Genomic DNA, 144179 nt, shown 5'->3' with positions numbered 1-144179 from the left:
GAAAAAAATTGGATTTTGTAAGCCCTTCAAAATAGAGCCTAGACTCAAAACAACATTTTGTTTTATCACTAGGGGTCAATTTCATAAAACTATACCACTATAAAACTATATGCCCCCCTGGATAAGCCCCAGTTGGACTTTATTAGGACACTGCATCTGTCAGCTGATATCCCTAGATTACCTGTCAAATATATGGTTGATGCAATCAAGGATTACTCTCCAGTTCTTTAAAACGATCCCAGCAGGTGAGTTGATTTTGTTTACAGGGCCAGCATAAATGAAAAGAGACCCCCCACCTTAGCTATCTTGACCCCACAGCTCATCAAAGTTCTAATCTGAAGTGTGAAAGACAGAAACAGGACTGAGTCTCAGCAGTCTGGCTGTCAACATTATGGTCTACCAAGCGCCCCTAGGCCAGCTGCACTTAATGTCTTCAGCAATTGACTTGACTTTACATGGGTGACATTTAGAAGGTCAACTTTACCTTCAGTACGCTGCTGGAAGTTTTTATTCTCTATTACCGTGTGGGAAAAGCATTGATCGAACCTGAGCTGCCTGGCTCAAATATGGATTTGTCTTTTGGATGCAGTGTTGTTTGCTTGTTTGGCAACTGTACTTGTTTCATATTTTACAAGCCCACAAAAACAGCCCTTCCTAATTCCACGGCCTCAATTAGAAATACAGATGTGAAACTGAAAGGGGACGGTTTATTCAATCTGCACTTCCCTGGGATAAATCAGAGCTGGATTTTATTGGATAATTTTACAGCAATGAGGATTCATCCCGGATTACATTAACCTTGTATCTGCATATTGGTGGTGGATTCTATCCAGTGCTGTAAAATTCTCCAGTGTTGTAAAATGCTCCAATAAAACCCACCTGCAGCTTATCCCAGCGAGGTATAGGTTGAACAAACGACTCCTAAAATATATAGTGCTGTTTTATGACCTGATATATTACCAGGTTTAACACATTTCCAAACATCCTGCAGAATCACACATCCTGTGCTAATAAAATTCCCCCAAAACGTATTCATACATAGAAACAAGATCACGTTACAGTGTACTTAATGTGTACATTTCTCAGCATAATATAACCCTAACCCGTTTCTAATACAATAGTGTACATGCATGTGTTCTGCAAAAAAGATGTACACATTAAGTACATTGTAACTATGCATAATAACATTGTAATTGTGTAAGTACACATGTATTTACTAAGTAACCACTATATAAAACACACAGTAGAGACACTTAATGTAAAGTATTACCAATTCATTATATACAGTATATCATTGATATACAGTATATTAATGTATCACTGTGCACAGTCGGTATATATATATATTATCAATATTAATATATATATATATATATATATATATATATATATATATATATATATGTCAGGGTCCACATGGTCACTACTGAGAGTTTTCAAGTTTTTTAAAACATTTTTTTACTAATTGTAATAAAAATATTTGGTAAGACTTTACATCGTGTCTCTAATTACTGGTACTATGTATAGTAGTTACTTAATAAATACATGTGTACTTACTGTTTACACATAACTACAATGTTATTATGCATAGGTACTTAACGTGATTGCATGATATAATCCTAATCCTAAACCTTTTCTGATACAATTGAGTATTTGCATATATTTTGCAAAAAGATTTACACATTAAGTACATTGTAGCTATGCATAATAACATAGTATTTATGCATAAGTACACATGTAGTACTAGCAAAATTACTATATAAATACACAGTAAATAGAAACGCAATGTAAAGTGCTGCCAAAAGAAGTACCAAAATCGCTCTAAATGAATGTGGGAATCATTTTAACACTGGATTTGCTTAATGTGTAATACACACAACATACAGTACAGGATATCTTTGAATCAATGCTTGTTGCTTGGAGTTCTTCATTTAAACACACAGAAATCTGTTAATTAAAAGGATTCAGTATCGTCACAGCGCGAAGTGAGAATTTCCTGAAAATTGATTCTGCTTCACAGACATGGTAACTAAGCTCCCCAGATTCCTCCTCACACTCTCTGGCATTGTTGCTCAGTGCTTGGGCTCTTAAAAGCCTTTATTTCTGACAACTTTCCCATAGTAACGCCTCAACCAACCCCTCTGAAATGAAAGCCTGAATCACATTAAATAACAATTCTGCTCTCCGGATGAAGATTTATCAGACAGCAGGGCTGTGGCCTGGTTCATGCATTTCAAGACTGCAGTTTTACAGACTGAGCCTCACAGAAACGTTTAGAAAATACTCTTTGTGTACACGTGTGGAGGGAACCCTACATTCAAGACCCATTACACCAATTACACAATAGATTTGGATCGATTATTGCTCAGTACCAGTCCTGACACTGTAAAAAGTAAAGTTTTGCAATTACCAGCATGTAAATGTAAAATAATAGGGTAACGCTTTATTTTAAGGGCCGTCTAACTATTAACAACCAGCTAATAAACATGTTAATATACAGGATTTATTTTTCTGTTGATTGTTAGTTAATATGTAATATCTAAAACTGCAAACATCAGAGCCCTATGGATTATCAATTCCCAGTCGATTACATATTTGAAATTGGTTATAATTTTTACTGTAGTAATGGTGAGCAAATTAAATCATGTTTTTATTAGCGGGTGTCTTAACCTCAATGCAGAAGAGCCAGGCTCTTATAGATCTTTTCATCTCAACGACAGGGAACAGAATCCGTAATGGCAGTGCATCAGACAACACTGCCCGTTACATCAGTTTAGAACAATCTTAATGTAGATCACCTCGCTCAAAGTGAACAAAGTTTGTTAACAGTTAATAAACTAAAAAAGTGGCCCTTAATGGTTATGTCAGCATACAGTATCATTGTAGTAGTTATCGTGCTCCAATTGGGCAAGCCTTGTGGCTTTAATCCTCTTTGTGCCCAGAATCAGAATGTACTATACAGTTCTTTAATATTACATGACCACCTCTTCAGATGTGTGCAATGTCCTTTTAAGATACTGTAGGACTGACATTTTATTATTATTTATTTAGTTTTGGTTCTGAAATATGACGCCGTTTTTGTTCCCTCTGCCAGTAAATAAAGAATTGCTGTGTTTATGAACTCTGCAAGATTGACAAGCTAGAAGACTGAGAATAGCCCACACATCAGGTTCAGCATATGCAGCTGCAACGTGAGCTTGCATATAAACCATTGGTGCTTTGAACTACTCAATCCTGGAATGAAGGGAGCACCCTTCCTCTTAGGGGGTGAGGGAGAAGTACAGTCTCCATGCCTCAAGTCTGCCTTGGATTGGAGGAATCGCTCAGTGACTTGGAGGGGTGAGGGAACAGTTAGCATTGAAGAAAATAAAACCTAACATTAGGATGCCATTATAATACCACTATGCCCTTAGCAAAAGCATTAGCAGACCACAACAGTTACAGAAATGATACAGTACAACGAACTAGCAGTGTGCCTTGGTTTATACCATTGGTATGTACAAAATAAAAAATATTACTAACAATGTCTGTCCGCATTCTAAAAAGTAAAGGAAGTTTTCTTCCAGGTTTGGCCCTGGAGATTCCTCTTAAAGTGAATGAACATTTTCCCTCTGAAGAGTATCCCTTGTGAACCCTGAAGAAAGTAACTGAAAGGCATGAGAAACAATGAGAATCGCTGAATCGAGATGGGATTCATGCCAAGAAAAAAGGAGAACATTGCAAGACACTAAGAGATAAAATAAAGCTCTGTAACCTCTCTCAGTAGTCTTAGACTACTGTGAAATAAATAAAACTAGGAGAATTTCTGTATCTCGCTTATTATTAAAAAAAAAAAGTACAATACACTATTGAGGTGCATTTACAACATTGGGGTAATAACCATTATAGAAACATTGACTGTACTTTTGTTTAAGCATTCATTAATAAGTACCTTTAAACATGCTAAAGATTATTAATTTTTATTAATTAACTCTTACCTGTTGTGAACATCATCTATATACTGTAAAAACCTTTGTATAAGTCTACTTTTTAGGTATTTTAAGGGGTCCAAAAGAGGGGAGCGCGACTTATATTCCAGTGTGACCTATAGGCTTTCCTGAAATTGATTTCTCAGAAAAAGGGGGGATCGTCTGATACACCGATGAGACTTATATACTGCTTTTTACGGTAGGTCACACATGTGTAGTTTTGAAAGAAACACATATACCATATCGTATCTTATCACATCACACCAATTTAATTAATATAGCGTCCTTCATGTGCAATCATTCCAGGACGCTTTACAACAACAACAAAACAGCAAGTCAAAGAGTTCCAAACTGACTACTAGTGAAAGGCCAAATCAAACAGATGTGTTTTGCGCTTAGACAACATTCCAGATAAAGCCAGGACAAGGTTAAGGGCTAATATGAGTTTCACGCCCTGGCTTCATCAATTTCACTAGAATCTCCACTTAATGTGGCATATGAACCAATTGAAACAACTACTGTATTTGAAGAATTGTTTGTTAAAAGCTATGGTTAGAGGGTGTATTAAAAAGCAATGGGGCATAGTAACTATTTTCTTTAGAATCCCATTCTCTATAGTCTATTGTTTCTTATGAAAGAATGTCTTTTTTTAATTTTTTTTTTTTTTTTTTTTTACAGTTCTTAGAACTTTTACAATCCTAAATCCTTTACTGCATACACCATTCTATTGTGTGCAAAAGACAGTTATATATCTATCCCCCCCCCCCCATACCAGATGGAATTTGTTAAACAGTAAGTGAAGAACATTGGTCTTTACCGAAATATCCCTCTTTAGTCTCCCAGCGACAGAAACGCAAGCATTGCCTTGACAGAAAGCACCCTGACCTTGATTGAGATGAAATGCCATTTTTTATAGCCTGCCCACACATAAAAAAAAACACAAAGAGAGCTGTCTTTCCCATCTGAGTCACTCCAATTACTGGGAAAAAAAGGTGAGTGGACCTCCTTTACTTCAATGCAAGAATGAGGCAGACAGCTAAGGAAGACTTTGTATTGAGCAGCAGATAATGAGTTCGCTATCCCGGTGCTCACTTCACCTTTTCTCTCTTTTTCTCCACTCTCTCCCCCACACACCCTCCACAAGCAAACCTCTTTGTTCTCCTTTTATGCCATGTGGCCAGGGGATGATTGACAAGGAATCATTCAATCTATCACCGCCTGGCCACATTCAACATTCTACCACTCACTCTCAGTTAAGCATTTGATCGTTCAATCCAGCAATCAACAACCATGTTGCTATTCAAACAATGGCCATCTTGGTTACAGGCTGGCCCTTCACCAAGATTGTCTAGATCATTCAAAATGATCTAGACAAGATTCAGAACTGGGCAGATACATGGCAAATGACATTTAATAGAGAAAAGTGTAAGGTACTGCACGCAGGAAATAAAAATGTACATTATAAATATCATATGGGAGATATTGAAATTGGAGAAGGAATCTATGAAAAAGACCTAGGAATTTTTGTTGACTCAGAAATGTCTTCATCTAGGCAATGTGGGGAAGCTATAAAAAAGGCTAACAAGATACTCGGATACATTGTGAAAAGTGTTGAATTTAAATCAAGGGAAGTAATGTTAAAACTGTACAATGCACTTGTAAGACCTCATCTTGAATATTGTGTGCAGTTCTGGTCACCTCGCTATAAAAAAGATATTGCTGCTCTAGAAAGAGTGCAAAGAAGAGCGACCAGAATTATTCCGGGCTTAAAAGGCATGTCATATGCAGACAGGCTAAAAGAATTGAATCTGTTCAGTCTTGAACAAAGAAGACTACGTGGCGACCTAATTCAAGCATTCAAAATTCTAAAAGGTATTGACAGTGTGGACGCAAGGGACTTTTTCAGCCTGAAAAAAGAAACAAGGACCAGGGGTCACAAATGGAGTTTAGAAAAAGGGGCATTCAGAACAGAAAATAGGAGACACTTTTTTACACAGAGAATTGTGAGGGTCTGGAATCAACTCCCCAGTAATGTTGTTGAAGCCGACACCCTGGGATCCTTCAAGAAGCTGCTTGATGAGATTTTGGGATCAATAAGCTACTAACAACCAAACGAGCAAGATGGGCCGAATGGCCTCCTCTCGTTTGTAAACTTTCTTATGTTCTTATGTTCTTATGGCCACCAAACTCTCACTCACTCATATACACGCTCAGCCCCTCCCCCCCACCACCACTAATCCCCCATGGGTAGAGCCTCTGTTCTACCACAAATGTGTTGCCAAAAGATAATTTTACACCAGGTTTGATGGGTCTAATTAAATAATAATCTACTTAATGGCCTGGATAAATTAGTTCAATTTAACGATATAAAGAGGGCAGAGCTGCCTATAATACTTACACAATATTGCAAGCAGCATTATAATGGAAGGCTATGTCCAAAAAAAGAGCAATGCCTTGTGAATTAATGCTTCAGATTCTAAACATATTCCCTGCTGTTGATTGCTCTCTTAGGTAGACAATGTAACTTTTGTATTAATGTGAAATGGCATTTAGAATTGATTTGGGGCTTTCTGTTGAGTTTGTTGGGCAGACAATGAAAGCAATACAGAGCTTCAAAGGTGTATACCCCTTAACCTCTCCGAGGCATTTGCAGTAATGAGACAATTTATTAAGCAGATCCTAAAATAACCTTAAAGAATCTTAATGGAAAATGAAAAGTCAAAGACAATACAAAAAGGGAAGTAATCAATGAGCAACGTGGGTGGTGGCAGAAAAAAAATAAATTACACAAATGCACATTATCATATATACAGCTGTGGCCAAACAGTTTTGCATTACCATAGCATTTTAGGATTGAGACAATAAAAAAAAAAAAGAACATAAATTTAGATCTTTTTATTTAACATTGTGTAATCAATGAAACTACAAAATCATATTGCAAAAGTCTACCAGAAGCCATAGTAGTAGTACAGTATTTCATGTTAGATTTCGAAACGTCCTATATTCCTCAGCTTTTCGTATATGGAAAACTACAAAGTGATGTATAATTCAATATGTCAACTTATCATTATTCAGCAGGTTTCATTCGACTTTATGAAGAAAAATTAATTCATTGTACAGGGTGATGCAAAACTTTTGGCCACAGCTGTATGATGTTGGAATAGCTGCTCCATAACAACAAAGCTAGGCAACACTGCACTGTACAAAGTCACATGACCTCTCTTTACCATGTGTCTCTTTGGTTGCACTGTCAGCTGCCTGTGAGAAATTCCTGTAAATCAGCACTGGGAAGCAAGCTGGCCTGTGGCCTGTATCTGAGTGGCTGATTAGACTGTGTGACCTGCTTGAGGCACAAACGACCCTTCTGACTTCCACAGCGAGTGTGATTTCACCCGCTGACCTGTCTGCGAGCCACAATGAATCTTAAAAACAGTCTGATTACAGAGTCTCACCTTGCTCGGGGGCAGGCTGGCAGAGTAGGCATCCCGGTGTGACAAGGAGATAGAATGATGCCTAGTTGTTGCCGAAGCTATAACCAGAGAAAGGACACTGTGAGGTATTATTATTATTATTATTATTATTATTATTATTATTATTATTAAAATAAAGAAATAGAAACAGCTTCAGTGGAGTCAGCCAAAAAGCTCTAGAGGGCCTTTAGCAGACTGTAAGAATTAAAACAAAGTGTAATTACTGTGTATTTACATACAGTACGTTACTTAATAAATACATGTGCACAATGTTATTATGCATAGTTACAATGCACTTAATGTGTAAATGATCTTGCACGATATAACTCTAACCCTACCCTGTCATTTTTAACTGGCATCTCATCTGTTATTAAAATGTTCTCTTTAACTATGTTGTTACATATTGATTACTTATTTAGAAAAATCTAAATGTAATGTACATTTACCTAAAATGATCTAAATACAAGGTGTGTTCTGAGTTTTTCATTGTTTAATGGTATCTTGCCAATGACAAGGATCTCTTGGAGTAAGGACATGGAACGACTCCTGCATTTATTCAGGGACTTTCTTAATATATATGGTCAGATTTTGTTGTTTTTTTTTGTTTGTGCTGTGAATGACTTTACCTTCAACAATGCAACACAGTGAGGTTTTAATTAAAGGAAAAAACTGAACCAAACTGCAATATATTATATTGGTGCTGAGCTGTTTTATAAAAAGACTGGAGAGTCACGTCATGACCTAGGAGTTATTGGACAAGATAAACTCAGAAAACTTTGGCTTTGAGCTGATTTTAGCTTGCTTGGAAAATAAGAAGTCCTGGACAGCCTTTTGCAATCCATTCAAGTCATGTGATCTTGACTTTTCTTGTCCCACCTACTCTCTATTTATAGAGACACAGCTGGGACCATCCCAGGCACTTAGGATTCTCCAGACATGATCAAAGCAACTCAAAGCCTGGTAAAGGCAGATTTAGAGAACATCACAAACGATTTAGTGACAAGAACTCAATACTGGAGCAACAGAACCAGGACAACTCAGGATGATTGAAGGACACTGCAGTAACAAAGGGAAATGGAGCGATACCACAGCTAGGTCAAAAACAGTGTGGCGGTGAAAAGGTTAATTTCAACCTGTTATGGATCTTGATTTAGCGACTCATAGAACACAACTGTGTACCAACTATGAAGACCCAGATTCAGAACACGTGGACTCTATCATTGATATGGTCAATGTGGCAGCAAATGTGGACAACAGATTTTCAGACTCATCCAAGCTCTCCTCTCGGGGATGCATAATAACAAGTATAATAGTCTGATGTATTATTCAGCTGCTTTGTGTGTGAGTGTCTCTACGTGTGTTCATGCGGGAATGTTTCAGATCTAAATTAATATCTATTCTATTCTAACCTATGAAGACTGACGTCGGAGAATGCAGTATTTCAAACATATTGGAGCAAAGAGTCAGCGCTGTAGGCCACACTAATTGTTTTGGGATTGCTACTGTCCTCGAATGAATTCAGAACTCTTACTCCAGCCGTTCCTATCTAGGGCTATTAAGTGTATCTGTCATTGTCTTGTCACTTACAGATGCTCAGAGCTGGACAACAGCAGCCCAGGAAAGTCATTTCTTGCGGATCTAAACACCAGTGCTGTCAGTGCAAGCTAAAACACAACGGCAGGGAGGGACATGGTCAGCCACCCCTTTCCAGGATTTGGGTTTGATTTTTTATTTATTTTTTCAAACATGTCATCGCCTTCTAATAACTGGGGCAGACCTAAAGCTGCAAATCTATTTCTCTGCCCAGAGAGGTGTGAAAATTCAATTGACAACTGTGATGGAATACATTGAACGTGTTGGATAGGAGAACCTCATTTCATTGCTCCAAACGAGCTGGGCATGCATATACAGCTATGATTTGCAGGAATAAAAGTTGAATGCTGTTCAATACTTTGAAAACATTTTTTTTTTAAAATTACATCATCACTGGCCCCCTTTTCATTGGTGATGATTATGTTATGTTTCGAGTGCTCTAGCTTTTAAGACATGACACTGTCATGTGTGCAGGTATTTCATTTCTTTATTCTTGTTTTGACTACTTTGTACCCTGCACCTCTTTTGTGTAATGGATGTGCATACAGATACGTTTGATTTCAATATACATTATAAGTCCCATCCTCATTGGAACCTATTAGCATCAACACAGGTTGCATCACTACAGATGAAGTATGTTAAAATCAGCTTTTCATCTGTTTTTCATTTAGATTGAATTATAATATGTTTATAAGTGTTCGGTGGCTTCCTCCATTCTAGATGCCCGATACAGCAAACTTAGTGTTATTGTGCATAGTTACCTCTTTGTAGTTCTACAACACATCAAAGAATAGATATGTACAGGGTCAAACTTTGTATACAACTCTCCTCAATAGTTGTCTCTAGCTAGCTTTGAGATAACATTAGCGAATAAGACTACAACCCCATTATTATTTATTTATTTCTAACCCACGTGAACCCTAAATCGTCAATGTAACAACATTAAGAAGCACTGAACAGTGTTCTTTTCAAATGCATTGCCTAGTCTTTCTTGTGCTGGTAATCCTGTAGTTTGCTACTGATTTCTTCAGGGCAATACACTGGTATTATACTGGGATCCTAGTGATTTTTATCAGACTTTGTCAGAAGATGCTGGTGCAAAACAGGAATCAAAATGAAGCCTATAGCTTAGCATTGATATCTTTCCATTCAGACACAACAGTATAGGAAGGCTCCATTAGATTCTGCACCATGATCCATTGAGAATTATACAGAAACCAGAGAGATATTGCGTTGGTACAGAGATCTGCTGGGGTAATGCACCAATCAGTGCCCTTTAAAGCAGAACCTGTAAAATGTGCTGCAAATAGAGCTCAAGCAACTGTATAGCAATTGCTGATTTTGAGCTTCACATCAAAAAAAAAAAGTTGTGCATGGCTTCTGTTGGTACCCTGCCTTATTCAGTGGACTGCAAATGCATTCGGAGACACTGTGGAGCATTTCTACATTTATGACATACACTGGGAAAATGTGTTGGATAAAGGGTAGACTAACCAAGCAAGTTGTGTATTGATTAGGCCACATTCAAGTTGATATTCGTGTGTGCTTTTTTTTTTTTTGCAGTTACTTGGATGCTTATTTTGTGTATGATAAGCATTGTTTCAATGTTGTATTTGTAGTTCACAAAGCTCTCAGTGGCTCTCAGTCTAGTTTATCTACAGTAGATCTTGTTTTGTCCTATGTTTGTTGTGTTGGTTTTTTATATATATATCGACACACTTATAAACAATCAATTTATTTAGTATACTGTTTAAAAGAAAATGCTTCAAAAGTAGATTATAAGCCCATTCTATACATATCTGTTTATAAGTGATTTTTTAATCAACAGAACAAGAGCTTCCCAAACCCAATCCTTGGGACCCCCTATGTCTTCTGGTTTTCATTCCAACTCAGCTATCAGTTACTTAACAACCCTTAATTGAACTAATAATTTGCTTAATTTGACCTTTTTAGTTGTTTTCAGCTTAAGTGGTTCAAGTTAACTATACAATGGTATAAGTAATTTGAAATCTGTGCCTTTTTAGGAGCTGATAATTAGTTAAATTAAGGATTTAGTTCTGGCAATGTTAAGAAGACGCAAAAAAATATTTAAATTGGTATACCGTGGCCCTTTTAACATATTGCTGTAGTACATACAACAAAAATGTATACTTTGCGACCGGGCCATACCTTAATAAATCTACCCCTCATTGTTTTAAAGTTATGGGTGAAACAAGTGTTCAGTAACATCACTGCAATCATTTTGTAATTTATGTAAACTAAAATGCATCAGAGGGTCTTTATATGAAGAAAGAGGTGTGCAATGTGTGTATTAGATGTCCATTACCAATGAAACAAGTCTCATCAGCTTTCAAGAGAAGAAGGCAATGTGTGATTGAAGTTTCTTCATCTGGTGTAATTTTCTGTTTTCTGAGTCTCAGATCCCTGGAATTGAAAACTGCCCAGTGACGCTGTGTGATAAGAGAACACGACACACAGGACGGAATAAATGCTGCGATTAACTCATTCCTGTCGCCTTCGCAACAAGCCCACAGTCAGCTCCCGGCACACCACTGAAAAGCAACAAATTAGGAAAGATTAAGGGATGTGTTCTGATGGGATGGTGTTCGTCAGCGAGACTACACTTTTGTGTTTATGAGCTGAAATGAGAGAAACCTTGGGTATGCAGCAAACACTTTTGTGCAAACCCTGCCTGGTTTGCTTGTAATGCAAATCCTGGACTGTACTAGACAAAATATGTAGCTCCCTGTTGTCAGTTGCATTCATGATAGGTAAGACATCACCTGCCAGGGCCACTGAAGGGTTTTGAAGTATGCATAGAAGACTTTAGCACTGTAATGCCTAGACAATTTGAAATGAAAAAAGCGACTTTATTCTGTTAGTTGTATACCACCTTTTTTTCCCACCCTGTCTGGCAACACATAATGTACTGCACATGAAAAAGTCTGGCTTGTGAGTCTGGATTTAAAAATAATAACACTAGAAAGGGGTGGAGAAGCATTGTATCAGATTTGATAAAGAAATGAGCATTTCCATAGTTAATATGTGTACAACATAAGAGATCATTTTAAGTGGGAATGTATTTACATAGCAGCACTGTTTTGTTGTTTTAAAGTACTTCATAGGGAAATTTACACAAGCCTGATTCAATGAGGTCTGTTGCAATTCAAATACATGGAGGACCACTTTATATGCGTCCTGACAAATCATAATCATTCACTTCTGGCAACCTAACATGTGATTTCATGATTGCTGCCTCAGGGTAATCAATGGATATTGTTAATAAAACACAATCAATTACACAGAGAGTAGAAAACTGAATCATTCTGCTCTTAAAATACTGAATAGCATCACTGGACATCGAGAAAAACATTATGTTGCAAATTCTCTTGTCTCCAAAAACCCTCTGACTGCCTGCCGTGGAAAGGCTTCAGTTAGTCGATGTGTAGACCGTTTAAGAACAACGTCGTCAGCTCTAATATGAAAAATAATGTGTTCATTGACATTTCGACGATAAATAATGCTTTGACATTTTTTTTATTATATTTGTCGGGGGGTGGTGGGTAGAGGGGTTATAGCAGCCAAGAAAATTAAAGCGCATGATTTTGAATGGAGATGTCAAATAAAAGATTACTGGGAGCAGGAAAAACAAACTTAGTAAAATGCATGTGCACTTACACATAATTACAATGTTATGATGCATAGTTACAGTGTGCTTAATGTGTAAATCTTTTTGTACAATAAGGAGGTAATTCAGAAGAGTGGGTTGAGTTAGATTTAAGTTTATTTGTGCAAAAAAGATGTACACATTAAGTACACTGTAACTATGCATAACAACATTGTAATTATGTATAAGCACACATGGATTTACTAAGCAACTTCTATGTAAATACACAGCAATCAGAGAATTGTTACCCAAAATGCTATGCAACAAAATTAAATAGCACCAAACGCCAGAAGCCAGAGTGTGTTTTTATAGAACAACACTCTCTTATGTTTTAGGCAATACAAAGTGACATTGTAGCACAGCAAAAAGTCAAGAATACAAAAGCAATTGTATTTTTTTTCTCTCAGTGTTGTTTTCTCACCACGGCAGCTTCAGAACTGTTATATTTTACATCTCCTGCTGCTCCTAATAGTGCGGCAGGATATTTAACTAATTTATTTCCGCTTGTTAGCCCGTGACTCACATCTCTGGGTGCAAACGCTGGCTTTGCCAACAAAACGAAGTTTAATAATTGATTACACAGTGAGCATTTCATTATAGTTGTATTGTTAGTGTGGCAATACTATTAACTACCTTGCCGGTAGCAACACGTAACACCTTCAATGCTATGTGCTTCTGCATCACCCCCTAAATGGTGCATAGCTGGGTGGTAAAAGAATTGGCAGGAAAATTCAGCAGATTTTTCAGTTCCAACCGGTAAAGTACTATTGTCAACAAACCTGCAATAATTGTAGCTAAAGGCTAGTTTTCTTACACAGTTGATACAATTTTGTTTTGCTGCAACCAGTATTGACATACTATCAAACAGAAACCTGGGGACAAATGTTCAGTGCTGAATACGTGTTTTAAACACTAAATTGCTTCCAATGCTATTAAATGTTTTTTCTTTTCCCCTGCACTTCTATATGGTGTTTGCAATCTCTAAGCGCTAACTGTCTCCAACTAGCGCTCAGCTAAATTCAATGGTGTTATGCGTTACTAATGAGCTTTGTCTTTTTATGTCTGTTACAGCAACACATTTGAACACAACATTGTTTGCTGTACAGGATTTGAAAGAGGGGTTAGCCAAGAAATAGGAATGGCATGGAATCTATTAAGTCGCTGTGGCAGATTATTTGTGGAGTACGTCAGGGATTTGCTTATGCAGAAGTGAGTGCTACAGATAGCGAGTGTCTTTCATTACCTCTTTCAGCTTTTTTCAACCCTTCTTTCCTGTCCCTAACCAACCTGCTGCTTCCCCATCGTATAATCAAAAAAACTACAAAGTGAAAAAGTGTTACCATAACATTATTCTGCAGGTTTAATTCGACTTTATGAAGCAAACTTTGTTAATTCTATACAGAGCGTGATGCAAAAGTTTTGGCCCGAGCTGTACGGCGCTGAGGTGACCGTAACTTTCTTGGTCTCTTTACCCCTTCATCAGCTTCTTTCCTATCAGTTATCAACCATCTCTTTACCTACTGACATCCAGTAACATGCTTTGAAGCGATCCAGGAAGTGTAACCAATTTCCTGAGAGCAAAGCCTAGAAACTGAGAACTTTCTTTAACCCAGTGTAGTATCACATATGTTTCCAAATAAAAATACATGATTTCTACAACATGTAGATTTGAGACCTATGTACTGAAGCTTCAAACTTCTTAACCTGTGCAGTGCTCTGTCCTGTTATCACAACAAATGTGTTTTGCAATGTTAGAGTGCAGTGCAGTATTGTCTGTTATATACTTAAATGTAAAGGGGTTAATTACTGTCTTTTGTAGGCAGTTTCTTGATTGGGAAAGTCATATAACAATTTCTCAGCCCCTGGTTCTAGTTAGCATTAACAATAGCATTGTTACTGCAATGGAAGTGTAAAATAGGCAGGGTTTATGAAATTATTTTGTTAGCTGCAATCCCTTTAACTAAAGCTCCTTTAAAGAAAAAAAAAATCTGATTCCTTTTCACCTTCTCTGAGAAGCCAGAGGCTGATCAGTCTCCAATTCAGTTGGTATATTTCAGTGGTTCTTTGATGATGAACTGAACGATGAATCTCAGCGGCAGACACCAGACCATCAGAGCAAGCTGCCTGCTAGCACACTATACCCTACCTGAGCAGCTGATTACTCCAACGTCCTACAGAATGAAGGATAAGACACCTTTTAATGGGTCTGGCTCATAGAGCGTGAGGTACATGGTAAGACCAGAGCTTTTTTAAGCATAGCGAACGATTTCAAAGCACAGAAAGTGCAAGGGAAAGGCATAAGACTTTGCAAGCCAAGCAGGGGGAATGGGTTTATAAGATAGGAATTTTGCCTAAAGTTGCTCCGGCTTTCATGGAATTACCACGTGGGATATTTATGGAAATGAACTTGTCTTGTCTTTTTTTTTTTTGGTAATGTTGGGTAGGCTGGTTTGATGTTAATCCAGGCAGGAAGGCAATACAGAGTCCAGGCACAGATTGGATTGTGGGTACAAGCACAGAGCACAGAGCACATATATTTTAGAATCCAAAAACTTCAGACCAAGCCTAGCTCCACAGTTCCATTCTATAACATAAATGTCAAAGAGTCGAGTACTTCTATCAGTTAGCCCACTAGTTAACACATGTAACTTTGGATATATCCGAAGCAAGTCTACACAAAGATACACATCTACACATGAGAGATATTCTGCAGAGTGGTGCAAATTTTCTATGTAAGTTACTTAAAGGTACTGTAATTAATTAGTAAAGGATCATCTAATTAGTAAAGTACCTTAAAACAACTACTGTTAACTGTCTGACTTATCTTGTGGATTTACCTGAGTAATTCGCTCATTACAACAATTAGTGTAATTCTTTATTGAACATCAATATCAGCATGAAGTGTGAAAAAGCCAAGTTATGCATGACTATCCATTTCAGGGAAGCAGTCGTCATTCCTCTGGTGTAACATTAAAGTCTTCAGTAGTTTTTTTTTTTTTTTTTTAATGAGTTATGATTAATATTAAAAGATGATATTGCTTAAAGATGGCACTCAAAAGATACAAATTTGGGAACAATGGATCTAAATTGCACAAGTGGGTCTACTTTGTATTTGAAACACATTATAAAACTAATGCGGCAATAGGCAAGCCCGTGTCTTCAATAATATCCTGTGCTGGTTCCATTAAAAACGTTTGATAGGTAACCCTTAAATCATCGGTTTCTGAAGAATGGAAGTTGTTTAGCAAGTTAATTTGTTCAATTAAATCAGGAGTGGCCAGATATGGCTCATGAGAGCTGCAGGAGGTTCTTGTTTTTGTTCCAAAATATCTCTAAATTGCTTAATTGAATAAATTACTGTCAGTGTAATCAGTGTAATGGGTGTCAGTGTAATCAGTGTAATCGGTGTAATGGGTGTCAGTGTAATCAGTGTAATGGGTGTCAGTGTAATCAGTGTAATCGGTGTAATGGGTGTCAGTGTAATCAGTGTAATGGGTGTCAGTGTAATCAGTAATCAGTGTAATGGGTGTCAGTGTAATCAGTGTAATCAGTGTAATGGGTGTCAGTGTAATCAGTGTAATCAGTGTAATGGGTGTCAGTGTAATCAGTGTAATGGGTGTCAGTGTAATCAGTGTAATGGGTGTCAGTGTAATCAGTGTAATCAGTGTAATGGGTGTCAGTGTAATCAGTGTAATGGGTGTCAGTGTAATCAGTGTAATCAGTGTAATGGGTGTCAGTGTAATCAGTGTAATGGGTGTCAGTGTAATCAGTGTAATCAGTGTAATCAGTGTAATGGGTCAGTGTAATCAGTGTAATGGGTGTCAGTGTAATCAGTGTAATCAGTGTAATGGGTGTCAGTGTAATCAGTGTAATCAGGTGTACTGGGTGTCAGTGTAATCAGTGTAATGTGTAATGGAGTCAGTGTAATCAGTGTAATCAGTGTAATGGTGTGTCAGTGTAATCAGTGTAATCAATGTACTGGGTGTCAGTGTAATCAGTGTAATCAGTGTAATGGTGTGTGTAATCAGTGTAATCAGTGTAATGGGTGTCAGTGTAATCAGTGTAATCAGTGTAATGGGTGTCAGTGTAATCAGTGTAATCAGTGTAATCAGTGTAATCAGTGTGTCAGTGTAATCAGTGTAATGGGTGTCAGTGTAATCAGTGTAATCAGTGTAATGGGTGTCAGTGTAATCAGTGTAATGGGTGTCAGTGTAATCAGTGTAATCAGTGTAATGTGTCAGTGTAATCAGTGTAATGGGTGTCAGTGTAATCAGTGTAATCAGTGTAATGGGTGTCAGTGTAATCAGTGTAATGGGTGTGAGTGTAATCAGTGTAATCAGTGTAATGTGTCAGTGTAATCAGTGTAATGGGTGTCAGTGTAATCAGTGTAATGGGTGTAAGTGTAATCAGTGTAATCAGTGTAATCAGTGTAATGGGTGTCAGTGTAATCAGTGTAATCAGTGTAATCAGTGTAATGGGTGTCAGTGTAATCAGTGTAATCAGTGTAATGGGTGTCAGTGTAATCAGTGTAATCAGTGTAATGGGTGTCAGTGTAATCAGTGTAATGGGTGTCAGTGTAATCAGTGTAATGAGTGTCAGTGTAATCAGTGTAATGGGTGTCAGTGTAATCAGTGTAATGAGTGTCAGTGTAATCAGTGTAATCAGTGTAATGGGTGTCAGTGTAATCAGTGTAATGGGTGTCAGTGTAATCAGTGTAATGGGTGTCAGTGTAATCAGTGTAATGGGTGTCAGTGTAATCAGTGTAATCAGTGTAATGGGTGTCAGTGTAATCAGTGTAATGGGTGTCAGTGTAATCAGTGTAATGGGTGTCAGTGTAAATCAGTGTAATGGGTGTCAGTGTAATCAGTGTAATCAGTGTAATGGGTGTCAGTGTAATCAGTGTAATCAGTGTAATGGGTGTCAGTGTAATCAGTGTAATGGGTGTCAGTGTAATCAGTGTAATCAGTGTAATGTGTAATCAGTGTACTGGGTGTCAGTGTAATCAGCGTAATGGGTGTCAGTGTAATCAGTGTAATCAGCGTAATGGGTGTCAGTGTAATCAGTGTAATGAGTGTCAGTGTAATCAGTGTAATCAGTGTAATGGGTGTCAGTGTAATCAGTGTAATGGGTGTCAGTGTAAACAGTGTAATCAGTGTAATGGGTGTCAGTGTAATCAGTGTAATGGGTGTCAATGTGTCAGTGTGTGTCACCACAGAATGTTTGGAGAAAAAAGGGAAAGTCTTCAATATAGAAACCCTGCGACTGAGGTAGACTGTAAGATTGATTCATGGTGCTTGGGGCTGGACTATAGAGTACTAGCTTCCAGTGAGACATCTGGCACCTTTTACAAACCACTTAAGATTGTATCAGGTTCATTAATCTGAATATGGGAAGTCGAGCGCACATTATTGTCAGCTCGGCTAATTCCTTCATGGATCTCACTTAAAAATGCTCATGCAAGGAGGCACACAGAGCTTACTCTCCTCTCTCTTGTGACTAAATAGAGTGGAGAGGCTGTATCCTTAATAGGAGCCCCTGTAAAGTGCTGGGTAATGATTTATGAGGTTTCTTGGCTGAGTAACAGACTGTTCAAATAGACTTCTGTTCCCTTACCCCCTCGTCACATCCATTTACACCAGTCACATTTACTGTATAGTGTAGTACTTTGCATTGTGTCTCTAATAACTGTGTATTTGCATAGTAGTTACTTCATAAATACATGTGTACTTACAGATAATTACAATATTATTATGTGTAGTTACAATGCACTTAGTGTAAATCTTTTTAAACTATATATGTAAGTACACAATTGTATCATAAAAGGGTTAGAGTTTTATCCTGGGTATTATGTATAGAGGTTTCTGGTTTCAAGCAAAAAATTCAGTTTAAAAGAGTCCTGAAGGCTGATTGTAGGAAAGTGAGGTGGGGAAGTATATTAGCGCTGCGCGGTGCATTGAAGCCAAAACGTGATTGTGATTGTGTACAATGCTAATATGTTTCTGCTGGAATAGATTGTGGGTATGGCAAAAAAAAAAAAAAAAAACTGCGTCAACAATAGGTAATAAACAAGACAAATAACAGATATGAAATTAAATATTTGGAAAATATGACATTATCATTTATTTAACACATTTCCCAGCTACAGACTGTGGACAAGAACACTAGGTGGAAAAGTATAAAAAATTATCATCTTACATATGCACCGAATAAAGTGTAGAATCTGCAAACACAATGATTTCAAGAGGAGCAAGCTCTCTACCATCAGAAACTGATAATAAATGTGTAGCAGCTGGTGTTGCCTTGTAAGGGCAGCCCAGAAAATTAAAGCCGTGTTTCAGAAGTCTTAGATAAACAGATTCAACTAAGACTAAAGGCTAATAATAAAAGTCATGTTTGTGCAGCTGTGTTTTGTGGAAGCACAGCAGAATTGCTACCATGACGAATCCTTGAACATTTCATACTGTTTCATCAGTATCACTGTCGATAGAGCCAATGACCTGAGCCTCATCAACCTTTGGAAATAAGTACTTTACGCTGTTTATGAAAAGGACAAACATTGTGTTAAACTTCCAGCAGATTGCAGTAAAACCCTAATTTAAGTTCATATAAAAAAAGTAACTAGAAAACTTAACACTAGAAAGGTTAACACTTTACATTGTGTCTCTAATTACTGTGTATTTACATAGTAATACATATGCACTTACACATAAATACACATGCATTAATATGTAAATACACAGTAATTAGAGACACTTGATGTAAAATGTTACCCAACTCAGACGTTGACAGAGGAACTGCAAAAAAGGACATCTTGGTTTTTATCAAAACTGCTAAAGAAAACATTTAAAATTACAGAAAACGGGAGCCACAGACCAGATTCTTGTATAATTCCAGTTATTACCATCACTTGTAGCTCTATGACATCGATAACCCCAGTTACATTAACTTTAATATATTGCCTACCTATTTTATTGAGTAATAAATGTTAACACTGACAGTTTTCTTGCATTAGGCAATTGAGGAAGACAGGCAATTTGTTAAGCTGTGAAATGACAGCAACTCACAGAGTTACCTTACTTTCTTACTTAGTCCTCAGGGGTTTTCATGCACTTGGCAGCATGCATGGTAATTAATTGATTTAAGGGCTTAATGGACCTCAACATTAGATTTCCAAGGTACTGTATGTCTTTTCACTTTTATTATCACAATCTTTGAATCCCCCCCTGCATTGAAAAATATCACTTGTTAAAATGCATTGTCTTGCCTCCTATTTATTTAGTGCAGTGAAACTTCACTTGCAATGTGACTAGTCTATGGACATATAATGTTTAAGGGAAGTCCTCCATTATAGTGAAGTTCTGGTCCAGAACTTTACAAGGCTGTCTTGCTTTAGGCTCATTTTAGTGGACCACACTCTTGGGGAGATATTTCTCCTGTTTGTGGTTGATGATTCAGAAACCACAATGAGAAAATGATGCCAGGGCAGGTGCTGCGTAAAAAAAATTTAGCCTTGCAACTCTAAAAAATGTATTTGAGTGAGACTTAAACAGTATATATTGGTCCACGCCATTGGTATGTCAAAATAGGTCAATAGCTCTACCAGTGACTTTTACTGTCTTGGCTTGTTGTGCTGTCAATGCAATAGAGGCCCACTGTATTGCCACTGAAAATAGTCCCTTAGTCAATTCACACTTCCAGTGATTGGTTTCATGGTTAGTGAGTCTTGTCAGTCTTAATCTAATGGCCAACTGGTCCCCTTTTCCATCCGTGCCCAGCCATTAGGTTAATGAGACCACCCTGAGATAAAGAATTCCTTGTTATAAACTAATTTCTACAGGCTTTTAACTTAATGAATCATCAGGAGAAAATTCAGGTAGATTCAGGTATGTCTTTCTTAACTCTGTGTGTGTGTGAAGCTGAACTGTGTGAACTCTGCTTACACTCTCCTAGCACTATCTAAACACAATTTCATGACCTGAGTTACAATACTGTTTCAGACACAGAACATACTTCTCTTCTACACAAAGTTAAATGTATCCCACTCTGTATTGTGGATTGTCTGAGTTAGAAAACATCCTCCCAGTTACGGCTGTGCTGGGCTACAGTGTTCTCAGGTGTGCACACAATATTTGTTTAACCTTTGTTGACTGTGTAACATGTTCTGCAGTATAGATATACAGACAAAAAAATTGCTGAAAATGATCTTCAGGGATCCATTCAGTCATTAATATTTCAGACTTGACAAGACTCTAGCCATCTTTTTCCCTCTGTCCATCACTTTTGCTACTGTTGTTTTTTGGCCACTGCTTTCTCTGTATTTTTCCATTACTGATACACTTGTGTGACTAATGTCTTGGAGCAGCCAAACCATGCTGTCCTTGCTACTATGCTACCTTCTCACTGTCATGTCTCTTTCAAAATATTTTTTACTACTACTACTACTAGAAATGATACTGATGACAATAATAGCTTTGCACTTTTAATTGAAATAATAATAATAATAATAATAATAATAATAATAATAATAATAATAATAATAATAATAATAATAATAATAATAATAGTTTGCATTTTGGAAAAACCTTTTAATTTCATATCTCTAAATTACAGTTGTCTTGTATCTCCTATTACAGTGCTTGTGTTTATACAAGCCAATTAGCATAATTCAATTACTTATAGATTATCACTTTATGGCATAATAATTAAATGCATCACATTTTCGACATACATGATTACTGTTTTCCAATTGTTAATGAGCATGCTTATCTTATCTCACTTTGCAGAAATAACAAGTGGCTTCAATTAGGAATCTTGTTGCTATTGTTCGCTATGAACAGAAGATGATTGCCAGTTTGCTTCCGTTTCACAGCCCAGGGAACTCAAGGCAATGCAATATGATATAATTAGCATTCCCACAGCCTCTCAAAGGGAATATTCCTTCCAATACGGTTTAAATTCTACTCACCTTTTTTTTGTATATAGTAGTCATTCTGAATAGTCCTTAATTCATATTGAAAATTATACATCTGAATAAATATGTTATGTTTGACAAAATGTAACCTGAAACCTGGCCGTCCATTTATTATTATAAGGGTAATTGGATCGGTGAGGCGAGTCCTGATTTTGTCCGAGCAGGCCTTTGGGTGTTGTGCTGAGAAATCCAACGAATTCTACAGAGCTGAATAAGCATCTTATACACTTCACTGGCTAAACCATTGTAACATGCCAAATCAGTTCCGCAGAATTTCCTTTTTTTTTACGTTTGGTTTCATTATGTAATCATTCGGATCATTTGAAGCCTAGAGAGTCATAGGAAACAGAACTAATGGTAATAAACAAATGCTGCATATTATCGCTTCAATGCTAGCAATTAACCCACTGACGACTGAGTTAGTTTTTTCCATGTCCTCAGAGATTAATTATCATATTTGTACAAATAATGAAGCAATTATCCTACTTCGAACTGAAAAAAAAATGCTAATAAATTACAGTCAGATATTGCTGTAAAGTTCAAATCATTATTATATTGTACATCTCGAACGCGAAATCAACCAATTACCGCTACATTTTTGTCATATTTCTAGTCACATCTTATCCTGTCTACAGGATTAAAAAACAACACCACCTTTGTAAGGAAACTAATTAATTTGATGGCTGTAATAAGTCCACCCAATAACAATGGCTATGTTGGTAAGTTTCCATTTAATGATTCCAGTATTCAAAAGTTGCACACCTATAGTGGAAACATTTATCTTTAGATTGCACATGTGGCACCTAGTTTTAAACAGAATTCAGATAATGATCAATTACCTCATTACCCGGAAGAAAGTTCAGGTATGGCGATGGTCTGTCACCAAGAAAAGGTTCAGGTAGCTTTTCTCATTCACGCTGTCAACTCTTATAAATCCTATGTAACTGCATGCGTGTGAAGCTTTGTGAACTCTGCCTGCACTCCATTTACTTAACAATATCTCAACACTATCAATTCCTTGTTCCTCTATCTGGGGGTTGGTTTGAGTTGGAAAACATACTTCCACAACAGCAGCTGAGCTTCAGTGTTGTTTGTTCACACTTTTTAATGTTTCGTAGGGTGGACAAAAATGTCTGGACTATTACCGATTTGATGCAAAGAACTTGCCTTCTGTTTAAGTTATTCCTGAGGGATACTTATCCAGTCTACAACGAGTTAAAGATTTGTGAACAGGGCCAGTGAAGTAGGAAAAGGCCAACACAGCATCCATAATCCACAATCCTATATACGTTCAGATAAATGTTCAAGCTTGTGCCATTTAAGTCAGCAAGCCCTCTGGGTCTATATGAATCTTTCAACTTAAAGTACCCAGAGTTGAAAGAAAAATTCACTTATCTCTGCATGACCTTTAAACTGGTGTCATTTTCCATATATTCACAGTTGTTTGTTGAGGATTAGTCTTGAAAAAAAAAATTTCACAGTGATCCAGCCATTGCACTACAATGCAGTTAAATTCATCAATAAGGGGCAATGCTAACTAAAGAGGAACTGCAATAGTATGCATAAGCCATTAGCAGAATGGTACAATAGTGGTGGTACATTCCAATACATAGTGGTTGCAATTCATTGGTACCACAGAACAAAGACTTCTATGGTTGTAAGGTAAAACTACAAGAAACTAGGTCAAGTACACACACATTTTAGCTAGTGCCTTCTTCAGTGCACTGATTAGGAACTGTACAGTATAGGCTAGAAGTTTCATATCAATGGGAGCTATGTGCAAATATCACCCGTCATTGTGATTGGCCTAATAATGCTGAATGAGCAGCGGATTCACTTCTGAGACACACCAGTGTCATTACACATTTCACAACATGATCACTCCTTAAGGCATCATTATTGTTTCTCTGTTCTCTGCACCAGTAGGACTGCTGAGGATAGTGAAAGAAGAATTAATTATACAACTGTTGACTGGTTATCCCTATGGAATTAACAAAGTCACAGCGCTTTCTCAAAGCATCTCCCAGACCTCATCAAAGTTCCCATTGGTCTCTATTTCCATCTAAAATTGCAATGTTACTCTGCATAGTTACAATGTACTTAATGAGTAAGTCGTTTTGCCCAATATAACCTTAACCCTTTGGTGATGCAATTCCTCAAAAGAAAACCATTGATATCAAGGAACCAATTTGAAATTAAACTTAGATGACACCCCCCCCCCCCCCCCCCCAAAAAAAAAAAAAACTGGTCTAGATATGATTCTGAGAGCTCTTCTACAGCCACAGGGATTACAAAATCATCAGGATGTGTTGAAACAGAAGATGGATATAAACAACTACAGGAACACAGAATACTCTGAATATAACCTTTTTTCATACCCTACCAAGTTGTTCTTTAATTCAGGTCCATTCTGAAAAACATGTGAAAGACATCTGGTTGAAATGTTCATTGTTGTGTTTCTTTAAGGCTTTCAATTGAAGACAATGAGAAAGACTTCAAAATGTTTCTTCTTTTAGTATTTCTAAACTTAGCACTGCAGAGTGTTTATGGATGATATCTTTTTATCTTGTACGACCGAGAATAAGGTGAAGTTGAAAGTCTGCCACTTTACTCTGTGACCCTAAGACCAGACAGCTAATGCAGGGGAGAAACAATATTAGCTTTGTGACGTCTGTTCGGTGGAGTTATCTTTCCTCTCAATATCTTTCAGATTACCACCTACTCACAAATTGCATAGAACAGGAATAAAAACTCTCCTTGTAAAAATACACGTCACCAGTGTGAAGGTATTGATCACATCCTAGCTGACACCAATCAATATCAAGCTGTGTCAGTGTCATACTGATCTGATAATGCAGATGTTTGTCACTGATGTTTGTAATGATGTGAAAACATGATGTGAAACACTTGGTTGTTTTAAATACAGATTATAACGAATGAGGAACACTGTTAAATTACAGTGAGCTGTCAATCTGTCTGTATGTCAGTCTCTTTTTTGAACGTTTTGTTTAAAATTGACATGGTGAGGCGTGTTTTAAAGATGTATTCAAATGATCTTCAATGGCAATGGTTTTGTACAAGCACCTTTTTGGGTAAAAGAGACAATCAACCAACCAAAAAATCAATCAATCTCGCTCTCATTTTTAATGCTGTATGCTGTCTTGAATGTTAAAAGGACTTCCAGTGTGGTATATTGAATAACTTTTCATTTTCTCAAGAAACACATGGACAGATATACAGACACATCCATATATACCCACAATTTGATATTCTCAATAATTTACGTGAAATAATGTTGCTGTAACTGTAACATACAAAGCCTTCACAGTATCCCAGTTGCCGGGGATATTAGTAAATATAAAATGGGGTCTTAACATTACAACAGATGACAAAAATAACAAGTTAAAAAAGAGATTTGTGATTTCTTTATTGTACACTAGCAGATGAACTGATAATGTATTGATGCTATTTTCTGACAAAAATTCAAGTATTAATATTAAAAAATCACATACACACACACACACAAAGGGAGAGAACACCTCTTTAGTATTTGGTCCACTTGAGCTGTAATGGCTCAATGATAAGTACCATTAAAACTTTCATTGATATACATTTAGAGTAAAACTGGACATCACTTGATTGAATCCTCTGCCTCTGTCTTCTTACTGAATGTGAAGGCAATGACTAAGTTGTGGTCAAGACATTTTGTACTACAGATTGCATTATAGTTAGAATAGAATATAGTTTGCAAATTTACTAATTTGATTTGCAGGTATGTAAAAATCATTATATAATGTATCTGTGTGTAGCTGTTGATGCATTTTTAGTGTGCTTTCACATGACATTCAGAATGAAAATATTTGCAAATGAAACTGTACAAATTTAATTAAATCTGTGATGCTTTGTCTGTATGGCACTGCAGAGATCATTTCAGTGTTGCATTGCTCCATTTAACAATGTATCTATTTGTTCGTAATAGACTTGACAAAGTTTTTTGTCGTTCTTTTTTTAATTTAATTAACTGATGTATTGTTTAAATGCACTTGTTAGTTTTCTCTACATTGTCTCCCAAATTGCGCTCCTCATGCACCAATAAAGGCACAAACTCCTACCCTCATTGGAATATTAGCCAAGGAAATACAGCACATTTAAATCTTTAATTACTGACTTTATCTATGACAAACACTTTATGGAAAGATTAACTGTGCTTTTTACAGAGTGCATTCAACATACATAACATGGGACTATCCATGAGTGCACTGTGACTCATACTTACTGAGATGTGGTTAATGGATAATTACGCCTGTGGCTGTATTTCTGAGTTAATGGTGTCTATTATTTCCTGTCAGGCAACACACAACAACAACGACTACAAACTAAATAGGCTAATGGTTAGTGTCAAGGGGGAGTTTTGTTAGTTTCTGCTTCTGCAAGGCTTGGTTTGTAAAATAATATTTTCTCTTGTGGTTTGCTTGTTTCTGAGTGTGTTTGTGTGTTAGCCACTAAAATAGGGACGCAGGGAGAATTATCCATGAGTCACCTGTCTGATCTAACATAGTTCATCTTACTAATGATCTCCAATAGCAATGGTTCTGGACTTTTAGTTGAAGCTACAATGGTATAAACCAGGGTCCAGTACAGTACAGTAAACTATAATCTTCGTTTTAGAGTTATCAAGGGACCCAGGGTATACCAGGAGAACGTGCCCTACAACAGCTGCATAAGCTGCAACATGTATGCCCCTTAGTGTATAATTAGTAAGACTGGAGTTGACTGACTTGGACAATTATGTAGACAATAACATTTAGTGCCTCCCCCCCAACAAAAAAAAATAAATAAATAAAATACATATTTGAGCATTTTACAGTTGGAAACAAAACCACTTTGGCAGGTTATTGTGTAATTTTTGCACACTATAGCCCTAACACTTAAAGTAGAGTATTACTGTGAAATCATACCAAAGTGTAATAAAGCACATTGAAATGAGGGAAAAGCATAGGCAAGAAACAACTGCGGAGGTAAATGTTTCTGACTTGGCCCATGGACTAACCCCAGTTTAGCTAACATTGAAGAAAATAAAATACTTTGTAGTCCGAGGGTTTATCGTTTTCATTCTGTTCTTTCTTTGTACACTGTGACTTTATTTTGTCCATATTTGCCTGAATCAATACCAGCACCCAGTTTAAATGACCTTCATTATGAAAAAATGTATTTTCCAGGAACCCTTGCCTCGGAGGGAATTGCAGTACATTAACCTAGTCCACCTTTCTAGCTTCTAAAAGCATGGGTTAATCACCCCGTACTACCAAAGTAATTAACATCCATGATTAACTTCTTAATGTCTTAAATACGGTTTTAAATTATGCTATAAATAAATCAAAATGACTTTGAAGTTTAATTACCTCCTAGCCCCTTGAAATGGAACCCCCTTGTAAATAGGCAGATAGAATGAATAATGATTTTCCCTAATGTGTTAAAGAGAAGAACAAATAATTCATTTTGTCAAGTTTTTTTTTCTTCAACTAATTGACACAATGTTAACCAGGGATATGCCAAACTAGGGAAACAATGATTAAATTAACAAAGTTCACTGGTATATCAAAAGAGAAGGGGCGCTCCCTGAAAGTATGACAGTGCAAATTGAAAGTGCTTCAGAAAAAGAACATCCAGGACAAGGTTAAGGCATGGAGACTGAACTGCACCCTCCCTCCCTCACCCCCTAAGAGAAAGGGTGCTCCCTCCAGTCCAGGGCAGGCTTGAGGCATGAAGACTGAACTGCTCCCTCCCTCTCTCACCCCCTAAGAGAAAGGGTGCTCCCTCCAGTCCAGGGCAGGCTTAAGGCATGGAGCATTAGATATCAAAGTCAGTCAAATTCATGACCATTATTTGCATCTAAAAGTCTCCAAATCAACTAACCAGCTTGACAATGGGGCAACGCAGTCAGAAAATTGAACACAAAATGAAACACAGAGATCAATCAGTAACTAAGTAAAAAAGCAAGAAACACTAACAACAGAAATGAACTCACCAGACTGTGCCATGTCAAGACATTATTAGTGGGAAAGCGTTGTTATTTAATTTTGTGCAAATTCACTACAAAGTAACTTCTCTACAGCTCGACAACTACTCACATAAGCTAGCTCTTTTTCAAGGTTTCTTTTTCAGGGGCTCACAATATATAATAATTAATCACTCAGCTTTATGAATTTGTCTTGGCCTCTTCAGTGAAATAGGTTTTTCCAGAAGTCTTTCCAGAATATCAAATGGAAATTGTAGAGCTTTCTTAAAGAATTATTTGTGCATTTTCCTGCCTGTTTATTTCCTGACCGGTACTTCATTTGTTTCAAACAGCTCCCCGGGTCACAACACTTCATACTACAGCATTTAATCTTTATTCAGATATTGCCCTGAAGTCAGTATTCATTTAACATCTCATTTGTATCACAATTCCATGAATAATGTATGAAATTCATAACAAACAAAACACAACAAAAACCCTCCTTGGTTGGCCCTGTTAAATAATAAAAGATGTTCTGGAATCCTTAGCAAGGTTATTAATCATTAAAGCATAATGTGAATTTATGTGTTATGATCCTCCCAATTCTTCAAGTTACTCCTTGACTGTTTCCAAAGCATCAGTGGTTTTTTAAGGTCCCTAAGCAAGTTGTGCTTTTGAATGGGTGAGTTGTTTAATCATCGAACATTGTCATCTTATTGCTGATGTTGTTTATAAAAGAAAAGAAGAAACTCAATATGCTGCTCTTGCTTTTATTTCACACAATCCCACGTTGTGTGAAACCACGTATAATGTGGATTGACACACTCTGACCCGGGCTGGGAGAGACAAAATGCACGACAGCCGTTAGTAAGCCAACGAAATAACAAAGAGCCACGTCTGTGTGAAGATTTCAATTGCTGAACCACTCTGGGTGTCACTTTTAAAAGACCTATCCCTGCAGAGTCCAGGTGTCACTGAAATTAAACCCTTTTAATCCTTCTGATGGCAAGTTAAACACAATGCTATATGCTTTGTGGAGCCACAATAAAAAAAATAAATAAATAAAAAAAAAACTTTTCAATAATAAAGCAACTATAAACTGTAGTATTACAATCTTTCATCCATAACTATAAAACAGTCAACAGCTTTAAATTAAGAAATACTGACAGAACTAAAAAGTTACAAAATCAATGGCAGTCTTTTTGACTAGATGTCTTACTCAATCCCTTCAATTAAGAAACTTTAAAATAACAACAATAAAAAAACAATGACAATAATTTTGACTAGATGTCTTTCTTAATTATGAAATTGTTTTTTTTTTTCAGAAACCTCTAACACAGGGTGATGTGGACTCCCCACACAATGGATAAAGCGTAAACGAACCCTTAACGTTCTCATTTAGAGGAATGTCCTTATATGGTATTTCAATAAATGGGAGCATATTCCTAAAAGATGATGGTAATTTCCAGCCAGCAGAAAAAATTACCTGGAAGTATATAAAACGTGATATAAAAAACTGCAGGCTGGTTATTTTACTGGCAGGTAATGGTTTTAGATGTGATTTTCCATCATAGATATTTACTAAGGTATTTTATGTGACCAATTGTCAGAGGTATACAAATGAGCGCGTCTGTCCAACACCACAGTCTGTTATTGCATTGCACATTTCTATAATGAAGAGACTTGCAGAGGAATTATGGTGCTTCATTAAAAATCAATTCTGTGCACTTTGACTCCCTGGCAGCTACATTTATTTATTACTGGCGCGCAGTGGTGGCATGAATAAAACCTTCAATGTATTGACCCGGCAAGTGTCGACGACTAGTGCTTTTAATTTTTTTTATTCGTGGCTTTGTCAGCACAAATCAGTGCCCTTTCTCTGCAAAAAAACCTGTAAATTAGAGAGAGAAGTTGCTCAATGAATATTTTATGGTCAATTAAATTCCAATGCATCAATATTTCAGCCTGCTAAGCTCTAAAAGTTTAAGGAATACCAGCATATTTATTGAGAATATTGAATGCATACTTTTACTTTTACAAGTAATATACAACTGTTGAGTTTGTTGGTGTTGAGATTTGGGTGTTTGCATATTAAAAACTTTGAAGTCATTTCTTTACTGGTTTATATTGGGCACAAGTTATATTGGTGAGAATGCCTCCAGGATCAAATTTGGCAATTCAATGTGAAGCAACAATGGTATGAGGCTGCTGTTGGCACAATGCTAAGACAGTGGAAACCTTTTCATATTTTGATTTCACACTGGAACAAAATGTTGGTGTTAGCAGCCTTAAAACAGAATGAATGTGTGTGTGTGTGTGTGTGTGTGTGTGTGTGTGTGTGTGTGGGGGGGATTCATTGCATCTCTTATTAGCTAAATATCTTGGTATCCCAGAACTTGCCATCCCATATTATCAATTTACTATTAATGTAGAATGACTTCTTGTGCTGTCTATGGTGCTGAAATTGCTCTGTGTTCACATGCATGATTAAAACATTGCAGACCCATGGTATCATATCATTGTCACACAGAAAGGTGTGCTGCCATATCAGGAACACATATATCCTGTGGTGCCATTGCTGGCAATGCTGTGGTTTAATTGTTCTGCTAAGGTTTCTTCAGAGTACTGCACTCATATTCTTATAAGACACCAATGCGGTTTTCAAACTTTCTGTAAAGGTATTAGCAACTGGCTATCAAAGGGATGAATGGCTGTTAGAATTCAAAGGGTCTTGTTTCACTAAAACTAAAAATTGTGTTCCAGCAACCTTTTCTCAACTTAAATGCAATATATCAAATAGTCACAGGAACAAACTGCATGTTCTGCAATGTCATTTAGCCAAGGTTGCACAATTTATGCTGACTTGGCAAAGTATGGGTTAGAACAGGAATATTTGCAATGAAAGTTTTTCATAATCTTTGAAATGCTAAAGAAACTTAGTTTGGAAGAAAAAAAAAACATTTGCCTACTTCTTTACTCAGATAAAGAACGTTACAATTAATTATGCAACATCCAGACACTGCTCTCCTATGGAGAGCAGCCTGTTATTAGTCAATGACAGAAAAAAAATGACACTAATTAGCAACTCCTGTTCTAAACCACTGCTTACTGATGAAATGATTCACAGGGATGCGTGAGTCCTGCTCTAAAAAAACTTAACTCTTCCAGTGAACTTCGTGATAGAATTGTAATAATGAAACCCCCTCATTCAAATAATGCATACCGCCTCCTGGACTTTATTGACTCAGAGGTTCCATTATTGCCTCGCAACACATTACAGCGAGGCCATTAAATATAATCTGGCTTCTAATTCTCTTATACAATCGAAATAAGAAAGAAAGAAAGAAAGAAAGAAAGAAAGAAAGAAAGAAAGAAAGAAAGAAAGAAAGAAAGAAAGAAAGAAAGAAAGAAAGAAAGAAAGAAAGAAAGAAAGGCTACAACAGTGGTAACATGTTCATGTTTTCACAAAGCAACAGTATCTTGCATTGCTATGTAGCCTATGCTGGCTCCGATCTCTCCCGCATTAATCAGTCCCCACTTCAGGTTTGGCAAGCATGGACCTTGATTCTGATACAGTCTGAGAGACAATCCCCATCACTGAAATAAGCTGGCGTGAACTGGTGTTATCTCTAAACAAAACTGACATGGCCAGTGATCTCTACGCTTAATGGCACAAAGCATTAATCATTTTAATGATGGCTCTCAAATATAGGTCACAAGATAGTATACCGAGTCATACAACACTTTACACAGATTACACACGTGTGTGTGTGGTGATGGAGACTGTTTAATTTGAGGATTTGAGGAGTGAATGGAAAACTGTGGTGTGTGGCCAGGTGGTAATTAAATGGTTAATTGTCAATCAAACCCTGGCCACATGGTATAAAAGGAAAAGAGAAATTTTGGCTTGGTGAGTGTGTGTAGGAGTGTGCTGGGGGAGAGAGAGAGAGAGAGAGAGAGAAGAGAGAGAGAGAGAGAGAGAGAGAGAGAGAGAGAGAGAGAGAGAGAGAGAGAGAAGAGAGAGAGAGAGAATGAACACTGGGGTAGCAAAGCTTGGGTGTTGTATTTTTTGTTTTGAGTTTATTTGTTTGTTTTGTTTACAACATTTATTTTGTTCCCTGTGTTTTATTTGTTGTGTTTAATTAGAATTGCGTCAAAGTGCTGAACTGCAGTACTGTCTGTGTGTTTGCTATTTCTGCCGCTGGCCAGCTTGCCTGCCTGCCACATTACCACTATATGTACACACTATACACACACACACACACACACACACACACATGTACATATAACATTTAAAGCTATTTACTCTAAGATTTTGGAGAATACATATATTGTCAAATGCATATAGTCACTGTCTACACAACATGGACATCTCATTTAATCTTATAATCTTTTTTTTTTAAGTTTTTTTTTTTAAGTTTGGCTGCACTTTTGAGTCAGTACCTCACCACAACATCCAACTTTCAAGCTTGTAAGAGGCTTTTAGTCTTTGACTCAGATTCTTTGAAATTTTTGCCTTCCAGACATCCAAGAAAAAAAAAGAACTTATTTGAAAAGGCCCATTAATAAAGCTTTCATTTTGTTTCCATATGCTGTGAGCTCTGATCCCTGTTGAAAGCATGCTGTTGTCTGCTGGGCTTCTCAGTACAGGTCTAAGCACCACGCTGGGTCTCTAAAACAGAGCCTTACAGTACAGAGGCGCTGAGAAAGTCAAAGCCGTTTTACTTTTGCAAGGCAGCACCTAAGCTCTTTTATATTTTACCTGCTTTCCAACAAAAAACACGCATACACCTTTTAGGTAACACTTTACATTAAGTGTATCTAATTACTGTGCATTCACATGGTAGTTACTTATGTCTGCAGTTTAAAGCAATGCTTCAAATCTGATAAAGCCAAATCCATTATACAGCATGTCACTATGTAAGTGACCACAATACAACGGATCTCACTGTAGTGGATGTCTGAAACCAAAATAAGTAGTATGTATCTTACCAAAGGGGCTGTATTGTCCAGTGGTTAAGAGGGTAACAAACTAAACAAAATGGCATTGAGGTCCACCACTGTTCAGATCAATTGAACAGACTCCACTTCATTTCTGTTCAATTTGTATAACTGTGAAGTCTTTTTCCATACAATGTTTTATTCAAAGCTGCCGAACCAAACAGCCTTTTATGGATAGGGTTGTGAGGTCAATGCCATCTTCAACGGATCAATAAGTTTTACTTATGACAACCTGTTGCTTTTTTATAGATTCCTTTGGCAGCTGTTGAGCCGAACACCTTGCACAACACAGCAGACCACTTTCATATCTTCTACTTAACATCAGTTAGGATCGGACCTTCCCACTACCATGCAATATTAATCAAACTCCTGCATCTTGTAAGCATGACTCTGGGTAGCAGTGGTTCTTGGTGTGAATTTCAAGGCTCTGTCTTTAAATGCTGGCCACTCATTTGATAGCATTATAATTAGGCAATGGCAGGTCTCCAGGGAGACAGAGATTATGATAACATCAGCGCTTATCGCTGGATTTCATTTCCTTTAATTCCTTTCTGCAGTAATACAAAAAACCTGTACTCAGAGCTCCAGTTAATTATCGTATTAAGATTCTGCCTGAGCTCGTCATGTGAGAGAAAACTACTTTTTACCAATGCTGCAGCACAGTTTAAGATTCAATTCAGTGAACTTGGAAAATTTAAAAACACACTTCAAAATACAGGTCCAGTAGATTAGGAACATTGTAGTTAGCAAGTGTGTATGGTTATATGTAGTAAAACAATATATCTATTGAATACAATCTATTTAAAAAAAAGCCTGCAAATACAATTAAACATATGAACATGCTAGTAACAATGGACCAGGGCAATACATTAACCAATGCATGTTTATTTGAGGAATGCAAAATAAAACCCATGGCTTTTTTAAAATATACTATCTGTATCATCTCTATGGGTTAAGGCTCTCTGTTTCAAAATAAGGTCAAAAGCATTTTATTTTTTAAAGAACAGAAAATAATGATAAAATACTTTCGGTTGTGGATACATTATTGCCTGCAAAAAGTTTGAAGATCATTGAAAGGTCCTTGAATTTATTATGATCATTAAAAAAAAAATTCTGGTGCAGATAATTCAGTTTTAATTAAGCTTATTAACGGTTTTACTGAGAACGTCGTTGTGTACATGTTGTGTTGATAATTTTTCTAATTAGGATTTTTAATAAACTAGCTGTGCGTGTCCATAATTTAAAAAAATGAAACCTGACAGACAGTGATGGGAAGGGAGGAAGTGGCAGGACGAGGTGGGATGACAATGTGGCAGTGACACTCAATCATGAAACTTCCATCTTTACCATAAGAGAGTTACCAACAAAATAGTTTTCTTTACTGGTCTGTTTTGGGGGGGGGGGGGGGGGGGGGGGGGGGGGGGGGGGGGGGGGGGGGGGGGGGGGGGGGGGGGGGGGGGGGGGGCCGTATGTCAAATGATATCACTAATAGAACTTTACCCAGCTGAGTGGACTATGTGATTACTTGAAATAATTGAATTGTGTGGGGTTTGGGGTTGGGGCGACCGGAAGAGCTTTTGTCCAAAACGCCCTGAAATAAATACATTTTTTTTAATTATTCAAACATTTTTCATACATAAAAATGTTTTGTTTCTCTCTTTCACTCTGTACACACACACACACACACATTTCTATTCACAGGGGACAAAACTAAGTTGATGATAATGAAATAGAACAGCAATTCTAAACAATTTGAGATGGGTTGCACTAAGTGAAATCCAAGTATTCATTGGTCTATCTTCTGGGCATCTCTTGTGATGAGTCCTATTCAATACATGCATATTCACACATTGTTTTAACCCTATACATAACCCTTCTCTGATACAATTGTGTACAAGTGAAACATTATCGGATGGGCCAGTTCTACACACAAAAAGATTTACACATTAACATTGTAACTCTGCCTAATAACATTGCAATCATGTGTAAGTGCACATGCATTTACTATGTAACTATCATGTACATGAACGGTAATTTGAGACACAATGTAAAGTGTTACCCGAATATTAACTAGAAGAAATTAACCCCTATTTACAAGTCAGAATCAATTTGTTGTGCTTTTTTTTGTTTGATTTCCACAATTGCTTAAGATCTATGTGTATAAAACAAACAGCTAGATTAAGTTGTATAATTAACAGATACACACACAACTTGAGGCTGACTCTGCTTAAAGATGATTAATTAATCAGCATTATTTCTGACCTCCTAGAAACAATTTCATTATCATATAAACACATATTAGGGTTTTAGCATTGGCGATAAACTAACATGTTGGAGTTAATCAGATCTACTTTGTCTATATGCATTATGGTTAATTTGTTTTACACTTAGTGTCACTGCGACATTAACAATACTGTCTGCTTGTGCCTTAGAGACTTGTGGAAACACACTCCATGTTTAAAAATATGGTTCGTACACTGAAATAAAGTCTGGAGAGCAGCAGTTAATGAATGGCTCTTAATGAAGACTGTGTGTAGTTACATTGATTTCTCTACTCCTCCCTCCGCAAAAAGTGATCTCTTTCAGATTTCAGTATGGAGCGATAGTATAGGGTACCTACTTAAACACTTGACTGTGAAGCTAGCCTTTAGCTGCTAAGGCTCTGAGTTGCCATTTAATTCAATGGGTGAGATTTCAATCTATGACAACCAGCTGGCTCAAAAACAAGGACCAGTGTCTGGGTCTGTAGGTCTTCTTTTTGATGACAGATTTCTCATGAAATTAAGGTTTGCTCCTTACTGCAGGTGGGGAAAGCTTGACTGATAAGAAACTTGTTTTACCATTATGGAAGAACAGAAGGTGGAAATGTAGCACATCAGGAGGAAATGCTTTTTTTTTTTGAAGGGGGCTACGGTACATTAGATCATCTGCATACTCTCAATATTGCGACCCGTTAATGGAGTGATCAACACCAAGGCTTAAATGTACTTGTCTTTATTGTAGAAACCTTACCCTTGCTCCCCACTTGTACTACTTTTTGGTTCTTAGGATTTGTAGAAAATGCAGTGAAAAGTATACGTCCACTGGTGCAGTGGGGTGTCACGGCTTCTGCCGTCAGGTTTAATTTTTTTTAAAAAACACACACGGCTCTCTGCCGTCACATTTAATAGAACAATAGCAAAACACACAGCTTTTGTCATCATTTAAGTACATAAATAATAATAAATAATAATAATAATAATAATAATAATAATAATAATAATAATAATAATAATAATAACAACAACTATGCTTTATAGGAGCAGGCCCTGGCCCTGTTACAGTCCTCCATAACATTTTGACCATTTTATGCTATTTCCAACCACACCCATTTAATACACAGTACAGTGGCACGAAGTTTGTGCGAGAAAGCTTTTGTCTTAAGTTTTTCCATATGATAAAAAAAATAAAAAATAAAATAAATAAATGTAAAAACTGTAACTCTGTTCCTCAACTCACTTCCACCAGATCCTTGTCTTGTTAATAGAGAATGAAATGCCAGTTACATGTCATGGCTGGCTTTAAGAGGAACTAGACAAATTACATTCCTGCTTCCTGCAATGCATTAATAGCTTCATGACTGTAATGAGTTCTGCAGTGATATACAAGGGATTACAAAGCCAGTCAGACACTTTGCAATCGAGTTGTGGTAAAAAAAAAAAAAAAAAAAGAATAACATTCCTAACTAAATTTGATGCAAGTCGTCTCACTTCAGTTATATCCCAGAAAGCATTTCCTCAGGACAGATATTGCCTGCAGTAGTGTTCACATTCATTAGAGCATCTCCAGATTTGTCATTTATGACCTTTATATACCTTCCTGAATAAAACCCTCAGGGTGTAAGAATTTTAATATTTCGGGCAGTAATCAGTGACATAGGAACACTAGACACTAGTGTGTGAAAATGTTAGACCGCTTTGTGCTTTAATTAAGCATCTTAAACATCATTTATGGCTATGTGTTCCTTTTCTCTTACTATTTTCAATGAATTGCAAAGTAGTCTCATTGTCTCTATAAAATAGCATTGACTGGAAATAACCTCAAAATGCTTCATCAGAATTTGAATGTGAAAATGTAATACACTAATTTCAAATGTCAAATGTTTTGGTGAATGCCTTCTTCTGTATAGACTATGTGAACGCTGAAGAATGTTTGTCTGCTGCCTTTTTAGTTTCATCATGGTAATAAGTGTTGTATAGAACGTGTGGGGCAGCACCTTTTAAAGTTTCCAGTAGTCATAGTGTACAGCTGTTCCCCTGCTTATTCTGTGCATTTACAAAGTGATTTATCATGGTTAAGGTAAGGATGTCCTAGGTTAGTGCTAATCAGGGTCTGTGAAACTAGTAATTAAGTCTCCATTTTAGAGTATTTTACTCTTATGGTTTGTAGTCACAAGGACCTTGGTCGGCTTCCATCCTTATTACAGGCATTTGGTTTACAGTATTAACATTGTTTTAATATTATTAGGCTGTTTTGATTTTTCACATCAGAGTATCCTAAATAGTACACAAAATAAAATGCCTATTTTTTCTTACTTGAATGTATCAATATATATATTCTATATATATATATATATATATATATATATATATATATATATATATTATTATATATATATATATATAGTCAATTTGTCCGTATTATAAGTCAGGCATGAATTAATAAGGCTCTAGGTACTGACGTCATCTTTTAGATTGTGGTGGCCCTGGAAAACATCTAAAATCATGCTCCTCAAACCATTTGAGCACAACTCTGGAACGGGGCATGGGTGCATTTAGAACCCAGGGTACAAGTGCAGCATTATCGGATGGGCCAGTTCCATACACATGCTTAAGTAAATCCAGTCCCGGTAGACAGATCCTAATAAAGTTGTCGCCAGTGTATGTACCAACACTGCATAAAGAGCAATTTAATTTACTGCTGGTTTAGACAGGTTGTCTCTTGACTCTTGACGTTCGCCACTTTTCAGTAATGACAACACCTTACCCGTCTACGAGTAATGAGGGCTTGACACTGAAAATTAAAAAAAAAAATAACCTTCACACTTTCAAATAATAACGTTACTGGAGAACAAGAAAGGGTCCTCAGCCCTCAATTAGTCTGCCCAACAGGCAACTGAATTGCATTTAGAGTTTGGTAATGGAAATGGCAATACTGCTTTTGCTCTGTTTTTTTAATAAAGACAATGGGAATCTAATTAACATAGCAACAGTGTTTTCAGAGCCCATAATTCATAAAGCTTACAACAGAATAGATAATGGTATCTTCTTTAAATATATGCAACATATTTTCATTTATAATGAGTTCCATGGGGCAGCAACACCACAGATATTTACTTCCCATGCAGAATGGCTGTGTGGGACAGTTGTCCTTATTTAACCTCAAAACATATTTCTGCAATGGTGACTGCCAAGCATAATACCACACTGAATATTGTACCTGTGTGTATCGTGATAGATGCTTTTCCAACAGTGATTGAATCTGGCATTCACGTAGCACAGATATTCTCCTGCTAAATGCAATTACTGAAGGATTACAAACCCGGGCTATTTCTCTATTCAAATCAATATTGTTCTCTCTATATATGGAAGAAGCAAGGCCCTGTCTGCATTAACAAGTCATATACATACCAAATAACCAAGTGGCTTTAATCTCAGAAAAAGCAAAAAAAAGAACTGTTGAACAGAACTGCAACTAAACAGGCGGGGAAAGAAGGGGAAAGAAGGGGAAAAGTGGATCAGGGCTTGATAATAGAGGTAGGCGAAATAGCAGAGATGCAATCAGCAATCAACAATGATAAATGCATTGAGAGCACTTTAGTATTCAGAAGTAAGAAGCACACACAATGAAACCGTTCAAGTGCTTAAAATTGTAAACTATAATGGAGTATATGCATTGAGAGAAGTTATGATTAAAACACAAGAAAGATATTCATGAGATTCTGCCATTACTCATCACATAACAAATGCAAAGACTTTAATCCAGCATAATTCAAGAAAAGCACATGTTTCTAAGAAGCTACCTGCAGCTCTGAAGAGATTGATTCATCGATTAATGTTTAATTGAGGCTAGTGAAATAAAAGACATGGTATTCGAGTGTTTGACAACTCCACCGCAAGGAAGGTGCAGCTATCCATATATAGATTTTTCATTTACCAACTCAGTTTACTATGTTGCAGAGGAGGCACAAATTACAGGGAAAAAAAGAAAAGACATGCTTGTGTTGCAGTATTTTGCAATATTCAATATATCTGCATCCATGCACCAATAGACACAAGAAAATAGTCGCATTTCTAAATATATGCATTATGTGATTTTAATGAACCGAAAATATTCCACATTTACTACCAATGAAGAACTAGATTTCTGCAAGACGGGTATAATGTTATACTGCAGTTGTGAGAGAGATTGCTTGATCAATCTTAGATTGGAAGATGATTATCAATTGAGGGGTACAAGATTTTAGTAAGCAAGGGGTCTGAGAATGACAACAAATGCATTAAATGCACCCATATAATAAAACAGCCACATGTTCTTGAACTGCAGTATTTTGTCCATTAGTTATGCATTCAAAAGTACAATTATCAACAATTTGTTTTTCTGCTGTTATTTGTCAGTGCATCAAGGAATAACATCCAGTCTCCTGTGTGACATGAAACATTGAAGAGAAGCAATACAAGCCTGGTATCTTCCACACAGAAAAAAAACAAAGAGGCTTACAATGACAAACAAGGTCAAACAAAATACCTTAATACTCAATCCTGCACAACTCTTAAAAATCAATTTCTGACAGTGCTGTTGTCTTCTAACTTTCAAGACAGCTGAAGCGCAACACACTATATTTTTCAAACAGAGAAGGAAAGCACTTTTTTAACATTGAACAATGCATCGTATTAAACATTTATTTGTGTTTGTGTTTTCTCACTGAGCAATTTTCATACAATGATAAATTAAGCTTTCAAGTAAAATTCCATTATGTATAAAATATATATTAAATACAATCATTCCCATGTGTCTATATACTATATTTAATGCAGACACCAGGTTCTAGGCAAACACTAGATCACGTTATTGTAGAAACTATAGAAGTACTGGAAGGCATCATTAGCATTACCAAAATCAGCAGCAATTTCAGCACCATAGACAGCTCACTGGAGAGCAAATCTGCCATATGAAATACATAAAACATTTATCTTTAACATAAAAACATTATCTTAGAACATAAAAACATTTTAGTTCAAGGTTATTTGGCCCATCAGTGCTCGCCTGGTTCCAAGTAGGTGATTGTTTCCAAAACTTTGTCAAACTAGATCTTAAAGGATCCCATTGATTCAGGATCAAGAACATAGCCAGGTAACCCATGCCATACTTTCATCGCTCCTACCATCTCTCCTAAGTGTGTTTCTCTCTCTGTCTGTCTGTCTGGCTTGACATTTGACTAGGCGTATAGGCATACAAAACCAGTGAATATTATTCATTTTTGTCCTCATCTAAACCTCAATGGCTTAAAATCTATCCCCAAAAGAAGTTCTATCATGTATCTTTATAGTACCATACAAAAGAATAAACCTTGTCTTTTCTTTCTTTTTTTAAATCGCTTATGTTTCAGTGGAGTTTTTTTTTTAGCATTACGGTTGGTTACATTTAATCAAAGAATGAAACAGACACTGCATCACATGACATTACACCATACACTGGGAGCTGCAGATTAATGAATGGATTTCAGTACTGCATTTAATATTACAAATGAAGATCTGTCATACCAATTATTTGGAACAAGCATTCGAAGGATTCAATCAAAAAGTTTTTGTGTAAAATAAGATGCTTTCTGTATTTTTACACAGCAGGAAACAAATGTTTGGGTCCTCAAATATTATGTGTGTCTCATATATATATTATATATATATATATATATATATATATATATATATATATATATATATATATATATATATATATATATATATGATTACTGAGCTGAATAACTAAATTAAAACTTGGTAACAGTGGTTACCAAACACCAAGTCTCCTCTATATGTTTCTTAATAACCTTTCCAAATGACCTTCAATTGCAATGCAGTGGCCCTGAAATACTTCCACATTAAGGTATAGAAAACCAGTACACACTGCTGGTAATCCATTAACGTTTTAACAAGCAAATAACTACAATTTGAGTACTCCCTGTCCAATACTGGGGTACAAAGGAGTTATAGTTCATCAACAACCTTTATAGTTTAATAAAAGCTGCTGTTGAGCAGCAATTAAATACACAACTGTTTAATTACACCAATTATCTTTTTAATGTGTTCCTAAACTCTTTATTAGTTACAGGAATGTTTATTGAATTGTTTTGCACACCAACTGAGCCATTACAAACCTCTACAACTAGAAGAGATTATAACAACAGAAACAGCAGTGGTTTCTGTAGTTTTAGGTTAGTCAGCGCCTCTTCCAACATTGCCATTCTGATTGTTATATTGACACTTAACAATAGGATTGAAGGTATGGAGAGACTTCAATGTAAAATTGTGCTGTACAGAGTAATGTTCTTTTGTAGGTCTGTTGTTTGTTTTGTCTGGGCTTTTCAAATATAGGGAATCAGCAGCACTTCTCAGCTATCAGTTTCTCCTTCAAAATAATAGTATTTGCCCTCAATGCAAGTGGCAAATTGCCTTTTTAACCTCTCCCTTTTCTGTCAGCTTCTCATAAGGGGAAAATGGAGACAGGGAAAGCTTTACTGCCTGCTGGCAGCTCCCTGAAGTAACCTTCATCTCAATGTAATCATGTTCTCACGGTGTAGTTTCTGCCTGGAAGTTTTGTTTTTACTACAGAGAGCTAAATTAACATCTCCCCACAGCTGTGTAATACTATTCCTTTTATACACATACTTGCATGCTTTGTGGAGTGGATGCTGTGTGGGGTAGGATGCTGCTGAATTTATTGGGTGGCATAATTTATGATAGTATGGTCTGGAATGTAAAGATGGCTTGACCCACCAGTGATACAGTTGCAATGTCAATTGAAAATAGACACACTGTTGTGTTATATATATATATATATATATATATATATATATATATATATATATATATATATATATATAGACACACACACAGACACACACACATACACACATATGGGCATTGCAAAACCTCAATTACGTTTCTTTCCAATCTTTTACAGTAATTTTGGTCCTGAACAATTTATTAACAGGGACCTATTAAGTACTCCACAAAATCACAGCGTTCAGAAGCTGTCTGTGGTGCTGAATATATTCGCGTTCATTCCATTAAAGAAAAAGTGAAAATGTTTCGAAAAATATAGCGTTGCGACTGTTTAAATGACGTACCTGTAATTTTTCTTTTCATTGTTAACATCCTGACAACTTTTTAGACTGAGAACTTTAAAGTTTGTTGCAAAGTTATTTTTTAAAATGAAGGCTCTCGTGTAGACTTTACAGCTGTAAGTGTAAAAGGTTTTTCCAGGATATTAACAACGGAAAGAAAAAAATGACAGCTAATTTATTTAAACAGTTCTAGTAACACGTATAATTTTTCGGAACCCCGAGAGTTTTTCTTTAATACCCCTTCCTACACAGATGAAGGTGTCTATCTCAGTCTAGATTTCATAAGTTAATTTTAAGTACTTCCATCTATTATATTCGAGCGCGTGTACAGTTATGTATACCCAGCTATATTACATCTCTATTAAATTATATGACCAAAACTGGTTGGCAGTCTCCACTGTTTTTCATTGCATTTGACTAGGCGCTGTCTATGGTTCTGAAACTGTCATGTGTTGTTTTAATGCCCACCACAATGCCCACCACACCGCCTTTGCTTCGATAAGCTGGAGATGGGGGGTTCTCGCTTCGAGCAACCACGCCCACTTTTGCATGCCGGTCTTGTTACAAAGCTCCTGGTAGCTAATCTGTTTTCAATATGGCAATCGTGCAGCAAGGTTTCTTAACGCGTAGGGCAGAAAACCACAGCCCCGTCTAGAGAAATTAAGAGGGACAATAGAGGGGATAAAAAAAAGTGTCATTCTTAAATTCTGTCGCTCACATCCTGCTCCTCTTTGCAGTGGTGGAGGAGACGGATAGCTATATCAGTTGATAAAGTCGGAAGAGTAAGCCTTACATATTGTTGTGTCAGGTCGTTTCATACTGTATGCTGCACGGTTAGAGAGACGTGAAGCGGATCAAGAGCGAAGTGCAACCAGACAAGAGAGAGGCATCCGATGAACTCCAAACTGCTCTTAACTGGGTCATCACAATGGGACAAGGAGGGCTTTCCTGTAAAAGGTGATCGCTCGTTCTGCATGTGAAACTGGCGTGCAGAATTGCGGCAGTTGTATTTGATTTTGCCAACACAAGGACTTCGCCGTCTTTTTGAGGATCAGAAAATAGGAAACATAAGACTGTCTTGTTTTCTTTCAACTAGTCTAGGCTGTTTTGACTCTTTTACCAATTGCTGTAGCACGGTGAGATGGATTTATTTCTGATGGATGTTACGTTTTTAGATTGAGTTGCTAAACATTTTGAAGTAAAAAAAAAAGTAGATATTGCATATGCAAACACATACAGTTATTTCAACTGTATTTATTGACGTGGATTTATTTGACTTTTTTAATTACATGTAATCTTACCTGGATAATCTTACCTGGTCCTGTGATAATTTTAGTAATATACGTAGTGTAAAAGCGCTGGCTCTTTTGTTTCTGAGCTAATGGACTACTTTATCATTATTGACAAATCATGTTGCCATGTATAAAGCGTATTTCATTGAACAGCGGAGAACTGAGGAGATCATGAGTGGTAATTGGATTTAGTTTCTCCATTTTTTTTCTATTGGAAGGCATGTCAATACGTGTTCGTTTTGAGTTCACCCGAGAAGGAAGAATTCTCTATACCAGATGCAGCCGATGCACTGCAAAGTTATCGCGTTTATTTCTTTTCTGTGTGGATTTTGAATAGCCTGGAATTTCAACAGGAAAGGCTTGATATGAATGGGGACGTCCTGGGGTCGATCAGTGACTTCAGTCCAGAAATTGAAAATTTTATGCTATGGTTATTGGTTTCGTATTGAGGAGTAAAAGGGCGACTGTCTGTAGTCGAAACGAGGCTACTTTAAACAACACCGCCGCGTCGACTTGGCTACATTCCTCTTTATCAAAAAACGAGACATCAGCAAAAGTTTAAGAATCGAATGCTGATGATAATTGATTGACGGCGTCTGTTGGGATGAATGGACGTTCAACGGACGATTGGGGATATACAGTTTGTGTACAGAAGGAGATAAACCCAAGCTAACGCGAATCTTCATAAATTAATGCTCACCACTCATCTATAATGAGAACTGAGTGAGTTAATACCTCCTGTAGACGCTATACAGAACTAAACGGCTCTGCCGTGTAATATGGGAAAATAAACTACTGGAAATGTATCTTAATAGCCATATCGATGCTGGGGTTACGGGATATACCCACGGAGATCTCGCTACTAGGCATGGTATCCACCTTTAGAGGTAGAAGCCAGTGAAGAATCTTCAGTACACTTTACAATACGATTCAGCGGTGGGGACGTTTCTTAAAGAGCTCGGCTAGGGAGCCGCTATTTCTCCTATGCAACCTACACATGAGCGATGCACCCTTGGCTTGCGCTGCTTTCTGTTGCAAAAGGTGAGCGCCAGTGCATGATTCTTGCGTTCCCGTCACCTTCCCTGTCGCTCTCGTCAAAGACAAGGCGGCGTTCTGATGTGCTCAGCTATAGCCGCCCTGCATCGGAGATTGACAATCCACTCGAAGAACTCGTAATAACACTATCATAGTGGAATCCATCAGAAGAGAGAGAGAGAGAGAGAGAGAGAGAGAGAGAGAGAGAGAGAGAGAGAGGAGCCAGAAAAGCGGAGAGGGAGGGGAAAATAGCAACCTGCTCCTCTCCGTGAGACGAGTCCCTAAGAAATGCAACCACGTTCTTTAAATGCACCTCTTCTGCAAAGGTAAATGTCTGTTATGTGTAATTTTGCTAAGTGCTTGGAGCTGTGGGTGTCAGATTCACGAAAATCGATATATACCGATATATATAATATATATATATATATATATATATATAATATATATATATATATATATATATATATATATATATATATATATATAATAATGCATCGTGATATGTACGTCCAATTTATACAGATATTATTACCCCTATGACTTTAGATGACGTAACCTTTATGACATTAATACATCGCATGTCATTCACGTAATATTTCGTTGTGGTATGGGTTAGGTAAGGAGGTTTGCTCATTCCTCCCCCCGCCAAAATTATTTTACAAACAACAGGACGTGATCCTACACGCAGGTGTAGAATTTTTTTTTTGACGTCAATCACATTAAAAAAGATATATATTTTATATATATATATTGTTGTGTGTTCTTCGCCGATATCATACAATGAGTAGCAATGACATTATCATTTGGGTTATTTTCATCTCGGTTTGTATTTATGAACGAGGTCATCTCTGATCATTGGTTGTCAAGGATTTGCATTGCAATTCTTCAGTCAATAATTTATTGCGCGGTCTGATCAATGCTGTCTGATGCTGGAGAGGGTGGCAGTTTCGCTTTAATCTATTCTGTTGCAATCTTGTAGTGGTAAGTACATGGCTTTTTTATTTTTAAATGTCAGACTAAGGCGAAACGGAATGCCCAGATGTAATTTAGACGATATGTCTACGTGTTCGACAATCAATGCGTTAAGATGCCTATCTATACTGGTCGCAAGAGAATGATACCAGTAGCTAACAGATCAGCTGGGTCCACCCTGCTACTGGATTAGACACTAGATTAAATACAAATGCATAGAGTATTGTAAGGGTTCTGCCAAGTGTTCCCTTTGATAGCTGGACAGTTTCCCCTTGGTGAGCATAACTGAAAGGGACGGGCATGACTGGTATATAAGTACTTTCTAATGAACGGTTTACTTATATCATAATATCACGGTGGCAACCTTGGACGCTAAAGGCACTGCTTAACATCTCAAACATATATAGAGTGAACTTTTTCCCTCGTTAATATTATTGAATTGTTACAGTGTGTATGGTTATACATTGTGATGACACAGATAATACCTGAGCCCACCTCTATGCCAAGACAAGCAGCGCCAAGGAGTGATCAAGAATAAAAAGCAGAGGCCCAACAGTGGGTACAATGAAACATTTAGTCTACCCATTTAAGAAAGTTGTATTTTTGAATTTGATTTACATTTATCTGCTGTGAAACAAATGATTACTTCTCAGTATTGTTAATTTATTACACTATGACGAGCAAAACAACATATGCATGTATGTATATGTGTTTGTATGTATGTGTGTATGTATATACTCATGTCTGTCTGTATGTATGTACCGAATGTACAGTGTATACAGTATGCTTGTAGTCCTTACTGCTATGAGTTAGAACAGCTATAGCAAGCTTGCCTTATCTATTGGAACAGGCAGGGGGCTGTGTGGTACTGTTTGCTGCAATGGGAGAAACACACTGCCTGGCTTTCTACCTGACAGATATTCTTCATTCTAGTTTATTATAATTTAATTCTTAGCCAACACACTTATCCAGGGTGACTTATGGTTGTTACAATATATCACAATACAAAGTATCACAATGCACAATATCACCTTACAGATAAGAGCAGTTGTAAAGTACAGTAAAATAAGCAGAAAGGAAGATCACATTTTAATAAGAGTAAAATAAATACAGTAAATAATTACATTTAAAAGTGAATTTGTTATATATAACAATAGTAAATTCCAACAAGAGGCATAGTAAGTACTATAAATAGATAAGAACAATTAAAATAATAATAATAATAAATAATAATAATAATAATAATAATAATAATAATAATAATAATAATAATAAAACCATGAATACAGATACCTTTAAGAGTAAAATTAAGTACAAGACACTGAAAATAGTTATAATTAAGACCAGTAGCACAATACAGCGATATACGAAGCAGCTCAGTGCAAGTGCAAGATAATGCAAGTACTGGTATAATTGAGTGACAGAGTACATTATAATACTGGGAGGTCTGTAGATGCTGTTTGAGCAGATGTGTCTTGAGTGCAATATGCTTTCACTGTCCTTAAAGCAGCAGCCTCCTGTGCTGTCGTTGTGTTTCATTTACACCATCATTCAGTTTAACAATCCAAAGCATTCTCTGCACAATCCTTTATAAGAGAGCAAAACTTATTAATGGCCCAAATAAAGATACCGGTAGGGGCAAATGTTTCCTATTGCTTGAATGTTGCTTTCCATTGTGATTCAGTGAATCAAATACACGTATCTCGGCTACTTTCTACAGTTTTAACATAAAAAAAAAAAAAAAAAAACATCAATGTTGATTTTAAAACTGCATAACTTTTAAAGGTAACAACCAACATTTTAACACATTAGTAAAGGTAAAAACTCTTTGAAATACCCAATTATAAAGCCAGCAGTGGGCCAGCAATCATGCTACTAGGGACCCATTAGGCAGTACACCTGTTCAAACACAGTTCCTGACAAAATGACCTACTGCAGAGAGAGAGAGAGAGAGAGAGAGAGAGAGAGAGAGAGAGAGAGAGAGAGAGAGAGAGAGATTTAACAATCTCAATAATGTATTCAGTAGAATCTAGGGCACGGGGTCTCCCATTTTCTATTGCGTAGATATGCAGTTACAAGACTATCCTTCCTTAGTGTCACAAACTGAAAGAACAAATTAGTAGCATTGCTGCTACTCTTTTTTATTTTTATAACTCTAGTAGCTGCCAATTGATTTTTACCTCATTTTTCTACCTATTTGAAATAGCCAATCTATTATTTTTCGACTCAGCTCACCACTACCGCCCCCGCGCTTTACTCGGGAGCAGCGAAGACGAACGCACGCTGCCCTGCCGACCACTTTTTTTCACTCTGCAGGCTTGCCATGCAGCCACCTCAGAGCAACAGCATCAGAGGACAATGCAGCTCTGGGCAGCTTACAGGCAGGCCCAGCCAGTATACACGGGTCGCTGGTGCACGATGAGCCCAGGATACCCTGGCCAACTTAAACCCTCGTTCTGCAATTGTGCCTCACCCCTTGGGAGCTCTCGTCCACATTCGGCAGTGGAATAGCCTGGACTCGAACCAGCTACCTCCAGTCTATTGGGCACATCCTGCGCTCCACGTGGAGCGCCTTTACTGGATGCGCCCAGCATTACTGCTCCTCTTAACCCTACATCGACAATGTTTCTTCCACACGATTCTGTAAATTTTACATTTGTTTTTACTTTAGTATGTCCCAAACAGTGTTCAACAGCTAAATCTGATTAGGCAGAAACTGACTTATTCAGCATGCAACCTCAAAACAATAATAAAAAAAAAAACAACAACAAACACCACAATAAAATGCAGCCCCCCCCCCCCCCCCCCCCCCCCCCCCCCTTACCTGTTCCCGAAGGTTTTATCGCTCTAACTTGGACTTCATAGCGGAACTGTAAGAAAAGCCATTGAGATGAATCATCTACTTTATAAGAGTGTCCAGGAAAGATCACAAAAGGTAGCAAAGCATTTATTTGATATATATATATTGGGGGTCTGCTTTAAAAAAAAAACACTAAACTGACTCAGGTTATTCATTAACACATCATGAATCCTGTTAATTTTGCAATAGGTTGCAAGGACTTTATTGTTGTTTCAATTTATTCTTTGCTTCTGACCAGCAGTTTGCCCAAATGCAGCTGGAGCAGAGGTTTCCAAGCAAAGGAAAATCACAGCAAATGAAACGAGTGTCATTCGTACCTGACACTTTCCTATTGTTGACTTTGGATACCAGAATCTCCGCAACCACTCAATCTCATCTGGTCAGAAACAACTCATGAACTGAAAGAGGCAAAACCTGTTGCACAATTAACAATCGTCATGGCATTCTAATGAAGAACCCCAGTCAAATACATCCTCTCAACGGTGAGTGATTTATTACGATATTTTGAGTCCCTGAAAAATAATCATCGAAAAATTTGAATGTATAATCCATATAGATTTTGAAAGGACAACTTCTCAATCCCTTAGAGTTTACAAAAAAATTATTAATTCAAACAAAACGTGACCGAGAGGGATGCGGTCGTTTGTCTACTTAACTTTTATTATAGTTGTCCCTTAGAATTCTGATTCTGTTTTCCATTATATGATAGTGCATGGTCTGGTAATGCTATGGTACAGCAATATTGTTAGAGCGTATTGGTTGTTACTACCATTGTAGTACCATGGGCTGTTCTGATCCCATTGTATCTACCCTTATGCAACCATTGCCCCTAACTACAGAACTAATACACTTGTGATGACGCTGCAATGAAGAGAAATTCCTTGTTTGTTTACTGTGCCTGTGATTTATTTTTTCACGTCAGAAGACTGCTGTGAATTGTGTGTGGTAAACGGTACATTTATCTCCATAATTGACTGATCCATAATCCCCGAATGGAATTCAATGCTGGTTGTATTCCGCTTATAGGAATTGCTGCGGTAGAAGGCCGTGGACAAAAGATCCATACCTGTTTTCTGCTCCCCATTTGCTTTTGCATTAGCACATACAAACAGCTGTGTGTTGGTAGGAATTGGATTTGAATTGGATTGTCATCGTTTACGAGCTCAAGTATTGTAACATTGGTTATTTCCACTGCTGTGCTCACAGCAAGCATGGGGTTTGAGGGTTTCCGAACCCCGCTTTTATATGTTGAACCCCACATACAAGATTCACCACCCACGCAATGATAAGTGATACCTACACATACAACTTTGTGCTAAACTTTGTGGGTACAATTTTGCAAAAGTGAGGGCTAAAAATATTTGCTGTGGAAGTTGTTACTTCAAAGAAACTGGATGAGTTTGAGGATGGTCAAAATTAAAAAAATTGAATCAAAGATATTGGATGCTATCTGACTGTGAAAACACACCTTCACCTTATTAGGTCCCACCTTATCTTAGTGCTGCATGTTAACACATGTCGTGGAGAAATCACATTGGAACCTCTCAGGTCTCATATGTCCCAGTCTGAGGTTGTGTATAAATATATATATTTTTAAAAAAGTCCTATTCTTATGTATACTCAATAAAGAAGTCTATTCTTCAGCTAGGCAAAAATAATTCAGGATTGAAAAGGTTAACACAAATCTGCATGTATTGGGAAAGAACAATTCCACAAATATTCTAACATGTGTTTAGTAAATGTGACACAACGAATAGAGGATGGGGAAAGCACAATTAGTCATGAGGGGTTGACAGGTTTTAAGGATGCTCTGATAACCCAGGTATCAACAATACAAAAGCATCTTGAAGTTTATTGACACTTAGTACCTTGTCAAATCTGCAGGCAGCTATGCACTGGCTGCCCTCCTGACTAGCATTCCTCTGACAACCCAGCTCTGTACAATGAAGGGATAGCAGGTAGAACAATCTCAGCTTTCAGATCAGGTAAAGGGCACAGACGTTTTGAAAACGCAGAGATAAACTGACAATTAGAGGGTAGAAAGAAGGAAACAGAAATGTAGCCGATGATAAGCGATGTTTGTGTATCATGCTGGTTTTCACATAGTTTTCTGTATAGCTTCAGTTTCAAATTCAACTTTATTTGTATTTATTTAGTTTAAGCCGTTGTAGTATAAACCCTTATATAAGTTTACCAATGTAAACTTACACAGTATCTTTGCATTTACCCTTTTTCTTTCCTTTTTTTAAATTTTTTTTTTTAAACGCTTTCCCAGTAACACTTGTCTCTGTGTACTGTGTATTTACACAGTAATTACTGATAGAAGTGTTTTTAATGTTGAGCTAACTTCCCAATGTTTCGGTGTGTTTCACATACCTTTGCTAAGGAGAATTGTGTTTGAAAACAAACACCTGAGGTACTTTTAGGCTTTTGATGCCATGGCAACTACACTCACTTATTAATATTTAAATCTCTTAATTTGATTGTAATTTACTATATAGTATAACAATCTACTATTTCTTTATACTTAAACCCGCTGTCATCTGATCCTATACCATTTATTGTTCTTTACGCTTTTTATCTAATTGTATTTCTTCTAAAACTACACATGATGTATAATTGGGTGGTGAGGCAGCTATTGACAGAACAGCAACATACACTGTGGTAACAGTATCACTTTGAAATTGGTTGAATAACCAATACATTGAGGCACCAATGTAGCATATTCATCTCAGACTGTACCAGGACCACTGCCTTTTCAGGCTTACGCACTTGATTTGAAACAGGATCCCAGTGGGTTTGTAACTCCTTTTTAAATTCGCTTTGAATGGGTTAAAGACATCACATTGCTTTGTCTCTCTGAAATGGTGCTTGTTTTCCACTAGGGTCTTCATTTAGTTCCTCAGTTCTGGACAAATTCTACTTGTCATGAGCTGTGAGTGTTTTATTTCCATATTATCTTGACAGTAAGCAGAAAAAAACCCAGCAGAATTCTCTGCAGGCAGCTTGTGAAGCTGAGCTATTTTAAGCCTTTGAAAAATTAGCTGTGAAGACAGACATGCCCCAGTCCCCATGGTGCATGATGTGAAGCAGTAAATGTGACTTTCTGCACTGAACTCAGCTCGCATAAGGGTAGGGAAATGGAAATACACCAAATCCACTGCCAAGGAAATAACACAGCAACTTGTCTACACCTGTTTGGCAATGTAAACTGCTACCTGTCCTGTAATTTCGAACTGTAATCTGCTCTTTGTTTTCTGGCAAATGTTAGTAAGTAAATGAAAAATCAGGTTGTAAAAAAAGACAATCTAAAATCAACTTTATTTAGAAATGAACCTGTTTCAGTGTTTGGTCAGTGGTGGCTAGTCCTGGTCCTGGATGGCATTTAGATTTTTTTTTAAATGGGAAGCGCAAATGGGAAGAGATTGGCTTAGAAACACGAGGCTCCAGCAGTTTCTATTTAGAAATGCTCATCTGAGTGGAACACCATTTTCCGTACATCTCGTTGTAAGATATATCACTTCTGAAAGTTATTAGTTTGTAGAGAGGGGACAAAATACATTATTCAACTAAGAGTAACGAGAAATGCACCACTGGCTTTGCACCTCCAGCTCTGCAAATTAAGGGTTTTTTTTGGTCCCACAATTCAACCTTTTTGAATATCTCGCATAACTAAAAGAACAGTCAATAATGGAAAATATATACTTCAATTAACTTTCTAAATGCAATGATAATTTAAAAATGTACCAACTATATATGTTCCATTTTTTAAAACAAAAATATGAAACACATTAAAAGACCCACGGTCAATTGTGGAGTAGGTCGGGGATGGAAGTAAGACTCCTATGTCATAGTGGTTTCACCCTGAGCTTGATTATCCACAGTGTGTAGATAACAAGCTCAGGTGTGTCTAAATAAATCTCATCGTAAAACCAGGAATGTACCAAAGTGCTATGCAGTGGGAGTCTTATTTCCATCCCTGAATCCCCAGGAATTTCTAGAAACAACATATACAATGAATATATATATATATATATATATATATATATATATATATATATATATATATATATATATATATATATATATATATAAACGAAACTGTTTGTTCACTGCTTTGGTACGAGACACGCCTTGTGTTACTTGCAGACAGTATTATGTAATATTTATGATTACAGTGTATTGTTCTTGTTTTTGATTTGCCTTAGTTTTCAGATGGGGCTTCTTGTTCAAAATTGGTCTAAAAAAGTGATAAATAGGATAACCTTTTTGTTAGAATATAGACTTGCTATCTGTATGTAACAGAGTGGAGGCTGGGAGAGAACTGACGAGCCTGCACAAGGCAAGCGAGCATCTTAACCACAATACAAAAGAGACAGGCTCACCTGCAGTCATGATTTCAAAGCTTTTAACCCTCATCTCCCTGACAAGGTACAAGACAGAACCCCAACACTACCCATTACATCAAAACATAAATAAGGAGGGGAGCATGTCATAATTATTACAATAGCAACAGATAGCTCATTATTTCGCAGTAGGACAGTAGTTACAATGGCTGCTTTAGTTGTGTGGGGAAAAAAAAAACAGCCATCAAGATTGACAAACCCCAGCCTGCTGAAGCTCATAATGAATTAGAATGTTGTCCTTAGCCTGTTAGGCACCCTATTAGCACGATAATTGTCAGGGCAACTGGAACACTGAACAGATGTATACTTATTGGACCTAATTAAACCTATTTGTATATGCTGCATTAGTCAGAAGAGACTGCTCCCACGCACTTACACGTGTCAATGTAAGACAAAGTGAGATGAGTTTAAATGAGGTTGAAAAGTAGTGTTAGTAAATATACTGCAAGTGTGGGTTGTGGATGTGGAGTATTTGAAGCAAACAACAGGCAACAAGTACCAATTAACAGCGTCCTACCTTATTCACACTACCAGCAGGAGCATACCAGGAACACATATCCCCTGCCACGCCTGCTAATTCAAAACGAGAGGCTCAGCATGTTGAATACCCTGATGGCACGTAGCAACAGTATGCACTGAATAGTAAATGAATAGTTTCATGAAAATTGGATAACCGGCATTTAAGATCCAGATGTCATAATGTAAGCCTATGTCGCTATCATGAGAAAGTATATTAAAGTGACTGATTTACAGTATGTTGCAAATCTTCTGTTCTCATGACGTACAATTGTGGCATACAGAGACATCCCTCTCTACTCCTAGACTCTAATACCCTGAATAATCTTTGCTATATAATGTTAACACCAAGCTACATCCAGTACATGGTAGTTATGAATGCCTATTTTATATTCTTGACAGATTTTCACCTCTGTAGGTGGTAATTATGCAAGATAAACGTGTGTTGAAAATATAATTGCTCTCAACTGTTCAGGTTTATATATATTCATATTATATATATATATATATATATATATATATATATATATATATATATATATATATATATATATACATATATATCTGTGTTGCTAGCCACCAATGTATTACTCTGAAGAAACTATAAGTGATGGCAGCATAATTTGCAATTGTAATTTGGAGCTAGCAAAATTATTCCATAAATATTACCCGTACCATTTATATGAGTTATATTTGCAATGTAGTTCTCAAATGGCCAGTTGTTAAAGTTAGTTAAGGTAAACATGTCGTACTACACTAAGTTAACAAAATCTCTATTTGCAACCAACGCCCAGGAAGTGTAGTTCATTTCCTGAGAATAAGACATTTCTTTAACTTTCTTTTAAAAGCATGTCAAATCAATAGGGAAGCATCCGCTGGTTAATAACAGGAAATAAGCCGTTGAAGTGATGGGAACAATTTTACCCTGCATGTGAAATAAATGATCCTTGTGCTTCATGAGATATAACGGTAAAAAACAAACAAACAAAAAAATATCATGCCCATTTTCAGGTCTTGGCAATAAACCTGATCATATGGGAATTACAGTATCAGCATGATCTCTTTTCCCAACACAGAAGTCCCTTTGATGGTTTTATGTTTGTGTTCTTCACTCGTGTTGCTAGGCTTTGACTGACTTGGATGTGGGCCCAGGAGAGATATAAACGAAAAGCGATTCCCAATTTTCCTTCAAAGTGTCTGTATCCCAACTGGCCCCTGCTCCAGGCTTAATGCAATGATTTATGTTGAAACAACCTTTAGTTTCCACCCAAACCTGTCTTTCTTAAAAACACCTGCACTGTAATACCGGCATTAACTGCAGGAAATGTATCCCGCCCCAAAACTAGAGCTGAAGGAATGGAGATGCAAAATGTAATCCTAATTTCAAAATAACATCTGGGCAGATTAGGGGAATGCAGTACAAAATAGATGTGCTGTATGAAATTAATCTCAATGGCACTAATACAATGTACCATGGGCTAGTAGGCGATCAATGCATAGCAACACATTTCTTAAACAGTCCTTAAAGTCAGGTGAATTGGGCCCTGGACAGTACATTTCTATATAGCTCTCAATTTGCCCAACTTTTACATGAGCAGATACACCCTAATGGCTTTCACAACTAACATGTTGGCAAGGCTCTGCTGAAATCACTTAAGATTGTTAATACAAATGCACAGGGAGTTAACACATTAACACAGTTTTTCAATGCAGAGGTGGCTAAATACATCAGCAAAGGCACCCTAACAACTTGTGGGTTTTGAATAAAGAATTACTCAGGCATGGTTTCTTAGTTAGCTGGTGGCAATAGCTGACATCCGACACTGCCATCTGTACACCTCTACATGATGAGTTTTCCTTCAGTTACAGAGAGCCACATCATCCAGATAATGATGACAATCACACTGTTAACATATGTGTGAATTCCCCGAAGCCTGACTGTGATTCTGTGCATCTCAGACAACTCCACCCGAGGTGACTTCCCTGTAGGTTTACACAGCAGAGTTGTTAAGCATGTAGTCTTATAAAAGCACATTTTTAACGGTGAGTGTGAAATGGGATGACATCTGTAGTCAGTACCTGACCTGTTGAAATGCTGGATCAGTTGCTTCTCAGATAGTATTTTTAATAGACTACTATTGTAGACACATACAAGATCATAATGGTTTGATCCACCTTTTTTATTATAAGGAAGAATCCATTGAAAAAAAAACAGAGGTGTGGAGTAGTTACATTAAAAAAAGCATTCTAGAACAATGATCATAGTCTTTAACCTCTTTCCTAGTTTAAAATGATAATACTTAATTTACTGGAATTTTAAAAAACAGGGCACCGCTCTCTATCCAAGGTGAACCAAAATCCAACAGGATACTCATCAAATCACTAGAAATATTTAATGATGAAGAATTCATTAATTGAAAACTCACAGCTTAGATATTGTTTACAAGTCAAGGCATCTGCCAAATAAATATAGTCTTGCATTCTGTTTGTGATCTCATTTCTGCTTTGCTCCACATAACATGTTGTGATAAAAATTATACCACCCTACTGTATGTACAAACCTAAGAGAAACTGAATAGTCTTGATCAGATTCACTCACAGCATGCTGGTTACAATAGTGTTACAATCTGCTAAGAAGTGCTTGCCTTGCTCCATCAAACAGGAGAAACATTTCTGCTGAAGTGTTAGACTCTCTGTTAATTTTTTAGTATAACAGATAAAGAAATTTGGATTATTGTTCCTAAACTCAAGATTGAGTGACCTTGACTTGACCACAATCGTTCAGAAACAGCTGACTGAGAGATGACCCTATAAGTTGTGCCAATTTGATTTTGGCGATGATTCGTTCAAAGGTGACTGATTGATGGCTTTTCAGTAAGCCGGTATTATGAACGTATGTGAATTGTAGCTCACCTTTAATACCCTGTTCCACCACCCAAAACATCGTAATTCAATGGTTAGGGTTACTGTATGATTCCATGTACACTAGGACAGTTTGGGACAGTTCAACCAACACCACATTGCATTCTGGTAAATGTAGTCCTACTGTGAAAGGTATATAGTGTACATGGAGTCAAATGATAATACTACATATGGTCTTTCCTGAACTGAAACATACATAAATAAATATAAACTCAGATTTAGGCTCTCTGCAATACTGTAACATGAGAAAAGCCTCAAATCATTACACAGTACACAAGTGGTATTTGGAAGCAACAATAGGACAACCTTCTAATCAATGTTTGTCATATTGGGATATTGACTTTTGCAGAGTAGTGGTAGGTTATTGTTCAAACCGTAAAGTTTAGTGGGTTAATGAAAGCATTACCTAAGATCCCAGCCCACTAGCGAACACAATAACAACCCTAAACACAGTGTGATCTAAATTCTCTGTTTGAAAAGATTAGTTCTCTGGCCTCTGTATGCAATACAGCCTTCGCTCTAGCCCAATACTGTTGATATTGAAAATGTCAACTGTTCTCACTTTCAGGCATGGTTTTAACAACCTTATCTCCATGCACCAGTCCTTGAAAAGATTCAGGCCAGGGTTAGGGTGACTTGCAATGTGATGTAGCCTGCGGGTGGGTGTCCAATTAGCTCTGGAGGGAAGTTCATCCTTTATTAGAGGGCTATTGGAATCTCCTTTTTAAATTCAGGTCACCTTGGTTTCGAGTGACGGAGATGGTTGAAGTTAAATTAGATTTTGAAACAATGAATTAAAGAGAAGACAGCTTCACAAAAGGAATGTGTTTTTTCTGACCCAGGACCTCAGCGTTGAAAAGTTGTTAAGTGAGCAAGTTTTGAATTGAGCGAGGAAAGGCTGCTCAGTCCTGTCAGCCCCTAGACTCAAGTATAATGCAAGGTCAAAACCAGGTAAAGGCAGATTTCAGAAAAAAAAAGATAACTTAATATTGCAGTCAAACTATTCTGTAACCCAGAGCCATTGAGATTGATTGCAAACAGAAGAAAATAGCAAGAAAGATGTCAAATGCAAAAATGATCTCACTTTGCCTGGTAAACCTGCAGTGGAATTGCCCTCCAGGACTGTAACTGGACATCCTTGATTTAAACATTTAATCAGAGTGGTCCTGAGTTGTGCTTAAATATTGCACTTTAATCCATTTTTTCATAGCAGTCTGCAAAGTAAATGCCTCTTGCTTTATTTCCTCTTTCAGAAACGTTATGCTTTCACCTTGAATAATGTTGGTTCTGCATTTGCCTGTGTTTGTCTGGATTAGGAAAAAAAAGAAAAGAAAAACTAGCCCACAAATATCTGTTATTCATGAAAATGTCACAGTAATTACACTCCACTTTAGAAAGGTTTATGTTATATGAGAAAGTATGTTTAGTGCTGAATAATTCCTTCCACCGTGACACCTATATTGATAGATCCCATGGGACAATTGAAGTATGCATTCATTTATTTTTATTCATTCAATTTTTCATAAATTATTCTGGGATGCACAGGTTAGTGTCTATGACGATTATATGCAATTAGTCTTTTAGTGTTTTCATTTTAATGTAGTGTGGGAGTTTTAGCAGACCCTTAATTGACTGGATGTAGGTGACAGTGGTTTATAACACACTGTGTCCTTAACCTATGGGGTCAAAGAGCTCCTGAATATATGTAAGCCTATAATTAAACACAAATCAACATGATCCAGTCTGTCCGAATGCTTTTAATATGCGTGAAGGATTAGCAAGGAGTTTATGATGTCTAATAAGGCATCTGGAGATAAGGAAATAACAGGGCTGACATTTTACTGTTTTATTTGATAGTTAATCCCTGTGTATTACAGTAAATCTAACACCTTCACAACATGCATGCATTATTTATAGTTTTTAATATGATTTACCAAAGCCCTGCTTTACCATGCTTTCACTTTGCTATACTTTTGCAATGGTAGACTTTTACAAAAGACATTTACCCAGGGACATATTTCAGTCCAAACAGAACATTATATTTTATGTATGTTAAATCAAACAGTATTACTTTGGGTTAGGAATTTACTTACATTTTCCCTTGAAAAGCTCAAATTCCCAGCCTGCCCTTGGACACACCCTACTTCCTACTTAATAACCAACCAGCTGCTGCCATTCATGACCGACAGCTTTAAAAACCAGTCACTGAGGCCCTTGGAGACATGACTGCCATTAGACGGATAATCTGTTTCAACACACAAAAAGGCTACAAATGACCTCAGGAAGAATGAATCTTTTTTTTTTTCTTCAACATAAGGTTTTGAAATCGCTGCTTCAAAAGTGACTCTCCATCAGTGTTTGCAGCTTATATGTGCAGTCAAAAAGAAACAAGAATGATATCACTGGCCCTGTAGACGTCAATAGCATTGCGGGTGTCACTAATTTGTATTCTGTGAAGAATCACAGGCTTTAGGCAGGTAAAGGCATTGCAATTATCATTGTACGGTACCTTTGGGTTAAAACTTGGTTGGCTTGCGTCTAATTATATTTACAATTAGTGTTTTATTTTCCCAAGCAGTATGCAGAGGGCACCTCATTGCAGCACACAATTGAGAGCTGAAGCAGGACTTGCTTGAATAATGTGAGTAACTGGATTAGAACAAACATTGCAAAAGTTTATACATGAAATCCTGATGGGAGAAGTAACGCTACAGATTACCTTGGGAGCAAACTGCCAAGTTTAAAGTGATTACACAGGGGTTTTCAACTCCGGTCCTGGAGGGTCATAATCCCTTCCTTGTTTTTGTTCCTGCTGTACCCTAAAAACCAGGAGAGTTGAGAGCCCCATGCACTAGAAGATTATGAATAACTTAAATCATTTCAGTCCTGTGTAACAAAGAAACATGGAATGCATGTGAGTAATTAAATCCAAATGAATTAACAGTGGCAGAATTCAAAATGAATTACTTCAGAACTCCGAGGAAGTGCCGAAGATATTCAAGTGTTACTGCTCTGGTATTTAGGAAATTTGCGGGGCATTATTTTAAAGTTTTATTGTTTTTCTCTATTTTTTATTTTTTTTTTTACCCCCACAGACCCATGGAAAGCACCTCACACAGTAAGATTTACACCTAGCTCCTCACAGAGCGAACCCTAACCACCACCCAACCATCACCACGTCACCCTGACCCGCTGTCTGTATGTAGCTGCCTGGTCTCCAAACCCTCTGCCAGCCTTAGACACTCAGCAAACAGATAGAGGTGAGAAGTACCAACTGTTCTTTCACTAGATTACTCTATTTCAGTGAGATTAACCTAAATAGTTTATAACTAAATATCAAGTATGAAAACAGATCATTAAATATTATTTGACAGTGATAACTGAGGTTTAAAAATCACTCTAATTTCTGTGTATTTACATAGTAATTACTTAGTAAATAAATGTGTACTTACACATAATTACAATGGTTTAATGCACAGTTGCTATGTATTTAACGTGTGAATCTTTTTGCACATACACACAATTGTATCAGAAAAGGGTTACTGTTAGGGTTAGAGTTAGGAGGTTTAGATTAGGGTTAGCATTATATCATGCAACAAAAAAGCTTACACATTAAGTACACTGGAACTATGTATAACAACACTGAGATTAATATGAAGTGTTCCCTAAAAATCATTGTAGCTAACACAATCATCATACATTATGTCTAGAGTGTGCAGTTTTGAAAGAGATACATGTTATAGAAGACATATATTACCAATTTAAGCATTATACCTGGTGTGACACTAGTTAAAAGTCCTTAGTCTACTTGCCTTCCTGGAAATCTACTACTGTTACCTTTCTAGATCAAAGTGTTGGTTGTCAGTTTTTTATGGGAAGTACAGTAGCTGGTTGATCACTGACAGGAAAGATGGTGCTAGGGGTGTGGAAAATAATTCTGGAACTATTCTGTATACATTTGAAATGGTAAGAGCCGTACTCTACCTCAGTTCCTCTGGTGTATTTCAGGGAGGGGGGATGGTACTTAGAGAGCATGGTATCCATGTGGGAACATTGCTGAATCAAAGCATTTCCTTCTCTGCAATTGAGTGCTGTCTGTTTACAGTGTCTTGGGAGGGCCAGTTAACTTTAGAGAGATTACTTGACTGACTCATAGATAAGCCTGGTAAAATCTTGCAGACTTTTCAAAGTATTTTTTTTTTATATATATTAAAGTAGTTATTCTTCTTTCATTGGACAGCGCAAGCCTAGTCTTGAAATATTATGTCCACCCATAGATATCTAACACCTGGGGTATGGATGCTACTGCCTGTGGCTGGCTGTTTGAAATTGAATCATGGGTGCTAATTTGACCTATCACTTTGTTACCGATTTTCATTATACAAGGGTATAAAAATATGGTAATTACCATTTCTGTAAATGACTATGGACATTTACCATGGTGCTGTAATCTACAAAACATTTGGCCATGTGTTTTAAGTCTTGAGTTTAAACCCTAATAATTAAAGCAATGATACCCACATTTTTGCTGAGGGCTAATTTGCAACATTTTTATTACTGGAGGTTGAGATTGACCCAGCCAACAGTCGGTTTTAAATCAGCACTTAATTTGGCACAATGTTAGACTCTGCTTGAAAAAGGCACTGAACTCAATTTCAGTAACTGCGTAAAAAATGACACTGTGTCCTCCTTGTACCTAATCATGTAGGTCACTGGTCTGATTGCAGCTAGACCACTATAGCAGAATTGAACCACATGAAGTGGTGAAGAGATACCAAGTAGCCGAGACAAGCTGAATAAAAAAGGAACCCATATTACTGGTGCTTATAAGAAAATAGATTTAAAAGCTTTCATCATTATGGCTTTTCAGGGTTAAATGGCTTAATTAGTACCACAATGGTGTACATTTATGCCAAGAAGTTAATAAGAAGTTAAAACTCTGCAGAAAAAGGCGAGCTGAGTTTTTGCTGCTCGACTAACTTTACACTACCAGTGAGGTGGTACAGATGCAGTGCAGTCCAGGTGGAGATCAATATTGCAGTATTTTTTTTCTTTGCGTTTGACTTTGCAGATTCTATTTTTAGATGGAGCCGTGCTGAAATTCGTTGGAAGGAGATAATTGTGCTTTTTTTTTTTTTTTGCCTCATCTCATTACATGTCTGTTGAGAAGTCTGTATATAAGAGTGCTTCTATCTATCATATATATCAGTTAATAATATACTGGTATTTTAATGGTACACTACCTGAATACTATTTAAGGGTCTTCTTTGAGGGTCTTCCTATTTCAGAACCATAGACAGCTCCACAGAGATAATTCACTATAAGACTTCATAAGACCAATAGACTTCCTCTATAACATATGCATCATTTACATGTATCCCAATAACCCAGCTATAATATTTAACCATTGTATCACACTGAAATATATATATATATAATTATATATATATACTATATATATATATATCTATATATCTATATATATATAATACAACATATATATACACACACACACACACACACACACACACACACACACACACGTGAGTGTGTCTCTACCTACATGCAGAAGTATGAGAAACTTATTAGAAAGTCTGTTTTCCAGGGTAATTGAGTCTTTGCAGCGCTGGATGCATTACCATTTTAAGAACTGTAAAATGATAAAAATGTGACTGCGTTTTCAATGTGAATGGAATTGTCAATGGTATTCATTGCAAGCAATTATAAAGGCAATTTGATTAAAAGGGGCAGGTGTTAAGTGGGTTATGTCCAAAGTGACTGGAAAATTGCTTTGGATTAGAATTAGAGAGAAGGCTGTGTCTGCTTAGTTCCTGGAGAACATGCATGTTTAAAATCTTCCATTAACGTATATCTGAAATGCATGTTAGATAATACTAATAAAACAGACTCTAGAAGTCTGTGGTTTATCTCCTACACTAACCAATACAATCCCATAACCCTTAACAGCTACTCCTGCTGCAAAAAAACAAAACAAAAAAAAAAACACATTATGTTTGTAGTTTATTGAAGATTAGGATAACAGCAACAGTCTACCTCAGCAACATACAGAGGTTTGACACAGTACTATTTTGTCTGACAGGCAACAATGAAAACATTTTCAAACCATGAACCTATGGAAAAAACAACTCTATATTCATAACTAGTACAATAGTAATACTGCTTTCCTTTGAATGGAAAAAAAGTACTGTAAAGATATATTTTAAGGTGCGATTAGTAAGACTTTTTTTTTTTTTTATAATCCAAAACTAGCGTTCTTAGTCACTCCTATGCCTCAGATTAGCCGGCACGCCACATGTATTGTTCAAACAATAAGGTACAAAAACTCGATCCACACGCAGATAATAATTTAAACGGGATCTATGCTAAATCAAGGTCTGTACTTTGGTCTAAAAATGGTCACTAGACAATGAACGAATTACACACAAATCCAGTGTACAATTGAGTATAAAATCCCCTTTTTTTCCCTTGTCTGTCCAAAAGGTTTTCTGTGAAGCTTGTGTAATGGCTAAACGCACCAAAGAATTCCAATCCGTTTGCTGATCAGATTAACACGCGAGGAAGCTATCTGGATTATTTCATTGAAATGCAATAAGTGCTCCAGAGCATACATAGTACACAACTCCTCTTTCATTGCAATGGAACCAAGATACTGCAACGTCCTGAATAATAGAAGACTGGCCGCTCTATATATGTACTGTTTTTTTATCATGAGGCCCCCCCCCCCCCCCCCCCCTTTCAAATCAGTTTAATTTAAACTAAAAGCCCCAGTCTAGCAGTGAATTTCACAATAATCTAGGAGACGCTATGAAGCAGAAAGGGCCTTGAGTGTTTTTGTTTCAAGAGATTAGCTGCAGACTGGTATGAAATCAAATCTTTCGACTACCGAGCTAAAAGGAAAATTACCGTTTGGAAGTGATCTTTTTTATTTATTAATTTTTTTATTCTTATGCATATGGGTGTTCCAAAACTGATTTGTTTTTTCATATTTCAGTGGGCAGCACTTCAGTGATAGCAACTCCACCAAGCGCTTAATTCAGAAACTCAAATTCTTAATCCATAAAAACTAAATAAATTACTTAATTGCATCTCTCCTCATAAGTAAACGGTCAATTAAAGCGTGTTTACAGATACCTCAGGACGCTATCCATTGATGTTTACGTTTTCGTCTCTTATATATTTATTTATTTATTTGCTTAAATTATTATTTATCAGGCTCACTATCAAATGTCCTTGACTGCGAGTTGGAAAATGGAAATTCTCTACACAAAACCAGAACTTTGGAAAATCATCTATTATAAGGTTTAAAAGGACAATTTATTTGCTGGGATATTCCGTATAACTCAAACACTCACACATTAAACATGCAAGAAGACACATACTATAGAAAAAGTAGCTTCACTTTAATTTTTCTTACTCAGTTGTACGATCTTGTTACAGTGTTTTTCCCTTGCTCTAGCTGCCGGTCACAGATCTACCACTTCTACTGAAGTTTCCTTAGATTTGCTGGCAATATAACATAATGATGTAGATGGCGCTGGCACTTACAAAATGAAAGAATATTTGGCTGTTCCAGCCAATGTTCCATATGCCAGTGGCATGCAACTAGAATTGAAGAGCAGCGCTTGAACTCAGATCAAAGCACCTTAACACAGAGAATCCTATCTGGAGAATCATAGGTGGCAGCACTGATTCCTCATTCCATTCAAATAAAACACCAGTGTGATCTTTCAAATCAGGTTAAACTCAAGATTGGAACAAGAGAACCCAGAACCACTCAGAATATATCCAACCATCCTAATATAGTAAGGAAAATGTAGAATATCAAATTAAATGACATTTGACTTGCATTTAAAACACCCGTGCACCTCTGAAAAGTCTGATTCGGTGTCACTGTGTGCTGTATTTGTTTGATTAAATCACCCTTGTGTTCCTTTTTTATCTCTACTATTGTGTTCAGTTCTGGTCACTTTGCTACAAAAGGATATTGCTGCTCTATAAAGAGTGCAAAGAAGAGTGACCAGAATTATTCCTGGTGTAAAAGGCTAGAAATATTTAATCTATTCAGTCTTGAATAAAGAAGACTATGCAGCGATCTGATTCAAGCAATCAAAATTCTAAAAGGTACCGACAATTTTGACCCTAGGGACTTTTTCGATCTGCAAAAAAGAAACAAGGACCAGTGGTCACAAATGGAGATTAGATAAAGGGGCATTCAGAACAGAAAATAGGAGGCCCTTTTTTTCACAATTTTGGGAGTCTAGAACCAACTCCCCAGTAATGTTGTTGAAGCTGACACCCAGGGATCCTTCAAGAAGCTGCTTGATGAAATTCTGGGATCAATAAGCTACTAACAACCAAACGAGCAAGATGGGCCAAATGGTTTGTAACCTTTCTTAATGTTCTTACTGTAGCAGTACTTTCCTGGTAGAGTTTTAGACTTTACTGGCGTTTTAGTGACCATAATTGCATTATGGTACAAAATGTGTCTGTTTTTCTGCTAAGCATTAAGCACAACTACACTATAAAAGCATCTACCAAATATGGTTATTGGCTAGAGTTTGATGCAGCTATCAAATGATGCAGCCTATCACATGTACCTGGGAGCTCCTTATATTGTGATTGGTTGAGATTAAAGAGTAGCGTCCAATCCAAGGGCTGAAAAAAAAAAAACTTGGAGCGATGAATCAACTACTATAGAAGGCACTTTCAAACTTCAAAGGGAAGGACACCTGGCCCCTTATGGCTGCCAATAAATTAGAAATTTACAGTTAGCCTTCAACCCAATCTATCTCAAATGAACCAGGGCTTCACTTCATGTCTCATCTCTAAGCGGGGGTCCCCAGTTAGCCAGCAGCCCGATAATGATGGATTAGACTGTCACCTTGTGACAAGAACACACAGAGTCTTAAAGGGAGAGTGATGGCTGTATCTGAGCTCCCCATTAAAAAAAAATAAATAAATAAATAAAGCTTTGCACCAGCTATCATTTCTCTTTCTGCTCTACAAGTTAAGCATGAACCTTCACCCTCGAATAATAAAGAACCAAAGGCAATGATCAGAGGATTGAAGATTTGTTCAATCTCACTGCAGCCCCAAACGACCACTCCACACAAAGATTGCAGGGAAGAAATATGTAGAAACTGTATCTGAAACTCCAATCACACTTGTGGCTCACTTAGTAAAACCATTTCCAAAACTAAAGTCATATGGAGGACACGTTTTACAGTATTTAAATTCTAAAGTCATATAGCTTTAGTTTATACAAAACACAACATATACTAGTAGTAGTAGAAGTATATATAGTGCAGCCTTGTTTGAGTCTTTTAGAAGAAAACACAAGCACTCTGTAAACGTGTAAGTAAAACTATAGAGTTAACTATACCGCTGCAGTAGGGAATGTAACACAACTAAAGTTAACGTATGACTCTATGTACACCAGGAGAGTTTGGGACAGTTCAGGCTTTTCAACTCACATTGCATTGCATTCTGCTAACTTTGTTGATTGGTATATTCATATTTCTCCTTCTGTTTCTTCTGTAGCTCTTCAGCATTGCCTTTTTTTTTTAATCTTAGCACTCTGCATCGCTATTATTAGCCCTGCTTCTGCTAATTATTATCTCTTTAGTTTAGATGTCTTTCAGATTTCCTTTCACACTCTCTGTCCCACCTAACTGTTAGAGCAGGGGGTTAAACTCCCCACATTAATAAGGAAGAAATCAAATCAAATTCCCGGTTGATTGTAAATCGATTGTGAAAACCCCTCCTGAAATAAGGGGGGGGTTTACATTGTTTGACTTTGCTTTTCCTTTTTAATAATCTCCATAACCTTCAAATTAAATCAGTGACGTGATGACATTTTAAAATAATGGCAGCAAATTAATCCTGGCGGGAGGCCACAGGAATAACACCTGCATATCTTCTGCACTTTGTTCTGAAGTAATTCATTTTGAATTCAGCCCTGTTAGTTCATCATGATTTAAAAACATTCAGGTCCCCCTTTCCCCTCCATCCATTCCTAATGAATTCACTGTTTCTTCTTCACTAGTTCACACCCTCTTGCTCGACCACCAGTAAGTATTCATTCAAGCATTAGTGTATGCCTTATGCATGTGATCATTTGTTATCAATGAAGGAGGAATGAATTTGGCTAAGTAAATCCACATGAATTAACAAAATTAATCAAAAAAAAAATGTATTACTTCAGAACTCAGAGGAGGTGTGTTAGATATTCAGGTCTTATTCCTGTGATATTCACCTAGAATTTTATTTTATGAATTTGCAGTCATTATTTTAAAGTGTTACTTGTGACGTTTTAAAAAAAATGTTGAGTACTCTGTAATGCTGTTGTGATGAAGAAGGTTTCATGCTAGTCAGGTTCTTATAGATCCAGGTTCCTAGTTCTCAGAGGCTCCATTAGTTTAATACAACTCTGCTAGGGGTGCATTATGATATCCCTAAATCCCGTAATGACCCTATAAATAGCACTGCAGCATTGGCAATTGATGCATTCGGCCATGCTTAAGTTTGGCCATTTCTGTGAAGCTCTAACCAAATCTGCAATCCCAAGACACCCCATTAGATAAAAATCTCTGGTCTCAAACAAGAGACGAGAAAAGCACTGAGATCCAAAGCAGGGACATTTGTCATCGGACATGTAATGTGTTATTCTTGCTTTCCAAACAGAGACTGAATAGTCATATGATAGTCAGGGCAAATAATCACAATGTTATTAGGCAGAGTTACAATGTACTTAAGGTGTAAATCTGTCTGCACGATATATGCAGCTGTACAATTGTATCAGAAAAGAGTGGAGGTTAGAATTAAGTTTAGGGTTAGGGTTATATTGTGCAAAAAGATTTACACATTAAATACATTGTAACTATGCATAATAACATTGTATTATTATTAGATTGAGAGCTGCCAAGTTGAGCAGCCAGCAATGTGACCACAAGCAAACGACATGCAATCAGATCAATCAGGCCGGCCTCGGGACACATTCTTCTGTTTTCAGTGCAGAGCAACAAGGCTGGGGCTTTAGGTGCACCCTAGAGAGTGCAGTGTGTCAATAATAAGAGCTGTGAGCTCTCTGTGGTCTTGCTGGCATTTCTCTGTGTTGCATTGCTGAAAGTACCCAGTTATCTACGTCAGACCAGGTTTAAAAAAAAAATAAAAATAAAAATGATTAGGTAAGAACAGAGGAAGCATTAGTACCTATTCAGACAATGGAATTAAAATTCTGCTATAATTGTAATTGAAATTATGATTGACCCCAGGTCTGGAAGGTATGTTTAAATCTTGTGTTAACCTCATAATGTCATGCAATTAAACCGTGATTGGAGGTCAGTAGATGTGGGGAAGATAAAAAAAAAAAAGGTAAACTATGAATGCATTGGATGATAATCAGGGTTTTATCACAGTCAGGTGGCTTTTTAAAAGTACAGAACAACATAGAAAACAATTGTGATAAGGATAGGTGCAGTGTTATCATAAATCATTTCAAACAGTCATGTTTGTTAATCGCCACATGTAGGGTTCTTGGTCCTTTGGGGACATCTGTCCAGATCACGATAAGTGTCTTGATTTTGTAACACTCTTCACCAAGCTTTATCTTAATCTCCCAGCCTCCAATAGACGTTCTGGATTGATTTAGCTATGATCTGATAAACATTCAACTTTACAAATCTGAGTAACCTTTTTTGGAGCGATAATTTTATGACTATGAAGATCCTCCCTTACCGTGCATGTGCTGATTTTAAAAGGTGTTAAAATGATGCCATCATTACAACTGCTCGGTTAAATGTAATGCTAATGCTTAATGTAATGGAATCCGTGCATTTGTTATAAAACAGGACAAGTGCAAGTCTTTGTTATTAGCAGCGAAACCATGCCATTTAAATACATGCATTACAAGGTACAGTATGTGAAATCATTTCCGGAGCTTCTTTGAGAATCTCTCTCTCCCCATCTTTCTCTGTGCAGAAAAATAGAACAAAATGACCTTTAATGCTCCAGGCTAGTCTGCAAAATAATGCATTAAGTAATATAATTGATAAATGTAGCCTTGTGCGTAAAAAACAAAACAGACTAAAAAAAAAAAAAAAAAACATCTGTCTTCAAAAAGTTCGGCTTAATGGCCCTTTTTGTGGTTGATTCATGAGCTGAGATGCACGGGTAGAATTGATTTGCTTTGCTAAATAAACAAGGCAGACAAGGCATTGAAGAAAGAAAACAAGAAAGAAAAAAAAGATTGTTTGTGGAGGAAGTCCTTCGAAGAAAGTTTTGTTTGCTATGCTCCATGGGTTTGCAGCATCTGGTTTTCCTGTCACACAGGGCACTAGTTTAACAGCCCCCTCTGCAGAAAACATCACGAGCAGGTGTTCCGTTAAAAACAGCATGACAGATGTCTGAATTTTTTATGAGAGTTAAACATCAGTATGACATGTTGAAAAAATTGGCCCCAATTCAAAGCTTTTAATTCCAGGTTATGCTTTTGTAAGGTTTTATAAAAAAAATAACTTAGGTGGACCTCTGAAATTGTTTGTTGAAGTGCCTTATAAATAACTCATTAAAACAAACAAAAGATTGTGTTGTCTTCCAGTTGCAATACAGTTCATATTTACCTTCCCACTGGGACATCTAGAAGATATCTATGCCTTGACACAGCATGGCATAAACTCCGCAAGGAAGGTGACTGCTTTCCCTTTCTTTTGCCATTGCTGGTACACTCATGAGGATTAATGCCTTGGAGATGCCTACTAACATGAATGCCCTTGCTGCTGTAGCATCTGCTTGATGTGCAGCCACTACTCTGCCTCTTTCAAATGCTGTCAGATCTTTGCCTTTCCCCATTTCTGATAGACTGCCCTAATAAAAGCTTACCACAGTAAATTGGCATGATAATTTTGCAGTACAATGCATTACAATAGTCTAATATTATAGACAATAATTTTCATGAACTACAATGTTGCTAATATTTTGTCTTTTTCCTCCTTCAGTTTCACAGACTGGCTGTACCATGGAGAGGCTGATCCTATACCTGCTGATGCTCAGCATATCAGTAAGGGCACAGGTGTGCCCCAAGCGGTGCATGTGCCAGAACCTTTCCCCCTCCCTCGCCATCCTCTGTGCCCGGACTGGGCTTCTCTTTGTGCCAACGGTAATCGACAGACGGACAGTAGAGCTGAGACTGACCGACAACTTCATAACGGTGATCCGGAGGAAAGACTTTGCCAATATGACCAGCCTGCTGCACTTGACACTCTCCAGGAATACCATTAGCCTGATTATGCCTTATACCTTCTCCGACCTAAAAGGGCTTCGGGCTCTCCACTTGGACAGCAACCGGATAACCGTTGTTGGAGACGACCACTTCCGAGGGCTGACCAATTTGAGGCACCTGATCCTCAGCAACAACCAGCTGGTTGACATCTCGCCCAATGCCTTTGACGATTTCCTAGGTACCTTGGAAGATCTAGACCTTTCCTACAACAATCTGGTCCACATCCCTTGGGAGACCATTGGGAGGCTTAACAATGTCAACACCCTAAACATGGACCACAACTTGATAGACTATGTGCCCGAGGGGATCTTCGCCAACTTGCACAAGCTCGCCCGGTTGGATATGACCTCCAACAAACTAAAAAAAATCCCACCAGATCCTCTCTTCCTGAGGATCCCTGTCTATGCCAAATCTAAAGGTTCTCCTTTTACATCTTTGGTTCTCAGTTTCGGTGGGAACCCGCTGCACTGTAACTGTGAGCTCCTCTGGCTCCGAAGACTAACCAGGGAGGACGACTTGGAGACGTGTGCCTCCCCTCCCGATCTGATGGCTAAATACTTCTGGACCATCCCCGAGGAGGAGTTCATTTGTGACCCTCCGGTGATCACAAGGAAATCCCTCAAAACCTTTGTCATGGAAGGGCAGGCTATCAGCCTGAAATGCAAAGCCAATGGTGACCCTGATCCCTCCATCCACTGGGTGTCCCCTGAAGGTAAACTAATTTCTAATACCTCAAGGACGGTTTCCTATGATAACGGGAGTTTGGATATCAACATTGCCACTGTGAAGGATACTGGAGTTTTCACCTGCATCGCTTCCAATGCTGCTGGGGAAGCAACAGGCCCTGTGGAGCTAGTTGTGAACCCCCTTCCTCATCTAGCCAATAGTACTAGCCGGGTTCGGGAGACAGAACCGGGGCCTTCTGATATTCTCACCTCAGCCAAGTCCACCTCCTCCTCCTCCAGCAACGACACCAAGGTTCAGCAGGACAGGAAGGTAGTGCTGGTGGAACTTACCACCAACTCAGCACTCATCAAATGGCCCTCACAGCGCCAGGTCCCAGGGATACGGATGTACCAGGTCCAGTACAACAGCTCCACAGATGACACCCTTGTTTACAGGTAAGAGCAATCAGGTTTATCCGGATATTTCTGAAGGTGTGATATGGCCGTGGCAGCTAAGAGTCCTTGACAGGAAAGACAGGCAAGGACATACGCACGGTCTGATCTATATCATGCTAATGGAACCATTAATTTGGTGATGGGAGCCTTGTGATCAATATCGTTGATGCAGTCTTACAGTGTGCCACACTATATCATCCCAAGTGACGAGTCCAACGCTTTTCTCTTTAACTTACTCTAGGGATTTGGTCGAGACTGGTTTTATAACAAGAAAGAAGCCTTTGAAGGGGTGGGGGCAATTTCACATTTCAAGTGAAATGACCGAGGACGTGCAACACAATATAAAATAATAGCATGGGAAGATGTCTCTATTCATGTTTTAATACGTATATATGTAACATGTGTTTCTTTTAAAACTGCACATTTGAGACCTATAGAACGGAAGTGCTAAACACGATTTAGGGAATTAGTAACAAATCACTTTTAGCAGGTGTCAGAGGATGTAGGAATTCAATTAATTCGTGTGAATTGAATAACCAGACTAGCTTTTTATAAGGCAAGTTCAAGAGTTTTACTATTTTACCATACATGTCACAGCCAAGTTTACCAATACAGCAACATAAAACGCTCACCACCTGCTGGTGCAAGGTAGTATAGCAATGAGTTTTAAGTACATTTGGGTGGCTGTTTTTATATTATGTGAGAGGGAGTGGCGGATAAGCAACCCATTTCAAACTGATGACGCCTTTGCAGAATGCATCCCATGTCCAGTCCTCATATCCCAACACAGTCTCTCACATCACAAGTAATTGGCTCCTATACTGTAAGCATACCTTTCTAATAAGCAAGAAAGAAGATGGGAAATCGGACTGGCTCAGACTTCCATTTCCCTTTGAAGTTTTGGGAATCAGAAGAGATTTAGGTTGTGTAGACATTATACACATTGTGTTTTGAAATTATAAAGCTGCAGATTAGCCCTCAGAGGACAGTTGCCCACAGCGAACAACCTCACAGATCAGTGCTACAATAGGCAGGCCGTTATCACAAGACAAGTCTTCCCTGTTTGGTGAGATGGCCTGTCCTTCAGACAGTTTAGGAATGTCACGCAGGCTCCTCGTTCTGAGCTCTGGCGTTTTTTCCTCCCGTTTCCAAGCGCTTTCAAAGTTTGCACAGCAGGTAGGGACGGCATCAATCTGCTAGCCCTTTGAAACTGACAATCAGAGCCAAGACTACTGGGAGGAGATCCAAGCTCAGCAGGGACAGAAGCCTTGTTATACAACAAGTGTTGAGCAATCTAGACTTTAATACGTTTTTTTTGTTTATTTTTATTTTTTTTCCCGTATTCCGTGCTGCTGAGTGAATATTATTACGCTCGCCTTTTGGAATCTGTCATTCACAGTTGCAAATGACGTCACGGGGATAGACAGCTGCAGAGCTTGATCTAAGGGAAGTGATTCTCTGAATTCACTGAAGCAAAAACATAGCAAAGTGTAACAGAGCATGGTACAGCAGCACTGTAATGTCCTGGGAGGTACGGTAAACATGCTGGATGATACATGATAGGAAATGCATAGTATAATCATGGGGAAAGCATGGCAAAACTGCTTAATTACCACACAGGGGTAGATTAGGCTTAAATATTTTTTTTTTTCATACATTGCTCCTGCTGTTTAAATAGAATACTCCATGAAGAATCACAGATTGCAGTGGTTATTTCACTAATGAAGAACAAAACGTATGGCAGTACTCTGACAGAGAACGAACAGCGTGTACTGGTTCATATCATTGTGACACAACGTAGGATCACTCTACCAATGACATACTTTTGTAGCTTTGCATCCAATGATCTGCTTATGCTTCTAGCTGGTCTTATAAGATCTATATCTACACAAATGTATTAGAATGCCCCATTGCTTGCTTCTGCTTATCTTGGTTTGTTGTGCATGTGAAATCAAACCACTGGAACTGAAAATCTTGGAACATTGTCAAAACAGGCAAATTAGTGATCGTCTAATTTATTTGATTACTTTAATTGGTCACACATGCAATTTGTTTAAAACAGGAAGAGAAAAGGAACACACCGCCACACATTTTAAACACAGGAGACTTGTTAGAAGTTTTTTAAGAAGCCTAAAAAACATTTTCATACCTCAGTGCCTATTGTTTCTACATCGCTGGTTACTGAGTGAAAATTGACACTCTCACACATGCACATAGGCATATAGAGGATATACATGACAACACCTGAGGTGTTGTAATAGGTTTGCACACTACAGGGTCATTTCTCGATTCAATTTCAAATAAATATATTCATCAGCTGTTTTGGAGAGATCATGGTGTTGGGATTCAAACTCTGTTACCACTGCTTTGCCGTTATTGTGTTTCCTTTAAACTGGCAACTTTTTAGATTCACGGTCTGGTACCTGAGACTCTGGTATAAGTCAAACAAGGTTGATCTGGTGGGAATGACTACCAAGCGCAATCTTCCTGAACTAGAAAAGGTCTTAATGTTCATGTATAACCCCCTACTGCTGCAAGTAAAGACAAGAGCATGCCTTTGTTTGGGTCACACAAAACTAATATTGGGTAATTTAGAACATCTGAAATGCTTTCTGTTTGTGCATAGAGGACTGCTGAATTGTGTAATACACAGTTGCTAAATAGTTAGATTTGAGTGTATACGAAGAGAACACCGACATTAACTTCAGTTCAGTAAAAGTCAACTAGTTCTGTTTTTGACACTGAGGTCATTCTTGTCAATGTCAGGACAATGCTGGCTATATATTGTCAAGCTCCTCTAACAGTACTAGCCAGTCTTCCCCAAGTTGTTTAAGAGTGCAGAAATATGCTTTCTGTACAATTATTTCAGGTTTGGTTTGGCAAAAAAAACATCTCATTTTGTATTATTCTATTGTTGTACGTAGTAAGGAAAAAAAAAAGCTGACAAATGGTTTTTCATTAAAAAAAAAAAAAAACACTATATACAAGAAAGGTATACAATCATATAGGCATGAGATTCAAAGTGACTTTGGACAAGGCCTCAGTACAGCTCAGTGCATGTTTGTGTCAGAAAGTTTTGTTCTCTCATCACACACGGTGAGCCTATCACATACTTCCTCTGTGGGGAAGGGGTGGTGCTCTCTGATCTCATGGTCCACCATGTGCCACATTGAGCAGGGCACGTCCATTTTATCTTTTAGTTCCCCTCTCCCATCTCGCATATCTCTGCTAGTCTCCTGCCTTTTGGTGTTTAGCTCAGACACCTATCTGTGACAGAGTCGTGTTAGGCTATGCAAAACTGCACTTAGCTGGTTTTGCCGATGGGAAATGAAAGAACTCGAAACTTAGACAATAATGTATAGAAACTTAAAGCAACTGAATTAGTTAGCACATTAAAACAACTATAAACAAGACATTCACACACAATTTAAACATAATGATTAAAAACAACTTAACAATAAAAGACACATACATACACATAATGCAAAACTCGTAATTAATAACATAATTAATACCTCATGCAGAAAAGCCATTACTACATTGTATTCTCAATCACCTCATTAATACACATTGGAACAATTCAAATTGGTGATCTGTGGTGTGTAAAGCTAAGGGAAAACAAAGTCACTTTGTGGCTTGGAAATTTGTTGCAGGAGACTAGGTTAGGGTTTTAATACAGCGATGTTGCATCAAACTAGGTCTCCTGGTCTCCTGGAACCAGGTTTGAAGCAAATGTTCCTGAAAAAGTGACTTTGTGTTTCCAGGGCTTTAGATTCTGGATGCATGACTTTCAAACAAAGCTTTCTTTCACCGTACCAGATATCATGTTTTAAAATGAAAAAAGGTGGTATTTCTTTCATAACTTATGTAGATAATGGAAGTGCAAAACAAGATTTATGGAATTATTTTGTTAGCTACAATCTACATTTTCATGTTCCCATTATTCAGAAATAGCTTGAGTACCTTGCCTCATTTTAGTAGGCTAGCGGTTTCTCTTAACAGATGCCAGATGAAGATTGCCAGAACACTCAGCTTTCATTAAATCAATTCTCAAAGAGGTTGCTGTAGCAGCTTAATTATTGTTCTTTCTTCACAATTAAGCAAATGATCAATATGCCAGTAGCTTTGCCAGTCCTTCAATCTCTGAAGTTAACGCCTAACATGAGGCAGAGGGTTTTAGTCTGCCCCATTCTCTTAAAAGAGATTATGCAAACTTACACAAACTAATTAAAAATACTAACAATGTATAGTAGAAGTTATTTTGTAAATGCAAATGTTACTAAATGTATCTGCAACACACTTTTGGACAAATAGGTGTATAACATGCAAACAATACTCTTCTGGCTTGCTTCTTTAGCAGAATTGCAGCCATACTTCAAATGTTTACTCAGTTTAACACCCAAGTACTTAGAGTAAATAGCGGGGTTCTGAAAAATATAATGTTATACATGCCCACGTGTTTAAATAATGTACCTGCCGTTTTTTTTCATTGTTAACAACTTTTTACACTTATAACTTTAAATCTGTTTCAAAGCTCTTTTCAAAATGGCCTCTCTAGTGCACTGATAGCGTCAGGATTATTGCCGACATTGTCATGTAAGTAGCACAGCTATAATGATCCATGATGTGGTATGGAACAGAAAAGCCAGAGGACTTGTTATGTTTTTTTTTTTTTTTTTTTTTTTTTTTTGTTATTACTCTCCCTGCAGTGATTTAGAGAACAGATCTCAAACCCCAGTGCACTAGAGTAGCCATTTTAAAAAGGGCTCTGAAACAGGAGTTTAAAGTGATAAGTGTAAAAATTTGTCAGGATGTTAACTATGAAAAGAAAAATTATCGGTACATTGTTTGAACAGTTGTAGCAACATGTGGGATGTACAACTCTAGTACAGTGAATGTTTAATTAGACACCCCTCCCGGATACAGATCGGAAAAACTCAGCAGGAACACTGGCCATCTCTCTCGGTGCTATAAAAGCATTTCAACCTGATCAATATCATTGAAGCTGATAATGGTGACGACTGAAACCCTACCTGCTTGGGTGATTCTGGAATAGGACCACTTGAACACTTGCAGCATTTGCTCACGGAGCTAGAACCCAAACTAATTTGATGTGCAAGAGGAATTTACTTTTACTTCGTGAGCCGATGCTGTAAAATCAGTTCTCCCCAACTTGCTAAAAAAAATGATTTGTTGCCTTTAGGTTTTCTTACCTGCCATTTCTATCTGTATTGCTGCCGTTCTGGAGTCCTCGTAGTCTAAGTGAAAACAGAAACATAATTTATTATTAAATCTTGAGTAAGCACTTCAAATGACTGTCCTTTCAGAGGTTTGCTACAGTAACAGTATAATATAATGAAGCACAGTGAAAGCATGATACGGGATTGGTTAGCATTGTAAAACACAGAGGAGGTGGGGTAAATCATATTTAAAACCATAGCAAACAATGATACATGATGGTAAATGCATAGCAAATCCATAGAAAGCATGGGAAAACTACAAGTTTTAGTGCAAGTTCAGGGGAAGAAGTAACACATTCCACCGCCCTTTCCTTATGTTGAAAATTCAGGAAAACTTTACATTAAGTGTCTCTAATTACTGTGTATTTACATAGTAGTTACCAAGTTCATACATGTGTACTTACACATAATGACTATTTTATTATGCATAGTTACAGGGTACTAAATGTGTATTACTTTGTAATTAATCTCAGCTGTATCTTAAACTATAGATGTTCTGGGCTCGTGAACGGGGGGACAGGGGAAAAAAAAAAACACCTTTAGATGGCTTTTGAAGCTTAATAGACTTTAAGACAGTTTAAGATATCAGAGCCTGACTTGATCCTACATTTAAACCCATCTTGCCCAGGATCCTGTTCAGTTAAAGGCATGTCTGATACAGGAGGAGATGTAGGATGCACAGCAGGTGGTGCGATTGAAGATCACAAGCTGGGATGCTGCTGAAGGGAATTTAAACATCCATTGAAACTGGCATGCAGAGTGGGGGGCACAGCGTGGTAATTTGAAAACCATCATTCTGTGTAGAGTATGGATGGTGCAGAGCCTACAGGAACAGTGTGGATAGTCTTGCACTGTTACACAGCTTTGCAGATAATTTAGCATTTAATTGATTCACAGTAGAATGATTCCCTTTTACCAATCGACTGTGCAGGTGGTAGTATAATTCCAGTTGATTTTGAAACGAATTGAAACACAGTGGAGGGACTGTTTCAATGTAACAGTTTTGTACTCATGAAATAACTGCTCTGTGAGATTGGGTGCCAGCATGCTAATTAGCATTCCCATTTAAATGAAACAGGGCTGTCCAACACAAGACTCTTGATGTTCTGCCTATTGATGTTCCCCAAGATTAGAGGTGAGGAGTCTTTTCAGAAGCACTGCTGTATGTGCAGGAGTAAACACGGCAAAAATGAGAAACCACAGAGAATGGTTCGCAACACACGTAAGATATTAAACATGTAAGTGGTTACATATTAGGGAATGTTGATTGTAGAATATGTGAACAGATTTATTGATATTTTCATTCCATGCATTTTGTTTCACTTCACTATTTGACACTGAAGCTATTAGGGTGCCACGTTTTACATATGTGCTTCTTTCCATTCCTGTTCATATAATTTTGATATGTGCTACAATTGCGGCTAAATGTCTGCCCCCTGGAAAATATAGTGCATTCTTTTCATACAGATTTAATGCTGTGACTGAAATGTACTGAAGTGCCAGTGACTCTTTCCAACACTAAATCCCAACTCTCAAGAGTGATAAAAGTTTTGAAGAAAACAGTCAGTCATCAAGATTTCCTAAAAGACAGCAAGAGAACGAAGGCGCAGTAATTCTGTAATATTTAATATAACATTAAATCAAGGCAAAAAAAAAAAAAAAAAAACCCTCCCAACTATTTAGCATTAGTGTAGAATGAGATAGAAGCACTCATGCAACACTATTGCATGGCATATCTACCCCATCCCATTGTATCAGTCTCATTCAGCCCCTGTATAACTATATAACGTATAACTTAAAACTGTGGGTTAGGTTAAATAAACCAAAACACACTAACAGCGTGTTTTCAACAAGTCTCTTATAGAATAATAATAACTTATATAGACAGCCTGTTGGTGGTCTCTTGTGCTTTTGTGTAGACTAGACTGAAATACAAGCAATGTAGGGATGTTTGTATATTTCGTGTTGATGAAATGTACAATGGCACTGACAGCAGTTGGGTACGGTGTTGGCAGATGTCATGACATCATCAACTCACATCTCTGCAAGAGAGAGCGCTTCAGTCCTGACCTGAACAGTCTCTGCTTGCTTGCTATTCAGGACTGGACCACTCTCAAAAAGAGACTTGATGGGTGTCCTGGGAAAACCTTCATATCAATTAATTTCCAATTCCAGTCCGAATGAACAAATATGAACATAATTTAGATTTTTTGTTTAACATCACTACAAAATTATATCTACTGGAAGCCATACTAGTACAGTATTTCAGGAATTTGTTTTTCAGTTTTTTGTCAAGTATATGGAAAACTACAAAGCGGCACATAATTTAATCAGTTGCTATGCACCCAAGCTGGAATGCTTTCCACAGAAAATAAGATTCAAATACACTAAAAACACATTTTTTTTTTAGATAGCATTAGAGTCTGTGTAGGGCTGGCGGTTTATGTGTTGTATAGTACTGGTGCTGTGTGTCCTCTGTTTCTGGGCTAAACTTGTTGTCTGTCCTTGTTTTAATGTGTAACCCTCTTCGTGTCTATTTTTAATATCACTGTGTGTTGTTTTAAACTGTAAAACGCTTTCAGATGTGCTGTATGAATTGCGCTCTAAAAAATAAAGATTATTATTATTATTATTAACATAGCATTGCTCAGCAGGTTTCATTCGATTTTATGAAGCAAAGTTAGTTCATTCTATAGGGTGCTGCAAAACTATTGACCAGAGCTGTATACTCAATAAACAACTTTATTCTACAGCTTGTCAAAAATAATCCAGGATGGAAAGGGTTAAATAGTAAAAGCAATTAAAATGACATTCAGTCTTAACACTGGGACAGAATTGTTAGTTAACGGGAAAATAAAACACCTTCATTTATCCTTTAATGTCAACTTAACTGCACAGGAACGGATCAGCTCACGTTTCGTTTATGATGACACAGTGGTTGTATCTCCAGACGTCCCCTGGCTTTTTGTTAACTTCTGTACTTGAAATGCAAATTCCCCTCTTTCCCTGGTGTTTGCTGTACATCATTCTGCCACGGAGATGCCCTGCGCTTGATCGATATCAATAATGCATAGTGTCTTCGCTCACCACACCACATCACCGGGGTAGTGTTGTTCCCAGTTTGCTGGCTGATTAGCTTCAGAGCTGTGTTTTTCAAAAGCTGTGAGGAGAATACATAATGCCATTTCAGTGACAAAGTACAGCCTTTATGGTTTTGTGCGCCTCTATCTTTTAAAACATAAGCATTTCATTATTCACAGGAAGCAACAGAGGTTTCCTTATAAAAGGACTGGTCAAGTCAATTGGGACATCCCCTATATATAAGATAAAAAAACCTTATATATATATATATATATATATATATATATATATATATATATATATATGCTCCACAATATTGCTTTTTTGAAGTACCCCCCATTTAAGGTTTTCATTGGGTTTGAAACTTATTTGAAAATAAACTGCAGAGATGCACATAGATGCAGAATGTCAATTATATGCAAAATGACATGGAAACATAAAGATAAGAGATATGTAAAACAGTTTGAATGAGCGTGAACAATCAGTTGACGTCAGAGCATAACTCTATATCATGCGCAGATTAGCTGTGCTCTGACAAAATGCACGGTTGTCATTCAAGCTTAGTCTTAAAGCCCAAAGCATGCTCTCTGCTGCTCTTTTGCCACCTGGTGGCAGGGATAATGAAGTGCAGCTGATTATTGCTGGTCAGGAAAAAAATAAAATAAAGGATTACAAAGCTGCGACATTTTTAAATTATCGAACTGCGATACTCTCGCGACAGGTGAAGAGCTGGCTTTGGCTGGCACCATATGTACATTGGCAGGTTTGTATTACATTGAGAATTTATTCAAGTGTTCACGTACCAGTTTTTTCCGAAATGCACCTACACAAAATGTATTTAAAAAATGGTCTTCGGTATACAGCAGCTGAGTTTGAAACCGAGAAATGCCAATCAGTAATCAAACACATTTTGAATTCGGGTCATGTACAAAATACCACTAATATCTTTGGGTTAGTGACTTTTAACTGTTGCAGTGCTCAATTGCCAAACAGTTGTGCAGAATTTCTCCACTGTTTATTACGTTTGCACAGTGAGAAAAGTTAATCGCTGTTATTAATTTTACCCTAACTAATATACCTGCGTTTCTTCAAGGTATGAAGACCCATCATCCGATTCTTAATGGAAATATGATTTTAATTGAATCCACATTCACCCAAATTAAGGGCAATGATTACATTTGCATATTTAAAAAGGGCTGTTCATCCTCATTAGTTTAAATTACAATGCAAATGTCTTCCCAGGTAGTGCAGCATAGCTGCAGGCCTTTAATACAGGAGAAAATAACACATAGTGCTGCGGCTTGGAAAAAATGTTCTTAAAAACATTAATAAAGTACTTTCTCAACTAAAACCAGAAAAAGGGAACATATCACCCCAGTGTTGGCTTCTTTGTATTGGCTTCCATTAAATTTTATAGATGATTTTAAAATTCTGTTATTAACTTATAAGGCCCTAAATAAGTTGGCACCAGCCAATTTAGAGAACTGATTACCCCATATATCCCCACTCGTACCCTTAGATCCCTGAATATGGGGTTGCTCGTAAGACCTAAAATAAAGCATGTTAGATGGGGAGGATGGGCTTTCTGTTATAAAGCCCCCAAACTTTGGAATGAGCTACCAACACATGTGAGATTTTTTGTTTTTAAAACCAGACTAAAAAGATATTTGAGCAGGCATTTTAATAATGTGTATGGGTGTGTATATCTGTTTTCATTGTTATTGTTGTATCTGTTTGTATTTTATCATATATATTATATATATATATATATATATATATATATATATATATATATATATATATATATATATATATATATTTTAGTTACTGGTGTTTTCATTATATATTTCTTAAACTTTGTTTCATCTGACATGTTTGTTGGTTTTGCTTTTATAAAGCTGACTTTTTTCCCCTGTAAAGTGCTTTGAAATACACCTGTACAAAGGGCACTATATAAATAAACTTTGATTGATTGATTTATTGACAATATGACATGCACTACACACATCCATATGTTATGCAAAAGCTCTGACATGTATAATGCATATCATATAAAACTAATGAAGGCCCCAGCCCATATATTAGTTGCTGGGTCTGAGCGTGAATTTATGATTGAGTGTTTGAAGTTATTATAATTAGTTATTATAAGTAGGAGAGCACAGCGTGTACCCAACTTGGAAACTTCTTTAAAAGCATGACTGTTATAATCCATCTCTAATCCATCTAAAATAAAGTTATTATAAAACCACTTATGTATGGGTTAATAAATGTATGGTAAAATACATTTGTCATATTGGGAAATGCTGAAAATGAAATGCGTCTCCTCATTGTTCAGCTCTTGCTGTCTCTGATGCACCCTGTAATCAGATTACTTGTCAGGGCCAAAAGTAGCAGAGATTACTTTTCGTTACTTGGAAATCGTGCAGCATCTGCAATTGGATTTTTCTTTTAAAAGGGGAAGTTGATTATGATTGAACAGCAATGAATCAGTTGTGCATTTGAAGCACAATTTAAAGACTATGCTGTCTGTAGTCTGTAATAAAATGTCCATATATCGTAAGTGATATAAAAAAGTGATACTTCTATAAGAAAATAAATCAGTAATATGTAACAGATTACATTTTGGAGACAGAAATCAGTAGCAATGTACTTTTTTTCAAAGTAATGTTTGTGTCCCTGATCCCAATTTCCCACAGTCTCCATTGGTTTCATTCCAGAATGATCCCTTCTACGAGCAAAGACTTCCTAGTGAAGGACCTCGTCTCGGGACGAGAGTACGAATTGTGTGTGTTGGCAGTCTACGAGGACGGGATAACGACACTTACAGCCACGCGAGTCGTGGGCTGCCTGCAGTTCACCACCGAACAGGAGTACAGCCATTGCCAGTCCATGCACACTCAGTTTCTAGGTGGGACCATGATCATCATCATTGGAGGCATTATAGTGGCTTCAGTCCTGGTCTTCATCATCATTCTGATGATCCGTTACAAGGTGTCCAACATCAATGGGGAATCCTCAAAGGCTGGAGTCAATAATGTCTGCTCCCAGACCAACGGAGGCCAAGCGGGGCAGGTCACCAGGTCTACCTCCAAAGGAACAGAGAGCCAGGACGAGCAAGTACAAGCCTCCTCTGGAAGCGTCGGCGGGGGTGTTGGAGGATGTGTCAGCGATTTGATGGTGCGGGACTCAAACACAGTGGCCCTGGTAGTGGAATGCGAAAAGGTCACCCAAATCTCAGAAATGACCGCTGAGGACATAATAGTGCCCGCGCAGAGACGGAAATCAAGGACTAGTGCAGAGCTAATTCACCAGACCTCTTTGTCTTCAAAGGAAGTGAGGTGTACCAGTGAAGGATTGGGAGGTAAGTTTGACTGAATCTTGTGTGTGTTCCGCTCCATGCCAGATACAGAATGGTGATGAAGTGTGCCTCACAGCACTGTATATGTAATCTTGCAGAAGCAAATGTGCGTTTCGTACTGTAAATTGAGATGGTTAGCTGTAAGCAGTAATGCAAAGGGATTTGTAAAAGACTGTTGGTTGAATATTGTTTAGGGGGAATCAATAACACTTTAAGTGTCTCTAATTACTTTGTACTTACATAGCAATTAGTAAATACATGTGCAATTACACAATTACAATGTTATTATGCAATGTTACAATGTACTTAATGTGTAAATTTCTTTGGACTAATATAACCCTAACTTTATTCGATTTACAAAAGAGATGCACACAATATATGTTCTTTCTAAAGCAGCAAAGCTAGAGGAAACCATACATTTAAAGAAATAATCATTTACTAATGTAGGCTGTGTAAATATTCCCTTGGTATTCAAGCATTGCTACTTAGTTATTTCACATGTATTGTAGGTGTGTGTGTGCGTGTGTGTACATTATATATACACACACACACACACACACACTTCCACATTAGAAGTAATGAAGAAAAACACAAGACTATAAATATGATTTTAAAGAAAAATAAATGTGTGGTTACCATGGCATCAAAAAGCTTATAAATACCTCCAGTGTTTGTTTTCAAACAGTTTCCCTTGACAAAGGCATTTTAAACATACCAAAACCATCTACAGTGTGTAAGTGTTTTGCAGTGTGCAGGTGTAGAGGTGATGCAGTGCTCAAGTGAATGACAACAACAATGGTTGAGGTGAAATGATGGTTTATTTTTGTAATCACTTGACAACAGTAAACAATGTTAACTGGCAATACACAACGATGCGTATTTCTCAGTAAAAAAAAGCACAGAGCTCAGTCTCGAAACAGCGAACACAGTCTTTAATACGCACACGCAATATACAAACATGGTCCAAGTGCTTGTGGTGCTAATACAATTAATCGTGATACGAGTGTAGGCATGCCCAAGTTTTGTGCTGGCCTCTAGGTACAGCTCCGGATTGCGTCAGTCGTCTAATAACAAACAGGTATAATTAGACACGGCAAAGCAAACAAAACACTCACAATACGCTTCTCCTTCCGGGTTAGGGTTAACCATAACAAAGGAACAGATCACATCCGCTTTTATTACTGTCAATCACGCCCCCTTGATTAATGATTGCAACCAATCCTCCAATCCGTGGCTGCACATCGTTTCCCTTCTGGGTCGATGATTTTGTGTACCGTAGCTCCACCCCCTTTCAAGATGTCCGACTTCCGCCTCACCCTGGGAATGAATTGTCTGCCCATCCAGTCCACGGCGCCCTCACAGGTCGGGATGGAGACCTGTCATCAAGAATCATTCTGTCTCTATCACAATGTCATGTAGAAGAGACAAGAATATAAGAGAATATGTGACACACAGTGATACCTCTGGGAATGAACATTCTATTCGAATAATCATGATGCCATCCACAGAAATGTTGTATAATTACAAATCTTGAATAATAACTTTACTGCACTGTGTTTGCTTTTGTTTTTAAACAGCTGAAGGGCTTTTGCCCTGAAACGTCCTGAAAATAAAAGATTGTGTAATCTTTTGAACCCTTTGTGTACATTTTTTTTAAAAACCTTTTCTTTCATATGCTATATATGTAAGCAATAAGACCCGACACAAGGGCATTACCAGGATGAGGCGTTATTACAACCGGACGATCGTATAATGCCTTGTAATGCCCGATGTGGATTATTGCTTATATACTTCAATGTTACAGCACAATTATCTATAATTATTGATTTTAACAGAATTTGTTTAGGTTTTCAATTACAGTCAATTACTAACAAGCAGGTTTCAAAGGGAGAGAAACCAAATGCTCTTAAAGCAAACTCAACCTTGGAGAATGGAAACAAACCTGACAGCCAAGAATGTCAACTTTGAGATAAGCTATTGAATCTTGTTGAAAACCATATTCATCATGAAAACCTAAGCATGGCTACAGGACTTGGCAGATCCAACACAGCTGTTTAACAGGCATGACTTTAAAAAAAAAATATATATATATCTCTTTAATTTGTATTTCATGGACTTTTGGTCTCCCACAGATCCCCAGACAGCTCAGGTAGGGGAAGAAAGGAAGAGTCCCCGGGACTGGAGTGATTTTAAAATTTGATGACTTCTTCTGCAACACCAGGAAAACAGCCATCAATCTAAAGAGTAATGTGCAATTTTTACTTCCCTGTTTAGACATTTTCGAGAAGTTGATCAGAGAAAAAGCTTCTGAGATGACTGCTTATGAACCTCACCAGACAAATAGCTAGTAAAACTCAATGGATTCATTGATCCACAGTAGATAGGGCTATTGAGCAGGACAGCAACACACACACACACACAATTTTTATTTATTTTTTTATTATTACTGATGCTATGATCATAAAAATTACAGTTTGGAATAGCATTCTCTCTCTTCTATCACAAGTTACTTAAAGAAAACATTTACAAGTCAGCAGTTAAGTTAACTAAAAATTAGGGCCGGGCCAAATCAAACCCCGATCACTCTTGTGAAAGAGTGTTTATGTGATAATATCGCTAGTTTCCATATCACATTTTCTTTATCCCGAAACCAAAACTAGCCATTTCCAATCTGCGAAAGGGTGGAGATGGATATCGCTTGTTTGGGAAGAAAAAATAGAAAGGCACAGAACAGCAGCTGTCGACCAATCACAGCTTACGTTCCAGACCTTCCAAAAAGCGACGGAAACAGGAAGAAAGCTACCGAACACAGAGGGTAAGAATTTGATTGTAAAATAAATATTATATATATCATTATTTTAGTAGTAGTATTTTTCTTACGGGCATTTTAAGTTGTGTGTGTCTTGTTTGTGTGTATTGCACATTCTTCTGCAATCAAAATCAAGTGGCAATACTGTAAAGCTAGCATTACCTACAATATGACCTTTGTTCATATGTTTTTGATGTTATCAGTAGTATCAGCAGTGTGGATAAGCATTTATCAAAGGGCTGTTATTGGACCTTATTCAGCTGATGCTAATGTAAAATACATCTCTTCTTTCCTAAGTGCAAAAGATGGGACGAGCTCTTCGCTCTGCGGAGCCTTTTCCTCACTCAAGGTGCCAAGGCCCGTATGTGGCAAGACATAACAACGTGGGTCTCAGCATCCTCGAATGGTAAAAGAGATGGCGAGGACATTGGGAAAAAATGCACTTACATCAAACAGAGTTTAAGAACCAAAGTGGCTGCCCAGCGGACACACCACACCGGAGCTCACCCCCCTGGAACAGCGTTTGCTGTCCCTGATGGGCCACTAATGTGTGCAGGGTGTCGATGCTCTGATGTTGGCTTTGGTAAGTATATAGAGGTGAGGATTTCATTTCAGTCTACACGCATACATACAACCTTTGTTCTGGGGAGTAAGTATTCACGCGCGTATGCTTTCCATACACATCAAAGTTGTGAACTGCAACATTAGTAAATACTTTTAAAGGAGAAATGAAACTAACATGTTTGACATTTTCTTTATTTTCAACACAAACGTAGTTGCACTCATAGAACATTAACATTCAACTGTCTGGTCTGTCACACAGGGCCAGAGTCACCTTTGGAGGAAAGTTCCAGCAACCTGCCACAGACCGAAAAGCGTGACACTGTGGACTTCCAGAAGCAGGAGTCCACCTCTGGCTCCCATCCTGGCAAGCATCCTGGACAGACAGAAGCATCCCTCCATATATCTATCTATCTATCAGAAAATAATATTGTAGTTTAATAAACGTTCTTTTGGTTTACATTTGTACTGTTTTTTTTTGTTCTTTTTTTTTAATGCATTATCATATTTAAACACAGTTTTTTTTGATAGCCTATTTCAAAGTGCAATGTAAGGCATGTTGGGATGTGGGAAAAAACAGTATCATTTAATAATTATTCTGGCATAGTTTTTATATTTGAATACCTACCTACATAAAATGTTACTGGATGCTTTGCTGGCATTTTCTTTGGCCCTGGGAATAGACTCTCACATCCTCCTCACCCTCAGACCCATCAGCTACTGCTCCCTCTTCACCTGTTTCATGCTGTTCCTCCGCAATTGGTTGTTCTGGTTGCTGGGGGATGTTGGCCTCTTGTAGCAGCATTACATCACGGGACAATGCAATGTTGTGAAGCACACAACATGCAATGGCAATGCGGGCACACTTTGAGGGCTTGCATTGTATGGCTCCACATGATCTATCCAGGCAACGGAAACACATTTAAGGAGCCTGGATGTCCTCTCTACAGCACTGCAGCTTCGGCACAGGGCCTCATTATAGCGCCCCTCCACCTCGGTCTGTGGATTTTTCACAGGTGTTAAAAGCCAGGGGTTGAGATGATAGCCACTGTCATCTGAAGGAGGAACAGAGAAAATATATATAATCAGCTTAACGCAGTTACTGCACGTATTACATAACAGTACAGTACTGACATAACATGATGTATAAAGTATTAAACACACATGCACTTACCAATGAGGTGACCTGTGCCGAGGCATCCCTCTCTGCAAAATGCTTCCAGGGGACTTTGCTGCAGAATGTAGGAGTCATGGCTTGATTCCGGGAAACGTGACATGTCGCTGGCGATTTTGTAATTTGATGTTTGTTGTCATTTGCATGTTGAGGGACTGGAAAAGCTTTTGGTTCAGATACACATATGCATGTTCACCAGGGGACTTGATTGTTACATGAGTGCAAACAAGGGCCCCTATTATACTGGGGAACCCTGCTACATTACAGAATTGTTGTTTTATTTGGTGATGGCTTTCAACAGGTGGAAAGTTAATGACTCGGCCAGAAGCAGCCACCAGCACATCTGTCACAAATGAAGTGACGTTGCTGACGGAGCTCTTGCACGCTCCCACTGTATACTGTGGTTTGAAAGGAGCCGGTGGCATAGAATGCCAAAACGGCACAGACCTTTGTCTCCACAGAGAGGGGGTGATAGCATGCATACTGAGATGTTAGAGGAGGTCAAAGCACATCACACAAGTATTCTATAGTGTTGACATCGAACCGGAAACGATCAACCAGGAGGTGATCGTGAAGTTGTGTTAGGTCCTGATGGGATCTGAAGGTGTAGGGAGTGGGACCCCAGTGCGAAAAAAAAAATAGCAGTAAAAAAAAAGAAGTCTTGTGAGTGTTTCGTTTAATGGTGCAACAAACACAACATCTATTAATAATAGGCATAATACATATATTTGTTACTGTAAATTATTAATTTTCAATTACTCAGTGTTCTCTGCAACTGTTTTATGAGGTCAGAGGAGTGTCTTGAGGCATGTACTGTTTTTTTTTTTAATTTTATTTTTGCAAATATCAGGATGTTTAGTGATTTTTAAATTTTTTTTATTTTTATATAAAGTATTTGCTTAAAATGCGATAGATAGAAAACCCAGTCCTGCAAAAGTCTTACGATGTGATCTATAGCTGGAATTGAGTGGATTTGATCTGGCGATAGCAAACTGCTCCCCCTTCTCAACCCACTTGTAGTCAACAAATGATAGCTGATTTTTGAAGTGCGAAAAGGGCTTGTTTTGGTTCCGCGAGATTCCACTTGGAATATTTCTTCTATTTTGTTACCACAAATGCTTTCGCGTCCTCGTTCACCAAGTGAGAACTTTGATTTGGTCCGGGCCTTGGTTAGATATTCATGCATGAACCAGGGGAGGTCAACCCTGGTCCTGGAGATCCACAATCCGTCAGGTTTTCTGGGTATCTTTAAATCATCAAATCGCTAAAGACCTGGACATTATTTTTAGTCTTGACCCATTAAGAACATAATTGGTTAAGTAATTGAGAACTCAGGTGGAATGATAACCAAAATGCCTTCTTTGATACATCTTCTAATGTGGCTTATTTTTCCCTGTTTCCCCTCCAGAACATTCCAAGTCGTCTTGTACTACTGGAATCGGCAAGCTGACTCGTAGGGAACGTTTTTATACCTCCAGCTGGACTTTCCATTCTTTTCCCATCCAAGAATTGTCCCACCCTTGAGAACTTCTAAAACGACTGCTTTCCCACTTAATATATCTATCCTTTTTGTCACCACTGACTTTTAAAAACCAACAGGCTTTTATATTCGCTGCATAGGGTTCTGACTTGCTGTATACCCCACACTGCACAAGAGAAGAAGTTACTTCGGCCACTGAATCCACCAGATTATTAAAAGAACAACCAGCTGTCCACAACACACATTGTTTTCATTAGCAAGGGACTCATGTAGACCATAATCTGCCGAGGTCTTTTCTCCATTGTAAGTAACTTTGGTTTTGAAAGTTAGGGTGGGGGTGGGGGGCAGTTTCTGTAGCTGGGGCATGTAGTAATACAATTAAAAATAAACGTTCTTTTCAATCAGATTGGCACCTATTTGCAGTCATGAACTCTGTCTTCGTATATAACCCTAACCTTATACCTAGCCCTTGTCTAATACAACTGTGTACTTGCGTATACAGTGTGCAAAAAAAATGTACACATCAAGTACATTGTAACTTTGCATAATAACATTGTAATTATGTGTAATTACACATGTATTACCTGAGTAAGTACTATGTAAATACACAGTAATTAGAGACACTTAATATAAAGTGCTACTCTGTTGTAAGACGAGTCTGGCTATTTAACAAGTGGTTTACCACTGGAGGAAATCTGTTCTTTGCTATTGGTGGCCTATATGTGAGTCTAATTTTGAAATGGAGGGCAAAGGAAGGAAAGTGGACTGCATATCTTGTATATCTTAATTGCATATTTATCTCCCAGCTTGTATCTTGAGACGGAGTTTGTCAGCAGAAAAGAATTACAGTAATACACGAATACAATGTGTTGAACAAGGGTATTACAAGGTGATCTTGCATGACTACACAAGGGCGGGAATGATCTTTCAGCTGATAGCCTGGATATTCCATATCACTTTTCATGATATCTGCGTTAAAACAGAGCCATGGGTCTATTAATAATGTAGAATTACTGCACCACTACAGTTTGTCTCAGGCATATTTCATATGGAATGCGCACTTCTGTTCCTCAAAGCCTTCACCAGTCACAATTAAGGTCACGGTCTACGTTGAAAATTCATCAGTCAGCATTGGTTTAACACTCCCAATTCGCCAGTCAGGGGTTCAAAATATGCTAGTACAGAGCAGAAAAGAGTGAAAAGTCACACTCTCACATGGTTTGAGTGGAATAAGAGGTAATGTGATGCTAAATTCGGTAGAAACATATTCTAATTCAAAATTGGAGCAATCTAATGCTTCAATAGTCAGTTATTCTAAATGACTATACTTCCTCATTCCATTCAAATCATGAGACTAGGAAACCTTTCAACCCTGCTGGCCAAATATATATATATATATATATATATATATATATATATATATATATATATATATATATATATATATATATAGTAAAAAAACAGGACCCAGAATGACATATTTTAAATAAAATTAACTTTTGGAGACGCTTGCTCTTTAAAAAACAGCTTTGCGAATAAAAATGGTGTGCTATATGTCAGCGAATAGTTTAAAAAAATGATTTATTTTTCTAATTGTGTTGTGTATGTCGCTATAGACTGCTAACAACCCTTCTGGGTTCATGTAATCCAATACCCCTGCAAGGTAGGATTTATCCTCTGTGCATTCTCAACCTAATGATACTTAATCAGTTACAGTATATCATCATTTATAAATCATACCTAATAAGCCGACCACATGAGCGTGCGTTGAGAATTATGTGCATTTATCCAAAGTGCATGTGTGTTTTTCACCAGGCTTGTTGACATGGAAACCTGATATTAAGCAGCTGCTTCTGAATCTCACTAACCCCACAAAAGTATTTAAAGCTCCCGGACTTTGCTATCCCCTTCCAATTTAATTAACTTTATCCATCAGTAGAAATGCCACAAGGTTTTTTTTTCTTTTGCAGCAAATCCCATTGCTCTAATATAATTAATACAAGATTTATTTTTAGAACTATACAGTAGGTGAATGCTGCTCTTTTTCACAATTAGGAATTCAAAAGGGAACTCTGGTAGTCAGAAGCCCCAGACCAGGTGCTGAGAAAAAGTTCAAGAAGCGCTAATTACAGTATTGCATTGATGAGGATCATCTTAATTAGCATCTCTGAACCTGGTACTGCTCCACATATGACCAAGGCTTTAGAACCCACCTCCTTACCTATGGGATATGTAGGCTTTCCACCAGATTTATACATTACTTCCTGTGTTGTAGGTTAGCCTCACTCCCATACTCACTGCAGTTAGACCACAGCAAGTGATTGGAAACAGAAGTTTGTTGGATTTAAACAATAAATCAATTTAAGACTCCAACTACGTATTCCCAAACTGGAATGGCTCAAATTAGCATGCAATGGCAGCAGTAATTATACCCCTTAAATGTGTGGTGTGTGTGTGTGTGTGTGTGTGTGTGTGTAATCATTAGCTGCTAGGTGCTAATTTCAATAGCCTAAATGTTCATTAAATGAGCACCCATAAAATCATATTACAATATATGGAGAAGCAAACAGGAACATCTTTTTCACTGTCTACATTTTTTCCTTTGCTTCCGTGAGGTTAAATAGAGCTTATAAAGCAGCATCCATACCACACCCCCTGCTGTTGCAAGCAATAGTTGAAAGATGATCATTTAATCTAAGTTTTGAAGACAATGCAGTTTTGAAGCCTTGTTTGAGATGTGTGTCCATTCCTTGCATATAAGTACAACACAAAACACTTCAAATAATCCAAATCTTTTCACATTGGTGATTTGCTGCATCATCTGTAACATACAACACCCTTGTCTATTCTTTTGTTTACTGTTTTTAATACTTACACAGTTAATTCTCTACACAAGTCTATCATTTTGACGCTAACATTATTTAATCTGCAATCAGCCTACATTTCATTCTGACAGTGTGGTTTGCATTATAGTGCAATGGTTTGAAATTATGTGTAAGCAAAACATCTTTACTAACTACTATGTAAATACAAAGTAATTAGAGGCACTTAACATAAAGTGTTACCCATTTTGGATGGGGTTAAGATTTGCGAGATTTAGCCATTATTGTATAATTGACTTAAAAGATAGTAACTGTAGAATTTTCTTATTTTGGTTTCAGGTATGCTTCTTGCTTTATGAAAACAGAAAACATGGATGCCAAATCTTTTCAAACACAAAACAAAAAATGGACTTTATTGCCACTTTATCTCTCTGCTATCTTGACACATGAAGAACTGATTTGAAGTGTGGACTGATTCCCACTGCACACTGACTAGAGCTCTCAGTAACTGCTTCATTTCTCTCTTTAGCTTCCACAACGCATGAGTTTTTGTATCTGTACATACCTGTGTTTCAAATCTTATAGTTTTGTACATGTAATTTTTTTATGGTGTGTGATTTTTTTTTTATAATAAAAAAAAGTGGTCTAATAAATTCACAATGGCTTTTCTTTAAAAGTTACAATTCATGTCTGTTTTTTGATGGTGCTATCAATTGGTTTTGATTAAATCTGAGGTGAATGAATACATTTGACTTAAAGGTATGCAGGGGGTGTTCAGGTCAGGACTGAGGTGAGTTTGATTGCATCAGAGCTGTTAATGCACTGTGCCAAACTTTAAGCAGTAACATGTTCGCAAAATCTAAATTGTTTTTTAAAAATGGCCAGTGATATACAAATTAATATGTCAGATTAGTTTACAGGTCTTCTGTTTTGAGTGGTTTCCTCTTTCATTGCGGTGTTGCAAGAGTTAATTGTTTAACATTTGGAAACACTAACACAATTGATACCTGTTTTAAACCAAATTCCTTTTCATCAGCTCCCACTAGGTGGCAGTACCCAGTATTATGCCTCCCTCAAGTCTAGCTGCCATGACATCAAACGCCGATGAGCATCTCCACTGTCTGTTTTCAAACGTACTTTTCCTTGACAACGGTATGTTAAACACTGTTGAGCAAAACCTTGTATATGTGAAAATATATTAAAAAAAAAAAGTTGTTTGTTTAATCAAAAATAATGCAAGGAATTGCTTCAGCAATGCAAGATTGAATAGATTTCTCAGTGTCGGGAAAAGTAGATCAGGGATATCGCTGATGTAAGCACAATGACAACACCAATCTATTCATGTACTCAATGTGCTGTTACATATAATTGATTATTGGCCCCTTGCGAGCTGCTGTCACTGAATTAACACATTTGTAAACGACCCTACCTCGGGCGAATTCTTTTCGGCAGATAATTTGATTACCAAAACTTATACAGCCCTTAAGCAGGTACAGCTCCTTAATGAATATCTTCCCAACCTCACTCTGAAGTCACATCATTCAATCATCATTTTCTTTGGCTGTCAAACAGTACCCCTGACTGCATTTATTTGGCCTGTCTTTGTCCTTGATGTAATATCAAATATTATTCAGTGACAGTTCCCCTGCAAAATAACAACAGCCCTCTACATATTGCTGTAGAATTAAATTAAACCAGGAGTTTCATTATTTCATCACGTAATATGGGGAAAAGGTGACTATATTTGTTAAATCAAGGTTGTTTTTTTTCATCATTTTCCCATATTACTAATTATAATAACCCAATTACAAATGCTCACAGTGCAAGCAATGCTTTGCAGTGGTTCAGTTGGTATCAATGTCAGACATGCCCTACATACAACACAATCATAATTTACACTGGGGGCATGTCCCCCTCACTTTTTCATTATTTCAGATAGAATAATCTTTATGAATGCATCACTTACAGAAATTGCCAAACACACATTTTCCCCCCACACCAAAGTTACGCTGCTGAACACAATACCAATCAGTAATATTACCATTATTAGAATTGTTGGTCTGTGGGAAAGAATACAAATCAAACTAAACATACAGCTAATAAATCAGGTTAAAAGGACCGCTGGAGGCGGTGAAATGTCCCCTATAATCTTCTGTATGGACCTAATGGAGTGCAACATGTAATTGATTAGTTGTCATTTGTGATGTATAGTTAGCAAATTCATTCCATTAGTAACTGTACATTCCGAAAATAGTGCTTTTCTGGGTAAGATCGGATTATTTCTTCTTCAATCAATAACTGAAGCCCCCTCCCCACCCCCTATCTCGAAATAACAGCAAAAAGTTTTAAAAGTTCAACTTATTGATCCAAACAGCTTAGATTCCCAGTTTGTACATGCAAAGTACAATGCCCTTGCGTGTGCAACAAGTGCAGTCAGTCTGTAAAGAGATCTATCAAACAAGGATGTGTTCATGTATTATTTTCATGTTAACAATGCCTTTTTTCTGGAAGTATTTCAAAAGATGAGTCTGTCACTGTGGTACGCCAGCAATCACAGCATGACAGCCCCTCAATATTCAATGTCAATCCAACGAACACATTTGTCACAAACTTTTTTTTTTTTTAATACATTAAAATAAGTGTTTAAATGAATCACAGAACACCCAGTAACTTTTAACATTTATCTTCTTATGTACTGGGTATTGTTGCAAATATTTTTTTAACCCTTTCAGTCATTACATGTGAGTAATGAGTTTTTGGCATTATGCAAATTTATTAGACTACCTCCAGATTTATCATTTATATCCTTCACATTTGTACCTGCGTGAAAATTTCAATTTTCAGTCAGTAATCAATGATCTAGAAAGCAATAGGCACTCATGTGTGAAAATGTTAGATTGCTTTTTGCTTTAATTAGACAGCTTAAACAACTTTTGAAAAGTCTCATGCATTTTAACATTTGTGGAAATGTGTTCTTTTTTCTCCTGCTATTTTAAATTAATTGCATGTGTGGCCTGCTCAAATCATCAGTTCAATTAGACAATCACTAATTTGCCTATTTTTAAGATTGTCGGTTGCAGTGGTTTGATTTCATATGCACAACTAATCAAAACTACAGAAGCAATGGGGTGTTCCAATATAGAAGCAACAGGGTTCTCTAATATAGAAGCAACGGGGTGTTCTAATAAATGTGTATATGACTGTATATGAGAACAGGACAAAAAAACAACAAGATATATTTGTGCATCACAGACTGGGATCCAATGTGATTGCTGACAGCCTATGTTAACATACGATGTGAGGTAAGGCCTTGAGATCCCACTGGGACTGAAATGGTTACACACAGGCACCTATAGATCTGTACTTGGTAAGTCTTGCTTTTTGGCACCGAAGACAGGTTTGTGATTGTAAAAGGGTTTAACTGTTCGATGCCAAGACCTGCAACAGATTGAATTAATAAACACAGCAGCTGTGATAACTCCCTGTTCAATAGCAGAATGCAATCAAGCTTTCTAGAAGTGTGTTTTCAATGAAGTACAAACAGATTATAAGTTGATGTTGTTTACTGTGGTAAGAGGTGTCCTCCTAAGACTGTAAAGGTGAATAAATCGTGCCAAACAATGACACTGAATGAAACAGGTTATAGAATAGCAGGGGCAGGGGGATGTGAGTGCAGATTTTGACACAGTGTCATCAGTTCTGTGATTAGCAAGTTTGATTTTATATATATATATATATATATATATATATATATATATATATATATATATATATATATATATATATATATATATACTATAACTTCATTGGGAAAATTACCAAAAAAAAAAAAAATAATAATAAAAAAAAAATGGAAAGCCTATGCAGCATTCATGCATGAGATTTCAAAGTGTTGAGATGTCAAAGCTCACCCCACCCAATTTAGAATATACAATGATCTATTCTGCTGCAGCAATTCCCCACAGCAGGTCAGGAGAACTGAAGGTCAGTGGCAGTTTTAGGGTCCAATGATCTTTGACTCCCTAACCCACAGGAGCAGCAGACCCAATGCTCCCTGAGGAATCCCCAGTGAAGACCGGCAACTTTGCACAGCCAGGAAACTGTACTCCCCTGACTGTATGACCCACCAACATACCAAGTGGCAGTGCCTTTACCAGGAGAGCCTTTCTGGGACTACAAGAATTAAGATATTCTGTTATACTCTCCCGAGTCACTGCCTAGGCAGCATTTATCACGTCCCACCTCATATTAGTGTTACAAAACAAGAAGACTGGATGGCAGCCAGGGAAACCTCATCAATAACTTCAAAGCACTCAACAGTAAGATATGTAGTAATACTCAAATATTTTACTGCATGCCTTTAGGTTTAAATACATGCTACCTGCTTTTATATGGATAGGATTGCAAGATCATGTTTGCATCAGCTTGGTTTTTATCAATGTGAATGCTCTGTGATAGGAGATTGGCAAACTAAATGAAAAAGAAGATTCAATCTCAGATTAAATCAAGTTGAAACCCAAGCTGAGCTGCTGCGTGACCTCACTGCTGTGAGACAATTTCCCTGACATGCCACGCTCAGGCTGTCGTCGATGTTGGGAGCCATGTTTTCTGTTTAGCACGCATTTCCAGTAAAGGTATGTTGCTAGGCCTGCTATTTACTGGCAATGCAGCCTAATAAAATCAGAACTGTCAATGAATAATTTAACAGATGATCAGTTCCAATTCCATTCTCCATGCACCCTTTACTGAATTTGCTTGAGTGTGCTAAAATTGTTTTTTTTTTTTTTTCCCCAAACTCTGTTTATCACACTTTGATAGACCCCCCCCCCCCCTTTTCCCCCACCACTACTGTTGGTCGGTATCATAGCAGATGACAACTACAACTCAGGGGTAGATTCAATCATAAAATACTTTGCTTTACCACCCACATTATTTCCCTATTCAACTTCCAGGCATAGAAGGACATAAGCAAATTCACCTCTACCTTAGCAGGAGTCAAGATGTATGCTCTTTCCATCACCACCTAGTTTTAAATCCACTTTTAATTCAATTTACTAGAATGGAGAAAAAGCATCATGTTTATAAGGACTGAATCTCCCTTTGAAATGGTTGTAGCAAACCTAATAATTATTAATCTTATCTGTCATAGACTTCCATTCACTATATAAGTCACAGTCAATGACATTTGGTACTACGCTTGGTTAAAGAAAGCTTGTGTTCTAGGAAACTATTACTGCTTCGTTCCCAAGTTAATTTCACTTCAGCACTGTCTTCAGGATCAAAGCTGGGTCTTACTCTATATCCTGCATGTCAGTCAGTGAGGGAAGCATGAATGAAGGCCCTGAAATTGTGGGGGCAATTTCACTCCACAGGTAAAATGACCAAGGCTTGCAAAAAGTGTAGTGTGGTAAACGATATCAAGCTTTCAAATGAAAATATGTGTTTGCTAAAACATAGTTTTTATATAGTGAATTACTATGTGTGGGGTGGAAAATCAATAGGGTTATTTAGTTAGCCTCAACCAATAAAAGTATAAACCCATTGCACTGCTATTGAAGATGGAAGAAAGCCAAAAATGTTTCTGTTCAATTCACTCCATAAAAATAACGAACATTGACCTTAGCTTGTGGTCCTTATCTTATTTCCTACTCAAAAGCCTTCAGGTTTCAAATGAACTATGATGGGCTATAGTAGATTTACCACCAAAAGAGAGAAGTTAAAAAAAAAAAAAAAAAACACTTTTCAAATTGGTTTCAAAACCTTTTGAGAACCCTGAACTTTTATACACTTATCAAGCAGCTGTTATTTTGTCTCTTTCTATGGAAACAAGCCAAGCTGATTAAATACAGTGCGATAGAGTCACATTATTTTGCATGATTTTTGACAGGTGAACAGGAGGCAAGGTGAAGATTGTTTACGCATGCAATTGTAGTGGGTCCTGAATGCAATCAACTGGATGGACTAGCAGGAAACTGAAGACTCTTGTCTACAGGGGTCTCAAGCCTTGCAACAACACCAGCGTCTCTGCTCCTCAGCAGTCATTGGCAAAGCAACCATTGTGGAGGCTTTAGGCTTTAGAAACACTTCTATACATAAGTTATGATCTGAGTGTGAGATGGACTGCACTTGGCCATCGCTGTCTTTGGATGAAAATAACCTGTTCAAAAGACAGCAGTGGACCAAAGCACCCCTGGATAGCTTATTTTTTGACCATTTAAAATAGTGCATGACAGAAATGGTCAATGGTACAATGCTGGTAGCCTTTAAAACCACTGCGATAACAGTCTTTAATATGAGTCACATGATTAAACGACTTACCCATGATTCAAGCAAAGGATCAGGTTTGGGGACAATTCCTTTTTTTTTTTTTTTTACCAAATCAATTCCCAATTCCTATTCCAATTCTCTGTTAATGAATTCCAACACAGCATTGATCCAAATTGCAATTAGCAGTATCCTGTTAAATAGCAACAAATTACTTAAATTGATGTCACTGTTAGTCAAACTGGCTTCAGATGAAAGCAGTTTAAAAATTGTAGCAAAAGGAATCGGAAATGGAATTAGAATGAAAAACAGGCATCATCACAGTCCCCAACCCTGCAAAGGACTACTGCATTAATCACACACACACTGGGCCACAGACAAACAACGCAATGACCAAACAGTTTCCCTTGCATAGTGGAATAGTTTGCAAAAATAATTATGGATACAGCACAACAGACAGTAAATAGCACGTTTGTTCTAAACTATCCACAGCGATTGGTAGAGAAATTGAATCACCTTTGATTTGAAACTGCATGCCGATCAATGCACACTCCTGCACGGCATATCTATCAATGGGTTATTAATAGGTAACTAAATGTCAGCAAATACTTAATTGCGTATTAGTTAAATACGTATTGATAACACTCAAAATAAAGATTGACAGAATTCACTGTGGGTGTTTAGGCACCCTGAACCAAATGCTAACTACCCCATATCACAAACTACTCCGGTAAACTTAAAGGAACGTAACTGCATTACAGCTCCCAATTTATAGTATAAAACTAAAACCACCAGACTGGAACTCTTGCGCTTAATTTCCTTGCAAAATGACACTGGGGCCATTTTTCTCCCCATTGATTTATAGTAGCTCTGCACAAACACATTAATCAACTCAACACTAATTCTAATTAGGTCCTAAGTGGCCAACTAGATCCCATGAATACATCAATAGAAGGGCAGTTAAACTTTTTCAGATTATTCATTTGATATAATTACCTCTCTTCAGCCTCCAAGCAAGATACTGCTGATGACTGTTCTTTTTTTTTTTTTGTGCCTAGGGTGTTTATTGAAGGAGAGGTCCAAATTGACAAATAGCTATTTGCTGTACCCCTGTATATATGCTGTACCCTATATATATATATATATATATAGATATCTATATAGCAGGAGAAGGTTACTGCAGCTTTGTATTCTGTGCAAGCTAATGCTTTTACAAACCTTGGCACTGATAGCGCTTTGGTTTTATTCACATTAGTTTGTTACTTTATTATTATAGTTTATTAACATACAATTGCCTATTGTTTTACTTTTACATATTCAGTTAATTTCATATGTTGATGCACGCACATCATGACAAGCAATACATATGTATTTATTTATTTATTGATTCATATTGTGTCTGGTGGCTAACTTTGTCTTAGAGAACACTTCGCTTGCTTCCCAAGGGGTGTTCTCTTAGCCAGCGACTACTGTACTTGGTGTTATTATACATACTTACAATGTACTTAATAATCTAACTCTAACCCTAACTCTAAACCACACCAAGGACCACAGGTCTGTTTTACTTCATTGCTAAAAGTTATGGCATTTCTTGAAAAATTATACTGCAAAGGGGCTGACAGTAATTAACACTCAGTAAAGGCAAAACACAAACTCCAAGGCAATATAAGCAAGGCTTTCATCGTACACCATATGGGCTGTGCAGCATTTGATTAATGGCACAAAACAATGCTTTAGCAGAGATCCAGCATTTTTTGATTCTTATCCAACGGAGAACAGTGATTCATTGTGTAACCTATGGAGTGGAAAGACATGCTCTTTGAAACCACTGGTTATCAATGAGTAAAACTCTCAGGGTAAACAATAATCACTACAAGCAATAAAAAAAGAGAGACATGCATAACGAAATAAAAACAATAAAATAATGCATTCCTTCATCTATAACAAATAGAACTCTGGATATTGAAACCGTATTGGTTTTGTCAGTATATGTCTCCAACTATAAATACAAGGACTTCAAAATAAAATATGACCATGTTTTTTTTTTTTTTTCCTTTATGGCACAAAGCCCAGTCGATACACAGCTTGTAGGAGATATTTTATTTATTTATTTATTTATTATAGTGGAGGAATTCATGCTCAGAGGCAGAATAGAAAACACCTAAACACAAGTGTGTACATACCCTCAGGTTATTAATGTTCAAGACACATGTTTTCAACTGGGAAAGAACCAAAAGCTACATCGAGCAACAAAAACATTACAAACAAAAAAATTAAGTATTGAGAATACTGGCTGCGCCATTCAGCACTTCCAAACAGTGCTAACCAATGCTGTAAAATCAATTTGCTTCATTATAACCTTTTCATGCATGAAATATTGACAATAGCAGAAACAAGGGCATCCTCATATGAGCTTGTCATGCATTTGGCGTCTTACATATGTTCCCATATAAATTATTAGATTTAAAAAAAAAAAAAAAAAATCCTCATTTGATGACGCCTTGCATGAAAATATCAATTAGTCTTTTTTTTATTGTAATAAAGCCACTGCTTACAGTCCCAGTTTTAAACTACAATGTGTTAAACTATCCCTGTGAATGTAAAGTCGCTTTCAGTATACAGGCTACCTCTGTATTCAGGTCACAATCTACCTAGTGTAATCACCCTTTCTTTAATTACCTCTGTGATTTGATCAACATGCTGTAAACCAACAGCTGCCTTTTACATTAAAAAAAAGTTTGACGACTTGATGCAACTCATTTGCACATCAGTATTATGACCCACCCCTCCATGTACCTTAGGTTCACCCAACAGCCTTGTGGTTTCAAATCTGCAGGATCCAAACAGTATGAGATAGTCAGTCAGTCCTTTGGGATTCTTGCATTGTGTCTTTTCCAATTCTTGAAAGTTCAAGTTACACTGCTGAGTTCCCAGTGTCTCTACCATCTTCGGAATTCCCAGTATATAATTCATATGTCAGAAAGTAAGATCCAGACTCCTTCAAATAACAAGCACTTTTGATGGTTATGAAACGTGCCATCCCCTATTAAAAATGCACACTTATAACAACAGTTAGTTAAGGGCTGAGCTCTATCCTGACCCACTTTGCAGGGAGTAGATGTTTTAAAGTTGAGGTTCTGGCTATCACCTGGTCAGCTATCCATTCTCATAATTCAAACAGCCTTGACACTATCATTACTGCCACATCAAATCCAGCTGCTTGAAACTAACTAAGCTACAGGGAGCTAAGGAACAGTCAGTACAAAAGTTAATAGAAACAAACGTCATTAAAGATTCACAACGCAACAGACGTTACTTCAGAACATCCAACAATGCTTCAGAAGGTTTGACCACTGTATTAATCCTACTGCAACTGCCACATCCACACTACTTTGCATATATTCCTGTAGTCTTTGAGGGCAGTGGTGCTTCCACAACAGTAATGCAATGTGCTTGTGTGCAAGTAGTGTAGCCCAATGATATGATGCTGCCATTGGAAGACAGTTACCAAATTGAGGTATATTGTAATGATTAAAAACATATTTATATGTCGGAATGTCTTTCTGTGAGGCTATGCTAAAGAGAACAGCCATCTATTTTCCACGAATGCTGTGTAGACAGCACGCCTGCTGCCATCTTCATGACTAGCACCCCACTTACAGGATCTGTTTGCATTGCATGGTTGAGTGATTGCATACTTCCAGCTAAAAGTGGGGCATTCGTCCGACCAGTCAGCTTGTAAAATTGGTGTTTGCAACTCTGAAGGTCTGCTGTATATATTTTTATGCAGTAGGATTTAACATTTGTGCATAACAAAACTAGGAGTTGATTTTTTCTCTATACAGAAAAAAAAAACGCAATGTATTTTATTCACTGTAAAAGTTAAGTACGTTTGTTAGACATACATTTTGGAAATGCCGTCACGGTTTCTTCTAACTCCATTGTATGCATTGCACTAGAGATTTAGCTTTCTGAATATACTGTTGTGTAATGCAAGGAAATATAACTTATATAACTAAATACAACTGGAGTTCTTATTGTATCACACTATGGGGGCTCATCGTTCTACTTACAAGACCACTGAGAAATATTAAAAGGTCTGGCAATAGCTCAAAGAAGAGTAGTTCTTCATTTAGGGGGCGTCTTTATAGTATTAACGAATTGAAGGGTGATTACAAGCTGGATGACAGCCTTAGCTTGCAGTAATTGAGAAACTTGAATAATCTCATTAGAGAAAACAGCAGAACATTATTGCTCTAATCCTTTGTTAATGGCATTTGCACAGACTCTTCCCACACAGCAGCCATGACTTGGAGCACATTGGCGTACAATTAGGTTTCAGACTTTTTTGAAGCCTGCTTTTTTCCTACAATTCAGTGATGATGGGTTCATTCCAGTACAAAAGACTTGCATCAAGTAATTATTTTTGGGTAGGGAAGCCCTCGAAACTAGCTTCGAAATCAACACAGGCGTTTATCGTCAACCATAGAAGAAAAACCGTCAGAGAATTTGATCTACTTGAGCTGAAATGATTAAGTGAAAAAACAGAAGAACATTGAAATGCTTCGCATAGATTTGAATGTTCTCTTGCTCTATGTTGTCAGATGTCCAGTATTTTACAAAAAGAATCTCTAATCCACAATTAAGAAAAGGGTTTTGAACTGACTAATCGTTGTATTGAGCGAATCATTCTGGGTTGGTGGCTAGTGTTTTGCTTCTGATAATTCTAACAATTATTTAGGGCTTTTTTTTTGGTAACAAAAACATTATGAGGACATTAAAAGCAAGGAGAAACCTGCTTAGCCTGGATGTAGATTACATTTTTAAATGTTTACGCCCACTTGTCACTTGATTGGTCAGTGATGTAATGTACTTCCACCTATCCAGATTTGGGGAAGTGTCAGAAACAAATCAATTCTGATTGGCAGCCAATGAGGGTCAGCTAAATGAATATGGAAATGCAGTGTAAAGGGCAGCAGGTTTTCAAGTGCTGCATGGAAACGAGGGATAAGACTCACACCAGCGTGTCAGTTATTATGCTTGACCTAGGAAGTGCATGTATGACAGATCTCCTGGAAGACAAAACAAGCAAACTTGCTTTTACCAAATGTAGTATCAGATGTCATGTTTTAAAATGAAAATATGTTTGGCATATATTTTCTTTCAAAAATGCACATTTCATTCTTATATAGTGCATGGAGCTTCATTCTAAACCTTTAAATTGATAACTATATAATCCTGGACAGGGGATATGTCAGTCTGATCCATGGACTGTCAACATTTCTTCAGGGTCATATTCTGGTATGATATTGTTATCCTAATGATCCATTTCAAATATTTCTGCAAGGGTAGTGGGTTTGTCTGTCTTGGCGTTGATGCATTCATCTGTTAATGGATTTTCTTGTGTCTCTTAATGGCAACACAGTATTTTTTTTATTTTTTATAATGGAATCACAATCGATAACATGTTCTAATACAACATTTGCTATTAAGGTCATTTAAAATGCCTGTCAATTGCTCAAAGGTGCAGGAGCATCTTTGTAGTATTAGTGGATTTGAACAGTGAATACATGTTGCATGACAGACCTAGTTTACAGTTATTGAGAGGCTTGATTAATCCCATTACAGAAAACAGCAGTACATCATTGCTTTAATCCCTTGGTAACTGTGAGCACACAGACTCAACCCACACCAGCCATGCATTGAATCACACTCCACAGCATTACCGGCAAAGACAAAAAATTGTTGAGCAAAATCAGATAAAAGCCTAACGTAGGTGACCTTCAGCTGTACATTACATACTGCATTGGCTCTGGTGCAGTTTTTAGCCACCTATTGTACTTGGGATGTTTAAACGTAATAATGCCTATGGCTAGTGCATGGTTAACACTCTACCATAGTTATTAAGCATATCTTATACATTTATATACATGTATAAATCATTAATAAGCAGCATCTTAATATAAAGTGTTACCTTTAAAAGACTCAACTAACCTTGTTCCTGAAGAATAAGAAGCTGTAATCCACCCACCAATTCTGGAGTAATACATTCTCTGTGTCCAGTGCCACTCTCCCTATGGATCAACAAGCTTGCATGACTGAAACAAGGCAAACCACTAAAGACACCTACAATGCTGTATTTTGCTTCCTTAAAATTTACTAAAAATGTCCCATAACACTTTACATTAAGCGCCTCCGATGACTGTGTATTTACATGGTATTTACTTTGTAAATACATGTTTACTTACACACAATTACAATGCTATTATGCATAGCTACAATGTACTTAATGTGCAAATCATTTTTGCATGATATGTAAGTACACAATTGTGTCAGGAAAGGTTTAAGGCTATGGTTAGGATTACATCGTGCACAAATTTTTAAAAAATACGCAACACTGTAACCATGCATTATAACATTGTAATTATGTGTAAGCATACATGCATTTACTAAATAACTAATAAATACACTGTAACCAGGAGACTAATGCAAGTGTTACCGAATGTCCCTGCCAAGTCAACATCATCTTTTTTTCTCATTGACCAACCAGCTGCTTCCTCTATTGACCGACAGTAACATGCTGCACCCTTGAAGACATTACTGAGTCAAAATGACCTAGGAAGTGAAAGAGAAGCAGACTTCCTGTGATGAAAGGAAACAGAGAGCTCTCCTTAACGTAGAGTTATAAAAAGGTGTTTTATTAGATGCGGCTTACCTGAAAAATAAGTGCAATATCGAGGCCAGCGAATTTAGTTCTTACAGTGTCTAATACATGCACAGTTTCCTGTCAACATGTCCCGACTGGGAATGAACCAAATACAGGAATTATAGAATCTTGAAATAACGAGGGAACTTTCACAAAATATGAAGGTTATACTCTTAACCACATAATTCCCCATGGAATGTATTTCTAGCATTACCACAGGCTACAAGCAAGCAAATAAAACAAGCATAAAATAACCAATGATAAGGACCTTAAGTAGGAAGAAAATATATTTTAAAGCCTTGCTTATCACAGCTTAAAAGACTATGTAGATCGAAATGTAATTCTCCGTTCTTGGTTGCACTTCTCTATATTTCTGCTGTTTGCAACCATTCTGAGTAGTTCTGGGTTCTTTTGCTCAAATACTAATTTCTCATCATTGTTGTCCAAATCTGCCTTTGCCTGCTTAGAGTGTGTCTGGAGAATCCCAATTGTTAGTGTAACTGTCATGTTGTGTGACACACTGCTGATATGGATTCTGTCCTGTTCCATCGGTGAAGACCTTTCAGCTTTGCCAACCCATATTATACACCTTTGTCCTCTACAGTAGCTTACCCCCCCCCCCAAAAAAAAAAAAAAAACTGCTGTACAGTTTCTCAACCACATCTAAAGCTGAGGGAATACAAAGCCACTTTGTGGTTTGGAACTTGTTTCATGAAACTAGGTTTAATTCTAATGCATGGTCAACCAGGGGAGACTTGAGATCTGACACAGCAAAGTTGCCTCAAACTAGGTCTCCCAGTCTCCTGGAACCAGGTTTCAAGCAAGTGTTCATGAAAATGTGGCTTTGTGTTCCCTCAGCTTTAGAAGCCTTCTTCCAGTTCCACAGTGAGAGCGACACAATGCATATGATTCAAGTGCCCTGATTAGAAGCATGCATTTTTCTTGACAGTAGCAAATTAATTACCACTATTATAACTTCAAGTGCTGTTCTTTTACAAAATTAGGAATCATTTGATCAAAGTGGCAGGGCTATCTACATTATTTGTCATAAAAAATGACCATTAACCCTTCTGAAACGCAAATAAAATGCATATAAATCAGACAACTGCTTTATCTACATTCATGTAAACTCTTGCGCTGGTGTTACTGAAAGGATAATTTAATTAAAAAAAAATACTGTCTTCAAGGTTTGCACTATAATTAATGTATCACACCTGCTCTTCTCATCTCATACACAGACAGATTCCTCAAGGCATTGAAGCTAAAATGTTTCTTCACACAGGAGAAATGTGTTGTGGATATGAACAGACCTGAGGCTTAACCCATTAAGTACCAAGTTATTTTTCTTAGACATTTTTATTTTTTATTTGATATGCTCTAAATCAATATTGCGTCCTTAATCTTGCCCGTAATTCGACCAGTGAAAATGCCTTTATCCTGACCTTGGGTAGGAAAACACCAAGAAATGTATCAGTTTGTTATTTTTTATTGAGGCATCATAAAGGACTGTATTTGCATTAACAGTTACATTTAGACTATTTGAGTAAGTTATCATAACAATAGCATTGAAGAGAACATTTAAATAACAGGTAGATGCCAGTTACAAATGCTCCACAAATTTACAAAGTAATAAGGCACTTAATGGGTTAAGATACCTCTGTCCGAAAACAGGTGGACGGGAAAACACACAAACGTAGCATAAATGGATTCTTCCTCACTGTCCATCTCCAGTATCATTGATTGACTCCTACAAGGACAACATGGTTTTACAGCTCAGTTACTTGCCTATGTTGTAGGTTAGTGACTTGGTTGTTCATGCCATAACCCTGCTTGAAGCCAACAGAGATTGTCATACCCAATGTGGATAAGCCAAACATATTGTTCCACAGAGTCCTTGGTTAATTGCACTGTAAATCAAAGTAATGGTTGTATCATTTTCGGATTGCTTCTGTCTCAGGTGTACATTACTTCTAAATCTGGAACAGTTCCTGAACTGTCCCACAGCCATTTCAAGAACTAATGGAGGAGCTAGTCCAATTTTATACCCACAAGTTGCTTCAGAATAGTAGGGTAACCACATACCAGACGGAAATGCTTTTTCTGTGAATCTTGCAACCTGACCCGACTATGGTCATGCATGGTTCATGACAGACCATGTACAAAATGACTACCCATATATGCATTTGATAGGCTTTGAATGTGATGACAAGTAAAGGGTGTCATTAAGGTTTCAGAAGAAAATACGACAGCAAGAGGCAGAGATATCCAGGGTTTCACTGCAAATTCAATTATTAATGAAAATACTTGAAACCTGAGAATGCATCTTCACAAAGATGCTTCTGAAAATATCAATAGCTGGGGCATCATTAAAGACTAATATGTGATGTGTTGCTCCTCACAAGCAGTTCTTGACTACCTCTTAGGGGGATCCATAAGCAATTAAAAAAGGCTAACAAAGGCTGAATGTGATAAGTTTTTTTTTTCTTTTTCCTGTGATTTTATTTAATGATTGTATTTAAAATGCCAGACTTGCAGTATTCAAAAGCTTTTGGGAATACTGGAAGCACAATATTTCATCAAAATGTCTACAAACACAGTTTCTTAGAATATATAAATATGTGGCTAGTCAGTGTCACTTGATTTGGTACTATTGGGAAATAAACTAACCCTACTGTATCGCGATGACTTACATGGAACATCCTACAGTAGTTTTTCTGTTAGTTCTGTATGTAGAAAGATCTACATCGCAGCCCGCAACCTGGGAAAGAAGCATGGAGTCATGCATTTTAAGCTGCCATCTGATCTCATCTAAGCTTTGCTATCTACCCCATGAAGAGGAGAGGTACTAACACTGTATTTGACATGACAAATGCACTAGTTGATAATGCGCTTTTGGGGATATAGACACCCATTGATTTTAGGGTCGATAGCCCCAGTGGGAAGTTCATAATGTGGTATCACAGTATTAATTATGCAGCAGCTAGTTGCAGCAAGCAGTAACACAACTGTCTACTTGCTTACAGTACTCCAAGCACTGATCTGTTTTGAGGGACGTGAAGACAAGGATATCACTTACAATGCTGCACAGATCTGCACAGCCACTACATGCAATTGCTATGAAAGTTGGTATTGATATTCTTCAGCTATTATTGTTATTGAGATTCTAAGAATAATGGTGGATATCCATAAATCTGGCCATCTGCATTACACTGTCATTTTTGCATATATCTGAAGACTCCCTTATGACATTTGTAATGTGTTCAGATTTAATTGGTCTCTCTCTTATTCTACAGTATTCTCTACATACTGATGATACATGGTCATCTGCTTTTTCACTCTGATAGCTCTCATTTTTAATTTACAGAGGAGGTAGGGCATGAATCCAACTGACTAGGTTTCGCATTCATATTTTGATTATTCTGCAAATCAACTAGGCTGTTGCATTCCTTACAGGGATCAGAGGAAATGCGTCTCTCTCATCCTCATGGGCTTTGAAATATTCCCTGTTTTGTGTGCATGCCGGTGGGACACAGAGTAATTGTTGATTCACAAAGCATTCTGGAAGCCTTGTGGCAGGCAGTTTCACTTGTGGATATGGTTGAAGATTATTAGTAATATAACATGTATAGGTTATATTTGAATGGCAAATGAAGCGTAATAGTAACATTTATACATCGTAACAGAATATGAAATGTGTTCTCTAGATATAAAAGTAGAATGTTTTAAGGGAATATTGAAAAGTAAAATTAATCATAATGGAAAGCTAGTCACAGATGAAGACTGCATTACATATGTCTATTTTAGGCACCGAGAAGCTACAGAGCAGTTCTTGAACTCATAGTAAAAGCAACTTAGCAAAGACATACGTCCTTTTTGTATTGTGAGGAACAAAACTGTCTACTGTGTGTGTGTAAGTTTGTACTGTTGTGTGACTGGGTACACCCCCTGTTTTTGTCATTGTGTAAATGTATTTTGTGTTAAAAAACACGTATTATTTTTTGTTGTTTGGTTTTGCAGGGAAAACCTTCCCTGCCAATAGTAGAATGTGGCTGTCATCAAACTGGCTAACTGTTTGCTAGTTTGAGGATAGCCACATCGATATAAACAGCAGTTGTGCGCTGGAAAGGGGATAGTTTTGGTCTTGTGTGTACTGTGAAGTTACTTACCTTGAAAGGAGGAGAACTGTCAGGAGTTGTTTATTTTCCTGTGTACCTTTTGTGTGTATCCAAACCACTGTTGCCATCCTGAAAACTGATGCTCTTTAGCCAGTATGCAAACCTGGACTCACCAGCGCTACAAGCACCTGCACAGCACAGCAACCGGGCACGTCCCTTATGCACTCTACCCTGTCTGTCACTACAGATAACTAGCTGCATCTCGGTCACTATTAAGCCAGTACCCAAACCCGGGAAGCACCCAAGCACTAGGTTGAAGCTACTCTTCAACCCTGGACTGTACACTGTATTTTTTGGGTGGGTTTATTTTGGCCAACGTGCCTTTTGTTTTGGGTACAGCGTTTTGTGTTTAATAAAGACCAGCACAGTTACGTCTCAACCCGCAGTGCGGTTGTGTGCTTGTTATTTCCTGATCTGACATCACCCATCCTTTCACAGGACACCAGCATATTTTACAATCTCATTATAACCTACCTTCGTTTGTACTCTACATTTTTCGCAATTTAACATAAGCATTCTGGTGTTGACTATTTTAATTGCTTCAAGGCATTGCCTGGTTGTTGACAGCAATGCTCTATTTTTCATTGTGGGTCTATTCCAGTTCAATGCCATCCATTTCATACAATATAACCTCCCAGCCATCTGCATTAAACTGTACCAGAATGTACAGTACAAGGAAGGTGAACTCATATATACAGTCAGACTTGTTTAATATCACCCCAGTTAATATCACACCCTGTTTATAATCAAATTAAAATGTCCCGACCTCAATATAATGGGTGTCAACGGAAAACAACCTTCTGATAATATCACTTCAGTCTTTTATACCAAGTAAATGTAAGTCATGCAATCATTCTGTATATACTGTATTAGGGTGCCTTGTGGTCACATGATCACCCAGCTTGACTTGTGGAGATTAGAAGTGTGTGTTCTGTATTTTTTGTCCGCTGCAATATATAAATGAAAAAGTCTCAAACTAAAAGATTTAGGCTATTGATGAACTCCTGATAATGCCAACTCTGCTTATTGTCACAATGTATGCTCAGTCCCTTTGAAGTGGGTTTGACTCTATCCATGTATAACCTTACAGGTTTCCAGAACTGTGAAATATATAGGTATTCATCAGGGAGACATACTGTAACTTCACCCCCCACCCCCCATGTACTGCATTGCTGTTGAAAGCTGATGTGATGCAATCACACAAGGTTTCAGTTTCTGTGTCGCTGTCAGTAATGGGACTGTCACTGCTGATAAGATTAAAGTTGAATTTTCATGCCCCTCACAGCAAATGGCTTCAGACTGCGACAGGCGACATCTGATGGATGCAATAGTTTGTGTGTCATTGTTACCCATCTTCAATCTGGATTCAAAAGTCTCTTTGCTTCACACATAGATTTAAAATGAGCTGCTGAGTAGAGGTCTTCACGGGTCTACCCAGACCCGAGGTCGGGTTCGATTTTTATTTACTTAGCAGTACACAAACTGTTGATTACTATTAAAGAGGCTCTCTTAGGTTTTTGGTACTAAAAATGAGTTTATAATTCCTGTTGCGTGGATTGGCTTCCCCAGTAAACCATGCCATGGCTTGCAGAGCGCATTAGCAGATACGTTGCCCACATCGAAGGACTTTCTTCTAGATCATTCTTAAAAGTCAGAGTAATGGATTTGTTTATGAAGGATGCTTCCCACACTGCAAAAGCTAACATAAAAATGCAAGTTTGCAGTGTGGGAATCATTTGTTGTTATTGTGAACAAAAGGAGGAAAACAAGTTTTGCAAAACACACATTTTGCATCTCAATTCCGTTCGCTCTTGCGATAAGTTTCTAATAAAATCATGCATTTACGAGTTCATACTTCTGTTCATTTTGTTCTCAGATAATCTGTTTATCGTTGTATCTTTTACACAAACATATGGTGTGTTTAATTTTACAGTCCTCTGTGTAGGTTTGTGATGGAATAAACAGAGTCTGCAGTTCAGCCAGATTTCCAGGTTGACTGGAAAACACAATGCTTTAATATTGTACCCAGTCAGTGCATACGCTGAGGAAAGGAAACAATTAATTTGGACTTGTGGACCTCTATTACTGAGCAATCAATGCATGTATAAGGAACAACAGATTGCAACACAGTGCAGTGTTGCTTCTGGGTAATAATTTACATAAAGGGTCTCTAATTACTATGTGTTTGCATAGTAGTTACTCAGAAAACACGTGTGTGTATTTGCGTATCATTACAGTGGTATTATGCATTGTTACAACATACTTAATGTACATTGTAACAATGCATAATACACAATAGCCCTAATCTTTTCCCTATCCTAAACCTTTTCTGACGCAATCTTGTACTTACATACAGTATATCATGCAAAAAGATTTACACATTAAGCACATTGTAAATAACATTGCAGTTATATGTAACTGCACATGTATTGGCAAAGTAACTACTATGTAAAGTGCTGCTGGCTTCTGCGGGTTTCTCTTTTCTCATCAATAGTTCTATACAAGAGAAATGCTGACAAAATGTCTTGAGTTAATAAAGCAATGCCTGCCATTATGTCTTTTATATTAGAAACTAAATTGGCTTCACCTATCGAGTTCAGTTATGAATGCAATGATGGTGGATGTTACCTAATGAGTGTCTAGTGAGTGAAAGGGTTTTTTTAAAATCTTGGACTGCAGTAAGAAAATGCGTAGGACGGAACAGGAAGACTGAATATATTATACTGTCAGGAAAATATCAGAGACTCATTTGGAAATAGAAATCATGCTCAAACTGGAGACATGATTTTTTACTTTGGTGCAGATCACATTGCATAGCTGTGGCCAAAGGTTTTGCATCACCTTATAGAATTAACTAAGTTTTGCTTCATAAATTCAAATGAAACCTGTTGAATAATGTTACATTAATATATTGAATTACATAACGAAAACCTGACCAAAAAAAAAAAAAAAAAAAAAAAAGACATTTCAAACTCGAACATGAAATACTCTACTACAAAGATGGCGTCCGATAGATTTTTGCGATAACATTTTATAGTTTGCTTGATTACACAAATCCAGATGATCAGATTAAAAACACACACGGTGTGAAAACACATTTTGGTGTGATTACAGTCGAGAAGGAGAACTTGAACTCACTTGGAGAAAAAAATTCAGTTTGTTTGAGAGCTTCTGGTGTGAAACCAAATCGAAGCAAATTTGTTTGCAAGTGAATTCTAAACGGATTTTAATAAACTAACTAGGTATAGGGACTTTAGTTTTTATCAGAGCTGCGTCACATGCAAGCTGTCTCATATGCAGGACTTTCCTATAGGTCGTTCCAGCTCTTGTTGACCAGATAAGGGGTTGCATGAATGACTTTACTAATTTTGCTTCATAAAGTCGAATGAAACCTGCTGAATAATCTTATTCTGACATATTGAATTACATACCGCTTTGTAATGTTCCATGTACTTAACGAAAAACTAACACAAACTGAAAAACACGACATTTTTTAAATCTAACATGAAATACTGTACTAGCATATTTAGATATTTTATTTATCATCTAATCAAACTGCAAAAATGATATCGCAAAAAAGTCTACTGGAAGCCATAATATTGCTACAGTAGTATTTCATGTTAGATTTTGAAATGTCAATTTTTTTTTTTGTCAGTTTTCATTAAGTATATGGAAAAACTGCACAGCAGTTTGTAATTGAATGTGTTAAAGACATTATTCAGCAGGTTCCATTCGACTTTATGAAGCAGAATTTGTTAATTCTGGGCTGATGCAACACTTGCGGCTAGAGCTTTAGTGAGAAACTGACATGCACTAATGAGCTGAATGGCCTTGTTTTTCCTGGTTTTTTCTACCCGCCATTGCCCTCAAGCACACCACCGGAGTTGTGATGTGTTGACATTAACATTACAATTAAACACCAGAGAAAGGAATCACAGTTTGTACTGCACAGATAGTTATCATCCCACTGCCATTGAACAGGCCAGAACTGCACACACACACACACACACACACACCCCGCAATGAACAAAAAATAACAATGTGTTTGGCCAGTCAAAATACCTAGTTCCTATGGAAACAAAAACTGTTGATTGCATAATAGAAAAATACAAAAAAAAAAAAAAAGATGAAGTAGAAAAATCAATTGGAAGATCAGGTTGAGAAATGCAAATGAGAAATTCTCACAAGACAGCTTAATAAACAAAGCTGTCAGCTTGGCATATATCTATTCTCGTTTCTGTGTCCTGATGTAAAACAGAGCTTGCAGATGACATGCATAACTGCAGTAACCAATTAACTTTTATAACGACAAAGTTGAAAGAAAACTGGGGTCCCTGAGACCGCCACCACGTATGTAGCTCACAGAAAGCTAAACGAAGAATGTAGTAAAACAGACACCAAACAAATAAATTTAGTATAGAATAACAAATTACATGGCTATGTAAAGTGGGCTAAAATATACAGTATTCTGGACATGAATAATTAAATGCTCCCTCAGAGAAAGGGTGTTACCTCCAGTCCAAGCATGGAGACTGAACTTCTCTTTTTCACCCTCTAAGAGAAAAGGTGGTCCCTCCAGTCCAGGGCAGACTTGAGGCTTGCAGACTGAACTGCTCCGTCCCTCACCCCCTTAAGATAAAGGGTGATCTCTCCACTCCAGGGCAGGTATGCAAGCAAGTTACTCTAAATGGAAGTGACCAATAACAACACTTTTTAAAATGTCAAATAGACCAAGTTTTACCAAAATTGATTAACAGGTTCTCTTGATGTACGTTACACACACACAATCTAAAGCGCGACATTTATATGGGTGCCTCTGTAATAAGCCTGTCACCGGGCATATAATAAACAAATTCTATTATATCCATCAAAATAGACCCAACAAGGGAACATATTAATGACTTTTTGTATGACCTGCGGCATCTCATAACAGGTTCTGTGAAACTGCACGACTACAGTAACTTCCAAAGCACTTGCATGTCCAGCACAGAGGCTGGTTTGTTAGAAGAGGCTTTATCACTTCCCAAATGAGCCACTGCACTAAGACTCCTTTAAGAGGAAGCCATCCTAAAGCTCTTGATGGCTCTAAACCCTTCTGCAGCTTTGGTTTTTGTGAGCTTGTCCATTGAAAAGGCAATTCTCACTCACTGATGTGCTAGAACTTGTAAGGGCTGCAACGCACTGCATTAATTGGATTTCGCACAACACATTTGAGGAGCTCTTCAATGGAGCCTAATATTATCTGGCTCTACAGCCCCCCGTTCTAGCTAGTCCTCCTGCTGTTTGTCACTAGATGAATGCTTTACTCCGTGTTCAGTTCTTTACATGCTGGGTAACAGTACTGGTTTTCTTTAAAGCATGTTCAGGGAAGCCTAAGCCGGATGTATACTTTATAAAATACAGTACGGTTTATTCTTAGACGCTTCGTGAATGTGCCAAATTCACAAAGAAGCAATGTTTAGGGATCTTTAAATTATTTAATAAGATTCCAACTGTAAAACTTATTAGAATTGAAAGCCAAATAGAGAAATTATTTCAAAATACATTATTATTATTTTTATTATTAATACTACTACTTCTACTAATAATAATTTCGAAAAAATGTGTGACCAAATTCAGAGGGCACTTTTCATTGTTCTCATTATCTGTAAAGAATGCAACTAATCCATATGAATCAAGGATTTTACGCACTGTTACCAAAACCATTATATTTTCCCTTAAACCCAATTGATGAAATTGTATCTTATTGTGATTGAGACCTAAACCTTTGCCTTACAATGATTCAGCAGGAAGCACAGCGGCGCCCAAGTGCCTTCCTCAGAACTTATTTTTATCCTTCTATTCCCTCCCTGTTGCTTTTTAACAACGTGTACAAAGGCTCCTTTCCCTTATCGTAAACATCCTTTAATATCCATCAGTTAGGGTGATGTATTGCTTTCGTTGCCAGCCCCGTGGAAATGACACTTTTTAGAATTAGAGCAGAGCTACAGAACATTACTTTCACCTCTGCTCCACTATTTAATACAAGAATCCTGCATAACTAAATTAAGAGAGACGGGGAGATAAAAAGATTGAACACACAGATCTATAAACACAGAATAAACCTCTGTTTTGAGAGTAGTTCTCCATGGCATAAAAACATAGCTATATTTGATTTATTTACTTATTAGCGTGCTTTAAAAACCAGAACCAGATTGCCCTATGCAAACAGAAAGCTTTAATATTTAATATTTTGTCAAATTCAAATTCTATTTAACCAGGATAGAACTCTTGAGATCTCTCTTGCAAGGGGGTCCTGGCAAGAGAAGATGTCAATAAATACCATCATAAAACCAAGTGCAAAATGAGACAAACCATTCAAATAGGACAAAAAAAAACCCAATTATTCTCTATTCAATTTCTACTGGATTTACCAAGCTTACTAAGTAAGTAACCACCTTTTCAAAACTGAATTTCTGAAGAGGATTTTAGAAATTACCACTGTGGATCTGGATCTGCTCCTGTATATATAAGAAAGAAGGAATGACAAAGAAAGGAAGTCTGTCACTTTTGCTTGGGGGGTGAAACAGAAAGCCTCTTCGTTTCATTACACAATTCAACACAACAGTTGAGTTTAATAAGTACTGCCTGATAGATGAATTCATTATCTGATGCCTTTGCCAAACAATAAACAAACACATGTCTTTTCAACATCATATTTATAAAACAATAAATCACAACAATAACACAAATACAAAATAACACAAACTATACACAGGGGCGAGGGTACCCTATTCTAAAATAAACAAACAAACACACACACTATATATATATATATATATAATACACACACACCAACTGTATTTTTACATGATTCCTACAAGAGAAATATTGGTCTCCCGCATTCCATTTTACAAGATTGTTAATAAAGTTGTTAACAAGAACAGAGTGAACAAATGTACCATAAAACTGTTTTTCGGGAATAGAATACATTAATAAATAAACCAGCACTTCTCTGTGCTATTTAGGGAATTGATTTCAAGCTAAGAAAGAAGATGGAAGCTAACAGCGATACAAGAAGCAACTTTGTAACAATGAAATGCTGTTTTGTATACAACTTTAACGCGTCTTGATACTCACAATTGAAATTACTTGCTGAAGTTTTTACCTAGGGGAGCATCTTCCTACATTCCAGCAGTGAGACTTAAAGAGACTTCTAATCCTCCAACACACTAACAAAACTTCCATTCGATTGGAGTGTAAACGCCCTTAGCTAGATTGCCTGTTTCAGAACGCTTGTTATCAGGTTGGGAGCAGACTTTTACATGTCTGGGAGAGCAATTCCAATCCTACCTGTCCAATCCTTCTTGTTACATCCTGCCATTGTAGGTAATTAACTTTTTATTTTATGCAAAGGGTCACTTAGGAGGAGTCTTCAGATATTGTAGGTTGAAATTGCTGAATCCTTTATATGAGATTTCAGGCTGGGTAAAATGTCATTGCCTACCATAGGTGCTAAAAAAAAAAAAAAAAAAAAAAGAAACCACTGAATAAATGTATTATAAATAAATAGGAATACATTTTATGGCTCTCTAGTCCAGGGCAGACTTGAGATATGGAGACTAAACTGCTCCCTCACCCCCTAAGAGAAAGGATGGACTCTCCAGACCAGGGCAGACTTGAGGTATTGAGACTGAACTGCTCCCTCCCTCACCCCTTAAGAGAAAGGGTGCTCCCTCCAGTCTGCTTCCCTCTCTCACCCCTCCCCCTAAGAGAAAGTTCATAAACAACTACACTTCTAAACATATGTGTGTTCTGTCTAAAACGTCTAGTATATTTATGAGCTGTTTAATAAATAACCAGAATTCCTTCTCTTGTTCAGATCAAAAACAGCCTGCGGGCATCAACTTACTGCAAAACATTTCTTGGTTTCTTTGGAGCTTATTTTATTATGTTTTATACTGTTGTGAGAATTGCAATAATTCAGATATTTCTAGGATGGATTGCTCGATAGATCTCCATTGGACAGGGGCAGCCTATAACACTGTAAGAAGGGGGTGTTGGACAAAATACGATTTCCATAGTTAAATTAAATGAAAAATGGATCTTATGCTAATCCGTGAAAATGAAAGGTAATTTTACGTAGCCAGAAATTATTATTTACCACATGTATAGGCTGTGTATTTTATCCCTACTGGGTTGTAAAGCGGGACACCTAGGGTGTTAAACTAAAGGAGCTGCATCGCTAACTGGGTATTACGACTGTAATCTAAAAGCTGCTGCTCTTTACATGACATCTGTGCGGCAGAAAAGCCATTAATGAAAAACCATAAGTTTTTTTTTTTTTTTTTTCAACAGCTAATGTTCAGCAGGACAAGGTGCAGTTAAAAGAGCAAAGAACAATTAAGTTCAGACGTTGTAAATACATGTGTATTTGACATGGAATTCCAGTGCCATTATCCTGAGTTACAATGTAATTAATCTGGAAATCAATGTAATTAATCCCTTGTTTGGTGAAGGGAGTTTGGACTGTACTGTGTTTTTGCTGTCTGGAGTGAAGCTGAAGTCCCAGCTTACAGGCACTGATTGTATTGTATTGTTTTGTTTCACCTTTTATTTTGGCCTTTGTGCCTATTTATTTTATTATTTTATATATATATATATATATATATATATATATATATAGATATATATATAAAATGATGGAAGTCATGACACCACGGTGACTCTACGTACGACGCAGTTACGTCCCCGGTATGCAACTGGGTCCCGGGGTATATAAAGGGTCCCTAAGTCTTTAAACAGGGATTTTTTTACATGCATTGATGGGTTGACAAAAACAGTAGGGTCTGACGGTACCAGTCATCCTAATAGTACAGTTTGGTGAGGAAGCTATCAATGTCAAACCACTTCTTCGATTGATTTTGATTATTAATAATATTTATTATTATTTATTATTGTGTCCATATTTACCGGACGTAGATTTGCTAACCGTAAATTGTAAAGAGTGTATAGATATCAATGCAAAGTAACGAAAAACTACAAATGTAAAGATTATAAAAAAGATTATATTCCTATAATATGCAAGCAAAGAATGATCATCAACATAATAAGAGACAATAATAGTATTGTCACTAGCAATTTACATCAAGTGTATTCAATTACTGTATTACTTTGTAAATACCTGCGCACCTACTCTTAATTATTAAGTCTTCATGCACAGTTACAATGTACTTGATATGTAATAGTTTTGCACTATAACCCTAATCCTCAACCAAACCTTTTTCTGATACAATTGTGTACTCACATAGCGTGGAAAAAATATTGTAACGATGCATAATAACATTCTAATTATATGCAAAAACACATGTAATTACTTAATAACTGCACACACCCCTTGTTATATCGCCCCTCGCTATACTGTGGATATATCACAGTCCTGGAGTTGGCTCCCTATTTTTACTGTCTAACTGCATATGCCTTAGCAGCAATATACATAGGCACTTAGAATGATTGTTCATTTTATTTCATAGTGCACAACACAAACAATAAATAGACAAAACAATTAAAAACAAAGCATTAATATTGTACTGTTATCATATACACACATATTGCACAATAACACAAAGCAAACTAAATATCTACTTGCTGAAGCTATTTTTATTTTAGCTATTTAGCTATTTAGTTGTTTACATATGGCAGCAATGCACTACCAGAAGTCACAGGCCAGTGACGTCAGCTCCCTAGCAACAAAATGTCGGGAATGGATTCTTTCAATGCAGCAGGTTTGTGCATTTGAGAAAGGAGAGGAAAACTCATGAAATTAATTGTAGCCTGAAGTTGATAAGAAGCAGCTACCCTCCACTGTACGAATTAAAATGGTGTGCTGCTTTCTTTAATGAGAAAAAGCAGGTCGCATTAGAGCACTTATACTGGACCCTGCCTCCCCCAGTAAAACGAGAGATTGGTTGTACAGTATTTGGTAGCCTGTTTGTTTTTCTGTGAGTGATCTCATTCTTAACTCGACGATTAACATTAACTGTTAATCAGCTGACAACTTCCAAATATCCATCTCAATTAAATAGCACAGTTACTTTTTCAGTTAGCTTCATCATTGGTTTTCTTTCCATCCCTTTTCAGCAAAAACTTAGAAAACGCTGCGTGCAGTCCCATTAAAACCCAGGCACTCTTAAACGACTGTGAATGGAGTCAGCCGTTAGAGCTTCATCACACAAGCCAGCTGCTAGTTATTAGATCCTAATCAGTTTCCTCTGATGCCCTGCTGTCTTTTATTGCTGGCTGAATTTATCACAAATGGGTCGAAATAACATAATATAGATCTCTCCTTCTCTCCCTCTCCCTCTCAATTTTCAATTTCACATGCTTTATTGGCATGACTGATTGTTTAAAGTATTGCCAAAGCAATGATGGGTAAATTCCATCTTTATAACTAACATTTAAAACATATGTAAATCTTACATTAAGTAAAATACAACAAAAACACAGATTACTTCAAACAAATCACAACAATAAGTGAGATAGAATATGAATATATATAGACTATAACATTTGTTAATTTTCTTCTTTTCCTCCTCCTTCGTCCTCCCTCTGTGAGGAGCCTCAGTTTTCTTCAGGCTGGCCCAAAAGCTTGTGATTGGGCTGCCTCTTTAGTGCAGCTTGTTCCCTCTCTGAAGAGGATGGGTTTTTTATGTTCTGGCAGGTCTGGGAATTGTTTGCAAAGGTTTTCTATTTTTGGAAAGGCAGCTTCTCTTAATGGTTTACATTTGGAGCACAGCACTAGAAAGTGCAACTGTGTCTTGACCTGGTTGAGAGAACAGCGAGCACACAACCTGTCCTCTTTGGGCAGCCATGTCTGTCTGTGTCGGCCCGTCTCGATGGCTAGGCTGTACTCACTGAGCCTGTACTTTGATAAGGTCTGTCTCTGTTTACTGTCTTTCACCCTGGTCAGGTAATCAGCCAGGGTGTAGTGTCTTTTTATATTAAAATAGCAGTAGCTTGATATAAATTTGTTTGGGGATATCTAATGCAGGGGGCACATTTACCAGCCTCTAGATTACAGCTATGGCATTTGCATCACCCTGCAGAATTAACTAATTTTGCTTCATAAAGTCAAATGGAACCTGCCAACTAATGTTATGTTAACATACTGGATTGCATACCGCTTTGCAGTTTTCCATATGCTTAATGAAAAAACTGACATGTGAAATTTCAAAATACACCGAATACTGTACTACTATTATGGCTTCCGATAGAGTTTTGCAATATCATTTTTTAGTTTTTACGTGTTAAATAAAAGATCAAAATTAAGTTCATATAGATGTATTTATTTTTTTTTAAATTATGTCTCAATCCTAAAATTCTAGGTGATGCAAAACCTTTGGCCATAGATTTGGTTTTATACCTCAAATCCGACCCAAGGCACAATAGATGTAGTTTTAAATTTAGCCCCTAGTTCATACCACAAAGACAACACCACAATTCAAGACATCTGCATCTTTGTAACAGAGATCCAGGACTGAACGGCAGGCAGCGGGTGTTCAAGTCAGAGTTAAGGTCCCTTTTCTTGCTTACAGAGCTGTGAGGGGAAACTCACTTAATGACTGACTTCAGCCATTCTCAGTGTCTCTCCCATTCATTCTGATCTCCTACTTCGTTATGTTCCTAGTCGGGTGTTGTTGGTCTGAGTGGGCTGACCTATTTAGCGTACTGTCTGTTCGAACTACCACGTATGGCTCGCGTTCTTTCAGCCATCTAGCACCAACACTATGGAACTCCCTACCTAGGCACATTAGAAGCATCCACCCTTCTTAAAACACATATACAAATATTTTTGCTTGATCATGTTTTTTTAGTTAAAATTCTTACTGTAGTACATTGTTTTTTTTGCAGATTTTGTAGACTGAAGTGTTTGTTTTTTGCTTTTTCCTTTGCTGGCTATGTAAAGTGACCTTGTACATACCATGTATATATTAAATGTAAATTTGATTTGATTCCAAAGCCTGAAGTTCACGTAATGAATAAATAAAAATACATAAAAAAAAGATGAACACCACAAAATGATTTATTGTTGTAATGCACACAAATGCAAGCTCATAGCCATCACAACCACATAGAAATTTGCATGAAGTCAACAAGTTAGTTACCGGACTGTGCTAGAACCTGAAAGGCATGGGGGGAAAATGTCAAGTGCAGCAGTCAACTGTCTCTGTTATATAACCTTTTGACTCTAAATGGATTTTTGTGGTCCAGCCTTGTCGTGTAAACCTTTCAAGCACACATAAACCTTTGCATCATTTCTACCCCATTTCTTCTGAATTGCCCTGTTGCTCTGCACATAGACCAATTTGTAGTTGCCTCCAGGGACATTAAAAGTGCTCAACACATTGATTCCTCATTTCCCGCAGTTGCTGTCAAGCAATAATTAGGTTTGCCAGAGAAACAGTTAAGTCTGTATTTGTCTTTAGTCTTATAAGAGAAGCATGTAACACAAAAAAAATCAGTCATTCCAAATTTATTTTTTATCTAGCGAGAGAGGACCAACAGAGTATAGGGAGAAGGAAAAAAAAAAAAAACACAGTTCCTCTGTATTTTGATACTCCTGGTGCTTTCAAAAAGCTTTAAAGTCTAAAATAAGGTCCCAGCCTCAAGTATAATTACGCATGTGCAGAAGTTAGCTTCTGCTGTTAACTGGAATATTAATTTAGAAAGTTTTGAAAGTGGTATATAATTTAAATTGAGCTAATTTAAAGTTGGTTTTTGGGGTTCTGAAAACCCTGCAATAACATAACAAATTCCACTCTAAATATAGTCAAATCCAACACAAGTGCTTAGGTGCGTTATATAGAGAATATCATAGGGTGAAAATCAACAACAATCTCAAAACACCCAATGCTGTATGTTGTATAATATATTTATAAATATCTGTACAGCTTATCTTAATTTGATACCATTTCTATTTGATAAAAAGCTAATCTGGCACAAGTCATCTGATACATTAATATAAGAGCCTACTGAATATGATCTAAATGGAGTTTGTACTAAATACTGCATGTGAAGTTGCTTTCCCTTCAAGGCATAACACAAGGGCAAAATCATTAAATGTTAACGTCTGCATTCTACAAGCACTAACCAGTTTAATGTATCTATTAACACAGAGTGATGCATGACTGTGTAACAAATCTTGCTGCTTTACATACAACCTCTCTAAGGAGGGAGACCACAAAGACATTTACTCTTTGAATCCATTAGCATAATTTCCAGCAAAAGAAAGAAAAAAAAAAAAACACACAATAATGTTAAAAAATGTGAAATAAAACATCCCGGATTCAAATGTTAGGGCTCCAAGTTGTTTATTTCTAGTTTTGCAACATTACAACATTAGAGAAGATGACAGATTATAATAAATCTTTTAATGCCTTTATCTTCTCAGAGCCATACAATAAAATCTACTGTGTTTCTGGTTAGTACTGGAGACATTATCCCTGCTCCCCTAGTAAATGTGCTCAATATCTGACTGAAAACAGTGGAAAAGGACCGACTGGGGGCTCTATACGTGTGGGCTGCTCCAGAGTTTTGTACTTTAAAAATGATTTAGCTATGGGAAGCCCAGCCACAGAGTAAGACCATCAGTTTAAAATGCACTCTCAAAAGTTAGGGGAATTGCATTCCTAATAGCTCTCGGCTGAAAAAGGGAAAAACAAAATCAAAACAACAAAGTTGTATTCAACTATTCGCAGTTTTCTGAAGTCTAGGCTGCCTTTGATAAATTTACTCAAGCGCTCTGATCCCCTAGATGGACTGTCCAAGGGGTATCATGCAAATATCATGCGTTTCTAGTAGACTTGACTGCATATAAAGTTCATTCACCCAAGGTAAAGCGCTAGAGCGGTCTACGTTAACTCTATAATCTAGAAGCTTTTCAATTTGAAGCACAGATCCAACAGCCTTTGTTTGAGAGATTCTTATACTTCCATATCCCTTTGCACAATTGTACCACGTTAAGTTATCTATCTATTTGCTAACGCGTTTGGTTTTCTCAATTTCCCAAAATCCACAGAGTTCACACAAACTGTTTTAAATGCGATTTTTAAAAAATCAGGAGCGAAGAGGATATTTTAAAAAAACACCAGAGACACAAAGCTATGACTATTTTGGAAAACTGGTTCCCTGAAGCTGCAGAGCAATTTAAAGTTTTTGCAGACTTTAAATCAGTCCCAAGCGCTCACGTTGGCCCTAGAACCTATAAGCAATTATTGTTATTTATATATAATTAACGTGCTTTGAATTGCTTTTATTTTGCTTACATATCACTATTCAATGAGGTTTGCAACCCCTTCTGAGTGGTTCTGGGCTCTGTTGATCCACCATTGAGTTCTTATCATTTGTCTAAATCTGCCTTTACCAGGCTTTGAGCTACTTTGAGCTAGTCTGGACAGTCATTATTATCAGTTGTTAGCATGTTTTTCCTGTTATGCAATAATTATCATTGAAGGCATGGGTGTGGGTTGTGGGTTTAGATTTAGACATGTGTGTACGTTAAAGTTATATATCTGAGACTAGGTTTCTATTATAAGATTTTATGTATTTTAAATCAATTTAATTAACGCAAATATTTCTAAAAAAAAAAAAAAAGATTCAATCAAGATGATTGCAAACACCATACAATTGGATCAGAAAAATCGCTTGGGTTAGGGTAAGAGTTATGGTTGAAAAATGTACACATTAAGTGCTTAATTATGCAACTGTGCATAATAGCATTGAAATTATGAGTAAGTGCATACATGTGTATTTACTAAGTAACTACTAGGTGAATACACATTAATTAGAAACACTTAACGTCAAGTGTTGCCCTAATTTTTTGTTTTCAATTCCAGTGAAGAGAAGGGGTTTTGTACTGTTTCTACAGGAGGTGGTGCAGTAGCTTGAGCCTTTAATATCACAACCACAGTATTCCAGTGCTGTGTCTTATGAAAGCTCTGAATAATTAAAGAGGCCTGATTTAAGAAATCATAAATATTTTACAACCAACAGTATGTGTTTATTCCATTCAGTCGCACTCCTTGAGAGAGAGAGGAGGAGAGAGAGAACAACCACAGGGAAATGTCATGTTACTTCTATTCATGATTCTGTAGCTCTAATGGATGCTGAAATGCTTTACCAGGTCATGTGAACAAAACAAACAAAAAAAAAAAAATGTAAACCTTACCTTAAAAGATACTATAAACCAGTGTATGGTAGAAGATGTCAGACAAAAAATACACCTCGACGCTGTCAATTGAGACTGTTCGTGAAGTGACTTTATGCTTTTACTGTATAGATTACCGAATACGCTGGACACCTGCGCAGTTTATTGAGCATTGCCACTGTAGTTGACCAGTTCTATACAGTGTTGCCCTGGCCGTCCCAACGTGGTATGTATAATGGTGTCTACGCAATGCAGCAGGTTCCTGTGATTCTCTGGGGTGAGATGTTAAATAATCGCGGTCTGGTTAGTCTGTCTAAGCTGTAAATTGACAGCAATATAGATACCAATCACAGGAGCCCATTTGCTTGCTTGGAAGAAGTAGGCTTCTTACATACATTTGGTATTGATCCTGTTTGTGAGGCAAGAGTTACCGCCTGCATGTTTGTATGTGTTTGCTAACCCAAAGCTGTAACACAGAAACCAAATTAATTTTAAATGGCAGCTCCAGAGACAGTCGCAAACAGCTAACATTGGTTTCGATAATGTGTTTGGAATGTATTATAGGCTAGTGAACCCTACTGTATATACTGTGAGAGCAAATGTTTGTCAACCATTAGAGTGCGGTGGGCTTTGAAACAGAGTTGGGCTTTGAAACAGAGTCCTTTCTTTTTATTTTTTTTAAACCCTAGTTGTGTTTTGGGGATACAGAACTGTAATTATTTGATGAGCACAGGGTTCTTCTATTCAAAATAGAACTATTTGATCAAATACAATCAAAGAACAAGGGGGTATAAGATGGGATTTTTCAGTGATGGTGATAAATTAAATATTTGCTATGGAAGATGTTTCACCACCCATATTTGCATCAATTAAATTTTGCCACATTTGTATTTTAATCCATGGGTACTGAACATTGTTAGCCCCACTTGTGTTTTTTTTTTTAAATTCTAATTTAAAGGTCTCACATTTCGTCCACTTCACGTCCATTATTTGAATGTGGGTGCCGTCTGAAGACAGTTTCAGTCTTCAGCGAGTTGTTTGGCATAATGAAGTACGACAAATATTAAAAGACAACAATCTTTAAAAGATGACACGCACCTAAAACAGAAATTGATGCAAGGAGCTACTTTCCCCTAGCAGAAGAACACAAAACCTAAAATGTACCAACTTTAAATGAAACAGAAATAAAAATGTCTACTGCAGGCGAGAGCTATCTACCAGTTATAATAACCCGTTCTAGTGTTCACATGATTTAATCGTCTAGAGACATGCTCTGTGTCATCAACAACAGAAAGCAAGAAGTCATCAGTGGCTTATGTATTATTCATCAACATCTCTTGCGAAACTAATTAAGCTTATTTTAAAAGTATTACCTTACATCGGCTCCCCTCGATGAAGCTTGTCGGTAATTGGAAGCTGATTAGCAAAGCTAACCTCTGTTCTCAAGCTGCAAGGAAATTAAAACGGATAGACCACAACCAGGTAGAAAAAGACAAAGCCTTGATCCACCAGCAGACTTTCTCTCTAGCATCACTTGTCAAAGGGCACCTAGGACCATTTCGGCTGTTGAGAAAGTGGGCTGTAATTACTGGAAAACGATGAAGACCCAATCAGGCTTGATTCACTTCTATTAGATCATACCTTTGGGATACTATAAGCATGTCAAAATATGAATATATTACCTCTGTGATACCCAGGGAAGGAAACACGACTCCTATTGCATAGCACTTTCACCCATTCCACATTTTAATCCAAACTTTTCCTTTGGTACAGAACTATTGAATGACATTTAGCAAGGTAGTCTTTTAGGGTATATTAGTGTTGCTAATAAACAATCCCTTTCCATGGCTGCTGAAATGACATGCAAGCATCTAACAATCTTGTCTGAGCTGGAGATTCAGTCAGCTTTGCTGAATTATTTATTCAGCAAAACTAATGCTTGGGTGAGGATTGGAATGTGCCGGCTTTTTTTGTTCATTTTGTAAAGTCCCATTATAACAACTGCTGTGAGTCAGCAGGGATTTGGAAAAGGGGTCACCGCTACAGTGAAGCTTGACAGCTTTCGATGTGTGCTCCAGATAGCTTTATTTGTATGGAACAAGACTATAGCAGGTCTGGTCTTACCTGGTTCACAGGGTGGGGTTGTGGAAGCCAAAACACGTACTGTAAGATTATGCAAAAAGACACCCAGCAAAGCAACTTGGTTTGATAGATTTAAATGTGTGAACTTGTATACTTTGTATGTGGACTATCATTTAGGATGCTGCATGATATAAGGTATATCAGGGATGGAAATAAGACTCCTATTGCAGAGCAGTTTCACACATTTCAGGTTTTATTATAAGCTTGATCAGCCACATTGTATAGGTAACAAGCGAAAGTGTGCCTTTTAAACTCATAGTAAAACCAGGCATGGATCAAACTGCTATGCAATGGCATCCTTATTTCCATACCATGTGTTGATATGGTAAACTTACTTTCTAATCACCCTGTATATATTTTAAAATCTATTCTCATATAGAACACTACACCTTATGGCATTAGACAGTTTTTAGGGCGTTAGCAAGTTAATGAATCAAAAAGTATGCTCTAAAACTTCAATAAAACATCCCATAGCTTTCAAACTGCATGTATTCCACAATATTGAATCTTTCAGTAATGGAATGAGGCAAACACTATAATGCAAGCCACAGGGAGATGGAGAGGGACCATTTAATGCCAGAGATGCTTGAAAAAAAATAAAAAATCCTCACAGCTTCACTAAGGCTAATGCGCAGAGAGTTTTGAATGCAATTATCGCTCTACACAATCATATTTACTGAACCCAGGAAGGGGATCTGATTATCCTGTATTCCCCAAGCTGACAGAGAAATGTTTACAGTTACAATATATTGTAGTTGCCTGAACTGTATTATATTTGTGCTATGGTGCGAAGCCACCGTCTTTCTGCTACCCAGCTGGATTGTATTCCTGTGATATTCTTACTAAATAGGTCTAACTTATCTACCTTGTGTTTTGAATTGTACAATGTTCATTTTAAATATATTTTTCCCTCCTTTACATTTTTATAGTGAGAACCATCTCTAAACAAAATCACCATGCAAAACAACACACTGCAGACCAAAGCTGCTTAAAGATAGTGCTTCCAGCTAACTGACCATAAGATGGCAAAAGATCAGTTAATTCCTGCATATAAACTCTATGGCAGTCCATTTAACAGCAAAAGAACTTCTGTTGGAAATATTAATTTTGTCCCATCTTAAGACCCTTAATGATAAGTTTGCAAGGTTTTTTTTCCCAGTCCTATAGCGACAGATGCCATTGCAAATATGTTTAGGTAACACCTTATATTAAGCATGTACGTACATAGTTACTTAGCGATCTCCGGTGCACAGCGGGGGTGTAATGGATTGAGGCAAGATATAAATCCATTCCTTACCGACTGTTTGTCGAAAGACAAGTAAGAATCTAGCTATTGACAATTTGATCCAGAATTGGAAGCACCTGAAATACATTTGATGTTTACATGATTTGATTGAAGGTTATTCATCTTTTTGCATGATATATGCAAGTACACAATTGTATCAGAAAAGGATTAGGATTGGGGTTAGGGATGGGATTAAGGTTATATTGTGCAAAAAGCTTTACACATAAAGTACACTAACTATTCATAACAGCATTCCAATTATGTGTAAGTAATTAACTACTATGTAAATGCACAGTCATCAGAGACACTTAATGCAAATTGGAAATTAAGTTTTATTGGGGGTGGATCTCCAGAATGACTTATGGAGTTGCCCCATTTGAGTTCATCATGATACTTTAGAAGCTACAGTCTACTGGGCAACTACCAACCAAGCACCTACTATCATTAATTGATCAAGGTCTGCTGATGTGCTTTTGGTGGTTGAAACAGATTTGCAACACCCAAGTCTGGACACTTGTGTTATTCATACATGCAAATACCCCCCCCCCCCCATTAAATGCATTTGAAATGACATATTTACTGCATTGACCTTGAATCCGATTGCATGAGCGTTTGAAAGCTGGGCTTCCTGGGAGTGACTATTTAGCGAGATCAGTCCTTGCCTGTTCTTTCCTCCCGGGCACAAATGAGAAAAAAAAGCAGTTTCAGCAACATAATACCCTTTGGAATTCACAGTTTCCTATTAATTTGAACATGTCATTATTTTCCTCAGAGCTGTTCGTCAAGCGCGATTGCACGGTAACACTAGAATCCTGTGTGTCTGTCGGCTAAAATATAACCATCAGAAAACAAATAAAAAAACGAATTTCTATTGTCATTAGCTGTTATTTTCAAAGAATGACATTCCATTCTTAGTTCAAGTTGTAGTATCTCTATACAGTTGCTGCATATGACCAAGGGTCTTTCAGAATGTATTTATTTTGATATTTCAATGGGGAGCATGTAGCAGTTACTTCAAAAAACATTGTCTATGCTTTGAATTAAGAGCTCCCCCCAGCAATGTTTAATCGGTGCAACAAAAATTAATTACTTAATTAAATCTCTCCTGACAAGTACAGTAAATGGTTAATTATGCATGGCATAGCAAGACAATGGTCATGTCTGTTCATCTTTCAGTCTGTCTGCAATTATTACATGATTATGAGGACTCTCTGTATGTGCATGCACTGGTTGAAAGTTTCACTAGAGTGATCGAGACCTTTTTTCTTTTTGAAATGCTATGCAATGCAAAAAGCAAATAGCAGGAGCTCTCTCTGGACTCCAGTTTGAAAGCCATTGATACGCTTGAGTGGTCAACTCCTGGGGTGACAGGGGAAAATCTCCTCAAAGGACTAGATGCCCATGGCAATTTAGAGAAACGACATGATCCACTGAACTGGGACCTCTCAATTCTCAGCTGTAATTATAACCACAGGCATTGTCATCTGTTGCTCCTCAAAACACTTACAATATTAAATCAGTTAAGACTTGACTCAAATATTTCAATTGGAGCAATTGGTGCGTGCTGACCTGATCGTAAGTCAGGCGCTGATTACAAACTTAGATATTTTTTTAATACTTACTATGATTTTTTGTTTGTTTAATAAATACATTGATTGAATACTTCTACTACTACTGCTGCTATTGCATTCAAAACTCTTTGCGCATTAGTATTGCATCACCCTATAGAATGAACAAATTTAGCTTCATAAAGTCGAATGAAACCTGCTGAATTATGTTACATTAACATATTGTATTACATACCGCTTCATAGTTTTCCAATGTGACATTTCAAAATCTAACATGAAATACCGTATTATTATGACGACTTCCGGTAGACTTTTGCCATATCATTTTATAGTTTCCTTGACGACATGATGTTAAATAAAATACTACATTATTAAATTATGTTCATATCATTTTGTATTTGCACGATGTCTGCCAAATACATAAATAATAATAATAATGTATTATTATTAATCTATAACTAACTATTAACAATACACAACTTTTAACTAGTAAGCTATTTACGGCTATTAAAAATAATAAAAAAAACCCTGATCTATAAAATAATTACTGGATGTTTTTAGAAAGATAGCAAGAACAAATTCATCTTTATGCCACTTCAAACTGCATTATGATGGATCAGGCAATCTTGCAATGTTATAAATACAAATAAAATTGCCTTGCATAGCCCTACAACCCTCCCACTCCTTTTAGACCCCTTTCACCCACCCTGATGCATAAGTAGTTAATGGCGGTGTCAAGTGTTTAACAATCTATCCATCCAGCATCCTATACATGCATCCTGAATCCTTCCCTGCAAAGCTGCACCTTGCACATGTATGACATAGCACATACCCTTGTGACCATTTGTGAATACACAGTAATCAGAAACACACAATGTAAAGTGTTACCCTTTAAGCTCTGGGAAATGCATTTTAGCATTGAGGGTGTGAAATTGCATGAAGTATTCACCAACCCCTGACTGGACATTGAATGACTGAAGCTTGATGGAACCCTTTGTACCATAGGCCTCCCACTGGTTCAATACATGTGAAAAGCAACAATGTATTCTGTGAACCAATGCATCTGTTGCTTGCTATCTGCAAGTGAAGGTGGCGTCCACAAGAAACGCAATCGGCAGATAACTGGAAAAGGTCTAATGAAGTATTGATATCTTTTATGATCCCCAGGCCTGCAAAGGGTGATAAAATAATGCATTTGGTCTGTCTGTCCTTCATACTCCGTATCCCACAAATGAAATAGGCCTTGGAGGTCACTATGCAATGATTGTGGGAACCCTTTGACCTTCAGGTCAATGTCATGGCATTCCAGGTCAATCTTGTTTTCAATGTTCTCACATTAGGAGTAGGGTCAGTCCTCCATGATTACAAAGTCATATTCAAACATGATCCTGTTACTTTTTTCACATCAGTGAAACTTACTTATAAACTATAGACCCATTGTCTGTCCTGGTCTTGCTACAGCAACATCTCATTCATATCAACACTACCATCTTTCCCAAAGTATCAGTGATGTCTTTGAAAGGCAACCACTGCAAATGTTAAAATACATAATTGTAGTTGTAACTTAATTCACTTTTAGACAACTGCAACTTAACATCTTGGAAAATGATCAGAATAGGTAAATTAGTGACTGCCCAACCCCCTTTTTTTTTTGAGACAACAATTTCAGGAAAGCATATAGTTCACACCGGTGTACAAGTCGCTCCCCCCTTTATGGGACCCCCTAAAATACCTAGAAAATAGACTTATACAAAGGTTTTTACAGTAATAGGCCAGTTAATTTTAAAAAGTAAGAGAAACGGAACACAGTGCCACAAATGTTAAAATGCATGAGCAGTTTCAGAAGTTGTTTAAGATGCCTAATTAAAGCACAAAGTGGTCTAACATTTTCAAACGAGGGCCTTTTGTTTCACTGATTGCTGACTGAAAATTGAAATTATCACACCCACAGGTTTCCATGCAGGTAGGTATATAAAGGATATATATGACAAATCTTAAGGCATTCTAATACATTTCAAAACTAGTACTGTATATATTGCCATACCGGTGATATTACAATGGGATGGACCAAAGCACGATAGTTGTCCGCTGCAGTGCTTTATCTCAGATCCAATGGTTTGCCATTGCTGGCAATGGTCTGCTAATGGTTCTGTTAGAGTTTACTTCCAATGACATATTCAAACTATGTTACAGACCAGGAAACAAGACCAATAACAAACCACATGCAAAACCTTATAAAACCAATAATAAGGTTCTCAGATTACATCCTTATAAATAGATGCAAACTGTGTGAAAAAACTATATAGAACACTGCATATTTATACATGATTAAGACCCCTTGAATATTCCATTGCTTCAGTGCAGCATCAAGTTCTCAATCTTTTGCTGTCAGTCAGATTCAACTTATTTAATAATTCAGCAGGAAGTGCCATCACAGATAAAAAGTGTGTGTGTGTGTGTGTGTGTGTGTGTGTGTGGGGGGGGGCACTAGCCGAATGTTAAATGAATAGACCTGTGCATAAAGAAACCTAATTGCATATTTATTACAAAATATATTTTATATTTTAACAAAACTTTTATTCATCATAGCATCCTTTTCTATTTAATTCAAATCCTTGAATAGTGTTCATCATAGCATCCTTTTCTATTTAATTCAAATCCTTGAATAGTGTTCTAAACATAGTTTCTATTTTTTTTTTTTTTTTTATAGTACTTGCTGTCCTACATAAGAAAACATGTTTAAACAATTTAAAATTTGCTGCACTTGTGAAAACCAAAGAATCTGGACCTTGGTACCTACAAGGCAAATCCAAAATCACACAATTCAACCTACAAATACTTTGCTCCGTGTCATCGCTAGCCTTTTAAAAAACTTGAAGAGTGGTGTCTGGCAAGTTGGAACTTATCTTTTCATTGCAGGTGCCAGTTGTAATATCAGGTGTTAAAGTTTATTGGCTGCAAGAATATACAAAGCAAAGGTGTTTAGTGTTGCTTTCTTTCTTCCAAATAAACCATGATAATTAGGCTCAGTAGTTCCCGATCTGTATTCCTACCAAAACTACATGCTTCAAATGGCACGTGTGCAGACTTACAAAAAAAATAAATTTGACAGCAAGATTCCCTGGTAACACTTTACACTAAGGTGCTGCGTATTAATGTTTTATAAACGGTTTATAGACATATAATAGATGCTTAATAACTGTTATAGAATGTTAAAGGATTATAGATGATGTATAACCATACAATAGCCATGCTACTGTACAGCATTCACTGAACTGATACATGCATAGTGCATGTAAAACACATAGAAAAACACTATCTGTATAAAACACATTGGGTTCTATCACATTTCATCTAATATTGCTTATTTAAAAATAAGTAGCTCAAAAGTTATTTAAAAAAAATAAAAAATTGCAAAGAACAGGTTTGGCTGCACACCTAATGGATGGACCATACTTACACATATCATGCAAAAAGGTTTGCATGTGAAGTATGTTGTGACTACAAAAAGGTGAAAATGCAGAAAAGCACTTGAATTGTTTCTGTGATGGTTGTAAGAGATCTATTGAAGCAAAGATGTGATGACTGGAAAAAAAAATGAACGTGAATCTAAACAGCAAGAAGAATATATTAGGAAAGATAACTCATACATACTTATATCAAATTGCCCTTTAATGTTCTGTATATAAAGCAGACACTGCGTTTGTATGCAAAATAGTATTTAGTTTGCTGTCAGTATTTTATCTTCAGATATCTTATTTGTTTGATGCGAGACTGTGTATTCTTTTACACACTGCTAACACAAAACAGAATATAAGCATTCTCTAGTTTAATGCCCATGTCTTCTAGGAATACTTTGTATATCCAAATGCTATATTTCACTGCACTGTTCCACAGGATATTAATATACTTTTGTGTTTTTTTTATTAAGCAAATTCTTCAGCCTCTTTACAAAGCAGCGTCTCTTGGTGCTTGTTAGATATCTGGACTTAGAAAAAAAGGTGTTCATTATTTACTTGTAGCTGATAAACATCCATAAAGATGTGAATTTGAAACCATGTAAGATTGCACACACGCTATTTTGAAGTGCTTTATTGATTGAGTTTCTATCCGTTTCAAGGCAAGCTTAAGTTGTAAAAAGGTAAGTAATGGTAATGTGTTTTTTTTTTTTTTAAATGAGAAACACAGCAGCTACATTTGTCAATCTGTATTTAATCATTCAGTACTGACCTCTGGAGTGATACAAGTAAACTGGTTCTTATTTTTGTATTTTTTAAAATAAGGTGAATATTGTGTATTACTTGATTGCACCTTGTCCTTAAGTTAGAAGCTATCAGCTTACTGCAAAACATGAAAATCTTTGCTGTCCAGAAATATTCACTCATTTTGTTTTATTAAAAGCCTACAAAATATACACGGCTATCAATTCAGTTGATAGAGTATGTGTAATTTATAGGTGCAAACATTTGTTGTTGGAAATAAGTCCATAGTGAGACACCCGCAAAACGAAGCTGCCACAGATATTACTATGGCCGCTTAATATTGGGTTGGGCAACCAATTGATCACAACCTTGACATGGCAATTGGTACAGCTAGGTAGGCAGATTTACATGTTAAGTACATTATATCTATGCATAATAACACTAATTATGGGTAAGTACACATGCATTTACTATGTAACCACTATATAAAAACATAGTACTTAGAGACACACCAACTTGTCTTGCTCATCTAGGATGCCTCTTTATGTGTTCAGGGCTGGAGGGAAGGGGACAATGATCTTAACTCTGAGGCATATTAATCATTTCTCCCCTTGAGGTACTAACAAAGACAGCCTTGTTTTTCTTCTTTTTCTTACAGAAATAGTCCAAACCTTTAGAGACTCTTCCTGTGGTACAGAGTTACATTTATCAGAAAGCTCATCGCCATGTGTTGTTCATTTCAATGTAAAACTTAATTAATAAAGCATAAGGGTGTGGAGGTCATCCTTTGTCGATTTTGCCAGTTGACCTTTCTGATCTTACAGTTTTTTTAAGCAATTGCTCCTATATAATTTGTGACAAACACAGCCTGGGCAGTTTATTAGGGCCTGTCTGCTTATTGGGCCTTATCTTCTGGTATAGAGTGGGTCCATTTATTACTATGCAAGGCCAAACAAATGCCATAGAAATCCACCCAACAATAAAGGTCTTGCAGACTGATGTTGATGGCCACTGAAGTCATAATGCATCCTTCCACAGAGCCAGAATTCTGCATGAATTTTACAAAATGAAGTAAAAGCAACAAGATGGGCATGCCTCTTACATATTCATGACAGCGAGAAGCATGCGTTACAGTGGTTTTAAGGAAGCCTGTAAATGGAAAGGGGGTGGGGGGTGGGGAGCAAAAACACTAACAAGCAGCATTTTTTAAAACCAAACCGGAAATGTAGTGTATTTTGTGGATATTATATGGCTTACATATAGTATCTTGATCCACTGTACTTAAATACCGTACAGGAAAACGCATATAAAAAATAAAAAGTAAAACAAAAGAAAGAAAGAATAAATAAATAAATAAAAACATATGATCATATGGACGCCGAAGCTCAAAACTCATGGCTGAATGCCCAGGGTGAGAGACTTGTTCTGTTCCACATGGCTGGATTGGCCCTGCACTGTTGTACTGTGTGGGAACCAGGAGCTAATCGCTTTATTATGGGTCTCAAGCACTGAAGGGAAGTGCAGGAATGTGAACTTTAGCGTGCTCAGCAACCACCCCCGCTCACAGTCAACCAAGAATCAATGGACAAGAAAGCTCGGCATCTAGCAAGGTCAGTGGAGATACTCTGTTTATTACATTTATTAACAGTCAATTGAACTGGCTTTCAAAACATATACAAGGCACATTTCCAGGATGCCTTAGTAATGGATATTAAAACATATTTTAATGCAGAAGGAAGTCAATAGCTTGGTATCAGAAAATTATAAAAGTGTCTCGGATGCACCAAACCCTCACAATGCCCCTTTCTCACAGAGTGCATACCATACACAGCAATATTAAAAACAATGACAACTAAACAGCAGATCTTAAAAACGGAAATGTTGGCCAAGCGGCTGCAGACTTCACATCATCAAGTAAAGCATTCCATAAGTTAGCTGCAAGACATGGAGAGGAGTAAGTGCCAAAATCAGAATTAAAACTGAGGGACAACGAATGTAAAACTGTTCTCTTATCGTAAGGAATATGCTGTGGACTGGGCAGTCATTAAACAGGAAAGTGACTGTGGACATCGTGACCATTTAAGCACTTGTATATCAAAACCAGTGTTGATTTCTACATAGTCAAAGTAAGCCAAGGCCAACTATAATTCGGATCACACTGACGTGTGAAATATTCACAGTGAAGCACAACCCTACATAATCTGTTATACCCTTAGCAGCATCAGACTGAAATGTAGTACATCAAGTTGCAAGGGCTTTGCTACTTAATGAGATCATTTACAATTTATATGATATTAAATACTCAAATGGTAGATTTGGTGGTAATTCAAGTCAGGGTTATCAAGGTGTCTTTTTAAAGTAGGGAGCCGGGAGGGGATCGATGTCTTTTTTCCCCCAGTTTCAATTCCATTTCCACAATTTTTTTTTTTTTTTTTACAATCAATTCCCAATTCACATTCCCTTGTAATCAATCAAAATTGATTGGCAGCTGTACTTTTCAACTGTGCCGTTTCACACATACTGTATGACTGAGTATATTTTCCCCACACACAGCATTTTACAAGCCAGTCTTTCTTTTTTTTGTTATTTATTTTTTGCCTATAAACCAATAGTCTCGTTACACTAACCCATAAATCTCCATTTTATTGCATTGTATTTTATTTGAGCACCGGGGCAGTGCAGCTTTATTGGGTTTTATGTCAATTTGGGGGAGTGATGCATCGGTCGTTATTGAAAGTGTGAACCCAGATGTGAGGTCCTTTGTCTTGCCTTTACTTTTAGTATTGCAGGTGGAAAAAAAAAGTTGAATATACTTTACGGTATATTGGTCCAATGTGCTCTTGCTTTTTGTCTACAATAAATACAAGTTAGTCTCAACCACATGACCAATATATGCCATTTAAATTTGAGACCTATATACCAAATAGAAGTCCAGTATGGGTAAGAAGTATGGTATTACTTTGATTTCAACAATCATTTAGAATTCCAGGTGGTTCTTGAAAGATTCCCCAGTTTGGTTATTTACCTACCTATTTCCATACACCCTGCAAGAATGTGCATAACACAGGACTGTTTCAACATGTTAATGTATATGCAAATACAACACATGTTTAAAGTTATGGACAAAGAAACCTGGTCATTGTCTGCTCAATGCAAAAAAAAAAATCATAGTACCATGATACTCTGTAAACCAGTTATTATATTAAATTCAAATCTTTAATATTACTATGACCAGACAAACTAATTCTACTTTTTTTAAAATTGCATATGATCGCATTGGAGATTTATACAAAATGTCTTTATTTTGTAAGTGTAGACTTACAAACATAGTTTTAAAAGAAGATGCATAGAGAAATGGAAACTACCTATTCCTGGTTCTGGAGTTACACTGCAGGTATCATGCTAACATTCATGTGCAGTGCCCAAAACAAAACCTGTGTTTCTTTGTTTAAATTGATTGTTTAAACAGAGCTTTGTACATACAGTATGGCATGCATATATTCCGTCTGTGTTTAGCAGTTTTAACTACAGCGTGGAAGTGGCAATGTTCAAGGTATAAGTTAAAACATTTGTATTCTTGTATAATTTGAACTATTAAGATACGATACTTACTGATTTCTTGCACATCTTCGTTGTGTAATGGATCACATTATCTTCCTGGCATTTGTCTTCTAGTATACGGCTAGCCTGAAACAAAATAGATACAAAAAACAAAAATGGTTAAAGACTTCTTAAACAGAAAACATACACCCAAATATCCCTTCCCCTTACCAGATTATCTTCAATACAGCATTGGCACCACAATAGCAAAGCTGTTATTCTAAAGCACAAAGACGACACTGTCAATTGCTTTTGCTAAAATGTGTAGTCACTTAAACATATACCATAAATATTTTGCAGATTTAAATTTGCCATGCTGACAGCCCCACTTACATTCTCTTGTTGTTAAAAGTGAAAGTCCCCAAAATACCGTTTACACGAGCAGAGAAAATTCACGAGAAAGAATCCACGTGTCATTGCGACATAAATTGTTATTAAAGATCTGATTTGCTGATGGAAAGTGCCTGTTTTGTTAATACTTTGTTTTAGTGTTGTCACCCACACTGCTTTTGGCACATCATCTGTGGGGGCGTTAGGTCTTTATTAATAATAAACTGGGCCAGATCTGAGTGGTCGTTGAATAGAGGTTTGGGCTATTGCAAGGTAGGGGGTGGATACTACTGAAGCATACTGAAGTGAACCACGAGCTTGATCCCCAAATTATTACAGTCTACAGCAAGAATTGTACAACAGCGATATGAATAGGGTCCTGCTATTAGAGATGCACGGCTATCTATTTCTGTAACCCAATGGTGTACTTTTATTTTGTATAACATTTTTGTGATACGCTTATTTTGTATCTCTTTATACCATATATAGCAGCCTCATTTGCGGTGTACTTTTATGACATTAATTTCCCATTTGACTCGTATCAGCTTTAGAAAAGGACTTGCTCGAGCTAATTAACATTCACGAGAAACTCGTGTTTACATGTGTAAGTGGGCGTTGATTTCACAAGCATTTCTTGGAATCTCACGAAAAATTGAGACTTTCACGGTAAAACACTGAGACCGTGTTTTGAGACGTTTTCATGTGCTTTCCCTGCCAAATTTCACGCTCATTGTCCATTCATGTGAAACAAACTGGACTAATGTCAACTGTCTTGCTTTAAGCATGTCGGTGCAATACAAAATGAAGAGGACATCAACTACAATTGTACCTGGGTGGCCACTCTATCCAGCAGCGCACCTGTCTCATAAGAACAAGGCTCTGAATCAAGCAAGATGTTTATATCACACGGTTTTACAATACATTACCGGCGAATCTGGCACTGACTAAAAGTGATAGACATTAGATATCAAGCAGTCCCATTTCAATGACTGACAAGCCTGTATCTAATGAAAAAATTGCACTTGCGGTTCCTGGTCTTTGTAATTTAGACACACTGAGTGCTTAACACGGCACACAGTGGGAAAGTGTGATGAGCACAAAACCAAGTAAAAAACAGCCACAACACCGTCTTCCAAGGATAACAGTGGAAGCAAATGGATAAGCTATTAGAGTGTCAAACCAAGGACTTTTAAATTGCATTCCCTGCCTCAAATTGGCTTACCATGTACCCGCATGGATGACTCAGAACTACATTTCCCACCATCCTCTTGCTCACTGGTGAATCCATCTCAGTTACATATGTGAGCAGGAGGATGATGGGAAATGTAGTTCTGAGAGTGCCCTTTAAGAGGCAGCTTGAAAAATTGTGGGGTCTTTAGTCTTAAGGTTTAACTGGGTCAGTTGTTTATAAGACAAGTCAGTTTATGGGTCAGAATATATTATCACACAATAATAATAATAATAATAATAATAATAATAATAATAATAAAATTTTAGGCAATTAACCCCATTTGTGTTTTTATAAAAAAAAAAAAAAAAACAACAAAAAAAACAAATTTGATAACTGCGTGGATTAATGATTGTCTTTGACATATTCCAGTCCTCTGGAACCACCATCTTCCTGTTAACAGTAGGCAGATCTGTGGTTGTCTTCCACGATGCTTGTCACTCCTTTAAGACTTTGACACAGCGGTAGTTTGTCTTTACAGTTGCAGTTCCAGGCTAGGATCTAACAAGCTGATCATCGACTTGCCCCTTTTCAAACTCTGCCCCATTTTATTTCCAACTAACAAAAAGCTGACTACTTTTTCTTGGCTACAGCAACTGAGGATGGTATTTACAAATAGACTATAATGCAAGCGTGTATCAGATTGCAAAAACGTGTTAAAAATAACCTTACTCTCTGTCCCAGCTAAAGCTGTAATTTTGTATAGAAATTTTCCATTTGCTAACTCACATTTGTCAGTTGCAGAAGGAGAAATATGAACTACATTGCAACTATGCATAATAACATTATAATTGTCTTTAAGTACATGTATTTACTATGTAACTACTATCTAAATACACAGTCATTAAAGGCATTTAAAGTGTGCACCTTTTTTGCTAGTTGTTTTACAATAATTCTGACCTTAAAACCCTGTCTGATTGCCTACAGTAAGTTTATGTTGTGTTCCTGTTGGCTAGCCCTCACACATGCATGCAAGAACCAGTCCACTTTCCAGTGCTTAAAACATTATCCTTAGTAAGTCACAACAACTGGTAATGACACCGTGAGCAAATCAAAGTGACAGCGCCCGAGAAGAAGAGTTGATGAAGTAGTCAGTTTAATCTCGGGATCAATCTTGCGATTGATTTGCCGTTCTCTGATCTCCTTTTCCAAGAGCCTTGCAAAGAACACTGTCTGTTAATCCACTACTTTTGCGACTGCTGCTGCTTACCTCTCGAATGTGCCCTAAAAGTTAAACAAGACCAAGGTGCTGGAAGTGAAGTGAAGATGTTACTCTGGAGAGGAATGTCTATCTAATGCAATTGGGTGTCTCTCTCTTGGCTGAATTGCTGGAGGTTGGTGTCCAAATGACATTGCTAAGCAGACTCTGCTCTTTAAATAGACTTTATTTTCCATACATTGTGCTTAATGTGTAAATCTGTATGCACGATATAACCACGGCCTTTCCCCGAACCTTAACCCTTTTCTGATACAACTGTCTACTTACAAGCTCTCTGGTGTTGCTTGTCTCCACTCCAACCCATGATAAAAGACTATTTGGTTGACAACTGGCTTCAGGTAATTCTTGTTTTATTGGAAATTTAATTTTGTTTTGTCCATTTGACTATATGCCCTTCACAGAAAATAATAACTTGATGGTTTCTAAGGGCAGAAGTGCGAATGGAAGATGTCCTTCACAGATAACACTGCTGTTTGTCCCTGGTCTTTCAGACATTCACGAACATTTATTCATAGAATTGAACGTAGTTTTTTTTTTTCCCCTGATACAACCGATGTTAAAGCTGAGTAAATTGTACTGCGCAATGCTAAAGGGAAGAGCAAGTATCACATTAATTGTTTCCATAAAGGGCATCTTGCTGTCTATCATTTAACACAAACGTGAAGGGGCTTAACATGTTGCAGAGTGTTCTTGTTTTAAAGCACTGGAGCGGACGGTTTAAATGAAAAAACAAAACAAAACAAAAAAGCACATGGCATCGTCACTTCGTTGCAGCAGATTGCTCAGTTTTAATTGTTTTCCGACACTAGTGAATTCAGTTCCTGCTGACATATATAATAAAGATAAATGAATCCAACCTCCCCACTGCTTGCTACCAACCCTTGCCTCCGTCTGATCCAATCTACCTCCCAACGTTTTGGAACGCAGATAAGCACATTAATGAATTTTTAAGCAATTTCCTTGCAAATGGCTTCAACTGAGTTTCAGTGAAGACAAATGTAAAACAGATTGATGCGTGGTGAGGCTGCTGCAGCTTCACTATTGATCATATATTAAACTGGGAGCTTGCTTCTTGCAAGTTACTTTTTGCTTTACCATTTAAACACTTGCTCATAGATGTTGTTTTGCGCACACACACGCAGACACACAGCTCAATTGCAATAGTATATTAGAATCAGGCTTCATCTTTTTAATGTGTGTTTTTTCAGGAGATCGCAAGATACAGTAATAAATAACTCCTCCATAATTATTAAATGCTTAATAATGCCGAATGTAGAAAATCTAAAAAGAAACTTAATACATTCAGTGATTAATGTTTCCACTAGAAGTCTGTCTTCAAAGTACCATTTAGGTGTGGAGTCAGCAATAAGCGAAGGTTAGGTATGGCTGACACCCCTTTCATCTGCTGCGATTTTCCTTAGCTTGGATACCTCTACCCCGGCTGCATATCAGCAGCAGTATAAATCATAAATGATCTCAAAGTAGTAAAGTCCCTCCAACCACCTCATGATGTTTCAATGAAGAACCCCATCAAAATTAAATATGTTACTAAAAGGTGTTTTTCAAGGTAATAAAATATACATTTAAAATAAAAAATTTAATATAAAAAATTAGCTAAATGGCAAGATAAAAATATTATAATGCCCTTAGCCTTTACAATACAGATATGTGCCCGTGGGCAAATAAACTTAGAGCCACTGATACAGGACTATAGTCAGACTGATTGTCTCTGTTTAACTAGCTGGTGTGTACTTACATATTCATCTCACACTGTCTGTGTGTCTCAGCTGTTTGTTTTTTTTTGTTTTTTTTCTGTAACCAAACCTGTTATTTCCATTTCAAATTCATGATGAAAGAGACCTGCTAAAATACATCTGTGATTGTGTTGTGCCAAACTGAATAGTACACTAATCAGCCAATAGGATTACAGGATGCTCAAGTGACCTCTTCTAACCTTGCTTTTTATCAGAAGACTCAACTTACCCCTTACAGGTTTCAAACTTTAACACTGGCAGCCAAAGAGGCAGGCCTCCAATTTAAAGGAACGTGTCTATTTTTTTTTTTTTTTTTATAGCCTTTGCTAATGAACACATTGAAACCTGTAGGGGCTGATAACAGATGTATCACTATACTGAGTTTTCATTACTTCTGCTGTCTTGCTAATGCTTTGTGGCAGCAGTACAGAAAGTTATCCTTTAAAATCAGCAAAATCACAGTATGGGTTGAAGCCTGGTCATTTTCTTCATGGATTTTAACCTGGAAGTCTTTGCTGCTAATTTACTAAAAATCTATTTTCTTACATCACACTTGCATTAGTTGCACCAGTACTTCTTTTTAAAACTGTTATTGTTAATAATAATAATAATAATAATAATAATAATAATGTTTCCAAAAACATTTAAGAAATAAAAAAGAATTATGAAAACAATGCAAGACTACTCACTTACAATGTCCTAAATGACATGTCTGACTATATTTAAAAACTACACGTTTGAGAAGGTTTGTGTTTAAGATTTAAAAATCAAAAGTGTAAACTTAAAAAAAAAAAGTCCAGATCATTTGGTAACACTTTACATTAAGTGCCTTTAATTACCGTGTACTTACATAACAGTTCCTTGGTAAATACATCTGTGCATAATTACAATGTTACTATGCATAGTTATAATGTACAGCACTTAATGTGTAAATAGCTCATTCTGTACAAGAGTTACACATTTAGAGTAGTACATTATGATCACATTCATTCTTTCACTACCGTATTTTTTCAGTATATATTAGCACCTTTACATTACACTATTAAACAGTGGGCATGTTTACGTAGGGAAAGTCAATTCGTTAGTAACGTTATTCCAACAGCTGTATCTCGAAAGGTAAAGATATTCATTTATATTTAGTTTGTCATTTTTAGAAGAGCGCAAGCCGTCCTGCTTGACCCATCAGTTTAAAAACAAAAATCATTTTTCAAAAGCAACCAAAATGTTTAAATGTAAGTGTGGCAGAGCAAAGCTCTGCCCTTTAAATTGGCAGGGATGGGGTTAACTTCCCCTACCTGCCTGGGTTTATTATGTTCAGGTGGCTGGGGTTGATTAGTTGATTAGGTTGATTAACGATCAATCAGCGCCCAGTCACCTGATATAAAAGGAGGCCTCTGCTTCTCATTTGGGGAGAGGGAGCTGAGGAAGCAGGTTTTTTTTTTTTTTTTTTTTTTTTTTTTTTTTTGGGCGTTTGGAAAGTTTAAATCCAGTGAAGGCATTGCCCAGCCTGGAAATTGTTATTTTTTGTAAGTTTTGCTTTTTGTCTTTCTTTGTGTTGAAATTGCTTTGTTTTGGCCCTTGTGCCCTTTCATTTTTGTGTTTATTTATAATAAAAGTATATTTGTTTGAACTGAAGTCTGTCTCTGGGGCTCTGTCCACTCGCCAGCCTGCCACAGTAAGCTTTTCAATATCTCCGAGCCGGCTCTCCATCAATTCATTACAGAGCAGTCTTTTCTGTCAGATTTTACAGTTGATGGATGGATGACAGGCAACTTAAAGGCAATCGTGACCTAGTAAATCATAACGTCTTATTTAATACTCTGAATACAAATTGGTCAGAGCCCAGCAGCTGTGAAGCTGACATTTGAATCCCATTTAAGCAATTGATCTCACTCGGTATTTATCAGTGACGAGCATTTTTGCCCCTTTGGCCCAATCTGCTCTTTCCAAGGTGAAATGATCAATCCTGCACATCGCTTTAAAGTCCTATTTTAAATCATCTTTCCTGTGATATTTAATTTCTTCATATACTCTCAAGCATGCTATTTATGATTCTTGATCGCTGTTTCTGCTTTATTATGGATCTTGCTTACAACTTTAAGCAAAAACTATCCTTTTTCAACCTTAAAAATGTCTGACTTGAGGTGGTTAGCTTTAGGGGTGTGCAGTAACAGTACAACTTCTGTCCACTATGATATTTTGAGAGCTTTCTGTGGAGATTTAACTAATTTCAACTCTCATTTCTAAAACCACTTTTAAAAGAGGGAAGGAGAGCTGGTAACTAAACAATAATTAATCACAAGCAGTCAAGTGAAAGCAGAAAAGATAGATTGATGTTTACTTTCAGGTTATTGTTTATTAGGTCCAGTAAAATGAATCACCTCTTCTTCTCTTTGTCTATCATCTCTGGACCTCACCTATCAAAAACCACCCCAGGAATTTAGATTGCAGGAGTCTTTTCAGAAGCAGCCCTCAATAGTTGAAAAAGCAGTTAATATAAGAGTTAATAAGCCTGGGAAGGATCAAACCAGAAAAAGAGAGTAGAGAATTACTGTACATTTTTAGAAAATCTGTATTGTTTAATTCATACAATTCATTAAAAGGAAATTATAATACTTGAGGAAGCTAACAAAATCTTAAATATGTTCTGCTGCTGTTTAAATCAGAAAGAAACTGCCTGATCATATTATTATCATGCATAATATATTTTACATGTTAGCTCATGATGAATAGGGTTGGGTTTAGTAGCAGAATTACACAACTTCAATTGCTAGGGACTGTGTCAATGTAAACCAAGGAAGCCCTGTGCTATATTCTCAGTCATGCTCCAGAGGATATACAGTACTAAAGTCTTATGAATATTTCATGGGCTTAGGTCAGCACATCTTAAACAACTGAAACTAATATAGCAAATCAGCCCAAGAGACAAGTTTAGCTTTTTTAAGCAGGGATGCTAACACTAGGTTGGGAGGTTACTACGCAGCATTGAGGGCACGTATCTGAACTCTGGTCAGCCCGCTTATAGACAAGTTAGAAAAATACAATTGGGATGCCATCATATATTATACATGACAGAACAGCCAATCGCTGTTAAACATTTGTCCAAATTTGAGATATCTTGTGTACAAATATCCTGTGCATAGACATACAGCACAATTCTAATTTTGCACAGTCTGAGAACCAGACAGTCTTATAACAAGAGAGACACCCTACACGCAATATTAAACAGTAAACACAGTTGAATCTGTCCATTTAGGGGTTGTTAATGTGTTTCATAGCGCTTGCAATATGTTCAGCCCAAAGCTGGGAGGCAAAGTCAAGTATTACTTGACAAAAACACACACTGGGCTTTTAAAAGGTTGTTTTATTTAGATCAGCTACTGTTTTGATCGATGTATTAGACCCCCGTCTCTTTACGATGAGTGATGACGACTTTTCCAGATTAACTCCAGTGGCATCAAAGTGAAAAAAAAAACCCTCCTTTGACATCAATTGAACCAGGAATACAGACCCTGGCTGA

The 144179-nt window shown here is 37.2% G+C and overlaps 1 protein-coding gene across 6 annotated transcripts; it reads left to right on the top strand.

The window, feature by feature from the left end:
- Positions 1–42655: 42655 nt before the first annotated feature.
- Positions 42656–91616, top strand: LOC121303716 (leucine-rich repeat and fibronectin type III domain-containing protein 1-like protein). Of its 6 annotated transcripts, none has more exons than XM_041234491.1 (8): positions 42656–44706; positions 58635–58697; positions 59152–59316; positions 69073–70477; positions 81516–82159; positions 84289–84400; positions 88109–88483; positions 91342–91615. In XM_041234491.1, the coding sequence occupies exons 4-6, from the start codon at positions 69093–69095 to the stop codon at positions 84354–84356; spliced, it is 2097 nt and encodes a 698-aa protein (XP_041090425.1). In that variant the 5' UTR covers positions 42656–44706; positions 58635–58697; positions 59152–59316; positions 69073–69092; the 3' UTR covers positions 84357–84400; positions 88109–88483; positions 91342–91615. The 6 variants fall into 6 exon arrangements, with proteins under 6 accessions (XP_041090425.1, XP_041090427.1, XP_041090424.1 ...); XM_041234492.1 differs by lacking the exon at positions 42656–44706 and adding an exon at positions 48458–48694; XM_041234493.1 differs by lacking the exon at positions 58635–58697.
- Positions 91617–144179: the final 52563 nt, after the last annotated feature.

This window comes from Polyodon spathula, chromosome 35 (assembly GCF_017654505.1).
Source record: "Polyodon spathula isolate WHYD16114869_AA chromosome 35, ASM1765450v1, whole genome shotgun sequence".
NCBI lineage: Eukaryota > Metazoa > Chordata > Actinopteri > Acipenseriformes > Polyodontidae > Polyodon > Polyodon spathula.
Note: the sequence above shows the minus strand (reverse complement) of the source record. Positions and strands in the feature narration are given on the sequence as shown.

What these genes read in the sequence shown, in the direction of transcription:
- LOC121303716 (XM_041234490.1), top strand. An exon ending in GATGACACCCTTGTTTACAG is followed by an intron (nt 70,478 to 81,515) that starts GTAAGAGCAATC and finishes GTTTCATTCCAG; the next exon opens with AATGATCCCTTCTACGAGCA. An exon ending in TACCAGTGAAGGATTGGGAG is followed by an intron (nt 82,160 to 84,288) that starts GTAAGTTTGACT and finishes GGTCTCCCACAG; the next exon opens with ATCCCCAGACAGCTCAGGTA.